The following is a 144179-nucleotide window of genomic DNA, read 5'->3' as shown; positions in this document are numbered from 1 at the left end:
GTCTCAGAGCACATGAGCTGTGAGGAGAGTTTGGAGGAGTTAGGCTTCTTCAGTCAGGCAAAAAGAAGAGTAAGGAGAGGTATTGTCACAGTCTGCAATTTCTTGAAAAGAGCAGTTGTAAAGATGATGCCAAACTCTTCTCAGGAGTACCAAATGATGTAGCAATAAGAAATAATCATAAATTGTGGAGTGGAAGACTCTCCCTTTGGGGAAGGAAACTATGAGGAGGATTGTATAGTACAAGAGCAGGTTGCCAGCAAGGCCGTAAAGCCTCCATTTCTGGAGGCTTTCAAGACTCAGCTGGCCATGGCCAGCTGATCTTGTCTTGGTGGTGACCCTGCTCTGAGTGGGAGGCTGGCTAGCTGGCCTCCAGAAGTCACTTTCAGCCAACTTTTATGTACCTGAGTTGTATTCGTTGCCGTTCTGAGACTTAGGTAATTTGATCTTAGTGCTAAGTTGAAGTCTTCACTGACGTTTTCTTCTACTTACAAGCTTTATTGAAATTATCTTTTATTTCTTCCATGGTGAGTTCTGGTAAAAACAATTTTTAAATGTAACTAAATTTTCTAGATAACGTCTCTTTTTGTATTTGTGGTGCACAAGTGGACTTGTGCATCTGGTATTGAACTGCAAATATGTGATGGTAGACGGCATGTCTTTACTTACCGTCATAGCTGTACTTTTAAACCTGATCTAAGCCTCTACTTCTAGGAGCCAAGGCGAGGTCTGCTTCCTTGAACCAATGCATAACAAAATCACCCGGGCCATTGCACACAGCAAGGAAATTCAGCGAGGCTAGAGGCAATCAGCTGTTGGGTAAAGTAAATTTTTCATTTACGTTCTTGAATCCCTCTGTCTTGAAAAAGAGCGGCTATGCTCTACAACTTCTTAGAATAATTAAGATAATCTGCTCTCCTCACCTGTAGCTCACAGTATTGGAGACTGGCTCTGCAAAGTGTTTCTTATATACTTGTTTATCCATGGGTAAAAGTCAGGACACTTCATGTCTGCTTGAAACTTGCATCCCGTGAGGACTTGGTGCACTTGATAACATCAGTTAAATGCTTTTCCGAAACCTGCTTATAAGATTGTGTACTTGCAAGACGAATCTCAGACTAGCTTTCCCAAGCTTTTTTTTAAGCTTGCTTGTGAGAGCTTGCTGATCAGCTTTGGCTGTTTAGGGTAACATGTACTTGACTTTCCATTTCTGTATTAGGTGTTTGCTTTATCTTTAATTTTTACTTGAAATTCGTAATTAACTACCAGAGTGAATCAAAAGAATAGATCTGATTTCTCTGAAAAGTTCCATAACGCAGAATTTTCAGTTTGGGAGCAAAGTTTGATTTGCGTGATTGAGGTGAAGGGAAACAATTACAATTGTGGTACAAAGCAAATCATTTTTTATTGATATACCTGCTGCGATATCACACGCTTCAGAAATAGTGTGAAGAAAGCTCAGTCTGATAGGTGTTGTAAACAGACCTTCTATAAACTTCTGCTCATTGCTTCTGCACTTATAACTAGCAAAAAGTGCTTTCATTTAATTCATATCATTCAAAATGATGAGGTTCTTAGATTGGCTTTCACATGACTCTGAAACAATACAGTAAGGGTAGATTAACCTTCTCAGTGTTTTCATTTATATCTGACTTGATTGGTACCACATTTAAGAGTGCTGTTATTTATAGCTGCTCTGTGCAAATAAAACAACTGAAGTGTATGGCTGTTAAAAAAAAAAATAAAATAAAAGAGAGAAAAAAAAGTAAACGATACTGGTATGGATAATATTTTTTTCTTCAGTTACTTATTAATCACTCTACTATGCTATATGAATGAGTAAAATGAAACAGTGCTACCTGGCTTAAATGAAGTGTGATAATTGTAATGGAAAAGTTGTTTGGCTTAATAGGAATTCATCATCCGTTTTCCAGATAGATTAACCTTATAACGCCAAATCTTTCTGTCAAACATGCTATCAGCCATCACAAGGAAGTAACTGAAACTGCAGGAGGTTATGTGGAAACAATCTCCAAAGAATTGCTCCCCTTCACTGGCTTGAAGTGTAATTCTGCTTTCTTTTCTGAACATCATAGGTACTCCTGGAAGAAATGGACACCAAAGCCTGTCGTCTTTTGGTTCTGGTGAGTATTCTGAAAGTATTTGTACATATTCTGTAGTGGAACTTAAATTAGGTTTATATGTTAGATTACTGCATTGTTTCCTTTCTTGGAAGGACAGCTTTGCAACAGAAATTCTGTGAACTTTCATTGATTCTGGTTTCGAGAAGTCTTGTTTTTTCTAGTTGCTGTCTTCAGGTTACCCAGCACTTAGAGTAGGTAGTCTGTTCTATCTGTTTTCCGGTGAAGCATAAGGACGTTTTAACAGTAACAAAAAGAAGTATGGCAATGAAACTTAGATGTAGTTTTTGCTGTTTAGCCACGCTGAGGTAAGTAATGATTAAAGCTCATGTGTTATGGCTTTAAAATAAATAAATAGAAGAGTCATGCAGAATAACAGGTTTTTCTGGAAGGTTCATGGTAGCTACCCTTTCAGTGTCAGCTGTCTTTGTATTTCTGTCACTGTAGACTACACTTGAAGATGAAATTATCCAAACTTGTTAGTTTGTGTGTCTGCGTGTAAGGCAAGGGAGGAATGGCAACGGATTGTGGCAGATGGTGTTCCAAAATTTGGCAGTGTTTTTAAGGACTTCACATTGGGTTTGCTTTCCTTGTTTATGCCAGTCAGGGCACCTGGTGCTAGTTTGTCTCTGCCAGGAGACAGAAGAGTCTTCAGATGAGGTTCCTATTCACAGGAATTTCCAGGTCTTTTTCAAGAGGGTTGGAAGTCTAATTTAGATTCCTAAGAATCAGTACATATTTGCTGAATTAAAAACCGCTTTTAATTACTGAAAAGCCCTCTCTGAAAGATACTGAGGATCACTGGGAAGCCCTGTGTCCCCTGAGTGAATAGCAGATGTCTTTTGGAAAGAAGTGCTGTAGCCAACCAGATGTTATGAATTTGAGTCTGGAATTGCTGAGTAAAACAGTTCTGACCTGTCACTTGGGTACTGTGGCAGTATGTTTTTAATTTCCTGCACTCATAATGCGAGTCCAATGCTTTGCCTCCTGCTCTTTTGTGTGTCAAGTGTCTGCATATCAATCATGACTGAGTGCTTTGCTCGAGATTTGCTGTCATAAATCAGGTCTTCACTTATACAAGTATAAGATGTAGCACAAAACACTTACTCTGTTGTTTTAATTTATATTTGCCTGAACTAATGTTAGTTTAGGTGTAACCTGCCAGTATTGCATGAGCTTATATATGCAGTTCTTTTATATAAAATTGTAGAGTGATACTGCTAGGAACATAATGTCTTAATTAGATGGGTCAGGGAAATTTGTGATAAGCAATGAAGTAGAAACTAGAAATTTAAATGGAATTTTTTTCTCTAAATCTGGAATGGCACCCTCACTGTATTTTCCATGCATTAAAGTACTTAGTGCTTCCCCACCCTTTTTGCAAGTCTAACATCCTTCTATCTTGTGATTCATCTTTTCCAAGCTAATAAAGAATGTGGCTGTGTATCTTTGAAGTATTATATTTGCTGCCATAAAAATGTGGGTATAACTCCAAATTGGCCATAACACTTAGAGTGATTGTTTAACAAATTCTTTAGGATCTTATTTTTGCCAGTCGAATACCTGCATTTCAGTATTTGAAACCTTAAGAAACCTGTTTCCTGTACTGAATCAGCTTCCAAAACTGGGTGGTATGTTAGGCTTCTGAGTTAATAGCTTTTTAACTTATACAGAGCATTAGTATAATGTTCCATTTACGCATGCAAGCTTTCTGATAGAGTAATTCACTGTTTTAAGAAAGACTTCTTTTTTTCTCATCTTCACATTTGCGGGTAGTTTTTTAGCAATACAATAAAAATATTGTTTGGCTGTTCGGATGTTCTCTGGTACGATGTCTTAAACTTGAAGAAAAGACAAATGATCTTTTTTCTTTTTTTGAAATGAACTGCAGTAATGCCAGCTGGTACCATGTAGAATGGGGCTCAGTATTTTCTTCTTCTCTTAGTTGCCTTGATATTATAGTAGTGCTTTGTTCTAATGATTGTATCTAGTTAAAGCTTTCATTCTCTTATTTCATTGTTAACTAGTTAGTTAATTCTACAGTTTTAGGCTTGTTCAATGAGGCAGTTGTACCTCACTTCTATTTCTTGAACATATGTTCTGCCTGAAGTGTCAGAAATGTAGCTTCTTGCAGTGGGACTTGGGGGGAGGGGGAGAGAATTACCTTATTAATGCATTAATTGTCTAGCTCAGTAGTTAACGTTGCTTCTAGCATCACTTCAGGAATGAAACAATAGCAGGCATTTCTATGATATGATATCTGTTCTCTGACTCTGCTCTAACCATTTTCCATTCACTTAAAGCAATGACTTAAAACCAGAATACACTTGACAAAGTGAGACAGAGTGTACTGTTAGTATGTCTGCAGAAGTGGAGAGACTTACATATTTGCAGCTGTTCATTACTTGTTCATGTTAAAACATTCATAAGGCTTCTTTTTCTGACCTCTGCATTTTTCATGGGTGATCTTCCAGTGGATCAAGGCATTTCTACAAGTTCTGTGGCTTATTGGTTACAACACTGTCTTTACAGCTAAGAAAAAAACTAACTTACTGCACAAAATATGTTTTATTACTTCTTAACTTGCTAACTACATGTCAGAATGTACTTGTATCCTTCCTGCAATGTCTTAATGTAATTAAGAGAAAACCAGTTATCTTTCATGAGGTGTAATTTTGAACTAGATGAGGAACTTCTTCTAAAATGCTTTTGGTTAATGCTCTTTCCTTTATTTCTCTTTGGCCTCCCTGTAGAAAGTGACCCACCTCTAACACCTGTGCATTATGTTACAGTGCAGTGTATATACACAGTGAATATTTAAATCGCTAGTCCTCCTTCTTGGCTGAAGGTTAAAGATAAGGTACAGTACAGTGATCCTTTTTTACGAAACAAATACCTGTTTTGGCAGTTCCAAAGGTAAAGCTATTACTTTAGGTACAAAGCATGCAAATTCTCATTGGGGACCTTTATCCTGGTGTTCAGTGACTCTGAAAGGGACATGTGGTATAGTACGGATAGCAGGGGATACTTATGCTTGTGGTGCAGCAATGCTGTCAGGAAAGCTGGGGCAGTTTCTGGATATACCATAGCATATTATCAGGTAAGAATAGTATGATTTAGGTCATATCTTTCCAGTATCCATTACAACCAGTTGTTAAAGAAGGCTAGAGAAGCCATGAAAACCAAAGAAGCTTCATCCAAAAATCGTACATCCTCTATCGGGAAATACAGTATTCTGTTTTCTTACTCTCTTTAAGAGGTTAAAAGGTTGCTTGTTTCAGTTTAATAATCTGTGAGAAATGTAACAAAGAGGGGAAATGACTTCAGTTAGATGGCTTATTGCAAAAGTAATAGTGCTGGTATGGTTGTAACAGCTCACAATACTGTCTCTTGAAACAGGCTGTTAAAGGTGCCTGCTGGCTTCTCACTGAAATTTTTACAGTGGGATAGGATGTTTTTACTAAAAAAATGCTCTAGTTCAAACAAAAGTTTATAGAGGGATACTTCTGGGGATTTATTTAACGCCTCTTCCTTTCATGCCCTGTTGAAACCCAGAGGAAACAGAAGGTAAACATCTGTTTCTTCTCATCCTGTAGGTTCCTTGGTAGAATCAGTTAGCTTCAAAATGCTTGAGCTTTCAGTGTCTGGAAAACAAGGGATTAATCTAGGTCACACTGTGCCTGTGCTTTTATAACAACAGCAGCAACAACAAAAAACAACCCCACAAGTAAAACAAAAGCTTGAAGATTTTAAAATGTGTTGTGATACTATATGAAAATGCGTAAATTTTCTTTAAAAATTGGGAGGACTACACCTGAGAGCTGATGAAGATTGTTATGAATGTCACATACTTAGGTCTTCAGTGACTGTTTTCATCTAGTTTGCTATTGGTAGTCTTCAGTGTGGTAATGGCATGTTACACAGTGATGAGACACTACTGTCTTGTCAAACAGCTTATTAGACCTTTCTCCTTTGTTTCTTCTCTGGTCAGAAGGGCTTTCTTGGTGTGGTGTGTTTTTTGTCTTTGTTTTTTCTTTGTTTGAAGAAAAGCTTTTGCAGTTTGTAGAAAAAACTGTGCAAAGAGTTGCATGGAAACTCAAAAAGACCTTGATGCATTTGTGAACACAAGTGCTCATGTGGTTGGTCATAGAGCACCATAGAGTAAGATTGGGGAAATTGTCTGAGTTAAAAACAAGTCAGGAAGAATAGTGCTGTTGGTGGCAGTTGTAGCATAGGTCACAAAGTGGTGAGCAAAACATGCAAAAGACAGAGCAAACCGCTTGTCTCAGCACTTTGAGCAGCCATCTTTGGCTTTATCTTAGTGTTTGCTTTCAATGCAATTTTCCATCTGTATAACATTAGAAACAATGCTGATAACGATGCTTGAAAATATAGATTGATCTTTTTGTTGTTGTTGTTGTTGAGTACCTAACTTTGCAGGTACAAGGTTATTAAATGTGACATTGATCTCCAGTGCAGAAGAGAGTGTGTGTGTGTGTGTATATATATATATATATATATATAAAAATAATCCAAAGGTCTTAACTTGCTTTAAAAGACAAAAAATAAAAAATAAAAAAAAATCTGAGAATGTTGTACAGCTCTATATGAGAGTTTATAACAAACTCAACTTTATTGCAGTGCTGCCAGCAATTAAGTTTCATGTATGCATTTAAAAAAATACATAATTCTGTGGTAGTCTAGAATTTTTGTATGAAGTAAAACTTCTGTTGTTGAATCAATTCAGCTTTCTTTCAGTGTCTCCTAATTCTGTTCTCTGGGCATGGGAAGTAAATTACGTTAAAAATAATCCAGGAAGTACTTTGATACATAAATATCTTAAACATTGGGAAGTTCTTTCCTCTTCTGCACGTGGATAAACTAGGTACCTTCTGCAGTGAGGCTAAAACCAGGAGGAAGATTATTTCTTAACTGGTAGACTGTCTAATACTTAAAGCACTCTGGGTATGGAAAAACAGTGTTTATGTGCCTGTTAACACTGGACAGAGCAGGGATGGTATTGCTCAAGATCTTCCACATTGCAGAACTAACATCTCTGACTAGTTCCAACCAGGAATTTCAGTACAGATGAGTTGAAACTGAAATTTCAGTCTCTTGTGTTAAAAGCTTCAGCTTTTGTAAGTAAGTTGGGTTTGTCTATTTTTGTTGTCATCCCTCTCTACAACAGAACATCCTGGAAGTTTTGCAGAAAACCTTGAACAGTTTTGTAAACTCTATGGAATAAAGCAGTAGCAACAACTTTAGATTTAGTATTTGTTTAATGATCATAGATAATATCTTACAGATTTGAAGTTCTAGGATTTGAATAATATAAATTGGTCTTTCACCTTTATCTCTTGACAAGGAACAAGAAGATCAAGCTTAAACTCTTTTGTAGATATTAGTACTGTGCATTGGACTACTTGTTGCCTTTCTAGCTGCAATAAAGAGCCTGCTGTAGTCTTTTTTTAGATGTTTTCCATCCATGTGAACAATGAGGACTATCTGAATGACTCAATTGTCTCGTGATCTAGCCCTAGAATACTTGCAAGCTAATAAAGAATGTTCTTGTAAACAGACAGCAAAACTGCTCAAGTGGCGTAGCTATTACATGTGAACCACCTATAAAGTTTTGTTACCTCTATATAAATAAGTTTAGAATTAATCTAAACCTATGTGAATTCTTTCATTAAAGGCCTTCTGTGGTGTAGACCAAATGGCTTCCTTGCTATGAGAGATCTGTTTCATCTGTTAGCACTTCTAAGCAAGGACAATTTTTCTAAATTGTAAGTTAGATATGTTTGTTTAATTCCAAAACTTCTGTGAGAAAATTGCTGTCTAGCTTAAGGCAGCCATATTCCAAACTCTTGATGACACAAAGTGAGCAGACTTTCTGATGAGGGAATGTTTGTAGTTCACTTCTGTGGTGTTTGTTCTGATGTTGGGAGGAATGTCTGTAGTTCTCCTCCACGGTATTTATTTTGATGTTTCACAGTAATAATCCATACAACAGAAGAGCACAGAGCTGCAGTTTTCTCACAGTTGTTTAAATATTGAATAGGTCAGCCTCTGCGTGAATAGAGGGGGCAGCTGAAACGGACATCCACAGGTTGCATCAGCTGAGTCCAAGTCAGTGCTTAAAGAAATTTCCCAGTGTTGGGAGATGGAGTTCAAGTATTTTCTACCATGCAAGTCTGTCATAATGGCTCTAAATTATACACAACAGCATTAGGATTGCCCAGAGCTGATGGTTTTTATTACTATTGTCTGAACTAGCTTTAAAATATTGAAATACTGTTTTTTTTTTCAGTAATTAAGAGGACAATAAGTTTTTATTTTGTGAAGAGAATGGAGAGCTTTGACTGCCTATCAGGGTCAGTGGCAAACTGGTTTTGTATTGTTATTCCCAGCTCTGAATAGCTATATGCTATGCTAAACTGTACCACCTTCTTGGAAATGCCACCCTAAAACTTAGCTCTTTTGGTAGTATGTTCGTGTCCTTCCCTCTCCAGTTAAATATAGGTACGGATCTCTCTTGGATTATCTCAGTAGTTTTTTTCTTCTTTGACTTTCTGGAGGTCCTTAGATTATAGACATTGTTTTATGTGTTTTCAGTGGACACTGCCAATGACCAGGCGTCATTGCACTGGAGTTCTTTATAGGAGTCTTAATTTTGATGTATCTGATGTAGCCCAAAGCTGACTCTTTTTGTCCTCTTCCTCTTTTTTATTATTATTTTGAAGTCCTCTGAGGAACTGTGCTGTTCGTTCTAGCTTTCTTTAAGTCCTTTCTTTCCCCAAATTCTTTAAGATATTTTTTCAGCAGATAAAGTAGCTGCCAATGTTGCAGTCATTGACTCTTATTAAGGAAATAAGTTGACATAACATTGGAAGACCATAGAACTGTCCCAGAGATGTGAAACTTCTGGATTTTGTACCAAAGATGGCTAGACAGCTTGTAAACTCTGACCTTTATTTGCACACCCAGGGCTACAAAGAATGTGTGAAGCCCACAAAAGAGAAGTGCAACACATGTGATGAGCTGACTTGCATTTGCTCAGTGAACTTGCACATTGATAAATCAGTAGTATATCTTAGGAGGTGTATTCATCTAAATTATCCATATTTGCGGTGTTGCTTTTCAACAGAAGTTGCTTGGTTACTGGTTATTGTTGTTGTGAGGCCATAGGTGAAGAGCAATTGCACAGTGTGAATCAACCAGTATGGTGTGAATAAACCAATATTGGTAGATCTGTAAGCTGTTGTCCTAAGTAAAACCCTTGTTTTTAATCTGTTCCTTGGTGCTGCAGTTTACAAGGCTCATGTATGCACCTAGCCTGTTGCTGAACAGCCAAAGTCCCTAGCAGAGAGGCAATTGTTTGTTTTTTTTTCTGGTAAGTCTGCATAGATCAGTAACGCTTCATATTTTAAGGCATGTTGTCCTAATATTAGTGACATTTTTCACTGTAGGCTAGAAGCAGTTTTGCTTTGAAGCACTGTAGGATTTTGTCTGAGGGTGTCTAACAAATGCTGTTTTGTAAGGGACATCTAACACATGGAAAATAAGTTGCAGCTCCATTATGTCAGAAGTTAAAAATGAAATTATTCTTGTGATGTTTTGTTGCCTTTCTCTACTCTGAAAGAGGGCAGATGATAAAAATGTCACCACTGTTGCATGAAGGAGACGCAGATTAGCCTGATTTCGGTAGCTGTTTGCTTGGAAGTTCACTCCAGCGTCACCTGCTGTTTGAAAAGCTGCTGAATTTATAATGCTTAAAAGCTTCTATGTTCTAGAAGAAGCCCAAATTATTTAGGATTTTAGTTCCTGCTCTGAGGTGGGAAGAGAGTTGCTATTTCCTTCAGGTGAGGATTTGAGCTTAAAATGTCCCGGAGCTGCAAGCTGTGTGGAGCACGGCAGCGTGTGTTGTTGCCTGCAGGAGGATCAGCTTTTCAGGCTGGGGCACTGCAGGAAGATTAGCTTTTCAGGCTGGAGCACTGGCTAGGGCAAGGTGGTCACAGGAAGCTAGGGAGAGTGGTAACTTTCTGGAAGCGAAAACTGGGGCACAGATGACACTTTTTCTCTCAGAGGCCTCCTTCTCTCATGGCATAGACAATCGCCTCTCAGTTCTTGTTGAATTAAAGCAGGCCAGTAAAAGCCATCTGCTCAGCACTGCCCATGCTGTCTTTTAACGTGGAGCCAGTTGTCTTCTGCCAGGGCATCTTGGGTCTAAAGGTCTAGCCTCTGATTTAGACTTTCCCTGCTCTGATGGCTTTCTTACTGGTTGTTGAATGTGGAAAGAGGAACAGAGGCAGCAGAAACACGTCCAGATACCGGAAACTTGGCATCACAAGGCTGAATTAAAGAGCCTACAGATACTTGTGTCCTTTGCTCCTTCTTTGTCACATTGCTAGCTTCCACAGGGAGTGGCAGATGTACTAAATCTGCCGGGATTAAAATAGGTCTAGCCCAACCATCAATCTGACCATGTCATCAGGTATTAATGCCTTTAGCAACCCAGAGTGAATTATGTGATTGTAGTGGCACAGAGTCCTTTGTCTGTTTTGCCCAGGGAAGGAAGACAGCAGTGAAGTGCTAGTAAATGAAATGTCAGTCCTTTTCTCCTCTATCTGTGCTGTGTAGCACTTCCTATTTTATTCAGCTATTTTCCAGTGTTATTTTCCATCACCCTTATCTGATGTCAAGACAGAAAAAGACCTCTCCCCGTATTATGTATGAAATGCAGACAGTGTGTGTTCCTGGCGTGCTGTGCTGGATCCCATGGAGCATATTCCTGGCTCTGTACCGTGCTGGCACCAAGCACGGGATGGTTGGAGGAGCACAGATACAGACTTGGAGGTGCTGTTTCCCTGAGCTGAGGAAACAACATTGACGGATGCACACTCTCCTCTGTGCAGGTTTTGGTGGGATAACACAGAGCCCTGAAAATACTGCGTTGTAGGAACCTTTTTGAGTTTCAGCCTCTCCTAGGAGCTATTCACATAGGGATGGGCAGTCCTCTTGCCGCCTGTCAGAGCTCTCTGAAGGTTGGATGCTAGATGAGCCTGACATGCTTCTGTTGCCCTTTATTAATGCTGTCAGGTCTTCCTACTGGATAAAGCAGGCTTGTTTTAGGTTTGTGGGATTTAACAGGATTTCTGGAGCCTAAAAAAGTGTTTTCCTCAGCTAAGAAGGGTCTTTTTGTTTGTGTGTTGTTTTGTTTTTTTTCAATAAAACAAAAAAGCACTGATGTATCTATTTCTTCATGGCCTGTTTCTACTCAAAGCTGGGGAAGAGGAGGCAGTGAAAGTATTATTTGTGTCTCTCTGTAGGAGGCATTTTGGTCTCTGCTACAAGAGCTTTTATGTCCATGTAGAGCTTTTATTTGCTCATATTTTGTCTTGTGATTCATTCCTTCCTCTGTCTTTGAACTGGTTCATTACATCATAGTTGCCCTCTAGAGGTCCTTTTGTCTTAGCTCCGGTGCCTAGGAAGGAAGTTAGGGTCTCACTGGGGTACTTCAGCCTCTGTGGTTTTACAGGCCGAGGAGGAGTTCTTGGGCATGTTTTCCCAGGTGCTGTTAACAAGGACTGGGAGAGGTGGGGTTTTGATTTTTTGATGGATTTTTTTTTTCTTTTTGAACCCGATTAGACTGTTTCTGTCTCTGTGAAGAAAGCGTTGAATCCAGATGGGGAGAGAATATTTGCTTCACGGAGCAGTCTCTCACCAGGGGAGCTGTGGTGGGTAGGAGGAGAGCAGAAGGGAGTTCCTCCAGGTGCCCTGGGAGATGAGGAAAACCTGGTGGGGCCGGGTGTTGGCTGCTGGTGGAAGGCTGGCTGTAGGCCAAGCCAAAATCTCAAGATCCTTCAAGGGAGGATTTGGCAACAGCGATCTCATATTTGCAGAGGAGGGCTGATGAACTGTGGTGAATACACAAGGTGACTGTAATGTGTTGTAAGGAGCCTTCTGGCTCACCGCTGAGCGCCATTTCCAAACGTTGGAGCCGATAATCTTCCAGCATGGGAAGGATCATCAGCTCCTTTGGTGGTGCTGCTGGATTAGGAAAGAGTCTAGAATTTCTGGCCGTGGCAAAGATAGATCAACACACACTGTTAGTGCCAAAGCTCTTCAGACTCAAGGAATCCGTGAAGATTTTACAGCAGTAATGTCATGCATGCCCTGCTGTTTGCAGAGGCTGCCCTGGGAACTGAACAAAAAAGCTAATTTACTGTCTTTGTACTTATTTTGAATGGTTCAGTGCAGACTGGAGATGTGTCATAGTACTTCAAAGCGGGTGGTGCATTACCATGCCTGGAAATAAATATTTTGGTACATGGTCATAAAACATTCAGCAGTATTCTCCTGCAGCGTGCTGTGGAGGTTGGTTTAACAGGTCTGACTGTCTTTGCAGGGCTGCAGCTCTTCTGGTGTGCTTACAGTGAGCTGCTCTACTGCCACTGCCCTGGCTTGGGCGATGTCAGAGATACCTGGAGACCAGAATAAAACAGCAAAATGCTATTTTTAGTTCTAGCTGGTGCGGTAAATAAACACTGGATAATTTAAAATGTTCTGCATCTTGAGCAAGTAAGACATGTTATTAAAATGTAATAGGGCTGTGTTAAGGAGAGGACAGGTAAGGTACCACTGGGATGAGACCTGTCAGCGTGATAATACTTGCTTTGGGTGATACGTGCTTCAGAACAAGTTGGTGTAATGGCTTCTGGAACTAGAAGAGCTATCAGAAGACTAGATGCTAGAGCACATTAGCTGTGGTTTTGTGAAATGGTAGAAGTGGGGCATCAGTGAGAAAGTAGCTGATTTTGTTGTCTCTTAAACAAAGGAAAAACACCTAAAACATATAAAGGCTGTGGAGGGCAGTTCTTCAGCAGAGCCTCCAAGGAACCTGAGAAGGAGGTATGAGCTGTTGCTGCCTTGTATCCTGGATTGGCTCAGGTGGTCCCTGCTCCCGTGGCGTGCCAAGGCGGAAATGTTTCTCATCCTTACACACAGGAAAGTGGACAGTGCAAGTCTGTGGTGCCTTAGCAGCCTGTATGTATAGGTCATGGTCGCAGGTGAAAAACGTCATGTTTTCTAATCTGTGTAAAACAGGGATTCCTTTCCTCTATTTCTAGTTTTGCTTGTTTGTTGTTTTTTTTTTTTTTGCTAGTGGGACCAAGCTGTATGCAAAACTTTGAGCTCAATAAATTGGGGGGGGCGGGGGACACGGACAGACATATTTTTGAGGGCTAGTTAAATATGGAGACAGCATTTATTTTTAAGGAATTCCTGTAATGCTGCTTGTTTGCTACAGTGTTTGGGTGCATTCAAACTCCAGCTGGCAGCAATCTGTTTCGATATGAAATTGATGCCTGCTTGCTTGCTCCTCTCCCAATGAATTGAAGCATCTGCAGTGCTGAGCTGCCAAGCTAAATAGTATTTTTATTAAGCAGATCTCAAATACGGGATCGTTCTCACAGAATGGATGTTTGTTGGTTTGTTAAGGCTTTAAATGTTGACATATTTAATGCCAAAAGAAACTCTGGTAGAAAATGTTTGATGATTAAAATCTGTTTTGATACATTTCTGTCAATTGCAAGAAATTGTCTGAAAAATGCAGCCTGAAGTGATCCTTGCTAAGGAGAAAAGAGAGCTGACAAATGCCTCTGGGAATATTCAAGTAATCTCCTTGCTAGTCTCTAAAGAACAATTACATGGTCTGTGACACTGGATGATATATTCAGCTTGGGAGACCACCCACTTCCTCCTCCTCCTCCTCTTTCTCCTCCTCCTCCTCCCTTTTCTCCTGCTGTAGCTCCCAGTCCCACAGAGTCCCATAGCAGATTAAGCGTGAACACTGTGATGTAATTCAGAGGCTGTGGGTTTTTCAAATCACTAAGTCGATTTTAGTCTGAGGACAAGCTTTGTTTCTACAACATCTGGCGGGGAGAAGCTGCCAGCAGCACTTACGCTGTGGATATCTGCTTTTTCTGATTGTGCTCATCTGTGCATAAGGAATAAGGGCAAAGGAATGGAGATCTGATTATTTCTTCAAGGTTGTTTTCTTTAGCAAGAATCACTTGACTTCTGCCAGCGGTGATTTAAAAACATAGTATGTTACACTACATGGAGGCTGTTTCTTGCTTGCTTATCTTCTAATTGCACTGAAGACATGTTATGGTCCCCGAAATTTTCCTTATCCAACATGCGTGTACGACTGACAGCAAAGGGGTTGCTCCGAAACATTCGTCTACCTTCTGGCTATAAGAAAAGCACGGTTATATTTCATACAGGTTTGTATTTTTAACATGACAGAGCATGCATTGGGTGATATCTTGTTTACTTCAGCAGCACTTTATTTTTAGCAAATAAAAACAGTCCTGGGCATAGAAGTTTTAGAATTACATATAGAAGTCTGACTTACAAGCATAGTTTTATAGTCTGTGTAACTGGAAAGCGTGAGCTTTCTGCGTGTCCGTGCATCTGTGCAGAGCTGTTCGTTGGTAAGATGGGTATTCTGTTTATGAAATGCAAATTGGAATTTTTTTCCTCCTACAGGTCCAAAAATAGAATCAGGAAGTCTGTGCCATTAAATATGTATCTAATCATTTTAAAGATTATCTGCTGGGAGCTCTGTCTTTTCTATATCGTGAATCAGAGGTGTGGTGGGAGGTGGGAAATGAGTACAGGCTGTCACGATGTGGCTCTCTGTCTGTCTGTGAGAAATAGTTGAATACTTGAATGTAGAAATCTGTTGTCAGACTTCTCCCATTAAACATCTTATCTGCAAGTATGACAAGCAAACTTTCTTGCTCACTTGTGTTGATAGAAACCTAAAAAGTCTGAAGTTTTCTTTCAGGTGTTTTAGAGACATTCAAGAAAAGTGTGTGCATGTTCCAAAAAAAAAAAAACAAAAAAAAAACCACACCTCAGCTCCATATGACCTGATTTTTGTTTTAAGCGACAGGTAAAGAAAATGCATGGATTGGGAACATAATTACGGATGCTGATCTTTGTTCCAGGGAATACATGCTGTTTTGATGGAGGGTGGTGATTTTTCTTTTTTTGCTAAGGTGGATGATATCGGAGAAAACAATGGCAGTCTGCATATTACACAAGTCTTTTTCTCCACTGCACTATTTGTCGTTTTCTTGCATTTTTCTTAGGGAGGAGCAAGCAGCTACATAAACTAGTTTTGCACAAGCTCTTCTTCTCAGGCATTTCCTTCCTTTCTTGAACACCGCCATTTCTGGCTAGTACTTCTTTGGAGTTCAACTCCAAGAGGAGTTTTGGAGTCACCTTTCCTTCCTGTCCTGGCATTTCACATAACAACCTAAACCATTTGCCCTGTCATTACTTATCCCTGCTAAAGTAAATTCAGTTTCTGAGTTCCTCCTGGATGATAAATTCAATTATGAGCATAATACAGGTTGATTATCCAAATATAATATAGGCTTCTGTTTGCAGCTTGCTTGCATGGCTTTTAAGCTGCAATTAGAATACCTTGATGCTAAAACTTCTTACATGAGGGAGTCTTTGTGCATACCTACATCACTGATGTTGTTAACAATATGAAATTTTCAGGTAGCACATATTCCAGGAATAGAAATACTAAAAGAGAAATGGGGAAATAATGTTCAATGTTCTGTATGTTCATTAACTACTACTGAAGTTTGGTATCATCGTAAAAAAAAAAAAAAAGTATCGAGGCATGTATTAAGGTAATTTTATAGTGACAAGAATCCGTTTGTTTTTTCTTTCATTTGAGTGGATGTGAAAGTAAGAACTGCCTGCAGGATGCCTCTGTTAGATGCAGCATGCAAACTAGATTGATAGCTGTGTTCCAGTTAAGCAGCACTTTCTTAATTAAGAAGCGCTGAACAGACCTTCTGCTTGTTCTCTCTAGCTTTTGCATAATGCACACTAAAGGTATAGAACTGGAAGTTCAGAGAAATTTTCACTTGGTCTCCCCTTCTGCTTTACTGTCCTTGTATCTTGCAGAAAGCTGCCCAGCGGTTAGCAAGTGCTGAACATAACGAAAAAAGTAGGGCATCTGAAAACCAGGTCATATTCCATAGTGGAAAATGCAAGTATGTATAAATAAGCTGTGTTTTTAAAAACATTGAATGCATTGAAGCTTGATTGTGATTATTTCTGGTTCATAAAACTCAACAACGTAAGAGCTGATCAGGCAACGACAATGTATATCACGAGTCTGAAAGGCTGATGGCAGGAGGAGCCATATTTGCTTTCTGCAACATAGGTTTGAGTATCTTTGCTTGTAGTGGTTTAATTGGATTAAAATGACATGTGGCTTCTTTCTCAGGTCACGTAAGTGATGAGAAATAGAATATATAGGGACTGTGTGAACAAATAAGGCAGAGTAATTGAAAAAAGGAATTTCAGGGTTCATGCATGAATGTGAATATGTATGGGAAAAGGTGTTATGTAAGCATCATTCAATTACAGTTTCGGTGTAGATTGCACTGTTAATGAGCATTATCATGGATTTAATCCACTGCTTCCTTTCATAGTAGCATAGACTGCCTTGTATGACTGTCTTGAGATAGTTATGACAATTGCTCAAATGTAGAGTTTTCAAGTGGTCTAGAGCATAGGTCAAGTTGGATTCTTCCGCTATATTCTGGCTGACTATAGAGGAATAGTTTTGTGAATTTAGGATGTAAAACACTATTAAGAGGAAAAGAATGGATCTTGTGAGTTTCCATTCTGATTTGAGGATGTTTTGCAACAGCTTGCTACAGTTTCTTCATGGTATGTGGTTATGGCTGGAAATACAGTTTACACTGGTGTTAAGTTAGTCTAAATTAGTCATTGCATGTATCGTGGAACAGATCCTTGCGATGAAGAATGTTTGAACTGCTTACATCTTGTCCATATGGAGTTGTCAGAGTGACTGGAGAAATTCAAATATCTTGTAAGCATTGCAATCAAATAAAATCAGTTTATTTTTTAGGAAAAGAATAAATCTGGAGGAAATTTGCTGTAAAACTTGGTGTATATCAAGATTCTCCAGATTGCTGCCATGTTGTATCTAACTTCCATCATTGTGTGCTCTACATTGCTTCAGGGTCTTTATATCCAGGGGTCTCTTCTCCCTTTAAATACAGGCAGACATCAAATAGTGTCACTTCCTCAGCTTCTGGAAGTATAGTATACCTGCATTGTTACCGATCTATAACAAACATCCTCTTCAGGAAAAAAAAAACATTGAAACACTTCAGAAAATACTTAATGTACTCATCCTGCTACTTTCTACAAGTAAGTTTTACAAGCAACTGCAACAAAAAATTCAACACAACTGCATAAATATGTTAAATATGATCTAATCTTTCAGTGATGAAATATAAAATTTGCTTCCTTTATTAAACCATTAAGGATTTTTTTTACCAAAGAGTGACTAAAGTGTTTTTTATGCTTTTCACGCGTCAGTGGTGTGACAGAGTAAATCATCTCTGCATGATTCTGTAAAAACTGCCAGAGAAAGACGTTCCTATACGAATGATTCAAAATATTCATTCTGAGTTATTTACATTTCCTTTTGCATGAAGATAAAATTCTGCACAAGGAACCAGTTTTGCAAATGGAGATCAAAGCTCTCATGCCTTTTGTTCCCAGAGTTTTTTCATAGATTGTATAATGAGCTGTACTGTTGCTTTTGTGGTAAATTTTTGTCTCAATGTTTTCACCAAGCCCTTGATGGTGCTAGATTTCTTCTTCCCTTAAGCAAGCTGTACTTAGCATTCTTATCCCTCTGGTGGCTTTCACTGCTTACTAAACCTTGTTTACTCTCTTATTACCTTGGGAATAAGAAGCGTCTCTAAAGACACCTGATGTCATTACAGCAATGTCAGTTTAAAAAATTTCCTTTTCCCCGTGCTTGCAACAAGCATACATCACAGACCTATTCATTTGAGCAGATAACATCAATTTCCAATACAATTTCTTCCCTTCGTCCTGCTTCAGATAACGCTGACGACTGTATGAAATTGTGTGTTGCAAAGCAGTGCTCTTAAAGGAAACGAACAAAATCTTGAGGATTTTGAAAGCCTCAGGTGTCATGAGTTGCTTAGCTGTTCGTATACCATGACGTTTTTTTCCTAAGGATAGCTAAAGGAATGATTATTGTCCAACATCACAGATTCCTATGGAACTGTAGGAAGACACCCAACACACTCAACCTTACTAAGTGTTTTAAATCTGAAAGTCTACTAGAGATATTTGGTACAGGATGAGTAAGTTAAATGTTTGTGTTTCCTACCAAGGAAAAATATAGTTCAGAAGTAAAAACGGCTTGTCTGTTCTGAGCAAAAGAAGTTGAATAGCTGGAAACTATTAATCATGGGGAGTTTAGATTTAATCATGTTCCTCTTGAAGTCTGTGAGACTCTTAGCTCCTGACTTCATCCTTTCAGGACTAGGTACGAAATGAGCTGCCTGGCATGCTTGATTTCAATCTTAATAGGTCATGGCTTCAGTAAGTATGTAAATGATAGCTAAATGGAGGTTCTTTTTCAAGTAGTGGAGCTTTTTTGTTTGTTTGTAACATTTAGTCTACACAAGTTTCATCCATGTCCTATGTTTGTGACGGGTATAAAATGAAGATAACACTAGTTCTCCAATGAACTCTGGATAGCAAAAAACAAACAAACAAACAAAAACTAACCACCCTACCAAGAAAAAACAAACAAGAGTCAAAGCAGTAATTTATGTGATGACAACACTTAAACTGCGTATGTATTTTAATAAAGCATTAAAGTGGATGCAAATGAGGAGCTATGCTCAGAAAAACTTGGGAGGAAGCAGAGTACTGTGAAAAGCAGATGCACGGCAGCTTTTGCATTCTGGTCCTACGCTATAGTGAGTGATGTTGGGTTTTATTATTCCTTCACTTACACAGATTAATTACCTGTGAAGAATGCCTCATGTATTTGTCAACGTGAGATAAGTAGAGTTAATGCTTCAAGCTCAACTTCACAGAAGAACAGTTAATTGGAAAGTAAACACAAAAGACCTAGCAAATTATCCGTGCTAATATTATTGCATATGCTAAATTTATTCCCACTTGATATGTCTAATAGGTGAAAGTGGTCTGGCTGTAACTTCTATTGCTGTGAAGTGGGTTGGGGTTTTGAAGTGACAGGCAGCTACAATTACACTGAAAAAAACAACCAGCACTTTAATAGCTTTTAGATTTCTTTGGGGGTTTTCAAGTGCAGTAAAACTAGACTTAACCTTCTAGATTCTGCCTCTACCAGTTTGTGCAGCTTATGCAAATGAATCTGTTACTATAGTAGAAATGGCTTATAACATTGAGACAGCTAAAGCCTTTCTGTCTTAGTACAGTTCATTTGATTTGAGCAATGGCTTTTTGAGGAAAATGATACCATGAAGCTTCTGTGCTAGAATGCAGTGTTTTGAGTATTGTAACCAGTTGTTTCATTGTTTTTGCAGTACTCTTCTTCCTTTGTAGGCATAGAAAACTGATATAGAAAGGGATGGTGGACGGAAAAAGGTTTCTTGCATCTTAAAATCACATTTGATCAATTGATGTTAAGTACTGTGGAGGCAGTACTGAATAAACTGAGACCACTCTCATTGTAATTCATGGCAAGAGTTGTTAATTTCTGTTTATAGATTGGTTGTTAGTTTAGTGTCACATAATGAAGTTTTTCTCCAAGGTTTTTATTGCTTTAAAAAATAAATCTCATCACTGAATGTCACTGTGCATAGGAAAGTACTAGGTCCGTGGTGGTTAGATTTGATGCTAATGAGGAAAGTGGTGGAGTTCGAACAGCTCTTGATGGTTTCACTAACTATTGTACCCAAATTAACTTGTTTGGAAAGCCATTCTCAAGAAGACATTCTCTCGTGGCTTGCCTTCCCTCAGAACAAAATTTGGTGAAGGCTGTATCAGTCGAGCTGGTTAACTTGCAGCTGAGTTCACCTGTACCTCTATTTGCTCACCTCTTGATATTTCTGCTGTTTGTAGTTCAATAGGGTTGTGTTGAAGGCAAAAAATTTGATTGAATTAAATCTTATTTTTAAGAGGAGGTTTGTTACAGCAATTGTTTTTATCATAATAACACGGTAAACCAGTGCTGCAGAATTCTTACTTGGTGATTTAGATTGTACTCAGCGGGATCTCCAGTACCTTTCCAATGGTCTTCACAAATTGTGCTCTTCCCCGTTACTTTTTCCTTGGCATGGAAGTGTTATTTCTATTCTCTGTCTTGGAAAGAAACTAGTATTTGATCTTCTGAAAAACAACCGTGTCAGGAGTATAACTTATGGCTTTAAATACTCCTTAAAAAAATAAATCCTGTTTGATTTAACTGCCAACATACTCAAATGTAGAAATAGCCTACCTCAAATAACCTGGCTTGTATCTGGCTGAGATCGTTCTTCACAGCTGCTATTTATGAACCTTCCATTGGTGTTAACTGATGTCTAGTAGTTGTGGCAAAGGAGCTAATAAACCTGTGTTCAGTTCTTGGTTAAAATTGCTTTTGCTACTTCTTCGCATGGTGATATGCTACTTAGATGTATAGGAAGTAAAGTTTTTTTTCTCAAGATGCTTGTGTGAACATTTTGTATGTGATGTTATGGAAATACTTCTGCTTAGGCAGGAAACAGGACAGCTGGGGACATCTGTGGGGGAATTCTTTAACTGAAAGCTCATCATTTTCTTAAAGAGAGCTTGAAATCCTTCAGTAGAAAAGTCTGGAAAGTATTACAAATAATATTTATTAATGAGTTGACTTCAGCTTTGCTTCTTTAGTACAGTTTTTTAGGCTCTCAGATATTTCAGTGACCTTCATTTTTGTCTGCTTGTGAATGTTGCTAACATCAGAAACACTTAAATTATTAAAAAAGGAATGTTAATACTTATTACAAAAATAGATTGTGCTATATTTTTTCAAAAATAACTAGTAAAACAGGAATATAGGAAATGCTTCCAGCAGGAGAATAAGAGGACTGAACTTAAAACGACAGTTTCAAATTGTTCTGCTCCAAATAAAACAGCAGGCTTGGAGACTGCTTTTTTTAGCCGTAAACACGTGCTACTTGTGTAACCAGTATAAAATCAAGGCTTAATTCTTTCTGCAAATAGTACTGCACAAAACACCTCCTGCTCTACCAACTTATCAAACTAAGAAGTCTTGTCACTTTTGGAGGGGAAAAAAAAAGTCCTGTGTCCTGGGAAGGACATCTTGGCTATGAGGTAGGTCAAGGAAGTTGAGATGCGTATGGAAAGTGCAGTGAATGTTCTTTTTGCTGTATTTGTTAGTGGCATAAGTAGGGATGTTTGTAGTCAGGGATCTTAATTAAAGGGTTAATCTTACGTAGGAGTTCTAGTCTTTGCAGTGTGTTGCAAATATTCCCTGGAGAACACCACTGTTATCGGCGGTATCGGCTTCTCAAGAAAGTTTCTGTTGTGTTTCCCCTGTCCCCACCCAGCTATACAAAATGGAAGTCTGCTGCCTTCATAGTGGTTTGTTAGCTCAAGGAGAAGAGACCTGGGGGAACATCAGCTGTGGAGAACGATGCATGACTATTTCCAACCTCCTCTACAGGAGTTACTATATGGGCCCGCACCAGGCAGGGCAAGCACCTCGTGATGAGGGCACTGGTGCCTGCCAGGCAGCCTTTGCCGCAGCGGTCTTCAGTTGTGCGGCCTGGTTAGGAGCCACTGGGACGAAAAGCCCCTTGACTCCCAGGCCTGTGCAGCCAGGAGTGAAAGGGCCGCATGTCTCTGGAAGGGTGGGGATGGATGTCTTGTGGTTAACAAAAGCTCTGGGTGCTGCCCTGTTCTGGTTTGTTTCCCCTTGGCAGGACTTTGCATGGGCTCCACCGGCTTGCCTTCAGGCCCGATTCAGCAGGCCGAGACAATGGTGTGCAGTGTTCTAGGCATGTCCCCGGGGAGCAATGTTTGTTGCTTAATAACAGGAAAACTGTTTATCATAACAGGAAATACAGAAATAGTTCCTTAACTGTGACATGGTGACTGCTTCTAATTGTATAAGTGCATTTTTTGTGTGTCTTTTGAGAAGAGGACTCTGAGCAGCACGTTAGAGCTGGGCTGTGGAAATTGGCATGCTGTATTGTGCCTTGTGCTTTCACTGAGGCACAGAAGCTTGAATTCACATGGATGATTTTATCTGGAGTGGTTCTTTTGAGATGCTGCCTTATTCTGTTGACCAGCAAATTGAGTTTTATCAGTAGGGTAGCTTTAAAGTACTTTTTCAAGGTTAATTTTAGCTGTGTTTAGCTATGCTGGTATTCATTAAGGCATGCTATGCTGCTGCCACCGCCTCTTAAAAGACAGTCTTCTAAAGTTGTGAGCTTATGTCTGATTTTGATGCCTGCTTAAATTTTCCTTCTTTCTGCAGAGCTGTCACTTCATGTTAATCATGTTGATAAGTGTAACAGTATAGATACTGACCAAGTATAACGTACCTTCCCTTATGTGATCTTTTAGACTTACCAGGGCAGTCCTCTGTAATATGATAAATGTATATCTTTATTCTGTTGTTAATCTGTACTATCATTTTGATCTACTTTTTGCCCAGTAACTACTCACGTGGGTTTTCTTGGTTTATGGGAAAACACCTAATTTAGCACTGAACCTGAGCTCATCAAATGAAGTCAATGAAGCCGGGGAGGAGCAGTGTGCTGGGCTGCTGGTTCTGGGCTGTGATTAAAACCAACCCAGATACTGCTTGAAACAAGGTCATTAGGTGATGCTGTAGGGAACAATGTTAAAAATGTTAGCGCAGCATTTTCTGTCCGGCTCCTAAGAGCTCAAAGATTGATTCTTGAAGGGATTTGTGAAGTCCAACAGCTACTGTAAACTTTATTTTTCTTTTTTCTTTTTTCTTACATTTCATTTTTAGCCTAGGAGCTTGATCATGCTTATATCAGCACTGATTTTTTTTTTAATTTATGGGCAGAACTCATGTTCTAGCTTGATCTCTGAGTTGTTTTATACTCTGTTTTTATACTCAAATATTAGTGACTTCTCTAAAAGATGAATCTGCATATTCCAGAATGAGAATCTGGATGCTAGCTATTTTACAGTTTGAAGCTGTGAACTGTGCTCATCTATTTCATAAGAAAAATATTAAAATTGAACACTGGTCATCTTTTGGTAGGTAAAATACGACTACAGACAGTGTAGCACTCATTGTAGTGCTTTCTATATGGTCAGAACTGCTATCACTTAGCTTTTTAAAGAACAACATTAGTGAATTTGAGTGTAATCTTGGATGTATTTGTCTTTAAATGAATGTAGAGTTTCACAAACACAGGAAGCTATTGCTGGATATGTTCAGAAGCAATCTTGGCATGAAGACAAGAATACGAAATATAACTAACACTCTGGGGTCTCTTTAAATTCCCGTTGCCTGTCCTACTTTTTCTTCTATAATATCCTTTAGGCAGCATTTCAGTGCCATGCTCAAATCCAGTGACATTTGTTACAGTCATATAACATCAGTTCATACTAGTGTGATTGAATAAATAGCTTCTGAGTTCAAACAACGACAAAAGTCCTCTCTCTCCATCCCAGATAACTGCAGATACTGTCCAAGAAATGATGTTGCATATTAATATGTCTGTCTTGTGGTGAAAATGTATTTTACAGGTCTCTTCTGTACAGTCCTTTTCAAGGAAAGATTATCTTTCCCTGCAAGTTACTGAGCCTGATGGGGACTGAAAGACTTCAAGCAGTTCAGAAAAATTAGTGAAGTAGCAAATTCTTGGATCAAACATTAAGATGAGCTGATAAATGTTCTGTTGGTTAACTAATCATATGCTGGTGTGAAGGAAGAACTGCAGCTTCAGTTGTGCCTGCCACTGATTCAAGTTTAATTCATTTTAGGTTCCAAATTCATTGCAGGGTTTTTTGTTTTGTTTGCATTTATGGCAACAAAGTAGAGCTCTAGAGTATGTAAGGAGAAAGTACCTTTCATATTTAAGGGCTTAATTCTAAAAGCCGTGAGAACTGAGTTTGGGATTTCATTGAAGTTCTTACTAAAATTGGCTCAAATGCCCCTAGGTTTTAAAAGCTAAGTTTGACGGATCTAGAGTAAATTTGATGTCAAAAATTGAGTCTGTTAGTTTCTCTTACTTGAATTTGTAAGTAATAGTGTCTCTCCCAGTTACTTCATGTGTTTATCCTGAGCATGCTTACAATGCTTGATAGCCCTTGGGGATGGAATCATTTTAAAAATTATTTGAAAAAAATAATTAAGCTGTCTACATGTCTGGCTTCTCAGCACATAGCAGACTACTGTACGTATGTGAGAACGGAAGAAAAAACTTCCCTGCTAGCCTGTTAGTGTCTGCATGAAAAAATGTGATGCGAAGGCAATTATAAGCAGGGATCTAATCTAGGTGAGGTCACATCAGGTTTGAGCTGGAAGAGAAGGTACCATGAAAAGCATGCAGGGGACTGTGCTATGGTGAGACTTGAGACAGTTGAAGTCTGGCAAAGTGCTTTTTATGTCTCAGTAGTTATTACTTTGCTTCTGCAAGGAATGATGTAAATGGTTTCTGAAGTTTTTTTCCAGTCCTACACTTGTGATGCTGAGCATCACAGTCTACAAAGGGCTGGACTAAAGCATTAGGGAAGGAATGAGTACAGGCATTGAAACTCAGATAGCTCCTTCCTTTCTGGCTGTTTCAGCCCTTTCACTCCCTGGCATGTGTGAGAACTTGGAGCCACAAAAAGGGTGGACTTGTCATTTTTCTCTCTGGTATTGTGTGAGGGTTTCCTACACACACGTACTTGCGTGCATGTATGTATAGCAGGGCTTCTTTCCGTGACCCCACCCTCTGAAAGTCTTTTCCCAGATGTGAAGTTACCTTAATGTCTGCAAGCAGGCCAGTTGGCAGCCCTGAACGTATTCAAGAAGGATGCAGAGCTGGGGAAAAGGGATTGGGATTTGTACTGGGGAGGCAATTAGTGGGGTCTGGGAAGGATTTGCAGATGGTGCAAACTAACCATGGCAGGATTCCTTGTTCCAGTTGACTCTGGGGCCTGACTTTGCAGACACAAACCGAAGCATGAAGGTCAAAAATACATATCTATGGCGAAACAGTAGAGGGCACCAGACAACAAGGACCAACGTCCTGTACAAGAAGTAGAAATGGAGAGTGAAGGTGGTGGAGAGGAAACGGGAGCAGAGTGTGAACACCAGTCTTCCCTTTGCTTGGCTCTCTGGGCAGCTGTGCATTTCAAGGATGACAAAGCACAACTGCAGCTATAGGAAGGTATGCAGAAAAAAGAGGACTCCTTCAAATGTCTTTTTGCCTACCTAGAGCAACACCTAAAAAAGAAACTTACTAAAATGTAAACTCCATACATAAACATAATTGTTAGCTCCTAAATGTAGTGCTTTCTTTTCTTTGCTTCAAAAACTGGAGAATTCAGTGATTTAAGGTTGCCTGTGGGGTGTGTATGAAGAACTGGTTTTAGCAAAATACACACGCCTAAAACAAGGATAATTGAGAGAGATTTGACAAGCTTTAACTTGGTCCTCATTGACCAAGGCTGCAGCATACAGTACCACATCTTCATGCAATTGCTTTCCATCATGTTGTCATCTTCGTGCTTAAAAATGGATGACTCCCTGCATTTTTAATGTGCATCAAGGCTTGATTTATCAGTGTACATACAGCCACTCTCTTTCAGGTCAGAATACATATGCTCTAGGCTTTAGGCATTGTTTTGATTTTTATTCCCCCCCCCCCCCCCCCCCCCCCCATATGCTTAACTAGCTTGTGCTGGATTTTGTCCTAATTCAGAACAAGCTAAAATATCAAGCATCAATATCGCTCTTGGCTATTTAAATAAAAAAAAAAAAAGCTTGATCTACTGATAGTCTAACTGATGTGTGTTAGAGTTGCCTTCTATACGTTGCATATCGCTTCAAATGTATTTCATTTGCAGTCATCTCTGTATGTATGGTTAACTTATTGATATCTTTATTTTTGTATTTGATGTATAGTTTATGTTTATGCTTGATACACACTAGCTAGATGAAAAACTTTCAGTTCTAGGTGTTGCAGTTCCAGTAAGCTTGGTGACTAAATATATTACACATGCAATTTTAAGACACAATATAAAAAAAATGATTCTTTTCGAAAGTCAAATAATGCTTCTATAAGATGGATCTGTGCTTAATAAGGTAAAAACTGTTAAAGGCACAACACTGGTATTTTTAGAGTATTTTTTCTATTATTTATTTCCTTCCATCTTCACTGACTTTGTCAAAGCACCACTAGTAGGGCTGACAAAATGCACGGCCATTTGACATCATCTCACCCAATACTGAATGTGTTGTCATGAAGACTGGATAAGAAACAGCTACTGAGGAAGTGAAAGAAATGTAATACTAATACAACGTAAGGCACAGTTCTAGAGAATCTTTATTGCTGGACTTCACTTCAAAGCTTGCTCTTTAAAAAAAAAAAACAGGCTTGTTGATCAAGAAGTTGCAGTAAGATAATAAGAGTAAGATAATAGTAAGATAATAATAAGATGATAATAAGTAAGATAACGAGTGAGATAATACTCTCCTTTGTGCTTTTATTTGGGAATCCACCAGCAATTTAGAAGATAATACATCTACTTAGTTTCAGTTTGGGTATCTTTACAACTGTCATAATCCAGTTTCTTGAAACATTTCAATGTAAGATTGATATAGGTTTTAAAACATGAATGCTAATCTTCAGAAATGTGAATAAAGTTAATGCAACATAGGGATTTTGTATGCCTAATCTGTATAGTTTAAAAAAAATCATACCAAATTACTGGCAAACTAAACTGTCATTAACATGCTTCTTCTAGGGGGAGAAATACTGTGTTGCAGGAAATCATTAGTGCGTTTGACAATGTCCTAAAACAGCTCAAGAGCCATATTCTGTATGACTAGTGACACCTTAAGGAACAAAAGACACATCAGTGTTAATCCCTTGGGTGAAGGAAGGCATGTTTTGCGCTGGGAAATACTGAGGCTTTGGCAGGTGGTTAATATTAATGGGCGAGTGCATACAGGGACCCAGTTCAAAGGCTGTCATGGGTGAGAGTCTGCTTTATTGGGGGTAGGAACTGGAAAGATGATGTACTGAGGAACTTTAGTGCAGTATTACACATCATTGGCATTTTGCTTGCTTTGGTTTCGTAACTGCCTCCTCATTGCAGGGAGAACCATCTCTCCCTCACAAAAAGACAACAGAAGCATCCTCCTAGCCCAGCAGCAAAAAGTCCTACAGCATGGTGTAGGGCAGAGGGTTCGCTACGCACTGGGTTATCACTTGGGAGCCTGAAAGAATGAAGTATGTTTTGGATTACCTAGCAAGGAGTAAGCTGACAGCTGCCTGCAAATGACCCTTTGCACAGGATTAGTTAAGGACTGCGTGGAGTTTCTAGGCCTTTGGTGGATGGCACGCAAATGCTTGGTCAGGAAAACTGTTTGCTCTGTCTTTCCTCTGTTGCGTGTATTTGCAGGTTTCCTCTTTCACCCATGTTACCGTGTAAAGTGTGCTGTAATGAACTGAAGCCCTTGTTTCATGCTCGGTTTGTTGTGTCAACAATCTGGATGCTAATGAGCTGTCTGCCAGATATTCAAGTTTCCAGGTAACAGCTGTAGGCTGCGAGACTCTGGTGTGGTCTGTAAGAGACATTTGGTCTCTTACCTAAGAATCAGCGCTGTAGCGGGCAGCGAAGTGTTTGACATGTTAATGGTTTGACACGCTAATGCTCTGCTAATGCTCTCCGCTTCAAAAGAGACCTGCTCCTCTCCAGCTGAGACCCCAGGTGGCCAGTGCAGCGAGACACGTGGGCTCAGCGTGCAATTAAAACATCACATAGGCATAGAGCTCTTTGAAGTGCAGGAAGACAGCTGAGACTTCTTTCCTTTTCATTGCCGTGTGAATAAGGACATCCAACTACGTGCTGGGAAGGGAGGAGCAAAAAGAAATAAATTTAGAATGCTGTGTTGAGGCTAGAAGTTAATGCTATAATGCTATACATCAGCGGCTGAGCTGGCACGAAAGGACAGGTACAGACTTCGGAAACAGTGCTTCAGATTGAATGCCTCGAATAATACATGGTAGTTCTGCACTTTCCCCCCAGTGCTGTACCAGCATTACACAGACATATATATCAATGCTGAAGAACCTTTGTACCTCTGCAAAGAAAGGCAGAGGCATTTCTGATGTGTAAGTTTGAATCCCGCTGCATCTCGTTAAGCAGCTATGTCAGGTTTTGCCTGCTTGCAGTTAAATTTTGTTCAGTTCAACCTTTCAAACAGCCTCATTGTTGTTGGTTTTGCTCAGAACAATTTGAAAAGGATTTCATGGCAGCTAACCTAAGCTGATGTTCCTTGGCGTAGGCTTGGGCCTGACCTTGAAGAGAAGTTCGAGAGGTTGCAGTAAGAGCAAAGGAAAGGGAGCACTACAGTTCTGCTCTAGGAAGCATGCAGCTGTCTAAGGCTGCGGACAGAGCAAGTGAGGGCTGTCTGCACTGATTTTTATGTAGACAGGCCTGAGGCAGTGCTTAGAAGCAAAGTACTTCTTCAGCAGCCCGTATTTGTACGCTCGCTAGGCTGGACCCTGGGAGGCATGGAAAGCTTTCACCATTTGCCAAGCTGAATGCAAGCAAAATTTTGGAGTTGACCAAGCTGTGGAGCTGCAAGGAGGGCTGGGAGACTTCCACCCAAGCCCAGCCTTTCAAGCCATCCACAGACACTGGTTTAGTTACGTTCTTGGGGACCGTTTTCCCTGTACGTTTGTCTGAAACTACTTTCTGGGTTCATAGCCTACAGCATGAGTTCTGAAAGAATTTAGGATTGCAACTTACAGCTAGCCAAATTTTCAGTTCCTCTCAAATACAATATACACACGGCTCCAGATTAAATCAAGTAGCTTCTCTATTTGTAGGGATGTTATTAGGTGTCCCTCTCTGAAATGCCATAGTTTGTCACTAGGCAAACGTGTTAAAATCAAAGTGGTGAAATCAATCAGTCTTTGTTCTGTTGCTTAAATAGCTTGTCTGCACTGTGGGAGGGGAGAATTACAGAGATTATTTTGAGGCTTCCGAGGTAGCTGCATGAAGACTAACAAACAAAGTGAAGTTATGTACTCACCTAAGGGTGATTCAGATGCTAGGCTGAGATCTGTTAACTCCCAAAGGAAAAACCCCGGAATCAGGCCCATGGATCATGCAGCACTGCATCTGATGGGACCAGCTCTGTTATGGGAGGGAAAGGGTAAGCATCTGGAGTAGAGATGCAGTGTACATCTGGTTCTTAAGCCTCTGCTAAAAACAGGTAGATCTTCAAGTTTACTTCAGTGTTTTTTGGTATACTTGGAGAAATTTGATCCAGTTGCTGATTTTTCTTCAATTTTATTGTTACAGTAGTTCTAAAAAAAATAGCAAGTGTACAGTTAGCACTTACAATTAGGTGGAAAAGAGACCTCTTGGAAAAGTGAAAGTCTGGTATACCTTCTTCTCTCATGTTTGGGAAGTGAAAATATCTGATTGCTGTGTCAAGTCTGAGCCCAGTTGGGGCTGTACAGAGCATGCAGTCACCCTGAAGGTCAAAGTAGTTGAACTTTTTGTATGATTCCCAGTTAAGCTTTGTGTAAATGTTTTTGTTTAATGTTTCAAATATATTTTACAGTGTTAAGTAATACACCATAGTTCTTACTATGGTTTAGTGAGCTTGTTAACTTCAAAACTATGACTGGTGTCTTTTTTTTTTTGTTCATTTTCAACTTAAATCAGTGTCAGGTACAATTGATAAGATTAAATTTGCAATTTTCACGAATTACCCTCCCTCTCACACAGTGCAACCCATTCTCCACCTGTATCATCACTGAAGCAGTGGATATTAATGCAGCTGGATTCTCATTAGCTGCCAGTAAGCATCAGACAAGGTCTTCGCAACTCTTCACCTGTATTATTGAGATTTTTTGGAAATGCTAAGGTCTGGTAAAGGCTGGAATAAAGTGTTATACTGCTGAGCTGAGTTACTGCAGGTATTGGTCTAGGGATGAAGAAGTACTGCCAAGTGCTTGTAACTGGCTCTTCTCACCTGCCTGATCCATTTTATCAAGGATTTTGTTACCTGGATTCAAAGGTCAGGTTGTGCTTCTGCAGTCTATTCTGTGGTCCAGTCTGCAGTGAGGGCTATGCGTGGTCAATAGCACCTGAGCTCTCAGGATAGCCATCCAGCTAGAAATGGGGCAGGGTGCTGAGGGGAGGAAGGCATTCCTGCAGCCTGTAGCTCCGCTGGGAAAGTCCCACTGCCTGAATATAGAAAACGTTCCAGAAGAGTGCATGTCTGGCCTTCTGGCAGGTGAGACGCTCAGAAAAAAGCTCTACCCCTGGTATTGTGTCCACCAGGGGGCTGTGAGAGTGGGACAGTTGGGCAATATTTGCAGGCTGTGTGTGGAGGATGTGTCTCCGATCCCTTCCCCTTCCCATGAGTGTGCCTGAGCTGGTGTGGGAGGCTAACTGGAAAGCGAGGAGTAACCTTGCGGTGCAAGCAGGACTTGCTGGGTCGGTTCTTTGGCCCTGCTCAGCAGCACTGTGGTGAGGTAGAAATCTTGCAGCTGTGCACACACAAAAATCAGGGTTGTTTGTAATGCTTCCCATCCCCAAACTGTGCTGATGGGATTATTGCAGTTTTCTATGGATAGCGTAGATCTTCTGCTCTGGGATGTTCATGAGATCGTCACTTCAGAGAGAGTGTCCTGGAGGCATGACAGCATGAAGGTGTGTGTAAAAGCCTTGACCTTTAGCCTGTGTGAGACCCGCTCTGAATGCTGGGCCTTACTCTGAATGTCAGGTCACCGGTCTGAGGGCAGACGCAGATGCTTCCTGTAGGGGAATATATATTGGGTTGGTCATTTTTTCAAACTGAATCCAATGACTGAGTAATTAAATCACTTTGTAACAAAACAACTTAACAACCTGGCATCATTAGTCTTCCTGTTTTTACATGGAGCCTAAAATTATGGTGAGTTCTGTGTTTAAAATTGAGAAGTGTTAGCTTTTAAAAAGAAAAAATAACACTCAGAGGTGGTACCTAAAAGACTGCCTCCTTAACCTGTCAGAAACATCTCATTAGTCAGTTTTCCCATGTTGCTTTTGTAAGTGTTCGTTGTTTGTGAACTAGAGGATTTCCTCAGGATCTGGGTGCTTCCACAGATCGCTAAATGAGCATTCCTGGTAGTAATGAGCTGTGCTAATGAGGGGGGGGGTATTCAGTGGGAGAGGAGCGATGGCCACGGCACTCACCAATTTATGCATCAAGTCTCGCTGCAGACATTAGCAGAAGGATGGGTACACAACCCCCTTGTTTGAATGTAGGATTGAAATACCTGAGTACTGTCGAACTGTTGCAATTCACATTCTTTTTGAGCCTTTGTTGAAAAGGTAGGGCTGCTGTGTTCTTGCACCGTTTGGCTGCGTTGCAACAAACCTGGTAACTGATGCCCAGGCATTTTCTATTGATGCGCAGATCAAATGACAGTGGGGAGTGGCTTTCTGGGTGACGTCCCATGTACAGTGATGTCAGCCAAAGATTTAAAAAATTCAGGTGTGGCATAATCTGCCAATTAAACCGATTAGTACTCGGGCTAACTCTTGAGAGGGAGCTCTGTCTCTACAGCTCTGCTTATTGAAGTATTTTATTTAGTCCCTTTGCCTTACCTAGTACTAGACTTCTACCTAGCACCTTCACTGAAGCAATCTGTAAGCTGACGTAGGACCATGCTGAGGGCTATGTGCTAGCTCTCTGGCTATCTGAGAAATCTGCTGCTGGCTCACAAGTGGTCCTGACTGCTTGGAAGCTGTGGCCCTGGAGAAGTTCTGCGACCCCCGTGGGATCGGGATGGAGTGCCTCGCGGCATTGCTGGCAGACGTTAGAGCTAGTCAGGAGGCGATGGAGGCTGGGCAGAAGGAGCTGAAGCGTGACATGGAAACATCTCAAAAGGAAATCAGAACAGTGTTAGCACTGCAGAGGAGTCAACAGCAGGTGAAAGAGGAGCTGAAAGCAGAGGTGAAGTCCAGTCACTTGGATATAAGAAATGTGCTCGAGGAAATCCAGCGAGTAAGGGAAGAAATGGAAGCTCGATTAAATACTCAGGCCGATCTGGTCTTACTGATCAAAGAAGTGAGCACCAACTTGACATGCGTAGACAAGGCTTTCCAGAAGATGGAAGAGAGGCAGAAAGTTCTTACCAGCCTGCACCTTCCTACAAGAGAAGACATTGAGCATGGATTTTTCTTTGAGAGATGCTTACACAAGATGCATGTGAATTTTCAGAAGCCCGTGGAAGCTAATGGTTTGGATGAGGAACATGGAAACATGGTGCTTAGGGGTAAGACCATGGTGATCATAGCGTGGGGACTTGTGCTTGTCATGTGGTTTCTTTTGGCTATTTGGAATGCTTTTAAGAAATATATTTTTTTTCTTAGAAATTGAACCTCTCGCACTTACACAGGCCTTCCTTGTACATGGTAAGCAATGGAAGGCTTTGATTTGGCTCTGCCAACCAAAAAGTGGGTGCTGGATGTTTCAGCTGGTAATTTAGCAGCAGTGCGCAAGATAGAGAGGCTCAGGAAACCAGCAGGACCTGGCAAGCCGCTCAAGTACTGTGCCAAGTACTGTGCAACGCTGAAGCTCCTAAACACAACTGTATGGTACGCACCCCAATGTATGAGTGGTTTTGTATTTCTTGCTTCTGATTACCTGCTAACTAGAGAAACTATGTATGGGAAATGGTTCTCATTATGGAAAAACTTGGGATGGGCCTAACAGTCTTCCCAAAGAAAATTCTCTACAGCTGCTGTCCATGCAGTGACTTCAGAAGGAGTGGGAGGGTTCCTGGACCTTTACCAAGGTCATAGGATATTCTTTTTTTTTTTTGTGCCAGCAAGATACTGAATCTTCTGTGACTGATTCAGTGATCAGAAGGCTCAATCCTTACAAAACTGCTGCTGCTATTTTTATAGATTAAAAAAAAGGGTAAGACCCTATGTGGTGATTGTGTAGGGTTGCTGTGCTGCATGTAATACTTGAGAATCTGTGACTTACAATCTTCAGAAATTGAGCATTTTAAATAGATTGGGTACTGTGTTTTCTAGACTGTTGGAGAAGAGTCCACAAGCTAACTGAAGGGGAAAATTTGTTTTACTTTGCAAGTCTGACTTGTGTAAAGGTGGCAAGTAAAAATGGCGAAGTGAGGAGGACTTGGGCTGGTGACTGATACTGTCCTTAATTTAGAGTCCATTGTTGATGTGTTGTATCAGTAATTAGACTTGATGCCTTTGTTCTAACGAAGTTATGGCTTTTGTTTTGACATCATAGTATGGCTTCTATACAAATCTGGAAACAATCTGTCATTGCTCAGGGGTACACAGGCCATAAATAAGCATTGGAGTGCTGCTGGCGTTAATCCGTAGAGGCAGTTCATGCTACGGAGGGTTGATGCTAGCAGAGAAATGCTTTTCAACATCTAAAGTGGTTCTGCAAAGTACATAAGCACATGCCTGTGATAAAATTGTTAACAGGAATGTCACTGAATTTCTCTTGTGCACGTTTTTTTGTTCAGCTTTTTTTAGTTCAGTATCCAGGGTTGGCTTGGATGAATGTTTGAAGGAGCTTCTCTGAAGAGGCTTGGTGGTCTGGGCACCACAATAAAAGCAGTGGTGTGAAACTGGCAAACTGATAAAGGCTAGCTAGGCTGTGGAGACAGTGGATAGTTGGAGTCTATTGTCACTTGCGGTTAGCTGTTGTATCAGGGTACTTATTTAAACAAAATAACTTCACTATGTAACAGTATCTGATGTAATTTTTTTCCCTGAATAAAAATTGTCTGCAACCCTTCGTACAGATGGGAAGCAGCTTTTCATGCTCTGTCGGGGTCCTAACAAATAATGTTAGTCACTTCATACAGTGAATTAAGTGTTGACATTAGTATCTTTATTAGTAAATTTATCCCGTACCCTTAAATCAGCAATAGTGCTCCAATTCTGTGTTTATTGTAAGGGAAGCTTTTAGGGAGGGAGTTGGAATAAATGAGAGAGTAGGAGTACATGAGCCAGTTGGGCAGGGAAGGACTGAATGTATGCCTTTATTCTCTAGTCACTGCCCTGTTTTTCTTCCTTTCCTCCCCTCGATTATTGCCTCTTGTGATTTTTTTTTATTTTTTTTAAGAACCTTCAGAAGGTGACCAGTGTTTGCTGCAAAAAGTATTTGCTGGAAGATTGTTGGGAATCTAACAAGACAGCTCTCAGATTTGAACCCTCTTTCATTTATAGAGGTGTAAATGAAACAACGTTATGTCTGCACTGTGAGAAAAGAACTGGCCCCATTAGGTAAAATGGTGGTAAAAATATACCTGGAACTGGCAGCCAAGCTTGGTCTGTTTCCCCTACTGATTAGAATTTAGTTTTTGATTTGGGTTATGTTGATACCTTTAACAGCTCTACTATTAAACAGCAAGACAGTATGTTTCTAATAGAAAATACACCCTGTAACAGTCAGCATCTCCTGAGCAGGAGTGCAGTGAAATTTCCAATAATGCAAGGGTGTCCAAACATTATAAAGGAATAATGCTGACATTTCTCTAACTAAGGGAGGACAGAAAATCTTGCCTAGAGAGGATTTATTTGGAAAATTCATATTCTTAGGAGGCCCTTCACACGCTGCTCAGCAAGAGGCACAAATGACATCAGTATTTTGAACAGAAAACTTTTTCAAATGTTTTGAAAACGAGCGAAGTCTATGCAAGACTGGTGTATTAATGCAGCAGTTGATGTGTCAGACTAACATTAACTGAGAGTCAAAGGTTTATTGTTAATATTATTAAGTTATGTGATTGAGCCTTTCACTGCTGGCGATATGCAAGAGTCACTTGACAACCTTCATACCAGGTGTTTGGGCTTCAGAAGGGATTCATTAGCAGCTACTTCTAGTTCATTAATATGTCCCCTGTTTTTTCCACATGTTCTTGTTTTTCTTTTCTCCGAATCTCATCTCTCAGGTTTTATCACTGTATCTGGAAGAAATCTTGTTAAGTTGACACTGTACAAAGTAATCTCCTCCGATGTCTCCATTAAAATGCCAAGGGATATTTATGTATTGCGTCAGCCTTCTATTGCAAAAGTGTTTGCTTGTTCTGTGTGTGATCAAAAGACTGGCCCTATCTGCACTGCAGTACTGTACCTTTTTGGTCTGAAGGCAGCAGAGAAACCTGTAACCTCGGCGGTGTTTACGAATCAAGTGCTGGGTTATGTAATGTGGTTTCCTCTGGCACCACACGATTGTGTACTGTGAAGGGACTGAGGTTGCAACATAACTGAGAATATTAAGTGAGCTATGTAATTCTTGGACCGTGAAGAGCAGCAGGGCAAACTTGAAATATGCTACATTTTAGAGCATTTTTAAGTATCATCTTTGTGACCTAAATTGCTGATGCTAGAAACTTGTTGGAAGACCTTTGGGTAATGGAGCTCAAACCTGAGCTGTAGAGTGGAGTTTTTGCAGTAAATTTTTTTTGAAAGGAAGGAAGGAAAAGATCAAGGAAATGTGGGGAAAATGGTTTTGTATTCAGTACTACCTTAGAGTGTAGAAAATATGAAATACATGTTGCAAACGGAAGTGGTTGACTCATCTTAAGGTAGAAACAAGTCAGTGTATGGCTAGGATTACAGAAATCTTGCATTTTGTGTAAACACTTATTCAAATCACAGTATGTAGAATATGCTGAAAAGTAAGCCACAATACACAAAGGTAAGGACAAAGAGCGAAACATTGTATATGGTTCTAGAGCCCAGCCTGTCAGATGATGATGTCTGATCCACAGTGCTATGGAAACAACCCTTTCTCCTAGTTAGTGTTTCAGGAAGAGTTTAGATCTATTTTCTTTTGTACCTGCCTTTAAGTTTTCATTAGACATAAAGTACAGATTAACTAATTGGTGTTTTTGTTCCAGTTGACAAGGGCAAGCAACGGAGTCCAAAAAGCTCGTGCATACAGACACAAACCTCCACAGATGTGCATTCACCTGGCACAAAAACAGCTGAGTTGACACAGTACAAGACAAAATGTGAGAACCAAAGTGGAATCATTCTGCAGCTGAAGAAATTCCTGTCAAGCAGCAACCAGAAGTTTGAAGCATTGACAATTGTGATCCAGCACCTGCAGTCTGAGGTAAAAAAAAAAAAAAAAAAAAAAAAAAAAAAAAAGTCTTGCAACTAATCCATTCTGACTTTAATTTGTTGAACTGTTCTCAACAATGGCTTCTGAATATATTATACACTGATACATAAGCTTTCAAATAATTGAGAATGAAGTGAAGGATACTGGCTATTGAATCCTGCATTATTGGTAGTATCTTTACAATTATTGGCTTTCATTAAAAAAAATAAAAATAATAATAATAATAATAATAATGCACCTGAAATTTAGTGGAGTTCATCTGATATGTGTTAATGTTTGCTTGTCCTAGTCTGTTTGACGTACGGAATGACTTCATAAGTTTGATAATGCACCAGAATGTTGGTCTGCTTTGAAAGATTTTGAGAGAAAAGAAATCTCAAGTTAGGGGATAGCAGTTATGGATTTATGCTGCAACAGTTGATGCAGACTTTACTAGCAGTTCATTTTGTATTTATAGCTAATGTTCCAAGATTGATACCAGTTGTATTTTAGCCATTCCCATATGTAGTGATTTCATCCAATGTATAAAAATCACTGAGTTGTCTTAGTATGCTGCCAGAAACATAACATTCTCTTCTGCTGGGATAATATCTGTTCACTCTCCTTTCAACTAAAAACACTGCATTATCGTTAAGTCCAAGTCTGGTTCAACTCAGAAAGAACAGTTGCTTTTACTGAGTTTTGTGAGGTTGGTTTGTTTTAGTTTTTTAAACTCTTGATTGGAACATCTTTCTCTAATATAATTTAAGATCTTCGAAGCAATTTGGTACAAGCTTTTTGGGTGCCTGTCATCTAATACAAAATTGTGAAATTTGGACTGCTAAACTTCCTTTCAGTCTTCGTGATATTTTATAATAAGCACCTAGATTTCTGGTAACTTTTATAATTAAAAGTCTTGGCCCAGGTTCCTTCAGATATTTTGTATTGCAATTTTTACTTTATTTTTTTTTAAGGAATACTTAATCTGCGTATCTTTACCTGATATTTTAGTAAGAAGCCTATCATATGTACTTCTTCCAGGCTGTTTTACAGTGTATTTATAGTCTAGGCATTATTTCCTCGAGAATAATGGGGGTGGTTATTTGAAAAAAAAAAAATAAAAAAATGTGTAAGATGGAGGGAAGAGAGAAGAACTTCATGGGGGAGAATAATTTTGCTGCTTCTACCTTTACATTATTACTTTGCATGTGGAAAGAAAAAAATATCAGTCAAATATATAAATTAAAATCAATAAAATAAAATCATTAAAATTTAATAATATTAAAAATAAAATATAATTATTAATTTAATTAAATTTAATAAAGGCATATCAATTATATAAAACAAGTAATCCAGGAGTGTTAAGTCTAAGCACTTGTAACTCGGCTAAAAATTGATGTGTTGATGTACCTGCAGTTGTTTCAGGTATTGATGTTCTCTTCTTTCCCAGGATAAGACAAGTCCTAGGTGAAGAGGCAATGTCTTATTGTACTTAGTGTAGGAGTGAAGAGGACCATGGTTGGTGTAAGCAGTACTCAGAAATCTGATGAGTAGCTAGGGGAAACATCCTTCAAGATTTCTGTATTTTAGAGAAGACTGAAGAGTGGTCTTGTGTTGTTTGGTTGTTTTTTCCTTCCTTTCTGAAGCGTGCATTTTGGTCTAGCTAATTTAATCCCAACTGGCTGTGCATATGTTTTTTGGAAGTGTGTCTCAGGGATTGCTCCTATGTAGTTCTCAAATTTTGGGGGTAAATTCAGGGAGAAACTTAGAGGGTTTAACTCAAGCTGAAAACCACTGCCTTAACTACTGCAGAGCCAGCAGAAAGTAGCTTCAGCTTTTATGAAAGTAGTTTTCAGGTTTTTTTGGCGGGGGGAAATCAACTAAGCATAATCTTTTTTATTATTATGTGAACAACAAGGCTGTGCTTCCCATTCCTCCTACTTGAGCAAGTGTGAAGTAACACAGTACAGCTTGAGCTGATAAAACAGTATGCTGTCACCAGCAGAAGGTCCTGCTGTATGCTCCTCTGGTGCTGGTCTCTCCCTGATTCAGCGTTCAGCTGCCAGAAAGCTACTCCAGCCATAGAGAGAGCATTTCTTGTCCAAATTAGTGACATGGACCGTTCTTCTGGTCAGAACGAGTGCAAGGGGGAGGCAGGGTTGAGGACAGGCTGCCTGGTTAGACAGAGAAAAGAGCCATGGTGAGCTGCTGCATCATTTCAAGGCTGTATGTCGCAGCTAGAGCCTCTTGGCAAAACCTGCCCCAGCCTTTCCTGTATTCCCTGCGGGAGCAGGAACTGACAAAGCCGAAGTTACTGGGAGAGGTGAATCAGCTGCTGCTATATTTTTTTCTTCTCTTCAAGAGGTCCCAGATGCATTTCTGTACCAAAATTTTAAATTGCTTCTTATGAGCTCATGTGAAATGGGATAGCTGCTGGCAAAATAAGAATTTGCTGGCAGTGACTTCTGTCAGAAACGCAGCCAGCCCTTCTGGAGTGAAGTTGTGAGGCTGCTGTCTAAGGGTTAAACAAAATTGTGTAAGGCTGCTGTGCTGTTTCCAGCCGAGCAGGAATCTCTAACAAAACTCTGTGTGAGCTCAAACGTGTTTGTTACAAGCATTATCATGGAGCTGTCAATATTAATAGCTGGCTCTGATAATACCTCTAACACTGGAGCTGTTAGGGTTTGTCCAGGTGATTTATGTGGTTACCTGCTTCTACCATGACTGTTCTGAATTTAAGCCTCCTCAAGGTGGGCCAGTCCACCCTGATAAAACTGTAAAACCAGATTTGAACCGAGCAGATCCTGTTGCAATGAGTTAGCGCTAGATTGAAACCCTGGTGGCAACCTGAGTGCTTGATGGTAAGGAACATGTCCGATGAGAATGTCAAACTGTACCAAGATTTTTCTTTGTTAGATAACTGTGTGTACGCTAAGTGTTAAAAGTACGTGTCAAACTTCAATCTTACCAAAATACCAAGCTAGTCCTTCTAGATGGCTGTTTTCCCTCTAGTCCCCTGGTAATTCCTATGGCTCCGTAACTCTTTTCCTGTTTTTTTAAGTTCAGACAAGAAAGGAAAAGTGACAGTACAGAGGAAACGGGCTTACCAAGTGCAAAGGAAAGCCGTCTTCCGTTAGCCTTTAACTACGTAAGCTCTGAAATGTGCAATAGACTTGAGTGTTAATTTTGCATGTTTTGACGTTTTTCTTGTCCCTTTAGTAGTAGATGCGTTCAGAGAAACTCTAGAGATATGGTTTAAGACTTCTGGTGTAGGTGAGGCTGTGGCTGGCCGTGGTGGAGCCTGTCAGGCCTGCGGGCTTGCACTTGCACCTGCACGGCCTGGTGCCCGCCAGGCCCTGGGGAGAGCCAGTTCAGGAACATCATCAGGAGGCCACGGAGAGGAACCACTCTGGTCTGCTTTCATAGGTCTGTCCATACCTGAAGTTTTATGGGCGTGCTCTTGTGAAGTGGTTAACTCTGGGAAGGAGTGAGAGTGAAAAACCAGCAGCGCTGGTGTGAGGCAGGGATGTGTGCCTGAGAGGCCCTCAGCAGCATGAGCTCCGGTTAAAGCGCCGCAGCTTTGGGGTTGGGAGATGTTTGTTTTGTCTGCACGGTACTGGCTTGGTCTTATATTTGGTTTTGGTCACTTCTAAAGCTGTTCAAGGAAGATGTAGCTTTGAAGTGAAGAGGAAATGTATTGCTGTTGTGTGACTCAAACTGCTTTGTGAGTATTGAAAGTGTGAATTGACAGCTGCTGCCTTCATATTCTCGTATTTTAATGCATACATTTTAATTGCCACATTTGGAAGTACTCAAGTCATTAAAAAAAAAAGCAGTAAAATGTTTTATTAATACCCAGTTCTGTTGGTTTTACTTTAAGAAATTAAATAAAATCAAGTCCTTCCAGAGCTTTTAAAAGACTCAGGAATAGAAGCGAGTTTCAAATTTTTGCCGGTGCTGCAGAGTTCCAGAGATGAACAGAAACAAAACTTTACTGCTGTTCTTCTCTTGGTGTACTTGAGAAGAATGGAATTTACAATTCAAATTTTACTTTGGAATGACTGTGGTGACTTCTTCAAGAAGTCTCCTTCACAGAGGGAATGTGATTTGCAAGGCTACAGAGCCTTGGCAAAATAATATGGGGATACCATTAATTGTGGATGCGATACAGGAAGCAACATAAGTAATGAGCTAGAAATTGTGTGGCTGAGATGGACTTCGGTATTTCTAGGTGGAAATAAAAATCTACCATTAATACATGAGCTACTGTAACTGGCATTTCCTGACATGTAGATGACTGTGAGAGTCAAGGTACTAGTTTTCTTGGGAATTTCCTAGCACTTAGTTTTTTTCCATCTTGGAATATGCAGACATGTTGATCAGAATAATTTGTGCTGGCCTTCATGGAAGCTCAGCAGAAAATATTTATATTTATTATATGAGAAATGCATATCCAGCTTAAGGAGCAGAAGTACATATTGCATCACTAAACCCCAAACCCTTAGTGGTAAAAGAAAGAGTTTTGGAACAGTTGCATTTTTGGCACGTACATCCAAAATACATTGGCAAGGCCATTGTTAAGCACAGCTGTCTGAGTTTAAATTTATAGTTTTGACTTTCCAGAACCTAACATCAAACCTGTCTGGTTCTCATTAAGATTCTCATCCAAAATGCACTTCTGCTCATTAAATCTGGCTTCCCAGAGTATAGATATCTCTTTTTACAAGAGACAGAATGTAAGGATATAAGATCATTTTTGTTTCTTCAGATTTAAAAATAAATAAACAAGTAACCAAGTCACTTAAAACAGAAATCAAAAGATAATATCTTGGTTCTGAGGAATTCAGATCTGTTCTGTAAAGGATAGCATTTGAGAGATAACACAGTAGCTTACCCTTTATAGCAAACCTAGGCTCTGGCAGCTTGTATCTTACAGGTAGCTGTTGTGGAAAGCAAGGAAGTTTCAAGTTATTCTCAAGTTCTTTGTAACATTTGACTGCTAATTGACAATAACGTTTTTTGCAACATTGAAGTTTTGTTACTTTTCTGGGTGTTAATAGCTCACAACTGTGAGACCAGGCTCTGGTGAAATAGCCATCCAGCTTCTTAGAAGACACTTGAGTTACCGAATTTATTGGGTGCGGTTGGGTATTCAGAAGGGGTGATGGAGAGAACTGAAAGTTCAGCCCTGTAGCTAGTCCTAGCAAAAGGTGTGCTGAGAAAAATACATCTTTGACTTTAAAAACAAGTTTCATGTTTCAGGTAGCCAGTATTGCCTTCCCTGACAAAGAAGCTAATTCCCATGGCTACCTTGTTATTTCTCCTAATTTTTAAAGAAGATGCACAGTTGATGACAGTAGCAAGCTAGATGTAACTATTGCAGATTTGAAATAAAAGGGAGGGGCTCGTGGGAGAAAGAAAATAACATCTTTTGCTTCTTGTTTCCCTCTTTTTGTACTGCATTTTCAGATGAAATTCTAAACAGCCTTAAAGCCAGAAGGACTTAGAACAAATACTGTAATGTTTTGCTCAAGCATAGGATCTCCTATCCTAACCTTTAAAAATTTTGATAAAGGTAATTATAATTCTATAGATGTGAGAACTTAAGTTATGGCATTGCAATTTGTCAAGCTGCATCATATCTGTTCAAGACTTTGACTTTGTCACATGCTCAGATGAGATGAATTAAGGCAAATTTGGGAAAATACTGAAAAATTAAATAAACAATTGCTCAAGTAGGGTGAACTTGCTTATGAGATGAGAATTTTCACAGGGAAGAAGAGAGTCATTGTGTGTGACATAAAGTTAATATTACAGTTCAGAAATCTTATAGAGTAGAAAATAGGCTGTAAGGTTAAATAGCCCATCTTACTACTACATCTGGACCTAACTTTGTAAAGCTGTTGCATACAGGTGGCCATTTTTCAAAATGGGAAGACAGAGCTCTCATATGAGCATAAGATCCTGTCTAATGATTGTACAAGCGTAGAGCCCGCAAGTTCAAGATCCATATTAAATATTAAGTGACTCACAGGAATCCTGTTTGGCTGGTTCTCTGCTTTAGTGTTTCACATACTAAACATTGGGGAACAAACATTTGATGCTTCATAAATGAGAGAAGTCAAATATTGGAAGTTACAGGGAGTCTCTCTCAGCTAATCGCAGAAGAGTTGTAGTCTGAGACTTAACTGGGTTATGTTTGAAGTAATAAGTCAAGGGCAGGTGAAAATTGATTGCTTATTTTGTCTGATAAGAAGGCAGCACACTAACAGTGTCAAGAGTAATTTGGAAATAGTCACTTCACTGTAGGTTGGTTGATTTGAGATTAATGGCATTTTCACTTTGCTGCAGTAATGGTCTGGTCCTCCATTCAAAAATATACCTGGAGAAGGGGGTTAAAGGCTGTGTGTTGTGATACCTGGCTAAATTTAGCTTGCTTTTGCCTCTGAGTACTGGGAAAGAGATGATATTTCAATGTTTAAGTGGGCTGAGGATGGGTGAGTTTTTTTTTTTAAAAAAAAAAAAAAAAGACAATTTCTAAAATTGCTGACTTCTAATTAGAAGACTTGCTTAAAGGACAAAGAAAGAACAGGAACTGGTAGAGGTAGTCTGACATAAGGACCAAAGTAATCAATGCAAATGTAATATTGCAGAGCGGATATGAATGGCCCTTTCGTTACCCCTGCATAACTACCTCCGAGCTATAGCTGATGCCACGTGGGTGACTGGAGTTTATACAAAGACATGACTCAGCTTCTACGTTAAGGCCAGTGATCATACTCATCTTTTCACTCATGTTGTAGAATTGCTTAGAAATAACCTTTGGGTATCTTAAAATAAATAATATTTCTCTCTGAATTTGGTATAGGAGTAAGTACTTATGGTTTGACACTAAACAGCTTTCAAAATCAGGCTTTCTTTTCCCAGAATAAAATCAATTTGACCCTATATATGACAGTGAAACACAGTTAAGTGCTTCCTTTCTTTGCTGCACTAATGAATGTCTGTCTTACAGACTCTGGACAAATTTTATTTAGTCTATTCTAATAAATGTGTTCCAAAAACTAATGTTTTTATATATGGAACTTTTGTCCTCCTCTCACATGTGTTAACTCCTGAAATGACTTGTTTAGGAAGTGTATCAGCGATAAAGCTAGAAGGCTGATCTGCAGCCTTGCCGATCAGAGCTCTTTCCACCTTGCGGATCTGCCTGTAACAGGCATAACTGCTGCTGACTCAAAGCCTCCTGCGCTTTTGCTGCCATGGGGTGCTTTGTAATGGCATCGTCTGAGCCTTTCTCCCCCTTCTGTTGGCAGGGACCACTCCGTATCTCCTCCTTAAGAGGAGAACTCCCCAGTATAGGCAGGATATATTTGTGTCACAGAAAAAGTCCCACAACATGACCTGATTTCCTGAAGTATTTCAGGACCTAGAAGTCACTTGTGACTGTTCCATGGGAAATGTTTGGTACTTCGCAGAGTTCAGTTGGAGCTACGTGCAATACTTGTTCCAAACCTGATAGAAAATATGTGGGAATTTGCAGTACAAGGCTTCTCATGGGAACAATTTTGAAGAAGATTTGGAAACAGTAACCCGGGAATGAAAAAATGAGTAGTGGGGTTTTGTACATGGCAGTTGCTTGAAATTTGCTGAGAAGTTGGGAATGCTGCAGAAATCCTGGAGGAGGTGATGTGTTGCACGGGGTAGACCAGGCAAATGGAGGTTTGTTGTACGGATGTTGGTCCCACATAGCTGCTTGTCTTCTAAACAAAACAGAAAAGCATTTTGGTACATAAATGTAAACTTTTCAGTAGTGGCTCTTGTGAATTTTTCTTTCTTTAGTACAACTCCATAAGAGCATGCATTTTGTTTTCAAAAAGGAGTGTGGTTGGAGATGTAAACTGCGATGTTTAATTTAGTGATTAGTTACTGCTGGATGGGTGGCATTCACTTATCGGGCAAGAGTACCCGAAACCTGTTTTCTGCCGTAGTTTGCTGTTTTGTGCTGGATGGCTGTTGATTGAGGGGTTTTGTGTTCTTAATGTGGTGGGGGCTCTTGCAAAAGGAAAATAGGGCTCTTCAGCTGGGCATGGCCAACCTGTGGCTCTCAAAGCCTTGACTGGCAAGCAGAGGGCAGAGCTCCACACCGGGGCCGTGTCAGCTGGGCAGCCACAGGGGTGGGCTGAGAAACCTAAAACCAGGGGTCTGGCTACTCGCTCTTCCTCACTAGGAAACACAGCAGCAGCAGGAGTTGACAGTTTGCCTGCTCCCAGATTTGGGGTCTGCAAAAGGAGCTGTGCGGCATCTTTGGGGAACACCGGCCGCTTGGGAAATGCTTGTGGCTCAGTCCTTGGGGATACCTTGTGGCTCTCGCAGGTGAATATTCGGCTTAGGTACGTGGCCAGGAAGGTCGGCTGCTGGCATGCTCGGTGTTAAAATACCTTTTGTGTTCATTGTGGAATGTGGACGTTTGTGGAGCTTCCTGCTTTTAAGGCAGAAGGATGGCAACTCTTGAGCCGTTTATGCGTCCTCACTGTTGTCCTTCTCCTAAGATGACACCGGGCTGGTCTGTTGGAATTTAGAGCTGCAGCAAAACCAGCTGGTTGCCAGGAAAAAGCACTCCTGAGCCGGTAACTGCACTGTGTAACTGCCAGTAACAAAAGCATGAATAAGACATCTCATAATTTATTCCATTCCTGACTTGTCATTTTTGTCATTTTGAAACTGTCACGGTCTCCACCCCCCTACCTTGTACCTTTTTTCCCCTGCTTTTGTGTTTCTCTCCAGATGTAGCAGAGCATACCTCACCTTCCCAGGTGTCCTTGCTATCGGGCACACATCCCCCTGGAGTTTCTTGACAAATCCTCAAAAACTGTGAAGGATTTTTTTTTTAACTGTTTAATCTCTCACATAACAGGAAATGTCCAGGTCTCCTGCTTTATGCTGAACATTGTTTTGCAGCATCTCACAGGAGAGGTGCACCCGAATGGTACCGCCTGTGGCAAAGCTTTTGTCCCCAAGCTCTGTTCTCATGTCTTCCTGCTGCTTCCACGTTTGTGGTAGCATAAATGTTTTTGCTAAAGCTATCCTGGCTTTCTTGCACAGCTGTAACAGATTCTTTTGAAATAAGAAAAATAGGTACCCAGCCATCCTCCATCATCTTGCCATAAGCTCATAAATTTTGCCAGAAACAGTTTTAAGTTGTTATAAAGACCCTCCTTGAGTCTGTGACAGCTAACCAAGGATCATGCCGCTGGATAAATCTGGCAATAATAAAATTATCTGGAGAAATGAGCAAGGCCAAAACTGCTTGATCCTGCCTCGTGGAGCTGTTCTTTCAATTTCTGGTATCGATTTTCACCTAGAATCCTGTGAAGTATGAGCTAGAAGGTAGCTCGATGCCAATAAAAGTACCTGCATACCTGCCTTTGGATGAAATACTGAAGATGGCCCTTCCTGGATTATAGGAGTTGTCTTTGGTATTTTACCAGATGGCTGGTGGTCCTGATGGGAAGCCTTTTCTGAATGTTTTCTTTCATGGGGGTCATGATGCACATCTGCGTGGATTTCTTGCTTTGGGAAACCGCGAGTGGGCGCGTTGCAGGCTGGGGGCCTATGGATCAACAGCACCAGTAAAAAGCAAAATGGTGTGAGAGCAGCGGGAAGCAAGAAGCTCCCAAATAATAAATCAGGAGAGCAGTGTCTCCTATTTTACTTTGAGGTTTTGGCTTCTGGTTGGTCAGTCAGTTAATTTGATGTGGAAAGGACACAGAGATCAGAATAGTTTTAATTAAAACCAGACACAAGCCGTTCTGCGGGCCATGAGGCAGGCCTTTGGGAAGCACCAGCCAGAACGGCGGCCTCTCCGAGGGGCCTGCCCTGCCATGCAGCCCACCAGCCCGGGGCGGAGGCAGGTCGTGATATTTCACTGCCCCAAGCGGGCTGTGGGAGATCAGGTCAGGGATGATTTTTTGGGTGAGAATTAGAATCAGGGATGAGTACGTGACCCAAGAAGTGGGGAGAGGAACCCCCTCAGAGGTGCCCTGTGGTGTGCGCCCTCCTGGAAGCCCACAGAGGCAGGTGGAGCGGGGCTTGGGATCGCCGGGCTTTCTATGTGGGGTGGCTTTGCCCCAGGGGCTTTTTGTGTGGGGTGACTTTGTCCCCCGAGCTTTCTGTGTGGAGTGGCCGGGCTCTGCCCGGGTTTTCACCCCGCGGAGGCAGCCACCCGGCTGCAGTACGATGGTGACAGCGCCAGCTCCGTCTCCGAGCCACGGCGGTGGCACTCGTGCGGCTGCGAGGGGCGCTGCCGCCTCGGGGCGCCCGTGCCCCTGCCTGCCCGAGCCCCGGCGGCTCGGGGCCGGGGCGGGTTTATTTTCTTCTTCTTTCCTTTTTTTTTTTTTTTTCCCTCCCGGTGTTCCCTAGCGGAAGCACAAAGCCAGCGGCCCCGGGCCTCCCGCTCCTCTCCTCCGCGCTTTAAAGCCCGAAAAGCGGCGGCGCCCGGCTCCGCCACCCCCCGGACCTCTCCCCCCCCCTCCCCTCCCGCGGGCGGGCACCGATCGCAGCCCGGGGCTCGGGGGGAGCCGGTGCCGGCAGCGGGAGGCAGGCGCTGCCCGAGGGATGGGCTGCTCCGGCAGCAGGCTCTGCACCTACCCGCCGTGCGCCGCAGCCAGGGTAACGCCGCCGGGCTCGCCTGGGTCGGGCGGGGATTCGGGGTGCGGGGCTTGGGGGTTTTGGGGGTGATTTTTTTTTTTTTTTGGTAGCGATGCTGGGGAGCGGGGCGCGGCGAGGGGAGGAAGGAGCTGACAAGGGGAGAGAAGAGGGGGGCTCCTGTGCTCCTCTCCCGGCTCTCGGGGGGTGCGGGGCGATGCCCACCCCGTAACGCGCCCCACGAGGTGCCCTGCCCGCCTCGGGCACTCCTGCGCCCTTGTCAGCCATCGGCTGCCTTGTGCCCAGGGCTCCCGGCGCTCCACCCATCATAAAGTGTGCAACCGAGTGCTGCGGAGCAGGATTCAGATTGCCGTGGTATCCTGGAATAATAATAATAAAAAAACAACCAGCAGAGCTATTATTTCGTTTTAGAGTACAACTTCCTTAACGACAGGAGAACATCTGTGTGTTTGGTAACGGTGGGGCTGTTATCCTTACATGATTCATGTCTTGGCTTCTTGCTCCTGCCGCTTGTTTTGCTGCAGAGCACGTATAAGTTGATTATTGGAAGGTGCCCTGTCCAGATCGCTGGTAACCAGTGTTTGGGTTTGTTTGTTTTTTCTCCTACAGAGGGAGGAAGCGCTGAAACAACACAAAGAGTTATCTCAGGAGCTAGTTAACCTTCGAGGAGAACTGGGTAAGAATTTATTTATTTTATTAATCTCAATGAAAGCAGAAATGGGGCAGACCGGATCTCTGCAAAGACAGATGCCGTGGTGTTGTAATGGCAGGCGTTTAATTCCCTGGCTGAATCCTGCTCAGATGCTGCATCGCTGCGTTCGGAGCCCAGCAGCATGACCCCAGGTTCACTGAATCCCTGGCACCGAGCTGCCTGTGCCTGGGGAGCCTCCTCACAAAACACGCATCTGACGACCAAAGAATTCACTTTCAGGAAATGGCGGGGGGACGTCTGGCAACGTGCACACTGTCTGAGCCCCAACTCTAGAGGTCTGCAGCAAAAATCCATAAACCTGTGAAATATGCTGCGCAAAATTCTCATTTTGCTTTAGTGACTTGTAGGTGAATGAGTGGGGAATTAATAGAAGGCAATGGTGTCGGGCTAATGAGATTACATCTTTGAACTCATCCTAGTGGTCAGCTATGATATGAAATTGAGCTGTAATGTGCAAGGGCCGATTTTGCCAACTTTGAAGCTTGATTTAACTGCATTAATGGCAACTTCATATAACTTGTTCAAACTCAAAGCAGGATCATCTTGTGGAGTGCAAAAAGTCATTGAATTAAACTGAGGGTGCTTGAAAATGAAACTAGAGTTTTATAAAAAGCCCACTTCTGTCAGGATGGAGCCCCTTTAAATAGAAAAAAAAAAAACCCAACTTCTAAAAGCAGAAGTGAAGAGTGCAGTGGTTTCAGATACATCACTTATTACTGAGGAGTCGAAGTGTTTATTTTCACATGCTTTGGAAGTTGAGTGTTGTCTCAACCAAACTGGAGTGTAGGTCTTGTTCCGTGCAGGTGGTGCACTTAGTGTTCAGATTTATTTATCAGCGCTGATTAACAGGGCGGGCAACTCCTGTGACTAATTAGAGTTGAAAGCTTGATGGGAAGGAAGGGGTTACCCCCAGCTGAACCAGCAGAGCACAGCTTCTCCTTGTCACTGTTACTGGTGTCCAGTTGAGAGCTTATTGCAAAATGCAGCTTTCTGGGAGCCTTACTTGGTGGTGTGTGAAATTGTGGTCTGTGAGCGGGGGGCAGCACAAGCAGCGAGAGCCTTGCAGCCTGGGTAGATGCAAGAGAGTACCAAAGGTACCAAACACACCACAGAAATGTGTCAAGCTTTCTTTCCTGAAAGTTCAAGACTAGAAAGCTGGGGCTTTTCTAGAGCTTAGTGCTCAGTGACCTCTCCCACGCTGCAATCTTTAACCTTTCTGCTGACAAAGTGTCTGGATTGCACTGTAGGAGCTGCTTTTGAAAGAGCCTTGGGTCCCTCTGGCCTCGTGTCCTTGTGCCAGTGCCTGCCTGGAGCCTGCTGAAGGCTGGGGGCTTCCAAGCAGCGTGGCTGGAGGAGCTGCTGCTGCAAGGGAAAGGTTGTGAGGAGGGCAGAGGGCTGCGTCCCGCAGCAGCCAGCACTGTGTCACCCCACAGTGACAAAAGTAGAACTTGAGTCATAGTGAGGAAACTTCTTGGGTGAACTACGGAGTTGTGTTGTGAATATAACATGGATTTATATATATGGATTTACGGATTTATGAATTCATATATGGATTTATTTATAACATGGATTTATATATGCACACCTGCTAATCAGCTCTCTTTCCCCTGTTAAATGGGTAGAGCTGAATTTAAGATTCCCATAGGTTGTTTTGAGGTAAGGATTGAGAACTTTTGGTTCATAGCATCATTTAGGCACAGGCTGGTTAGACAGTTAAGTTCACTTTCAGTCTTCTTTTGGCTGTATGGACGCACTGCCTCACGCAGGCCCAGGCTGACGTGTTTTTAAGGCATGTTGTTCCGCAGTTTGGGAACGCGCGGTCTAGGAAGAGGAACCAGGTGTGTCCAGCTTGGTGTAGTCTGTGCACTGGATGTTGCCAAATGTGAGAGGAGCATGAAATCTGCAGCGTGCACCTTGCAGGTTTGAGTCCTCAGTTTCTGCCTTTGAAGTTTAATTGCATATGCTCCCAAGCTCCTTTGTTTACCTTGCAAAACCAAATTGGCTTGCCATCAAACTGTCCGTTTTGCTAGATTATGCTGCAATCCCCTTTCTACCCAAACACGTTCCTGTTTAACGACTGCATGCAAACATTTTGGGGTGGGGGGCCGGTTTAGATACGGATTGCAGTCCCAGGCTCTCACTTTGACAGCCACCATGTCACCAAGCCCCGTGCGGAGGACACGTACCAGACGCTGTCTGCTTTCTGCTTTCAGTAGCTGGAAACGCATGCGAGGATTAGCGGTGATGATGTATTTGGGGACAGGCTTTTCCAAGGAGGTCAGTTTCATTATCAGCCATGGCTTTCCTTAAAACCTCCAGCCACAAAGACTGAACTTGGTGGTTTGAATGTAAACACCTTGGTCCTGGGATCCCTGAGCAGATACGAATGCTGTTGGCCACCTGTTTCTCTCCTTATTAAGATACAGGGTAATGTATAAATAATTTCTAGTTACCTGTTTAATTACGTAAGTAGAAATCATAAGAGTTGCGTTTCCTCAGAGGTACGAAACTACTCCCCAACATTAATTGTGCTTCCAATTGTTTTGGAGTCACTTTGGAGCCCTGCTGGACATGATCCAGGCCAGTGCTGCTATGCACCAGCTGCTGCAGAGCTGACTCAGCCGACGTGTTGGCCCTTCAAAAACTGCAATGCAGGAGCATTTGTCAGTGGGCAGGAGAGACCTGCCTGCACCCCCGACAGCCAGACATCTAACCCCTCCGTGCTGCAATTGGTAAACAGTATTTTCTTCAGAAATCCCTTTCTGCTGTTTTTTTATTATTATTAATAAATGACCTTTAAAGTGTCCTTTGGAGGTTGGGATAAAAAGGCTGCTGTTTTTTACTAACAGATGGCGTGGATATGATTTGGTTGCCAGGTCATGGTAATTCTTGAAAATAGTTAACAGCAGCTAGACATTTCCATCAGCTATTTGGGGGAGGGAACCTATCTTCCCATGCTTTTCCCTGCCTGCTGATACTCTAGCATTTGCAGTATTGTAGGATAGGAACTTTCTTCCTGGCAGACACCTGAGTGTTTCATATATATATTCAACCAAACCCACTTAAACGTAGCTCAAAGCGTGCTTTTGGTTTACCTGGCTCATTTCAACTTGCCCAAGAACAAGACTGTGGCACACGGCTTAACACCACGTGTTGTTAGTCTTGTGACAGAAGTAACACCAAGAGAAACTTGGTCATAAACGGAAAGCGTGCTTGGGTAGAAGGATTTCCAATATTGAGAGTCTGCCAGAATTGTGACCTAATTATTGGGTAATAACAACAACAAAAAAATCTGTAGGGAAGGAAACGAGCTTGTGTTTCTGCAGTAGACTCACTGGTCAATGGAAGGTATTCATAAATATTCCTACGTGAAAGATGAAGTTAGAGCAATAAAACGTTATGCACTGTGGCATAACACCATGCTAAATACTTGATGCTTTCTGGCAATTACTGGCTTTCACATCCCCCATACCTATTAAAATGCTGCCAGTTTACTGTGCTAGTGACCTCTGTTTTGAAATGTCAGACAGTCTAATGGGTTTTCATTTCATAAATCATAACTAGGCCAGTGAGTGACTTAGACAACTTTATGAAGATAACTTTTGCTTCAAAGTAATTCAATTTAGGACTCCAAAACAACGTTATGTTTTCTCTTCTCTGAGCTATGGCGGCTTTTAGGGGAGAGTAAGCTGAGAAATGTTTTTATGTAAGCATTTGAGCCATAAATGACTGGATTGGTTTAGTTACAATGAATTGTTATATAATTAGAGTAAAACCAAACTAAATTTAGAAAGGAGGAGATATTACACATTTGTAAGGGCTTATCCCTTGTTATCCCTTGGCTGCTTTTCCTGGGAACGTGCAGTACACTTCTTGGGGTTTCTACAAAACAGGGCAACTTTTGGAGCCCTCTCCTTGACCTGGGGCTATGGTTCGTGCCGTTGGGAGCTGCCGCGGTTTGTGCTCTCAGAGGGAGCTGCCGGTGCCTGGTTCTCCACACCTCTGTTTCTAGGTGGTGGCTGATGTTGCTGGCACACAGAAAGCTTTGCAGTCAAATCTGTGAGATGGAAGCAGCCGCCGTTAACAGCTATGTATGGATGTTAATTTTACATTTCGAAAACATTTCTGATATGAAGACATGCTGTTACCAAACGTCAGGAGCTTCCTGTGATTGCTGGAGGTAGTGGTTCCACCCAAAAGAACCAGGCTCTTCATGGGTAATAAACAGGTGTTGAACATTAAAACATGGATTAATCTTGCTCTGTGTTGTAATAATACAGAGGGAGACTGTCCCAGGCTGGCTGGGACAACCAAGTGGGGAAAAATATTAACAGATTTTCTATTTCAATAATGAAGGAGATCTTGCTTCTGGCTGCCAAGTCCACCATTCTGTATATTCTACAAGTAGCCTGAAAGCTTAAAACTACTTAGTGTTAGAGATGTAATTGAGCAAACTTAATGGGTGGATGGATAGTGCACCATTTCATCTGATTTTTCTTCCAAATGCCATTTGACCATTTGTCTCCTGTTGTTCCTTCAGCTCAAGGTCTGTGGTCTTCTTAATGAGTGACATAATAAAGATGTGGAGTTGTGGAGGGAAGTGCTTCAGGGAGGCAGAGGAAGCACAACAGTCACGTACAAAAACTCCGAAGCATGCACTTCAGCTGTCTCTGAAGTGGGAAAGAAGCTGAAATAGAGATTTTATGCACTACTGGAAGAGCACGCGTTCCAGTTGCAGATTTTTCTTCCTAATCAAGCACCAGTTCTATGAGAAAACTCTTGAGTAGTCATCAACCTTGGTTAGTCGGGAGTTTTGCAGCGTTCCCCTGTTGTGGATGAGTAGCCAGACCAAGGGATTAGCTGCAGTTTTTGTGGCTTGTCCCTTTCTTAAAACAAGGCAATGTCATTAATTATATTATATGCATATAATTAATTATATTGTTCAGCGTGGGGATGGATAGGCTGTGAAAAATACTTGCTGCTGACACTTGAATTCTGAGTGTGGGAACAAACCATTTTGGTGTACAGGACTTCGCATAGTTTGAAATAAATTCTTCAGTCGGAGTTCTTGCTGAAACATCACCCGCGCAATTTCTTGCACCACCATGATACTGGGAGCTCGCTTCTTGTGTGGTGGTCCTGCTCCTTGCTTGGACGGCAAGGGTTTGGGTCAGACGAGCACTCTGAAGACGCGGAGCAGCCTCCAGCTTTGTGGAGGCCAGACATCGCCTTCAAGGTAATGCGATGTTCAGCTGCCAGTGCAAGTTTTAAAAGTTAGTTTTTGTTTGCCCTTGTAACATTCGTCTTCTCGTAAATCTGAATTGCAAACTGGCTGAGCGAGAACTGCTGTGGCTACTCTCTTTGACAAAGGCGTGGTTTGCTCTTGGACTTTTTTCTGAGATGTTTTGCATCATCTGAAGTTCTGTACGCTGACATTTAAAGACAAGACAAGGCCAGGCAGCAAATTCTTTTAGCTCAAATGTAGAGGCAAATGGATGGCTCTGCCCTTATAAATAAGAATTGGATGACTGCTGCTTCCCCCGTTGGTTTTAGAGGAAGTGGCTCACTTGAAGCATTTTGCTACAATTATTTCAAATGAGGCACGTGAGCTGTTGGCTGCCTCTCGGCTATACTCCTGTTGCTCTGCGGTAAATGGTCAGATCAGTTCTTCACGGGGCTGGTTGTATAATGCCTCCATTTGGCTCTCTGCCTGCTTCTTTGCATTATATAACTATGTCCCCTGTCTATCGTGTTTCCTTTTCCCCCAAATGCAAAGCATACACATTCCATAACTATACTGCTGTGACTGATAGAAGTGCAAATGCTACTTTTTTTAAATTTTTTTCCCCAAAGGAATCATAACAGTAGTTCATGAAGGAATTAAGATGGGAAGATAAAAATCTTACTTGGTGGTGGTCTAAAAAGCTGTGAAATCAGCTTCAGTTGCAGAGAATGCTGTGGTGGGTTTCTGTTCGGCCTTTAGTTGTGTCGCTGCCAGTCATAGGATGAACAGCCTGGCTTGAAACTGTCCTGATCAGCAGGCCGTTCAAACAGAACTAGCACAAAGCTAAGCCTGCTCTTTATTAAAAAACAAGCCCCAAACCAACAGCAACAAAAACCAAAAGCCCCACCACCACCAACAACAAACCACCACTAATTCACGGATATATGCGCAAACTGGTTTCCATGCAGTAGAGCCCATGTTACACTTCGTTGTTCAAGCGATGTTCGGGGTGATTGCAGTAGGGCCAAGAGTTCATTACCTTCTCCTTAGACGAGAGTGCCAGTATCATTTGTTTACTCTCTCGCTCCTGATGAGCAAAGGGGGGGATCTGACACGTGTCTAACCTCAGGCAGTCTACTTGGGAAGACTGCTTGCTTCCATGACAGCTGAGGCCAGGACTAGTCCGGGAGTCAGTCCTTGAAGATACTGTAATTCACATATCTTAAGGCTCAAACAAAGCTATGATAAGAATTTCCTGCAATGCCTCTACAAAAAATATGGATCTTCCAATGCTTTTATAGGGAGTTTCTATTTGTACTGTTTGGGCAGTGTGCCAAGCTGCTATAAAGTGTGTGTACGCATGGCTTGCCCTGTATTTCATTCAAGATCACGTTAACATTCGAGTTGATTTTTTTCTCTTTAGTAGACACTCATCTGACTGATCTATATATACAAAACCAAAGCAGTGAGGTCTGCATAGAAGCAGTGTTGCTGAAGGTCAGTGACCATGCCCTTCTGTTAGGGGTTCTGTTCCACTTTGCTTCCAGCCTTTGGCTGCATAAGGTGCTTGCTCCAATTGTATTAGAAGGAGAAAATGGTTCTTTCTATTCCAGCCCTTCTGGGTGGAGGTGTGAATGCTAAATTTCACACTCAGAAGTACAAGTTACTAGTTTCTATTCCGCCTTTTAATCAGCTGTTTAACCACAGAGACAAACCGAGGCAGTCTTCTCAGCTTACCTGTATTCATACAGGTGTGAGGAGAGCAGCCCAGTGTTTTGGTGTTTGATTTCTGAAGCTACTCTGTGTCTCGTATTTAAATATCTCAGGTCTGTGCATGTTACCAAGCGTGTTTCAGACTGGTGGTTCTGTGCCACGCTGTGTAGGGCAGTCTGTGGCAGGCTGCAGTGCCCCTCTGCTGCATATCTGAGCGTGATCAGCGTGCTGAATGGGTGGACTTCGGGATACTAACGCTTTTAATCTCAGCTAAGTGGTTTATATATCAAAAAGTGAAGCACTCTGAAAAATACGCTCCCGAAATGGGATCAAATTAGGTGAAGTAGCAAATCCAATTAATTTTTTTGTATTAGAGCACTCCAGTATCTCTAGTGAGACATTCATTCTTCTACATCATGACAAGCTGTCACAGCTGTGCTTTCTGCGTGGGCTCCTGATTTAACTAGATTCAATTAATTCTCAACATACAAAACAGTGTATTTGGTATTTTGCAAAGGTCTTTTCACGTGTCCTTGGAGGTGGCACTCGTCTCGTGGATAAATGATATTTGTATAACCCTATTGCTGTGCTGTGTTCCCCATCTTTAATGCCTGTAACGAGAGACTGTGAAATTAGCATCGAACTTAATCGGGTAACTTTTTTCTTTTGACATCCTCAGTAACCACTTCTGCAGCTTGTGAGAAATTGGAGAGAGACAGGAATGAACTGCAGGTTGCTTATGAAGGATTTCTGCAGAAATTAAATGAGCAACATCACAGTGATTTAGCTGAACTGGAGGAGAGGCTTAAACAGTTTTATACCGCAGAATGTGAGAAGCTCCAAAGTATCTGCATTGAAGAAGCTGAGAAGTACAAAGCGCAACTCCAGGAGCAGGTCTGTGACATTTAAGTAGGAATATTCTCTAGTAATTGTTTTATGCTATAAATGAGTCTTCAGGGAATCCCAATTTTAGCTATTTTTGAAGGTGTTTGGTCTAGTGTGAAACTCCACTTCACTGCAATTAAAAAAATGTTATTGCACTAAGCTGTCCAGATCATAAGCTTGTGTTTAAATATGTTAGAAATTGGTAGTGTGCTGCAAGCTTCAGTTACTTCTGGAGCTCTACTGGCTGTTTGAGGCAGCTTGAGCTTTAAGCTTTATAAAACCCCACCTGGCTCGTGAATTTGCTTTGCAGCAACTCCATGCGTGTAATGTGCACACATCCTCCTGTTGGTGTCAGTGAACTGTAAGGTTTTGTTCTTATCTATTAAGTGTTGTATGTGGCTTAGCTTCTCTTGTGACTATATGTTAAGTAGACTTATGCATGGCCTAAAGCCACTGGAACAATACTTTAAGCAAGGGTTAAGTTCACACACTAAGGGGAAAAAATCATCTTGTCATATTGCAGGTGGACAATTTAAATATCACACATGAAAACTTTAAGCTGGAACTTGAAAACAGCCACTCAGAAAAAGTAGAGGAACTGAAAAAGGAATACGAATCCTCTTTTTCGGGCAAGTATTTTGTGTTCAAGTACCTATGTTATAGTGCTGCTAGTCATGGACAAAAATCCTTAAACACATCAAACCTGAATAAGGATGTTTCGGTGTTCTTGCCGGTCAGCTGTCTTTACAAATGCTGGCTGAATTCCTCCTTTTCCTACTGAACGAGTCCCATTTTACACACAGACATAACCATGATCCCATTATAGTTGAAGGAAACTTTCAAAACCGCTCATGAGCGGAGATGACTTTTTCTTTCAGTAAAAGATGTGTCTAAGTTGCAGTCTCCTCAAAATGTCAAGGTAATGAGTAATTGCTCTCCCCCCCACCCTCCCCATTTCTGTATGGAGCGCCTCAAAATTGAAATGAAGGATAAATAGGGTGGTGTAGTCTCCAGATTGACGTGGGAACATCTCTCAACTTGAGAAATATTACACGATGTTTTCAGGATACTGGGCAAAGGTTGTTTTTCAAGGAGGTGGGGGTTAAGTGTGCTGTTTTAAATAGTATTGCATCTAATTGATTTAAGAGGTGGTGATTTCCATCCTCCCTCCAACTCCACTTGGCAACCACATTTCCAGTGATCCTTTCACCTCCTTAAAATTGGTGACGCTTCCTCTGCAGTTGAAGAGCTAGCTCTTCTGGGTGATATTTCCAGAGTAGGAAAGGAAATCTTTTTCTAGAAGTTCCTGGAAGACACCATTTTTTTTTGTTGTTGTTCTATTTCCCTTTAGAAACTCAGCTTTTTGTCAGATGTGGATCTTGTGTTCAATTCATCCTTCTGTTGCGTGTAGATGAACGCTTTCAAACTTGACTCGTCAGCTACTGAAATGTGTATGCCAGGGGACAACCAGCAAATCTGAAGCAGCAATAAATAAGTCTGATGCTTTGTATAGGCTTTGGAGCAGTTTGTGATAAATGAGCTTTCCGTGTTGTCACTGACTTTGCATCTGTGCGTTACCTGTTTTGGCTTTTTGTGCTTTTTCTTTCCAAAACGAGTTTTCATTTTGTATGCAGTATTAAAAATCTGCAAAAAATAATTTGTTGCAGAGCTCAAGAATGCCCATGAATCTGAAAGGAAGTCGCTTGAAGATTCCTTTAAAGAGAAGCAGGAATTGCTAGAGGTATGTTAAAGGCTTGCATCATTGCAACAGTATAAAACTTTAAAAAGGCATTTTGGGGATGAGCAGTGAATTTTTGACCTAACTACGCCCATCTTTTCATTTCAGAAAAAAATTGATGAATTAAAATGTGAAAACGAATCTCTGAGTGAGAAGCTGAAATTAGAAGAGCAAAAACAAATAGCCAAAGAAAAAGCCAATCTTGTAAGTCCAGATCTTCAAAAGTAAGGCAGGCAGGGGCAGATCTTGTAAGCCTGGGTTTATGTTATTGCATAATATGAAAGGTGTGCAATCAAATCTGATAGAGCTCTGATACTTACTAATATTTTATTTAAATGGATCGCCTACCAGATGTTTTTGTCAAGAGCTACAGTATTGTTTATTAACCTTACCATTATAAATATATAAATCTGTTGAATGTGTAAGTTATTGTCTAAGTTAAAGACCTCACTGTATGCCAAAGGTGTATCATAGCTTGCTTCTAGTAAGTTGATAAATGTTCTGCCAGTACCATGATCAGGGCGTGGGCTGTCTTGTGCCACTACAACAAACCTCTCTTCATGTACTTGAGTTTTTAATGAATTTGATTCATACTTGTTGCTGATGTACTTTCTAGATAAACTTTTGTTCTGTCTTGCTTTTCCTCTGAAGGCTGCTGTCATCTGTGATGCTCCTGGGATTAGAAATGTGCTCTGAGAGGAGCCTTTCAGGCACTGGGGATGGCTAGATACAAACATGCTTACCTTCCCAGTGTGACCTATAGTACTGCTACAGTATTACATGAAGAGAAATTCCATGCTTAAAAAAGTATTTAGGATGTGTGGTTATTGGCACTTCCCAGATTTTGTCAGTTTTGCTACTTTAAATGGGCAGTCTGCATTGGTTTCCTGGAAAGCAGGTCACGTGCAAGTGTAATTGGTCTGTGTTTGACATGATGGGATAGTGTTAATTATAGGGGGGTTGGCCATAGCTGATTTGTATGCTTCAGATACTTAATTTGAGAATTGTCTTCCAGCACACTCCCTGTTTTAAGACTTGGTCAAATACTCAAGTAGAAATTGAAATAGAGGGATAGTTACGTACTTGGAAAGAGGATAGCGAGATGAGAGCAGAAGGTAAGAAAAGTGGGATGGAGGGGAGGAGCTGATCGGTCAGAGGAGAGCAGAGCAGAACCCCAGTAACGTGACCTCTGTCCAGCTACAGGGAGCCCTTCAGATGGAAAACGATCTGTTGGGCATTCACAGAGCTTTGGGAGAGGAACAAGCCAGAAAAAGACATCTGCTTTGTGTGTAAAAAGTGCAGACTTACCTAGGAGAAGCTGCTCTAATTTTCACTGAAATTTATTTTTTTCCTCTCTTGCTACTTACCCTAGTGGCAGGGTAGAGCTGCAGCCAGAAGAATCTGCAATCAGTGTTGCTGTGAGTGGGAGAGGTGATAGCAAACAGAACATGTTATGTTGCACACTGCACTTAGCAGTTTGAACTGTATCCCACAGCTATGCTCAGATATTCTTTCAGTTTAGAGCAATAGTCAAGTGCCTTTACGCAGCTGCAAATACGCATTGCATCCTGGCAGTGTAAGGCGCTTCAGAAGCTTGAGGCTTCTGTGCAGAGAGATAAGGATTTGACACAGTGTCTTGCTCTGTAGTAAGCACACATGCTGCACTGCCAGAAATCCCATTAGCCCTTTGAAGATAGAGGTATTTCCAATATTATTTAAATAGCATCAACTTGATATTCCTATCTTTTTTGCTAGAATCTTCTTGGGGCCTTTAGTCTTGTTATCTGGCTTTTTGTTGTACTATGAGTAGCTGATGTGGTGGCTGAGATGTAACTGTAAGGATGTTTTAAGGCAGAAAGGAAAAATAAAATGAACAGACAGCAAAATGCACTTAAAATTTTCAGGTTAGTTTTTCTCCGTAGCTTGTAGGTTCCATTTAAAGCCATAAAAGAGAGGAATTAAGTTGAAATTGTCTGCCTCTCTCTGAGACAGTACTGCGTACCCTCACACCGACCTATGTTCAAAAGTAGAAATTGAACAAGAATCACAAATGCCACAGTCCTTAAAAACAGGCAGCAGAATGGAAGACACAGACAACTGGGCCTTTGTGTTACCTGCGAAATGTGCTGGCTCTGTACCTTACAGCCCCTGCTCTGTGGACTGCGTCCCACAGAACTGCAAGCATCTCCCTCCGGGTCTTAGGTTTTTTGATGTGGCAACGAAGCTGTTACTCAACGTGGTACATCAGTCTTTTACCAAAACGTGCTAAAAGAACTTTTGTTTGCTTTAAAGATAAACTTAGTTATACAATACACTTAATCACTGATTAACCTCTGTTTGTTTTCTACTCATAGTACCTGGAAAGGGACTGAGCCTTGTTCTGTTTCTGTATTTTTGCTTGTGACTTTGCCTTTGAAACATTAAGAATGTTTTACTCTGCAGTGTTGGAATGGCTCCTTACTTTGGAAAGGACATCCATGAAGAAAACAGACCCTGCTCTGCCCCCTCCCCAACCCCCCCCCCCCCCCCCCAAAAAAAAAATCCAAGTGCTGGCTTGCTATATTGTAGATAAGTCATAGCTGTAAAGCAGCGTAATATGCAGTAATGTAGCAGTAATAATGTAAAAGAAAAAATGTTTAATTTCTTCTTATGAGCTAGCTACTTTCACGTACAGAACAGTGAAAGCCAGCTACAGCCAAGTTCATAGCTGTATAAACTGTGTGTGCTTTTTGAACTACTTCAGCACCTGAAAACTCTTCGAATGTTTATGCTAATTACCTCTTGGGATGGGTTGTGAGTAATACGAAATAAATTTTGGAACTCCTAGCCTTAGAGGGAGCCTTTCGGCACTCCTGCAAAACAAGTTTGGCTGTGACAGCTTTAGTGGTTTCCCTTGACTCACAAGGATTTTTCACATGTGTACAAAACGTATTTTCTGAACACCTGCTAAGAAAAACTGTAACTGCCACTGTAAAATGAAGGACAAACCAAATCAGATTAAAAAGCAGTACTGGATCTTTTTCTCGTTCAAACCTGTCCGACTTGATTTCACTTAAAAAAAGAAATTACAGCTGTCATTACAATTTTTATTTTCTTGCTCTGTCTAAATAGAGAAATAGATTGTTCATGAAATTCAGGGTAATAAGGAAACTTTGTGGAAATCTTTCAGAAAAACCCGCAGATTATGTATCTGGAACAGGAGCTGGAAAGTTTGAAAGCAGTGCTGGAGATCAAGAATGAGAAACTCCATCAGCAGGATATAAAGCTAATGAAGATGGAAAAACTGGTGAGTTTCCCTTGGGGTCTGCCAGTTTTGGACCGTGCCTCTGAGTTACATTCTGGTAATGATTTCAGGCTGGTCAGGCTTGCACGCAAAGATCAATTTTTGTGTTTGTTTAAAAGGAAACATGCGATGATAATGTGAGACACACTGCAGGTACAATTCCATCTGTATCGGGCTGTAAAGAGGGGGAAGGAATTACCAGATGCTCCAAGTAGCCCTTCCACCTCTTAAGACAACTACTGGGTTGTATAAACTCTAATTTGTGGCAGGACAGGGTCCTTATCCTGGGCGGAGCCTTTGAACACTATTGTAATATTTACTTAGGCAAGATGTTAATGAGGAAGTATAGAAAGAGGTTTGGGTACCAGGGAATATGTTCATGCCAGTTTTTCAGTGGTGCACATCATTGTGTGCTGCCTAGTACCACTGGTCTCCAATTACCAGAAAATTACTTGTAAACCTTCATCTCTTCTGACAGAAGTTTGCCACAGCAGAGAAGCCCTTGGAACATAAACCAGCTATTAAATGGTTGTTTTCCTTAACTTTTGGTAACATCCTGCAGCAATGAAGTGAAATCAGAAATAACAGGGAGAGTTGTTTATGTAGAGGAGCTCTTTGATTCATCACTCTAGCACGTTATTTCTAGACAGCCTTCAGTCTGCAACAGCTTATAAAACTGCTGCCTCTAACTCATGGAAGTTACTAGAATCTGCTCGTCGAGCAGCATATACCTTAGCCAGTTCCTCTTTATTGGCATCTAATCAGCACAAGTGGCAAAATGCCAGCGTTACGCAAGAGTAAGGTAAGTAGGCCTACCTGGCTCCTACAGAATACTCAGTGGCAATAGCCGGTCAGTGTCGCATTGCTCTGCAGTCACTCTGTCTGCTTTTGGGCTTCTCGCAACAAAGTCTGCAACCTTCAGACTAGGAATGTCTGCTGTGTGATAGTTAAGTTGGTAACTTGAATATATGCGTACGGGTTTTAGTTTAAACTGTGACCTTTTGTTCTAAGGTGGAAAACAACACCATCCTAATGGATAAATTAAAGAAGGTTCAGCAAGAAAATGAAGAATTAAAAGCTCGGATGGACAAACACATGGAGCTTTCAAGGTGAAAAAGATCTCAGGAGTTTTAGATGTTCTTATTAACCTGGGGAAGGCGTTCCTATGAAAAGAAAGAGAAATCTGTACAAATATTAGTGACCATTTTTTTGTAGTTGTCTGTAGAAGAACACACTCCTCCCCTCCCCGCTTCTATCTTTACAGATGAGCTTTCTTATGTAGAAAACCAAGCAGAAACAGACTGTAAGGAAGTAAAGGCTCACCCTTCAGTTCTCCAAAGCAATGTTTCAGGGAGAAAAAGCAACTCAGAAATGTCATCTTACAATAGATTGTTACAGGTTCTTGAAGTACTACTGGCTTGTAAGCTAAACCTGACTTTACTTGTAACTATTTCAGTTGAGTGACTTGTGCCTGATTCTGATCAGTGGAAAGACCAGTGCATTTTAGTTAGCAATGACAGCAACATTTAACTTGGATAAAATGTGTCTGAGCTTCTCCTAACTTCAACTGCTACTTTAATGGATGGGAAAACCCTTTTAGTTTGAAGGAAACTACAGAAATTCAGCTTCTTTGTAGATTTGAGCCTGAAACAGGACCCAAAGGCTCCAGCAGGGCTGTTTAAAAGTATCTGTCACTGGAAGTAAGACAAGTCTCACTTCTCAGGTGCTTTTCCTGGCCATCTTAGCTGGCCTTTAGGAGTGCTTCTTATTGGAACTTTCTCCTGCTTTTTGCAAGCTACAAGTCTAAATCCAGCAAGGTTGTAAACATGTTAAATCCTTCTTTAATTCTCGCTTTAAGGAAGTAATTTACTTGTAATCAAAGCAAGATTTTATGCAGGTTCAAACTGTCCTTTAACAATACTGTAACCTCCAACTTTGGTTACGTTCTCTGATGTAAATTTGTCTTTTGCAGGCAACTTTCTACCGAGCAAGCTGTTTTACAGGAATCACTAGAGAAAGAATCGAAAGTAAACAAACGTCTGTCAATGGAAAATGAAGAACTTCTATGGAAGTTGCACAACGGAGACCTATGCAGCCCAAGGAAACTGTCTCCCAGTTCTCCATCCGTGCCTCTTCAGTCCCCACGAAATTCTGGTAACTTCTCTAGTCCTACAGTATCACCGAGATGACATCTCTGAGAGAAAGGGGATTGCATTTCATTTGTGATCTGCAGAACTGATCCTAACTTTAATCACAGGAGCAAAAGCTATATTAGCTGAGTATGATGACTAAACATAACTGGAAACTTTGGTGCAAAAATGACGATAAGAGACTGAGAATATGGGAGTAAGACGCCCACGTTGCTTCTCCCCAAAAGACTTGTTTATGACCTCTATGGACATCGTTGCACAAAGCACTTACAGAGCAAGGAAAGACTTGTTCATTGCCTTTTCACCTAACTATAAGAAAAAGCTCAGGGGCTTAGAGATAACGATCACAACCTTTATAATATGTTCCTTATCACAGACACTTTTTTTAAAGGCTGCGTGTGTGCGTGCGTGCTGTGGATGGAATGGATGTAACGCACTGTGCGTGTGTCTAATGCTGCCTTCTTTGCTGTGTATGTAATAAAGGATATCAGCTGAAGACTATATACATTGACATGTACTTCCTTAATAATGGTGTCAGTATGCATGCTTTTAGCAAAGAGTACCCGCACACAGAAACGAGGAGAAACTGCCACTAGTACTGTAGATCAGTTTCCTCTATCTTTCTGGCTTCAGTTCAGTACAAGAATGGTGTGAAAAGCGTTGTCAATTGTCTCATTAGCGTGTTGGCCCACCTGTGTATGCTATTCTGAATGAACTTTAAAAACAAATTGAATTGCAGCCATATTATGCGTGGATTCTTGGTCTAATATCCATGCACAGCTCCATCAATTACGAGGAGACTTCTTTTTTTGCAGGTTACATTGGATTTTGGCTTTCAAGTCAATAGGGTCATAATCCGAATGAGAACCAGGGAGGGTATCGCCAAAGGTCACAAGTTCTTACTACAGTTGCGGGTTTAGATGCCCAGACCTATCGTCTTACCTGAGGAAAAGTAATCACTTATTTTCCTCAAAACAGCATTTTCATTGCTGAGGAAAAACAAGATTTGAAAGCCAAAGAGAAAAATGCAATAATTGTTGTTAGGTGCATGCTTAACTCGGTTCTCAAGAAGAATCTTAGGTTATCTGTGAATTTCAATGTATCTGGTGACGTTTGCTTTTCAAGCTATAGCGTTTGTATTAACTTTCATCGGGGTTGGCTTAATTTCCCTGTGGAAGAAGGGGAAGGTGGTAGCTGTGGATAGTTATCTTGCTAATTCTGCCATACCTTCCCTTTTAGACTGCAGGATATCGAGTGTTTTGCCAGTTCCTTTGGCAAAAGATCCTGTACAAGAGATTCTGTAGAGTAGGTGAAAAAATTGTCCTGCCTGCTGAAACTGGAGGCTGAGGGTGTCAGCATTTCTGGAAATGTTGTATGCTGAGCTTCAGCTTAAAGGAGGTAATCACGTAGCTTTGCTACTCCCTTGGTCAGACCTGTTTTAAGATCTCTGCAGTGTATCTACTAAACACAGGTTCCACTTCAAATTAGTATTACAAAACTCTGTGCTTACAGTAACCTGGGTTTTACAGCGCCACTTCCAGAACCATTGTAATACTTGTTTTAGCTAATGCTATTAACTAGCTCTATGGTTAACTGTTACGGTAAATCACATCTAAGTTTACCTGTGTTTTCCAGTAGCTTGAGAACAGGAATCAAGGGGATGGGAAGAGTTTAGGGAACTGAACTGGAGAACCACTTCAAACCATGTTACCCAAGACTTGAAAAATCTTGGCTAGTAATGACAAACACAAAAACAAGACTTAACAGTGCTCACACACTAAGTAAACATGTAATGAACTTGTGGCTGACTATTACTTAATTTTACATGATGTGCAAATTAAGGGTGCCATTTTTATGGAACATTATGCTCTCTTAACCCTCTTTAAAGCACTGTACATGCCACTGTTAGTGGTGTCAGCACTTAAACTGTTTTCTAGGGGTTTCAGATTTAACTATGAAAATCCTCTGTGGGCTAAAATTTGGCTTAAAGTATAGCTTGGAACATTCTTATTTGCTATGGTCAAAGAAACTTGATTATATGTATTTGAGCCGAATGCTTAAAAAATAAATTTTTGTACTGATTGAAGGCTTTTTTTTTCTCTGCTTGTATTAGTCAAATGATCTTTAATCTAAGAAGGAACATTCTTCTAAATACTTAACATTTCTTAGCACCTGTTCAGTACAGCAGAATGAAGCTTGACTACACATTATTAATGTTCACCTAACCCTTAGAAAATTTTAACTATGCTCTGCCACTCTGATGTAAGCAGAAATTATACAGAGCTTGCTTATGATTATTAGTTATTCAGTTTGACGTGGCTGGTTCAAAAAAAAAATGTAGATAACATTACAGAATTATGCAATAATAAAATACTTGAGTATGTTTGACTTAATCTATGGAGCCAACATGAACATACCTGGTAAAGGCATCCTAAAGCATTCCTCTTACAAAAATACTCACTTTATTCAGGATTTATTCAGGCTTCTGTAAGAAAAGCCACACAGCTTAGCAATCTAACAAGTCAAGTCACAAAAACAGATGTCTAGCACTGTTAAGAACTTTATCTTAGCTGGGATGTCAGAGCCTCAGGTAAAACATTCAAGAAGCATACTTTCAGATGCTTGATGATGAGATACAGTATGCCCCTTCATGTAGTGGAGAAGGGGAAAGCTTTTCCAGCCTACCAGTACAGAGCAGTAAGTACAGCATAGTAAGTAATACAAAACTGTGGAGGGCAACTCTAGGGATAAGTTAACAATACAGCTTGCAAGTAGAACTTTTAAATGCTGTTAAGAAGAAACAAGTAAACAAGTAATTTTGTATATCAAAATCAGACCATGTAAGTACCTGCTTACTGTTTGTTGGTCAGAAAGAACTAAATATTCTGTTCATTTCAATATTTACCTCCATTTAACTGAGTATTAATATTTCAAGCTTCAATTTTAATACTATATGTTAGCAAAGGCTTTATTTGGGTCTAGTAACTTTTACATGTAAATTTCTGATTTCTTTAGCACCCTTTTCTTTCATAAAAAGCTAGAAACCTACTTACTTAATGCATTCTAAAGGTCTAACGCTATCTGAGCAATTATACAACTGTTTTTCTTCAGCTACTCCACCTTAACTATCTCTAATGATAAGTTTCATGGGAAGTCACAATGACACTTGTAACTGCACCAAATAGTCTGTTGTCATTCAAACTATCCATAACATGTTTCATGCCTCTGCAATACTTTTCTCTAAAGGTGTGTGTTTTTTGAGTTACACCATACTTGCAGTAAAACTTGAGTTGAATCATTTCCTTATGCTAATTGAAGACTGGTTTCTCATGACAAACACCGCGGATACTTGCATGTAACCTGGTATCAGGCAATTCGTGCAGGAAATTCCTTCTAGACAGCAAGTAACCACTGCTCTTCAAAACTGCAGTTGCCTGACAACAAGGAAATAACTTTGGGCTGCGCTGGATTTTTTTTTTTTTAAAAAGTCATCAGAAAGTTGAAATAATAATTGAACCCTTAAGAAAAACACCAGCAGCATATTGCTGCTGCTTTGCTTTAGCAGAGCAATGACTAGGGTGGGGAAATAGCAATAGTGGCAGGTTTAGGCATATGACGTTGACAGATCACTTAAGATTTCATTTCCCAGGCATCATTCTTTTGCCTTGTGTCACTATTCATTCACATGGAAATGTGCACCAAGGTAGAAAGAATCAGGCCTGCCCATGAGGCTTTGTGGGAAATATGAGCTATGTTAAAATACATGGTAAAATAAAGACTTTTTCTCATAGTTTCTGATGAGAATTACTTTAATGTTTGCAGCGAAGAAGAAAACCCACCAAGTTCTTCCTTAAAGGCGCTGCTTCTGTAGTTACCATCAGGTCTGAGACCTGTATGTGGTCAGTACGTGTAACTATTAAACCTGAGGGACACTACTCGTGCAATGATGCAGCAATGGATTTACTTAATCGTTTTCTCTCCTGCCAAACTGTCACCAAGAAAATGATGCTACTGCATGAAGCGACATAGTATTGAACAAGTCTGAACAGGTGACACTATCTCCCACTCACTAAATATTTTAAAGGAAATGAATTGTCCAACTGAAGGCTCAAAAGCAGTTTGAAATTTGAGATGCTGGCACAGCTCCTGTAGTTCAAAGCATTTTACTTTTCTGATAAATTAAAGTTTAAATTTAAAAAGGAATGAAAATATTACATAGCCTCATCCAGAAGCTCAGAGATTATTAAAATTACTTTGGTCAGATTAAAGGCTTGCCTAGGGAAGAAAAAAAGAGGGGGTACAAAGTCCTCATTTGGGTATTACTCTAAAATTATATAATACCTATTTAATCATTTATGGCAATAATGCATGTTCTTGATGCCATTTAATGGCAATGAGAAAGAAAATTATCAAAGAACTACTACTTACACAGTCTAAGTTGGTCCTACTGCTTGCTACATGGACTTTTTTGTAGCTACCCTTTTTCCAGAGGCCAACTATATCACAGGCATCTAGGGCATGTTCTCTGTGAAGCCAATTTCCTGAGACTTGCATAGCCATTTCAGTCTTTCACTGACATTTATCATATCAATTACGTTGTTTTAGGTTCCTGCACTATGAAGAAACAACTTTCAGCAAGCCTGTTCAATGCCTTAATTAGTTACGGTAATAATCAGATTAATCATCATTATGGATAAGCTGCGCTTCTTTACACTATTTGTACTTACTAACTACCACCACTCAAAACAGTACTATATACATTTGCTCAAAGGTCTCAATTATCTGGAGCTGCGGGATTATTTCAAGCCAGCACCAAACGAAAGCTTTAGGAATTCTAGTCAAATGCAGCCTGAGACATATTTAAGTGTCTAAGCAGGGGCAAGGCCCCCGGTTTGGTTCCTCATATGCTCAGAATAAGATGTTTTTCACATGCCTTGTAAATAAAATGGCCTGCAATAAGATATTTTTTTGTCACACAATTGTACTACTGATTAGTTTTGTATCAGAAGTTCTAGCTTACGTGGATTTCTTTGGTCAAGCCCTAGGAGAAAAATAACCATTGCTGAAGCATCCAACAACATTGGGATCAAAGTCTTACCTTTTTTCTGGAAAGGCTCTTTCCTTGCAGTGGGAACTAAATTCATGGTGAGAGAAGCAGTTGATTATTTATCCAGATACTGTTCTGTGTAAATCAAACTTCTTTCCTTTCCTCCGAAGTAAATTAATGCAATCAAGTTAAACTTAACCTGAGAAGAGATCTGCTGTATAATCGAACATTAATCTAATCATGTTATTTTTTTCTTCTGTAAATGATACCATATAAATAAATGCAAATTTTACTTTTAGCAAACAAAAACAATGCTACATTGCTACATCTATTGAGGAATGAACTGTAAACAAGCTACATAGTAAGTTGTAAGAATGCAACAACATGAGCAAAAAAAATCTAATGTATCCAACCACTTACAAGTCTCTGGAGACACCCTCTAGTACTTTAATATTTATTTATTACTAGTCTTCCCCAGGACTAAGAATATTGTGGTTTGTATCCTTATACATATAAAAAATGAACACACACATGTACACACGTTTACTGTTTTATACTGTTAATTATTTTAATTATTCTTACAAAATAAACATTGCTATTGGCTAGTTCTATATGATTTTTTTAAACATGTACAGTATTCTAAACTTTAAAAATTGCACAGCACCAGAAAAAGAGAGGCCTGCACTGGTGGAGTTTTTATATCCTCTCGGTTTTCACGGAGGAAAAAGGCACAAACCATCCAGCAGGCTAATCTTGTAAAAGAGTTTGAGAAAAAGCCCATATGCAAAGCCCAAGAGTACCTATTCCTAAATATTATAAGCCCTGTGCATGTTCAGGCTTAAAGTTTAATACTTCATAGTATTTTTAACTCACAATTGACTACTGCCAGATGTTTGGCCTGTCAAGCTACTGAAAATGGACTGTATGGACATATGAAAAGAAAGTGATAGAGAAAACTTCCATTTAAACATTAATAAAAAACTAACTGGTTAAAATGTAAAATAACATACAGTTCATTATGGGTCCAGAAGCCTTTCCTATCAGTTCAGTTCCACTTCAGTGGCCACAGTTGTTTCTCCTTGTAGGTTCTGAGCTATACAAATGTAGTTTCCAGCATCTCTGGCTTCAAAATCTTCAATAACAAGAACGCTCTTTGAGATTCTTGTGGTATGTCCAGTTCCTCTGTTTATTAGTCTCCAGAAGTTTTGGATAATCACAGGCCTCTCAGACTGTTTAAAAGAAAAAAATTTAAAAAAAAAAGTGTATTTAGTGACTGTATCAAATTCTGAAGCAAGCAGTCAGCCCAAGTCTACCTCTGAAAGTCACAGCGAAGACTCCTATGTTAAGTATTGACACACCAGCGAGTTACACCAAATAAAGACAATACAACGCAGAGAACTTGCACTTGAAGTGGGAGAGACAGCTTTAGACTGGTGGCTCAGTAGGTTATGGGTTGCCAAAGCTCTGCCTTAAGTGTATGACTGAGCTCAGTAGATGCTGTGGTCCACTTGTCAGGTTGTGTTTGCGTACTCACTCAGAGAGGGGAGGCAGGCTGGGGAAGGGGAGCAGTTTGAGATGGATGTGTGGACTTACTTTCAGCCATTTGGCACGTCCTGGAAGGGAAGGCAGCAGTGGCATGAGTTAGCTGACCAAGATTCACCTAATTCTCTTTTAGCACAATGAGTAAGTAGCTTTAAATGATATTTTGTAAACCCTAATGCCTCCTCCTCAAGGTTCATGGCAAGCTCTTCTAGACATTCTTAACTCTTTAGAAGGAATCAAGCAAAGCTCTGCTTAGCAGAGCACTAGCCTCATGTTCCCAGTCCGAAAAATCAAGTACTGCCTTCAAGTAGTACTGCACACTTAAATTCAAGCATTAGTAAGTTAGGTTTTAGGTACAGCAAGTGGAGCTTCCCTGACTGTATTAAAAGTGAAGGTTAATGCCACGTAAGGCAGATACTATTTGCCTGGCTGGGCTTCCACTATCCCAGTTTTTCCTCAAACTAATTGCCTTCTGCTTTGAAGATAGTTTCAGGGAAGCATATTAAGGAGTGGATCAGTATGCATTCGCAGCAGGTGAGTGAGCAAATGCAATTGTCAGGGAGTGGCAAGGGAAAAAGTATCTGAGGGGGAAGAAAGTGGGAGGGCGAGGTAGTGTCTACAGCGATGAGGTGAGGGTCCTTCCACTACAATGCACCAGCTAAAAGACTCAGCAGACAAAGCGGTAGGTGGCTGTCCAGGTGCTGGGTGGGGTAGCAGGGAAAAAAAAGATAGCGCTGATACCCCTGCACTGAAAGCAGCAGCAGGGAGCAGAAGGATCTAGTAGGTCTTAGAACTGTGTAGCTCATTTCTCTTGCACGAAAAGAGGTGTATCAGAGCAGCATCACTGATGTTCCCCTTTCTGCTCCCTCCACCCCCACCCAATGAGTTACTGTAGGGACTTGCTTCTTAACTAAAGTTCAAAATTAGAGGGGAGTGGAACTGACGAAGTCTGCAAGACGCGTATACTGCTGCTCCTCTGGCATTTAGTTTGCTGGGGCTGAAACCCAAACAAGACTCTTCCCTCCCTTTCCCCAGGCACAGCTGGAGCTGAGACTGTTTTTGCCTGTCGCTTAGCACACAAGCCCTCTCTAGGCTGTAGAGAGATGCAAGCCACAGGCCAAAGTCTGTCTCTCTCAGCAGGTGGGTACAGTCAGAGGGTGTAGTCTTCTGCTGATAGCATGCGCCCTGGACTGCAGGTGCAGTTTCTACAGCAAATAAGGGAGGTAATTTGCATGCTTAGTTATTTATGTTCGATCAGGGCTAGAAAGACATAACTGCAGTGCATGTGCCAGCTCCGCATCAGGTTCTGTAGGACCACTGGGCCAACAACAGCCAGCAGCCACGCTTGGGCACCCATTCAACTCTGAAAGCGCAAAAGCAGCAAGGGGCAGACACTAACAAGATACGGAGTTTTGGAAAGCCAGCCTGAGTCCAGAATTGAGTTCCTTCAATTGCTTGTATTTAGCGATTACTGTCAATTACAGAAGATGTAAAACTGGGGTTTGTACAGGCAGTTACTACAGTCCAATATACAGATGGCAAGGGAAATTAACAACAACAAAAATATATATCAATCAGCCAACAAAGCTAATGTGGTCAATGGGGGTATTTCTTCTCTTCCCTGTCCAAGAGAGTGAATTGTTATGAAGACTGTCAGAGACAAAGCTTCCCCTTTGAAGGACAGAGACACTGCAACTTGTTTCTGTATCTCACTCAATGTAATGCTAAGGGCTAAGCTTAGAGGAAGACACTTGAGTGTTTAACTAAAAAAACAACAAACAAACAAAAAAACTATTGTTTTTTTCAGTTCCATCAGTTCCCTGCAGCTGAAGACACTTCACTTTTCCCTTCCATTTTACTTCTTACTCCACCAACAGCTGCAAGCTTCTCCAGCCATTTAGACACCTGCCGCTTTCCTTCCTAACTTCGAATAGACTCCGGAAACATGAATTCTTCTGCCAAACTCTTCCCACGCTCCACCTAGTGCTCACTCCCCAGATCACCTAATCCATGCTCTTAGTACCAAGCATCTCACCAAATGCAAGCTGTGGCTGCCCTCATTTAAAGAGGAGGACAGGGAGGGTAAGCTGGTAATTACTCATGAACCCTCAGACTGAGTCTCAGCATGAAATTTTACAATATTGACCAGCAAAAAGATAAAATAAAATAGAAGAATCCCCATGAAAAACAAACAAACAAACAAAAAACCCTACCACCTAAGCAAGAACCAGAAATCTGGTTCCACATGCCCAGCACCATCACCAACCTTTTAAATCCCTTCGGTGCTCACTTCCTCTCTCATCATTTATTTTCCCCTGAAAAGGCACACTCCTTACATGGCAGAGAGAGTGCTACAGTCTCTACCTTACTGGCTACAGCAAACTTCTAGGGCTTCAGATTTGAATTTTTCCTCAAGCCCAGTAAGCACTGAACTCTGATCACTCACTTAAACAATAAACTCCACCGTCAGACAACTTAATTTCATGCTGGCTCAGGGACACCAGTGCTGATGCTAAGGCCTCATTAGTGAGTTCTGCATCATCCTGTAACATCACAGCACTGGGAAGGCAGGCAAGTGGAATACAATACAATCCCTCAGGTCCTACAGGACCCCTTTCCTCTGGTAAAGGTTTGCATCTTCCAGCAGTCCCTCTCTTGCTCCTAGCCTGCTTAGGATAAACAGCAGTAGAGATGAGTGTGGGCAGAAGCAGTTGTCTGTGCTTCTGGATCTGAGCAGCAACTCAGTTTAAAGGTTCTGAGTTTTGATGATTCATGTGCCCAAGCCACGGAAATGGATAGAATATCAAAAGCAGAGGCATCAGAATGGCTTTGTGAACTGCCCTAGAATAGCTTCCTGACGCTGGCTGGGCTTTGACCAGGCTTTTCTTTGTAAATGCTGCCAGAGGCCAAGTGTCTTTGGAATGGAAACCTGAGGGAGGGGTGAGCTTTGCTCAGCTTGATTTTTGCTAACACGCGTAAGAGCTCTCAAGCCTCACTTCTGTGCTGCTTTTAGGCTCTCAGGGAAAGATGGGCTGAAGTTCAAAAGGGATGTGCTGCCTCCTCCTGCCAGCATGCCTGAGCTAGCAAGAGGCAGTCACCACAATAGGAAAGAATCTTCATTCCAAATCTAGACAGCAACTGGCATTCAAAATATTGCCTTTATGAAGAAAAAAAAACATTTCAGCCAAGGCAGACACCTCTTACCTCTTGCCCTGGGTACTGCCAGCTGAAGTTCACATCTACATCTGGCTCCCCGAGAACGGTGCAGATTACATGAACGCCATCACTGACTTCTGCTCTATTGGATGATGCCATGACTGTGGTTGAGGGTGGGCCCTTGGGGACTGATAGAAAGACAGTATTGGGAAACTGGAAATCGGTTTCTGAAGTGAAATACACCAATAAAACATATTCAAGACACGAGCTGTGAATCAGTTTGCTTAATGCAACAGGTAAGTGATGTACAGCTGCAGCTTTCCACCCTATACCGGAAAATTGCTGGAATTTATATGTACAAAGCTTTATCAGATACAGTTTTGATGAAGATTTCAAAATTCAGTGATTACTTAATTTACAAATTCATTTTTTAAAACTTGTTTTCTAAACCGTGTCAGCAGAAGAAACAGGAGTCAGTGTAAGTATATAGGAAACACCACCTTACCTTCCACATAGAGTAGGTGATACTTGATGGAAATCTGAGGTGCTCCCTGTGACTCTGCTTTGCAGTAGACGATACCTTTGTGATCAGAAGTAGGGTGCTGGTAGACAAAACCCTTCTTAACATCATAAATAATATTAGTTCCATCAGTTTCAATTTCTTCTGCTGGAAATTCCCTGTGTAGAGTTACTTTTGCCGAAGGAGTAGTAACACGGCATGGGATGACTGCAGGTTTATCTGGGTTCAGGTAGACAATCTCAAAATAACTGGGAGTAGGTACAAAAAGTTCCTCTTTATCTAAGCAAAAGAGTTTAAATAGTTAGAATAATGTTTAAATCTTGGTTTAACACCAAGAAGAGAAAATACATGAGGAAATCGCTACGGGCAACATTAAAAATGAACCCAAAGCTTTTTGCTTCAAATACACACACACAAAAAAAACACTTTTCTAATCTGAGACTATGTATTTACACAGCTTGCATTAAAAACATTAAATTAAAAAGAAATTCAAAATAGCCTTCGTTGCAGTCTTGTAGTCAGATTTCTTTAGATTAGGAAAATCTTTAGAATTCCTTTTCAATAAATATCTAAATACTCATCTGTATCTAATTCTGTTCACTCACCCAATTTTAAATGGTAACAAACATTAAAAGAAACACCACCACCGGTAAGATAAGATGTATCTAGAAAGAGGTATTTTTTGGAGCTACAGCCTTTCTATACATATGATTTTAAGTAAAGTGTTTGATTTCCTGCTCTGCAACGTAGCTGAAATATTTAGTGCTTTCACACTGACAGTTAAAGAGTATTTCCATATTTGGCATCCTCCTTATAAAGCTGAAATTCCTCTTTATAGCATGAGCATTTAACCTAATAACTTGACTGAAAAGTTTATTCCAGCCTTTCTGAAGGAATGTATCCTTGGATCATGTAACACTTCTGATAAATGGCTTCTGTACAGTCTCATGGTCTTATTTAGCTCCAAAACCTACTAGAAACAATCCTATCTTAGCATTTGTCCTGGAATATTCGCTAGCCAAGAATGCTTTAGCTCTAATCGCACAGCAAAGGTTATTTTACCACTCAGAAAGTTTTCCATTGGAAGAACAAATTAACCATTTGTTTTCAACTCTGTTGCACCAAGTAGCAGTAAACTGCACACAGATATTTACTACACCATGTTAAGGCTACAGTCAACCTCAAGCTCTGCAGGACAATACACGCATGTAGGGCGTTTTGCCTCTCAGCTTGCTACATAGGCACTTGGGAGAAATTGTGGCCTTGCCAAGATCAATGAGGCCAAGGTTTTGAATTTGGTGCAGGTAACTGGAAATGTGTTGGGGGTGGGAGAGAATGCATGGGGTCACCTGAATGGCATGACAAAAGAAGTCTTCTACACACAACTATTTTCTTTATCAAGACACGTTTTCAAAAATTAAACAGTCTTTGGATTCAACTTGTAGAAGATCCTCAGCACATGTCAGTATTTTCAAAGGTATTTGATTTCATTGCACTGTGCATTATTTTATGTATGCATGTAGCATAACCCATAGGAAAAGTGGACTCATAAATTACACAAAGCAAGTAATTGTCTGCAAACTTCACCAGCAATTTCTTCCTTAACATCTACTAAAAATAGACTAAAATTGTGGAAAAAAAACATCTTGACAGTAAAAGATCTGAAGCAGACTTATTGTCTTACTAACAATCTTTATTTCCACATATTTTATGAATATATTAATAATCCCCAAATTAATTACCTGTGAAAAAGATGTACGTTGAACCCATTTTAGTCTCATCCTTCCTGCATTTGTTACCATTGCATAGCTGCAGCCAGCAGCTATATTCACCTGTGTCTGCTGCAGTGGAGTTTGTGAGGATCAGCTGACCGTACCTGTCAAGCTGCTTTAAACTGCGGAGAAGAAAAACAAAAGGCACAGACAAGCACTGGTGTGTTTCCTTGTACATTTTCGTCAGAGCTCTTCTACTTTTGATTATTTCTCTCCTGCTCTGCAACAGCCCCATCTCTCCTTCAGAGCTGTGTTGCAACTTCCCCTTTTGCTCCAGCAAAGGCCTGCACACAACAGTTTTATTGAGTTCGACTATATGCATGAGCATTTGTAAGCTTTGATCTCGTCTGGTTCGTTCTTGAACTTGTTCCAGAGCCTCTATTTTGACAATGGGCTGTGATTGCCATAAACAATGTTTGTCTGTACGTTGTCTCAGTTCGTCTATATAAATATATCCCATATTTTCATGCTCCAAGCCAACCCCATGCATTACATTCCACTCCTGATACCATTTACTTCAACTGTAGCATTGCTTCAGCAGTATACAGAAAGGTACTTCGTGCCTAGTAACCACACTGGCAGTACCAGGAGGCGGCTGCATGAAATTCCACCTGTGTGATTATTTCTAGGGCTTGGCTTGCTTTTTTTTCCTTCTTTCTCCCAAATATATCTCTTGGTGGATTGAAATTGGTAAATTAATTTGTGTGTACAGATACTGGCTGTTTCTAAGGGTCTTAACTACGAAATTCAGTAGGCACGATCTCATCTTGTTCTTTTTTATTTTTAGGTTTGTTTTCCTGGCTCTTTCTTGCAGAGAGGTGGTGGTAGAGCTAGCAGCACCTGCTATGTTACCTTCTGATGGACTGCAAAAGCACTGGTCCAACAGTACCAGTTGTCTGTGAACCCTGTCAGGACAGTCACATGGCAGTACTGATGCATTTCACTGCTGCTCTCACCCTTAAACATGTTATTTTATTACCACTTGCCTTTACGTGGTAGCATATTTAGAACACAAAGGTTTCCTGCTTTCCTTTGCAAGACATTGATTTCTACGGTCATTTCTGGTATAATGAAGCCAGGAGAGATTTTTCCAGTTTTACACACTTGGTAGCAAACTCCTTTTTAGTGTTTCAAATTGGGTCTGGACAAATACACACCTCGCATCAATTCCCCACAGCTCCTGTGCTCTTACTGAGCTGTGGGTTCTCTCTCTACTTACCATCCTCCTATTTCAATAACACAGTGGTTATCCTGCAAGGCAGATGCAAGACTTACCGAATCCTTTATTTGGGGGATTAGCACACTTTGAAGACATTCCTCTCTAAAACTTCTTGTTACTGTGCCACTGCAGCATTACTGCAGACGTGCGTGACACTGCTGCCTGTGCTAGATGCTCTGTTTCACTTACGCCCCGATTGCAGGCAGCCTCCCGCTGGCTGCTCACGTTCATTTATTTAACCAGAGAGGCTGCTGCTTTCAGCCACACACGTGCCCTGAGATTTCCAGCTCCCTGGGTGTTCTGCTAGGAGACTGCACTTACTACCCGCAAGCATGAGAAAAGGTTCACGTAACCCAATGTTCAGCCTCCAGCCAAGGCCAGGAGCTCAGGAATTAAAACCATGCCAAATAAACAACCCAAACAGGGCTGAGAATTATCTTTTCCACTGAAGCCTTCAGGCTCTGTCAGCACACTCATGCACCACGGAGCAGTTTTGAGGGCTGCCTAAGGAAACAGGCAAATCGTGTTTCCTGCTTGCTAATTCACTTGTCCTACATGACCTTGTCTGATTCCCATTTTTGGAATCATGTGATTATGGAAAAGCAGCATTTTCATTTGTAATATATACACTGCCTTACATTATAAATCATCTTCAGTTTTTGGGTAAGCTTTGACAAATTCCTAAGTGGGCAAGAAACCCTTTTTGTATCACACACAGGAAGAAGAGAGAAATCCAAAGCATGTCCTAGTCTCTATTATTTAATTCCACAGCTCCACTCCATAGGCTACATAACTACGTTGGCATAAAATGTTTGGCAAGTAACCAGCGCTAATTGTCAATACTGCAGAAAACACTATGCTAGAACATTTAGCCTCCAACCATTGATGCAGACACTGAACTATAGCTCAAAAATCCCAACAGACAAAAAAAATAAGGTCAGAGTTAATTAATTATTGTGCAGCATGTTCTGTTTAACTGAGAATCAGCCACCCAGTAATCAATGGCAATAGCCTCGTGATGTAGTCATCCACAAACATGCAGCAACAAAATCTGGCAACAGAAGGAGTGGAAACGTTGAGACTTGTGATGTGACCATGTTAAGCAGACAAAACAGACTACATAAAATGAATTATAAATGGCAAATTAAGCAACTGACCTATATTTCCAGGAGAGCTTTCATTTCATTAGTATTTTAGATGATGAAAAATCTGTCTCAAAAGCCAAAACTCCACTGCGCTTTACATATCACAAAGTAAAAATTTTGTATATAGAAACATTTCAAGGCTGTTTAAAGAAGAAGAAAAAAAAAAAACTACTTCAAAATCCTATTCCATACATTCACCTTATTAAGCTTTAGTTATTTTAAGTTCAAAAGACCTTTCTCAGAAAAGCTATGCCAAGTTTAGAAGCTAGAAAGAGATAAAGGATGATAAAAATATAGTGTACATGGCCTCACTTAAGAGTATCCAGCAACCTCCTCGCAAGCAGCTTGCACTCATACTGACACCGAAGAGCTTATCTCAAATGCAGGCTCACTGGGAGAAGGGCATAACATCCTTAGCGTTTAGCACAAGAAAAAAGCCTCCTAGCTTTCAAACTTCAGAGCAGATGGAAATAAAAGGAATGCAGTTAGACGTAAGCACAGACAACAACCCTCTAAGCCAGCAGGAGCCTGTGTCAATTTAAAGCAGCCTAGATTTGTCCCGTACAACATTCACGGTTTCCTCAAGACTTAGGAAAGTGCTCCTTGTCCATGTACAAACATGCACACGGTCCTTCTCCAACTCTGACCCAACTGGAGTACAACCATTTCATCTAAGTTCATTTATCATAGACCCATCTGATAGATACAGCTGGTTTTGACATGGGAGAGACCCCTGCTCCAAGTCAGGCAGAGCACAGACCACGTGAAGTTAGCCTTTGTCCAGAGCACCTTTTTGCTCTCGAGCAGAAGAAAGCGAAAAGGTACTTGCCCTTCTTTTTCCTTCATCCCTCTCAGTTTTTGATCCTTCTCACACACTGTAAGTCCAGTTTCTGGGTGAGCCTGCAGTCATTACCTTGTTACATACCATTTCACGAGACAGCATTCCAGCCCTGCCATTCCAGAGGTGCCCGCACTATCTTTGTTAACACCAGGACTTTTGGCTACATTACTCAACCAGTACTCACAATTTCCCAGCAAAGAGTTATCTGGAGGGTGTATTTATGCTGCATAGGGTAAGAGAGCACTACAGATAATAACCTAGTCCTGAAGTGAGCTGATGGGTGCCCCTAACTTAACAGCAAAGTCTACACAATTTTAGCTGTCTTCCCCGAGCTGTATTGCCTGCTATGGTCTCTAAAGCAAAGTCTGTCATTTCAGCGTGCGCTGGTATTTCCTCTAGTTACGGCAGTGGAAAGAGAGGATTCATCCTCCGGCTGAAGATAAGAGACAGCCAAAGAGTCCTCCTCCTTTCACTCAGCCTCTTCCCCTCACAAGCCCCATGTGATAATTTTAGCATATGTTAACAGCTACAGACCTATTAAACACAGACTCTCTGGTACTGCCAAGCAAAAATACTTCACCTGCAAAGTCATAAAGTATACCTCCAAAAACAAAGAAACCACAGCCATCAGTATTACAAAACTGGCTTTTGTAAATATAACCTCTTCCTTCTTAGAAAACTCATATTGTCCTCAGGCTGCTGTCTTCTCCTTTCCATATGTGTGAGATAAAAACACGACAAGCATGGCACGGAGGCAAAACATCTGGCTTTTATCACTACCTCTTTTTGTAACCACCCGCAGGAAATGCATACATTTAAGTAGCTGCAAACCAAAACACACTCTTTGTCCCAGATCTCCTGCTTCTCTACAGGAAGCAGACCTTGGTCAGCACCTTCAACATCAGCTTCTGCCCCAGAGCTCTGCTGCTACCAAACCCTCCAATTAGTTGAGCCATCACAACCCTGAACTTTAAAGTCTCTTTTGCCCCATACAGTTGCAATTCTGCTAGATGCTAGGGGTCCTTGAAGCTTCCTCCCCGTAACAGCTGAAGTTTGAGGATGTTAGTAGCTCCCAGGAGATGCAAGATGCTTCCTGGTTTTATGATTTTCCTAAAATTCATGAGTGCTCCCACCAGATCAATTGAATTTCATGTACCTTCTGTTACTTAACGACAAGCAAGAAATGGATGCCTGAGTATCAGTTGCTTTAAGGATATACCATCGAGCAAACAGAAGGCAGTCATCAGTCCCCAGCAATTGCACAGACCTTGTCACCACTGCCTCTCCTGTCCTCCAGTCCAAGCAACCTTCTCCTTCTCCTCCCCTGCTCTTCTTCTCTTTCCAGTACCTCCGCAGACCCCAACCACTTTGCCCCTGCTGCTGCCACCTCCGGTTGTCCCAATGCTTTTGCAAGGCCAGCGTGGAAATCCAAGGTACAGTTTATTGGCCTGGGCTCCCCTCCACACCTCACTAACTGGCAGTGGGTATCTCACCTCTTACACTGCATCTTTAAGCACAAAAACATACATTGAACATGAATCTATTTACAGGATTACATCATTTTTGCTGTAGGTTACTTGCTAATAGTTTTTCCTCATTTTCTCCCCTCTGTCCTACATTCAGCATTTTGTTTTAAAATAATCTGCGTAAAATATTTGTAAAATTACAAAAATTGCTTTTTATAGTTGATGCTTACTGCATGGGCTTTTGCATGCCAGGAAGATCTAGGCTCCTCTTGAAAGCTAGCTAGATGAGGTCTTCATGATACTTTCCGTTACATTCAATCAAAGCTTTCTAAAATGAAGGAATACAAATTCTGCTTTTCATAAAGGGCACGTTCTACGAAGACTGGTTTGTGTGCATCCGTTAGCACTACAGCAAAGATCTTGAGATAATTAACAAAGACATGATAAAAATGTGATGCACAAGGTGTGGTTGTCTATGTCTCCATAAATTATTACCATTCCGTGACTCGGAAATGTGCTATTAATCTATGTCTTCAATTTCTCTAGTTAGTTATAGGGTCTTCTGCTTACAATTAAAACAGTTGATTCAGTCTAAATCAGTCTTACTGCTTCAGTAATTTACTTCTCAATATTTTTTCTAAAGCAAAGATCATCATATTTCAATATAGACCCTTAGACAGAACCCTAACATACTTCTAGAATAAAATACTTAGGCAAGATATATCCATCCATCCGAAACGTTTTATAGCATTTATTTTGGGTGACATTATTAACTTTCATTTTACTGTTACAAAATTACAAATACTGTGAACTTGAATGAGAACAGGGAGGTAAACTGCTGAGGCAACAGAATCCCAAACTGCTTCAAACTGCAAAATGGCAGATTACAAAACTAGGAAATGCGTATCTTTTTTCCCCGAACCACCCAAATTCTTCTATTTTACCCCTTTTGCATCACTAAAGCAGTACAAGAGAAGAACAGACAGTCGAACAAATAATGAAGCAGCATTCAGATCCCTCTCTGAAAACTGAGAATACTTGCCTTGCCTTCTTCAGTGCCAGATGTTAATACTCAGATAACGTGTACACGTTATCTACAGGTCTACAGGGCCATACATACAGTCCAAACCACGAACGCAGCCTATCTGCAGATGCGCAAAGGGTGAGCTACACTCAGAAGTGAGACCCACGACCACATACACTCTCCCTTTTGGTATGATTTTGCACATTCTGCTTTGGCATGCTAGTAGGCCAGGCCCATACTGCGGCTGACATGTGCCACCTACTGGCGTAACTCTGAATAAAACACCATTTATTGCAAAAGAAAGCACAGTAATTGTTCAAATCAGCCACAAGATCTTTTGGGAGATACTGCTGAGATAAGCCCTCAGCATAAATAGGCTTGTTGCTGTAACTTCTTACACCAGAAGTCTTATACTAGCTATGAAGAAGTTTATGCAGCCAGTTTATTCTTGAACTCCTAAGCTGTAAGGGGACAAGTAACTATACACTCAAGAAAAGAATCAGCTCATGAATTTCATAAGTGTACGGTACAGACCACAGGGTACAGCTGTCAATTTTCAACCTTATTCTTTGAAAAGAGAAGTAGAAAGAAGAGTGTATCTGAAAAAGGAACTGAATGATTTTAAGGCAGCCTCGTGCCTGTAAGGAAGGGAAATGGATCAGAGATTCAGACAACCTTGGTTATTTAAGATCCCACAAACTTTTACTTAATTTAGAAAAAGAAGGCCAGTAGGGCTTGATACCTTTGCTCATACTTCTGTGCTCCTCTTACCTAATAATGCAAGAAGTACTCCTTATGGCTATTTCTTAGGGCATCGTTCACAGTGCTCCTCAGTCTCCTGACTGCTTGTCTTTCACAGACACTTAAACCTAAATCTCCATAAAACAGATAGTGAAAACAGGCTCTTCTCTTGGCAAAAAGTGTTAGTGGAAGACACCCTTGAACTCCCTTTTATGCCCTTCCTCTTTCAAATACAGAATGAAATTAGTACATTCAATCTACACTTCCCTATCATGTACTATGCTCAAGAACTGGGAAGGCCAACAAAAGTACAGTTTTTGGTGCTGTTTAGAACAACAGTACACTCACCTGGTGGGGCAGAGAGAGGGAGAAAGTCCTTAGCTCCTCTTCCTGCTCTCACAACTATTTATGTGGTTTCCATTAAGCTGTCACTAGATGAAAGAAAAAACCTTCCTAAACCCAAGGTGACTATCCTCAGCGTTAAACTCTGTCTCACCACTAACCTTGCAATTCCCTCTGCATGCAAGGGTAACTTTGACAGAAGAGGTAAAGCCTACCCTCACTCACTCCTTAGAGCACTGGTTGGAGTATTTTTATTTTTTCCAAGTTGAGAGATGCAGGTTTGAGCCTTTTCAGGAAATTAATGGGTGTGTCTCAGGTGATAGCTACGCTAGCAGCCAGCACAGCCCAACAGCAGCAGGTCTCTGTGGAGCACCACAGCTGGTGGTGAGTACCTGACATCCCCTCTCACATATTTTGATAGTTTTACTTCAGATCAGCTCTAGCGTAGTTCTTTGGTAGTGGCTGGAGCACACTGGTGTCCCCCTGGACCACAACTTCTGTTTTAGATTGAGCTGAAGGAAATCCAGTTCACGTGCTACGAGACCATTGCACAGTGCACATCACAGGGCAGTAACTGGGCGTGACTGGAAGATGGTTCTCCTTTGTTACAGGCTTAAGCAGCCACTGGGTAGCACATCTTTTTCCCCCCAAAAAAATGAAAAATAGCTTACCTGAGTCTGGAGTCTTTGAAGGTGTCTAGGTACGAAGGATAGCTCCAAGTAACATTGCTCCCCTTGCAGCGCAGTTCTATGCTTTGTCCCGCAGACAGGCTTAAAGTGGCAGCTAGTTTCTGGAAGCGACCTTTATCCATCACCTGCATCAGTATGGACTGCGACTTGGAAGAGGAGTCAGCAGATTCTCTCTCCTTCATTTTGGGGCCTTTGGGTTTTACTTTTTTGTTGACAGGCCTAATTTTGTTTTCCCCTGGTTCTTTTGGATGCTTATTTTTTGCAGACTGTCCGATAACTGGTAAAATAAGGAAAAGAAGACAATGTTATTGATTAGAAACAGGTTATACAGTTTTCTCTCAAAACAATTCTTCTTTATTATCACACAGAATATTTTGATCTTCCTATAAAAGATTCACAAATATGATTAAGAGTTAATTTCCGTAAGTTTTTGAAGTCCCTGACATGACTCATTTTCCTGGAAAGAAAAAGGAAAAAAAAAAAAAAAAAAAGGAGAAAGCGTTCAATAACATGTGGAAAATCTATACTTACAGGTCACATAAACAGACAAATATGTAAGGCATGTGAACTTCTCAGATGGTACGGGAAAGAAAGACAGTATTTTTCCCTCCAGTTACTTTTGTCATTGCCATTTAGTATGCAACGCTATACAAGTCCCCCATCTTTATACATATTTATCTGTTTATACACATTTATCAGTTCTGCACAACCTTTTAATATAGCAGGTTACCATAAGAAAGACGTGAAATAAAACTTGGAAGTCACCTGAAGGCAGCATTTGATTCATCACTTCTCTATTATGGCCACTTATCTTGGAAACTGAAATCTCATTTAGAGGCAAATGGTAAGAGATTTCATTACCTGCTGGAGGCAATAGGGATGCTCAGCAGCCTTTAAAAACTAAGCAAATGAAATGGAAAAGAGAGGTATCTCCAACTGACTAACACAAAATTATCCTTTTCAGAAAAAAAAAAAAAAAAACAAAAAACAAAACCTAACCCCCAGATTCAAATGTATATGGGATGAAAGTCACTCTGCTGACTTCTTGGGTGGAAAGGTGTAAAATGTTTTTGAGCTTCAAAATTCCTTTGCAAACTCCTCAAGATCTTTTTGATGACCCTTTCTCTGACTTGCACTGCTCAGTGCCTCACCCCTATGCAAGGCATACCAAAACAGCACAACAGCAGCACTCCACCTCTGCTTGACGTTGCCTATCCTTGCCAGGCATACCCCACGTGCAGTCACACAGCAAAGAGCAAGGTAAGTCGTAAGCATTTCCATATTTTAGCACCCCTGTAGGTTGACAGCAGCCTTTGAAATAAATTAACAATGAAGATATTCACACTTTAACTGACAGTGGGAAGCACGGATCTTTTTGTGAGATGAGCTTAAAACTGCTGCCCCTCGACAGCAAAACATCCACAAAGCATGCCTGACAGCTAACTTACACTGAGTGCAGGTTTTCCACGTAAAAGTGCTCTGGTACCTTACTGTACAAACCAATCAACGAGCTCACCACGAAGAAGAACTGGGAAATCCAATCTGAAACAAGAACACACCATTTGCTGCAAGCGTGGTCAACCACAGGCTCAAGATTGCCCAGAGGGGTTGCGGAGCCTCCCTCCAGCCGTGGAGATCTTCAAAACCCCACTGGGCATGGCCCTACAGACAGCCAGCTCGAGGTGGCCCTGCTCACCCCGGGGCTTGGACTGGGTGATTCCAAGAGGCCCCTTCCAGCCCTTCTGTGCCCCTGTGATTTCAGCAGGGATTTTCAGCAGCATTTCCTTCTAGTCCCACACCAACCCCAACACAAACTCCTGGAAGACAGCAACGGTGCAGACTTCTTACTCTGCCCCATGCCTTTGGAGCTCTTTGGACTCATACGTAATAAGGTTAACTTCTGGAGAGGCACGCATGCAGTTACTGAGCTGCACACCCCCACTGTACATACATTTTCCCAATTCTAGGTTATTAACTTGGTGAAGTTGCTTGCAAAGATGCCTCACCACCTTAACACCAGCTACAAACAAGAGATCAGACAGCAACACTTTCCAAAGATCGTGGCATTTTAAGATAAAGAGTAACATTTTATGATTGTTGGACTGGAGACTGAAACAAATGTTTGTTTCTTCCAATTTTATTCTGTACCCATTTTCTAACTACTCCGAGCACACGACCCTAGTAAGTGACACACCACATATATTGCAGGGGCAAGTTGAAGCAGGCAGGAGCACTCTTTCTCTGCGTAACTTTAGAAAAGCTGTATGTATGCAGTGGGGCTGGCCAAACATCTCTGTCCCTTCCATATTTGATTCCTGGCTTGAGGAACCTGTGAGCTCTAAGTGCTATTACTGTATTGGATTTTTCCTTTATTAACTGTTCTGGTGTCTTTTTCAAAACTACAGAAACTATATATAAATATTAGATGTCTCCTAGCTTTATATTAAGGGAACAAGTGCCACTGTTTCTGTGAGCCCCCTGTACCTTCGCAGCGCTGTAGGGTACTTACCTGCTCCGGACTGACAAGTCCTACTCTATTTAATTGTTCCTCGTACAGAACATGCATACGAACAACAGATCCATTGCATCACCTTTGGGTAGCAGAAAGAAGACAAAAGCAGACTGCACACTAGGTTCAAGATATGGATGTACATATTAGTGGTGTCTTCTGAGCTTACTACTTTTCAAGACAGCAATGAAAGGATCAGGAGCTGACTTTCTCTAGGATAATCAAACATAATTTCAGGATCAATTTCCAAAGAAGCAATTTCTAAGCAATAATTCCTAAGCAGTAACCCATCAACGTGTGCGAAGTTAGCCATTTTTGCTGTGTGTTTGCTTGCACCTACCAACACAAAATTTCAAGTCCTATTTTCACTGCCCAGTCTTTTAAAATTTGGAGATCTTTCAGCAAATCTTTACTGTTAGGTGTTTTTTTCTGATGCAGGTTTATACATCTGCTGAAAAGCATGTGCTTTGTCAATTTGCTCCAAAGCTAGTTCTTTATCATAGTAATGAAAGATGTCTTCTAATGATTCTCCCCATAAAGGTTTTGTCTATTACAGCGCCCTGTAGGATATGGCACTCACCAAAGTCCCTGATAGGGTCACAACATCACTATTTTCCAGTAAAGCCTGAGCACCTCCATAGAGGTGCATGAACACAGATGCATAAAAGTAATGAGATTTTTAATTTACTGTTTTAGTTTCTGTAGATGTTCTTTCTTATTGCCTGTTCCTACCAGCACTAGAGTTTATGGCCATCTCTTCCTGTCCCAACCCAGCACATTACAAGAAAAAAAAAAAAAAAAAAAAGATTTACGGCTGGTTTTTAATCCCTTTTGCATGCTGTTTCTCAAATTTTTTTTGTCTGCCTTATTCTAGTTTTTGTATTTAACTCATACGTGAGTTAATAAGCCTCCCCATTTTATTTAATTCCCCCTTTCCAAATTAAACACACCAGTGGTTTCTTTGGCTTTGATTATTCCTGCAAGAATATTAAAACTAGAGTCTGGCTCTTCTAAAGCAACATCTGAATCCAATTGTGAGCACTGCTCAGGATCACGTCAAGAACTGCCGCTCTTCTCGGGGGTTCTCTGAGGAGCTGCTCTAAGAAGTCATCGTTTGTGGCATCTGAACAATTACACTTGGCATCACACCCTGACATGTGCGATCCAGCCTGCACAAGGCTAAGCTATTCTGTTGCTGTTTTTTCCGACCCTCGCTGCCTCTCCGATTTTCCTTAGTAGATCAGTCGTACACTGGGCGGTCAGTCACCAGGTTGTTTTTTCTGTCTAGAGCTGCTGTTTTACTGACAGAGCTCACCAGGCACCAGATTTGAGACTACAGCTTTCTTCAAAACATACTGCCACTTCTCTGGGGCAAGCTATTCCACTGTTCCCGTGGAAATTGAGTGCTGCTATTAGAAGGTCCCACTGACTGGCCAGACGAGCATTCCCATTTCAAGCCATCCACTCCAGTTCCCCCTTGCACTTCCCAGCTTTGTCTCTGTAAGCACACAAGCTTTGGTTCCATCACACTTTTTTTTTTTTTTTAACCCTATTTAAAATCAGACCTTTTGTTCAAACTGCTCTTTGCCACTACCATTACGTTCTGCCAACCCCAACACATACATTAGTTTGAGGACACGCTGCTCTTACAACGTCACCCCGAGGAAACGCATCACCCCAAACTGCGTGCGCTTCCACACCTGAGACTCTGCTGCTAGGAAACTGTTAAAGATTTGCCTATGAAAGCGCTTCAATTTTAAGTGCCAGAAGCCTGGTTTTAATTTCCTCCAGATGCAGTTTTTCTTTTCCACACAGGCTCCCTCTGTTCCACATGTTTCTCTAGTTCCCAGCAAGCCTAAACACTTTCCTCCTACTCCACGCTCCCCACTGCACAGTGGGGCTCTGTCTTTCTCACCTTGTATTTTCCTGCAGATGATAGCAGGGCATTTCAGGAAAAGCCATCACAGGAGATTTTACCTTCCTACACAGAAAACCTTGCTTTGGCTCTCTCCTGCACATCCCTGAGAAGCCGGATGCCACCACTTTCTGCACTTCATAATCCCACCCTGTCATTGCTGAATTAAATCTCTGTGAGCCCAGTAACTAACTGGTACAGTAGTCTATCACCTCAGATGAAGAGGACACGCTATCAAATCCATCTGCAAACAAAGAACTCACTGCACTGATTCCTCCTTTCTCTTACCCAAACTGCAAGACCTTCCCAGGGAAGGGAACAAACTCAACCACCCCATTTACTCAGGTATGTGAATATGCCATGTTTGGGGTACTTTACCCTCTCACTGGGTTTATGCACAGAACCCCCACTGTTTAAATAAAGGGACAGCACTTATAATTAAAAAGAAAAGGCTTAGTTGAAAAATATTCATTGAGAACACACATCACGTCTACCTCCGATCTGCTCCAAATATCAATTCCAGGATACACTGCACTCATTTCCTCTGCAATGGTACATTCAGGCTCCCTAGCTAACCTTTTGTGTCCAAGCAGGAGACAGTACATCAGTACGTCACAAAAATATGTCATGCAGCACTTCTGGTCCCGGTTCACAGCACCTTTTAATGTTTCTCACACACACCCCCCCCCCTTGTTCTCATAGATGCTACACACACAAAAATCCCCAAATGAGTATCAGTCACAGAATGCAAAACGCATTCAGTGTTGACCTGAGACATCACCTATATCCACGTGCATGCTCCACTGGTTTCACAGCTGCATGGGCTACAACTGGAGAGTGCCCGAGTTCCTTCAAGTGCCCACTAAGAGCTTCAGAAGCAGACAGCGAGCAAGGTCTTTCACAAGGACAGAGGAACTGTGTGCACCATCCACCTGACGTACCCATTCCACACGGCAGGTCCCATGCTACATCTTGGCAGCATTAGAGGCCTTTCAACTCACATTAACACGGGTGCCTTCTTACTTGAAGAAAATAATAAATCAAGCAGTACATTACCATAAAGAATCACCCTGAACCCCTAGGATTAGGATGAGCGGGTAGAATCTTTGTGATTGTAGCTAACAGAACAAAACAGGTTGGACACACCTCTATCTGTGGTACTTCAAGTGCAAGGCTACCATGCAAACCAGCACTCGCACAGACAACGTGGAGTGGCATACTGACATTCACGTAGGCAATCTGGAGAGACATATTTCACTGGTCATAAACTGACACAAGCTATGTTAGGAAGGCTATTTAGCAATCTGATTAAGCCTATGGCTTTAAATTAATAGCTATCATTAAATATGCCAGGTTATTTCTCACACAGATGAGCCCCTGGATGACCCAGCATAAAGCACCCAGCCAAACCTCCAAACAGAGCATAGATGAAGCAAGAAGAAAGTTAGCCTGGAAAACCTTTTGCCTAAGTTGCAACTCATTTCTCATTCTGTGTTTTTATTGTCTATTTCTTAAATAGAGAATACCTTTCTTGATGTGGTACTACACATCCACACACACCATCTTTAAGGAGAAATCTTCTACACCACACTGGTACAGCAACTCCTTGCCCAGACTGCAATCCCTTGGTACATAGTCATAATAAAAATTAGGCTGGAAAGGGCATCTGGAAGGTCCTTCCTACCCTAGTCCAGTTGCTCAGGGCACTTTGACAATCTCTTAGCCTGGAGACTCTACAACCTCCCTGGATAACTACTTCCAGGGGTTAACAGCTCTCAGGGTGAAGAATTTTTATGTTCTTACAAATAATTTTTCCCCTTATGTCCTGGGCCACTTGTGGTAGCTGCCTCTTTTCCTTTCGCCGTGCATCTCAGAGCCTGGCTCAGGTTTCTCTACAAACCCTCACCACCACGCAGCCTCCCCCAGGCTGACAGACCTCACTCCCCAAACTTTTACTGATAACACATGCGAAACGGCAGCAGGAAGGGGACGATGCTTCAATCTGTGCTTCAGCTGCCCTCTCCATCAACAGATCACACAATGACGGACATTTTCAGAGTAAGAGCACAAGCCACTGACTAGAGCCACAAGTACGAGTAACAGAGAAGTTGGTTAGGAACTTTCTTCCCAAGCCAAAAACTAACTCCTTCCCCTGCCAGGAGTTCATCGCAACATAAAACTGAGTTACAAACAAAGTTCGGTCCTTCCTATGAAAAGGACAACAGTGCACAAAACACATAGAAATGAGATTTATCAAGAGGAAAAAAAAAAAAAGAAAGAAAGTTAAGGACTCATGCCTGCCAGGCACGAACTGACCCACTTGCAGCCGGAATCTTCCACCAGCACCATGCGGGGACACGACGCCTGCTCCACAGCAAAGGACACCTCAAAGGGGCCTGGGGTGGGAGACGGGCTCGTGGCAACCACGTCCAGGCACACCTCGGGGGCTGAAGTGTCATTCTTTCCCTCACAAGTGACATTGATTATAATTATTATTTTTTTGTAACTGAGCGCCACGCGCAGCACTAAGCCTCCTCGGGACAGGCGCACGGACCTGAGAGCTGGCTAAAACGGCGAGGCAGCAGAGGGGTAGCTGGTGTTTCCAACACCCCCCTACACGCACCCAAAATCTCTGCCCTGAACGAAGCCACGTTTTGGCTCTGCGGCTCGCTGTGGGGTCGCACCCACCGCCCCCCAGGGGAGGGCGGGCTCCCCGAAATGGCCGCCGGCCCGCCGCGGGGTGCCTCATGGCGGCGGGCGGGGGGCGCTCCGCGGGTCAGGGAGCGGGGGAGCAGCCGGGGAAGCCCGAGGCAAAGTGCGGGGGGGACAAGGGGGGTCGCGGCGGCTCACCGTGCGGCAGCGCGTCCTGCAGCAGCAGCAGGCTGAGGAGCACCCAGAGCCGCATGGCGAGAGCGGTCGGGGCGCTGGGCTGAGGCGGGGCGGGCGCGGCGGCGGAGGCGGCCCGGCAGCGGCGACGGGGGGCCCCGCGGGGAGGAGCCGGCCGCTGCGGGGAACCCCGGGCCGCTGCCCCGGGCTGGGCTCGGCGGGACGGTCCCTCACGGCTGCGCTGCCCCGGGGACCCCGGCCCGGGGAGAGGGCGCAACGCTGACCTGGCCTCGGCGGGGGGTCTTCTGCTGGGCTCCACCACCTGCCTGGCACCTGCTTCGGATCCTCCCCGGGAAAGGACTCTGTGCCTTCTGCCCGGCTTACATCGCTCACTTCGCAGCTCTGTCTTCTCCACCGCTCCTCATAGGGCTGGAGAGGATAGCAGAGGGGTCCCCCCCGCCAGCTCCACTTCCCCAGCTGTCTCCTCTGGTCGAGGATGGTCAAGCAGGGCTCTGCTTTCAGTGCATGCCACGCAGTAGCTGCTGCACATAATAATCTGCTCTGCAGAGACACATGTGGAAGCTTATCATCCAGATTAGCTCATCAGTGACCGTTTGCCATATGTGGCTGTGCACTGGTGGGGGCTGTTGGTTCCCATCAACCTAGAGACTTCTACATGTGGGATCACTGCAGGGTGCTTCAGGAAGTCAAGCAACGTGAATGCCAAGGACTACTCGCTCCCTCTGGAAGTCAAACCTAACATCATCTCTGGTTTGGCACCAGAAGTCAAAATGCCCAAATCAAAGGGTGTTATTCTGTGTTTTGATGACTTCTTGAGAGCTTAGAAGGAAGTATGAAACACACACTTCTACTATGCCCATCACCAGACCACTGGAAAAAATAAGGGATTTAAACCTAAAACAGTTTTTTTCTCCTCTACAAGAAGTATAGGAACTATCACGCTATTTATTACAAGTGAGTTATGGTTTGTATAATGTCATGACATGATGACACACTAGTGATTATTATTAAGTCACCATATTATTTTAGTATTTACTACAACTACAGTGGTGATTGAAGTTAGAGGTGTTGTATGACGTACGTACAAGTGATATTCAGCTTTATTTAAAAAATACAGGACAAATGCACAATTGTTATCCCGTGAAGCACATTTTACAGTAAATGAAGAGCAATATAATTTCCATTAGAATTTAGAACTAATGTAACGAGAAATATTGCTGATTATAATTCTGTTGAAAAAGTGAAGAAAAAAAAAAACAAGCACCATATTCTTAAATATATGCATTTTTACATTCATAAAAATTCAAGACTTTTCATTTTGGCTAGAGCACTTCAAAGAAATATAAATTTGTAGTTTACGTTGCATCATAATCATTCTATCTACACTTTAAATGCTCAGCAGCACATAATACAAAAATTATCACTACAATGTACATATGAACAAGAAAAGTTAAAATGGATATAAACATTACTGTTTTTTAAAATGATGCACACATAACTGTTCTTAAAGATATGTAACATATTTCACGCTTTACTTTCTGTTAATACAAAAGAAAAAAAGCCCTCCTAAACTTTTGAATCATTTTATCCTTTGTCCTGACTGCAACTAAACTTCTATTGGTGAAGGTGGAGTTTGCCTCACGCAAGGCTCAGTGAAAACATACAAAGACAACAGAATTTGTCCAACTGACAACAAAAATAAACAGTTATATATACACATAGGTCTTCGTAATGCATGTCTATGCACAGAAATCCTTTAACTTAGCTAATGTTAAAGAGTTTGATTTCTAAAATCAAATGGAAAACAGATCAGGACATGGTAAAGGCATTATAATTAGCTTTCGAAAGGTCCAACTATAAAAAATGAAGAGGTCCTCAAAGTATGTACCAGGAAGAAATATTAAAGGTACAGAAAATTAAAAACAAATACAAAGATCCTACACAATGTGAAATACCACCTGCTGTTTCTGTAAGATATGTATTTACTTAACACTGAGTAACCCCAGTGCTTTCAATGAGCATACTGCAATTTGTACAATCTTCCTGGCAGGCCTGGGAAGAATTAGGGCCTTAGAATAAAAGGTGCTTTTACTTTCTTTTTTATGTTATCAAGTAACACATGACTGACATCATGTGAATTAAATTCCTACTGTACAAAATGCGTCTCAATGTCAAAGGCATCAGACATGACTTAAATGATTGCACAGTCCCATGCACATTTCCCGCACTGTCACAGATTTCACCCGGGTTGTTTAGCTTTCAATATGTCAGGATGCTTGCAGCATGTCTAATCCTGCACTTTATTAAAACCTCCATGAAAACAGTATGCGTTTTATTTCTGAAAAAATATATATCAACACAAACTTTATGGAAAAGGTGGCTAGACTTTTACATTCATCCTCTAATAAAATATAGAATATGTATTTAAGCTTTACCATGTTTTGCTTCTAAATTCATTGTATCATTTGAAGTCTCTGCATGGCACAGTTAAGTTCCTAAGTATACATATAAATTACCCAGCATCACTACTATTTATCTTTATTTCTGATAATTCTCTACAGCAGGCAATATAAATGCCCTTAACACATGGTGACCATAATATGACAGGTCTGAGGAATCTGCCTTGCATTTGTTGTGCAGAAAAAAGCACACTGTTATTAACAGAATAGTTTTATCCAGGGTAACAGACAATGAAATCTAAGATACCTCATAAAATTTCCTGTTGCAGCATTAGGACTAGAATTTGGAATACTACATGAAGATCACTTCAGTTAACATGAATTATACAGAAATGCTTTATAATTCTTTACGCTTCCCTGAGGGAGAACAAAGAGATTTACTTGTTCTCCCTTAAACATGATTTAATTTACTTTCCTAAATCCGATTAGATAAAAATAATTCTTATATCTAAAGGCACATTGAGAATGTACCAATGTAAATACAGTTTTTGGAGGATATTTTTTTCCACAAAGAAAGAAAAAAACAATAAGCTACCTCCAAAAATAGGTATATATTAATACATACCATTATTATTTGCACAGAACAACTTACAATATCGACAACTATGTAAAAAATAACAATTTAATTTGGACATGTGCTTTCAGCTGCTGTCTTGGCAAATACAGACACGTGCAGCAAATATGAGAACAAAATCAGGATTTGTTTCACGCATACCTCCCGTGTAAGAACAAGCTAGCATGGCTGTCCCTCATAGGGCCTGCTCCTGCAAAGTCCCAGAATAGCATCTGGAATTTCAAGATTGCATATACAAATGCATATCAAAATTAGCATAAATACCCTATTTCTGGCCTGTAGTGTTCTTACCTAGCCACTAAGCAATAACAACATTAACTATACACACATATAAATAAGCTTTGCACAGTTGAAGCAACTGAGAACACCCAATGACTCTCCCCTACTTTCCTTTTCTATCTCATTAGTTAACTGTTATCTCATTAGTTAACTTAGTTCCTGTGCTGCAGCTGCTCCCAATCCCCCTCAGCAACAACTGTACAGTCACATTCTTTCATTTTCATAGTTAATTTCTATAATGGGGGGGGGGGGGGGGGGAATACTCCTACAAATGAAAGGGGAAACTGTCTATATACAAAATACACTTAAGCTGGAAAATTTCTCTAACCTACCTCCAGAAGTCTTAGCTAGCACTTGCTTTAGTCATAAGGTTATTACATGGACAGTCTCCCTTCAAAAGAAAATTCCAGTGCAGCATAGAAATTATTGTAATCAGTACATCAAAATTACTATGGGCTAATGTCAGACAGATGCAAACATACAGGCGTGCACACTCATACATTCTATATGCTGGCTCTGGGAGGGAATGGGGTCTTCCTTGCACATCACAGAACAGCAGCAGTTTGCATCTTGGGAGCCTTCTTCGCCTGCTCTGTGGCATCAGCATTCATAGGAAAATGTCTTTGCTTTCCACACACCGAGATGTGCGAGGAAGTCTAAAAGAGCTGCACTTCTCTCTAGGCTTGTAAAGGCATCGTGCAGAAGCTTTGACTGAGCACTGTTGACTTGCTCCAATGGCATAGCGTTTTTGCAGCTGAGGATTTAAGAGGTGAGGATGTCCTCTGAAGAATAACCACTGTAGAAACTGTGCTTTTGATGGAGTAGTTACAAATCAGGAAAAGCATCACTGTCTACTTCAAATATTTGTGGTACTTTTAAATAAAGCTTCTGTTTTGACATCTATAAGGATTACCTTATTATATTCCTTTCAATACAGCCTAGGAAGTCTTAAATTTCTAATGTTTTATTCAAGAACATACAGTTCTTTTGTCATTTTTTTCATAAAAATGGGCCTCCCTTGAGAAGTACAATTAAAAGAAGATCCAACTGACATAGACAGCTCCTTCATTCACTGAATAGATACCAAAACTTAGCAATAGTTTCTTGATTACTATTGCTAACAATTACTATCCATTCCTATCAATCAAACATTTACTTAGACTACCGTCTGCTTCTATTAGTCTAATATGGCATTTTAGTGTTTCTTTAATCTTGTAAGACAATGATGAATTACGGAAAGAAGTGACTATAACTTAGGATCAATTCTGGATAGATTATGATACATTAAAAAATTGGACTGCATTGCCACCCACCCTGGAGTTTCTTATCCTCTGTGTCCCGTCCATTTTTAAGGACCACTGATCTGTAGAACAGTCCTTAGGACAACAGCAGTTACAAGATGCCCATGCTAGATCCTCAGTTAAGAGGCAGGTGTTTTTCCTGTTGTATCCTTCTTACCCCATACCTCCAAAGAGAAACACAGGCACCTGCAAGTGCTCTGCTTTGGTATTCTAGCAAATGTTTTCAGGTGGTTTTTTTTTTTTTTTTCTTCTCCTCCTAGATTACTGTAAATCCAGGAATATGCCCCAGAAGACAAGCAGAGGTGAAGATCTTTTCAGATTGCTACTCCTAGTGCTCAATAGCCAGCAGAGGCCAGTAGTGCAACAGCAACATCTCCCTTCCATGCTACCAGTGCTGCAAAATGCTCTCCTCCCAGTTCAAACTGGGATTCAGAAAGGCATCAGGCTGAAATCTACAAACCTATGGGATTCCAATAAGGGGTATTGGTACATTTCAGGGTTCTCTGTCAAGAAGCTCTTTCTGCCCTCCTACATTTAGGCATGTTACTCTCTTACAACATAACTCATTTTTAGATTAAAAAGCCCAAATCTATTGCTGTGAAGACAGAAAGGGAGGGAGACAGACAGAAGCAGCTTAACTAGTTTCTTTTTTTTTTTTCCTTTTTTTTTTTCCTTTTTTTTTTTTTTTGGTAAAATTCCAGCTATTATAAAAAGTAAGGTGCTTTTCAGTGTCAACCAACATCACTCTCACAGGATATAGGATTTTATACATAACAACAGAGATTAATACCAATGATTATTACTGGCAATATTATGCTTCAGATTGCAATGCTCCATGATGAAGTTCAACACAATTCTTTCTTACTTTAAGGAAGTCATTTCTATAAACGCCTTCTAGCAAAATAACTCCACATCATGGAATCCTACTATTTGCTGAAAAATAGCATTAAAATGTTTGGGTGCCTTTGATAGGTAGTATGACTTTTATACTGAAAGAACACAGTTCATTTTCACTAGCTTTGGTTTAACCCAGCACTGCTGCAACAATTCGGTTCTTTCCATAAATCTGCATTTGGACATCCTACCCACATGAATGCATTTGTGGATATAGGCTTGGCTCACAAAAACCTGATGTGCTAACATATGTTTATGGCTTAGTTAAGAACTGAAATATTGCTTTGAAGAGGATTCTTTCCAAAGCCTGGCCCTCAGTTTTTTTCACCTCCCCTTGTATCCCCTTGAAAGAAGGGAAGGATTTTGTGCATAAATTTTTCTGTAGAGAAGCAATGTGTAACAACTAATCTCAGAAGTATCAACTCTGTCACACGATTAAGGAGAAGGAAGTATAGGGGGAATAAATGAGTAGTGCTGAATGAAAGTATGCAATTACATAGTCAGGGATAAAATCCCATCCCTTCTGAAAACAACAGCAGAATACTTGCTAAATAATACACAAATGTCAATATTGTGACCAACAGATTATTTCCCAGATGGTTTTGCAGAAAACAACGTAACTCTTGGAAGTATTTTATATACACAGTATCTCTGAAGTGAAAGGAACTCATGTAACCTAGAAGTAGAAATCTTGAATAGCATTTAGAAGGACCAAAAGCCTTTAAAGAATTTTCTCTGTTTGCACTCACCATGCCTACTAATCAGTAAGGCTAAGCAATTATTTCTCTACTATTCTTATATAAATGTGATCCTCTGTTTTTTGCCAAATATCAGATCTGTACATTTACCATTTGTTTTCAAAATATTTTCCAGGCTTATCTTCTATTTATCTCCCATGAGAGTTACTTCTGTAGAAAAAAGATAGCACTTTCAGTAGTCAGTGAGTTAGCTGCTTTGTTATTTGAGATACTATTCGATTGTGGCCAGAACATGTAACAGAGATAAGGAGGACATATAAAAGGCACTTGTGTTCACAATGCAGTGTAAAATATTCAGAACTTCTTGCAGGCAGTTCTAAAGTCCTTCATATTTTGTGATTGCCAGTGTTCATGGATGTTCATGATGGATGCTCAAACAATCCATCCATATTTTTGCTTGCCAAAGGGTACTTTTTTATAATTTAATTATTAATCTCCATGCTGTCAGTTCTGAAATGATGAAGATGGTTTAGCAGCTTGTCCAAAGTATCAGCCAGGCCTTGTAGTAAACACTTTCAAGAAGCACAATGTTGGTAGAAAGCTTTTGAAATTTCAGTTCGCAAGTAAAATGTCAATTAAAGGTTTAAAAGACTTGTAAATTTGCATAGATTAACATTCACTTGTCCTCTCATGTGCAAGAAACTGATCACTTTCATTTGTATTTTCAGGTTCATCCACTTCTTCCACAGGGTTCTTTTCTTGCAACCCACTATTTTCTGAGCAAGAATCTTCATCTCCATCACTGCGATGACCTTCAATACTGTGCCTAATACCATAAGCAAAATAAATGAAGAAGCCTTCAAAATAAAAAAATAAAAATAAAAGTTAATAGGGTTTTCATGTAAGTAGTGCATTAAAGAGTAGTTATTTATTACCCTCTGGCTGAGCATGATTTTCAAAGCCAGTTTCTTCTTCAGGTATCAGAATTACAGTTCATGCTTCAGGTCTTCTCTCTTAGCATGGAAAGTGCAGGCGCTAAATTCCAGTACATCATTTTTGCTTTAACTAATTGCTCTAATAGGTCATGGAAACTACTCTCTCTGATTTATGACTAAATGAAATCAATGCAATTTTCCATATTTTGAACGAGAATGACTGATGTAGCAGGAAGAAAACTGTTACAAACAGGTCTCTGCACAATTTTAGCTATGCTTATTAGAATAAAAGTTTAGTGGCTTACTGGAATTAGTCCTATATCTCTGATTCTTCCTATTACCTCAAAACCATACTTACAGTTTTGGCTGCGTATATGTACCCCTTCTAAGGCGTGATTTGTTTTTATTACTAGAAATATCAGCTGACTTTTACTAAATACAGACTTTGTTCCAACATTTAATGGAAGAGAATCAAACTATCTGAGACAGGATTCATCAGTCCTAACAAAGGAGGTGACTGAAATGAGCAGAAGTACCTACCAAGTGCCATCCAGAAGCTAAATCTGATCCAAGTGTCTCTGCTTAATTGTACCATCAGGTAAATATTTACCAGGATACTGAATGATGGTAAAAATGGTAATAGTGGAACCTAAAGGGAAATATTTAAAATATTTGTAAAATTAAATACTATTTCTTGCATGCTTGCACTATTAATGCCATACTTCAGTTATACAACACGAACTAGAGGTGACATCTTCTCACTAAAAAAGAATAGGAACATTTTCTTATTGAAGTATAGTGAAATTTTCTTTTTTTGCTGTGTTTAACCACCAGTTTCTATATATCTTAGACTTTTTAAGTAAGTTATATTTAAAATATGTTCTCTAAGGCTGTGAGGAAAAGTTTTCCAGCTTGTGCTGAACATATACCAATGAATTCCTTGATGTACAGCTGAAAAGTATTATTTCTATCTTTATATATATATTTATCCCTTCTTTCCAAATTGCACACCACACCACCACCCCGCTGTTCTATCAGATTCCTTCACTTTCATCACTGTACTTCATTATTTCCATTAAATAGTCCATTACAAACTATTCTATAGTTTGTAGGTCTTGGAACATAAGTGAAAGCTCAAAATGAAATGCTTATACTCTGGGAGGTATGAACTATATTGCGGTCCAAATCACTGCACACAACACAGACAAGCTGTCTGTATACTGATCAGTTTCTGAATCCTGTTGCAGCGTCTAAGTGTTTAAATTGAGGATCAGAATTCCTTGGGTCTCAACAATGTGCATTTTGGGGATGTGTCTGAAGGAATAGCTAGAAGATCTGTGTTGTCAGACCCACTACTTTTAACAGCAACCCAATAGTTACACCGATTTTGTGCAGCCATGCTCCTATGCATGTCACACATTCAATCTGAGGGCAGCAAAACACTTTCTCTCGTTCTGAGAAGATCTGGACTGGACCTACACATGCTGATGATTCAGCTGTGACCATCCACTGCCCTTACATTCATCAAAAAAAAAAAAACAAACAAAAAAACACAGTAGTAGCAGTGCAGTAATGAAAGACTGCCTGAAAAAGACTGTCTCTGTCTTCTTCTGCCCCTCTCCCAGTTCTTAGAATACACCCAAACCTCTCATTAGAGCTATTATGTTATTCACCATAAAGGCCACTTTCTGCTGGTTCTGAGGCTGCCTTTGGATGAGGAGAATGGTAACTATGAAGGACACCACCAACGCAGCAAGAAGGCCAATACTCCAGGGCTCCAAGTTAGCAATGAAATGAGTCCCATATGTAGTGAGAACACTCAAGCCACAAACCAAGAAAGCTGTGTGAAAAACAAAATGATGGAAATAGGAGAGAGGTCACTAAATCTCTGCGTTGAAGAGGAAGTGACTTTTAAGAAGAAAGACAGCAGAACTTCAGTATGAAATGTTATGAAAATGATTAAGTAATGGAAAACACACTAGATTACAGATTAAATCAATCAAGAAACAAAAAAAGCATTCTCCAGAATGATGCATTAATGATGAATGAAAGTAGTTATGTTATTACTGGATTTTTAATTTTGTCTGTGATAGAATTCTGCTATTCACATTAATGTATTATGAGCTTGGACAGCTGAAAACTTACCTAACAGACCCACTAAAAAGTTAACGGTAGTTGCAGTCTGTTCTGTAGGTAAACTGGATGGATTGATCAGGGTCTGAAGACTGAAGTGATTCTCTTGTATCATATTTATCTGTGATTCACTAACTGCAGATTCCCTTTCTGATGCAGCCAAAGCTGCTTTTTCTGGAGAATATTTGGGTTGCTCATAGGTTAAACTGGGTTGGTACCTGGGCAAAAACAAACAACAAACAGGATAATAAAGTACTAAGTATACTTTGGGAATTAAGGAATATGCCTCTAGGAATGCATCTAAGTACTAAATGCTTTGCAACAGAGATTCAGAATTTCCCAATCTATAACTGTACTGCAACAGCATATAATTAGTCACTAATATATATAAAGAATTAATGGTAATTCACTTTTTTTTTCTGAGTTTGTTTGTTGGCAATTTTTTAAGCTATATGAATGCACCAATGGGTCAAATAAATGACCAGCATTATACAAAAAGAGGGATCTGGTGGTCAATAGCAGGGAAAGGGGAGAGAAGCTTCTTTCCACGGTGGCAAGTTCGTTCTGCCTTGCTTCCAGTATGGGGCCTACTAACTGGCATAAACTCAAATTTTACATCTCCTTTGTTAGAATGTAAGTGCATTTTTAAAAATACATTCTTTAAATAAGTCTGTATGGAATAAAATAGTTTTCTCTAAAGAGTAAACTATTGCAACATTGAATCTGAGCTGAATTTAAGCTGTACAGTTTTCAAAGTTATCAATTTAGCCTCATACGGTAAGTAACAAACACTGACTTTTTAATTTAAAAATAACAAACTAAATAAAGAGATGGCCTGAAGCTATATCAATATTATTCAATTGTTTTTCAAAGAGAACAGATAAGAGAGTTTAACTGACAATTATTTATAATCTCACTCTTTGAGAGTGAGTATTTATATTCTCTCCTAGGGCTACCACAACTTGAAACATTTGTCTGGTTTTTCTCTACTGAATTCTGACTAGGGCAATACAAAGCAATTATTTTAACTTGGTCATCCTGTCAACTACCTGATCTGTCGTGTATAGCCCCCACAATGTGATAGGCCTGATGCACAGCATAGATTTTATTTGAAATATCATTCATTAGTGCCTTTGGGACTGATGCTGGGATCAATGCATCTCCTGGAAAATAAAAGGTGTCTGGATTTCACATGAAGCTTTGATTTGAGTAGCTACTATACTGATATGACAATAAATCTGTGTTTTCTCTGATGCATCTCAACTTCTTAGTAGTCATTTATACACAAACAGATAGCTCTCAAATATGTAGCTATCCAGCAAAAAACGTGTATTATAGATGTCACGTCTGTTTAGGTAGTGAACAACACAAAGCAAAACACAGTAAAATAGAAATGGTCTTTTTGACTCACCTAAGAATGAGGACACAGGTTGCCACAAGTGAATATGCAAGAAGTGTGCCAATAGACATCATATCCACTAAAGCCTTTAGGTCAAATAGAAACGCCATTACAGCTAAAAAAAAAGGAGAAGAAAATGCAAAATTTGTATGAGGCTGATATACTGAGTCAAGATTTTAACCTCTGTCAGCAGTGTAACTTTAAATTATTTTACTGACAGCAATATAAGTGAAATTATGGTAATCCTTAAAAGCATATTTTAAGTCACAGCCGACATTCCTGAACCTAATTTCTGTTGGGAAACTCATTCATATGGATATCACACTGATGGGCCATACAGTCATGCTGCATAATCAAGCAATTTGTATTGGACTTATGTGGACATAAGTACTTGCATACATGCCTTGCTGAATGGTGACACATTAAAACACAATTTTATAGAATAAGGTTCTGATGCTGCAACAGAATCTCATCAAAGTTGAGAGGACAGCTCCCACAGCAAAGCAGGGGAACAATGATACAACCCAGTATGTCATCTGAAAGTGATGGTCTCAGAAAGTGCTCTGTGTAAAGAGACACTTTAAGGAGTTGTCTAGAATAAAATAAGTGGTTTTGTCTTTGAATAATTATCTTACTAAAACGGTTAAGTTCAAGTAGCCTTTAGGACAGACAGCAAAATATCACAATAATTAATATTCTTAAGATCACTGAAATCAGGGGCAGAAATTTCCATGATATTGTGAATAATTATGGCAGTTATTAATAAAAGCTAATGCCATCTTCTTCTGGAGATTCTGGAATGTCTTTGTCTATGCTGTTTGCACACAGACACAAAGCACTCATAAAGAAATTAGCACAATTAATTGAAATTAACTATCACCAAATGAAAGGCTAGTATTAGTTGATTTGAGATGCGTGTGGTCAAAAAACATCTTAAAATATTTGTATTATTGAGATACAGAAATAATCCGAAAATATTTAATTTTTTGAATCACCAATAACATCACCATCAAAAGAAACCATCATATGTAGCCTTTATACACTGTATGTGTACGTGCACACAAACTTTTCTATGTTCAGAATTAATATTTATGTTTGTTTATATATTTGTAGACAGGTGTATAAATGCAAAAACACACAGCAACACGCATTCCCCTGTTTTCTGATCCTGAAGGAGACAGCAAAATGTGATTTCCAGAAAGCAAGACTGCTGTGTTAGACATATTATTTCATCTGCTAGTCTCCTCTTTCAATGAAGGAAGGAAGGCTGTCCCATCTTCTTTAATGAGGGTGGATGTCATTTATTATAAGACGTCATTACCTCATCCATGAGGTAAATTTCTGAATACCTCACTGCCTTGCACACTCAAAAGTGTAGGTAAGCAAAGAACAGAACCTATTATAACCTAACATACAGTAGCTATATTTAACTTCAAATCCTAGCTTCAAAACACTACTTTGTAGCCCAGAACTTTCTCTTACATATAAGAATCATAGAAAAAAGCCCGTAAGCTTCTGAGTAAGAGGAAAAAAAGACCTAGTATTATTTTTTCACCCCTCTTAATTCTACTGAAGTTGTAAGAAACCATGGTGGACAAATTTACAGTGAAGGAACCTTGACCTGTCAACTAAACATTTCCCTGTGTGCAGAGTTTCACAATCATGATTACAGTATGTGAAAAGGTAAGTCACAATTATAGCATGTGACAATTGACTCAGCTGTAGTCTTGACCTGATAGTTTTAATTGAGGCCAAACATTTAACAGGCTAACGGGGTAAAGGAGAACAGTTCTTAAAGCTATGCAACTATCCATGATAGGATTTAATAGGAAGGTCAGATAATAGGAATTGCTATACACATCTGTAACTATTCTGGCAAAACTATTTATGACCACAAATTACCAAATATGCATCCTTTTAAAAATAAAATAAAAAAAATACTCCTCCAGCAATATATAAAGCTGTCTGCAGGTAAATTGTTCACACACCAAATTCCCCAAACTGTCTAAAAGCAGTCCAAGTGACTGCTATTGCAAAGCTATAGTCAGGGCTGTATAGCTACCTCCATCAGTTTACTCATTGGGTAACACGGTTTTCTTTCTCTTCATCACCATAATTTCAGGCAAAGATGTTAATTCTATCCCATATAACTGCATTTGCAAATTATTATAAAGGAAAAAGTCAATAATAAGTAAAATTAAAACTCATGTTTTAGTCTCAGTTCTGAACCTCTTTTTCGATAAAAATTGTAGCCAGGGTTGTTAAGTGTTTTAAGGCATGTCTTTTATGTTTGAATTAGTTTTCGGACATTTATTTGCCTTTGAGTTAAATGCTTCTAGAGCTTCCAGTTTTCAGGGATAATTAGACATCCCCCTGAAATAACACAGTAAAATTTGGGCAGAACCACGTGTGCCTCTGCAGGAAGTATAGACAGAAGTGAAAGAGCTATATGTTAAAAATTTCTCTTTGCAAAATATAACATTTGGCAGCTGCTCCTAAAATGCTGTTTTGCTAAAATATATGTGGGTGTGTACATGCAGACATACGTGCATACACACATAAACCCCAACACACACAAAAACACAGCCCTCAACCATAATTTGGTAAGCTTGTACCAAAATAAGAAAGTGAAAAAATCTACATATGTATTTTACACGAAAGCTGATCCTGTTGCAAATGTAGGATTTTTTTCTCACATCTCATAACAAAAAAACTTGACAGCTGTTTTCCCACCTCATAGATGTGACACATATATACATATATATATATGCTCATTGAACAAGGAAGCCCTGTATGGAAAGCATCAGCTTAAGTGATTAGATTAAGAAAGAAGCTTATTCACAGTACAAGAGACCAATATTTAAAAAAAAAAAAAAAAAAAAGAAGAAGAAAAAAATCATTTTGAATTCTGTGACATTAAGGATGTTACCACCACCATGATTGGTATGATTCGGAGTTCTTACACCCTTTGATTACTCAATAATTTTATTCCCACCTTACATGCAAGGGAAGTTAACAAGCAGCCCTTTTTCAAAAACATAAAGTACCATGCACGTGCATAGAGTGCTTAAATCTCAGTTTTAAGAAACACGGGCTTCGAGAGCTTACCAGAGATGACCCCTGCTGTCAAGGTGGCAGAAACTGGTGCCTGCCTCTTACTCACTTTGGCAAGAAAACTAAAGAGTAAACCATCGCGTGCCATGGCAAACAGAATTCGGGGCAAAGGGAACATAGAGCCGAGAAGACTAGAACAGAAAAATGTATAGTTCAAATACAGGTTATTAAAAGCACAGTGCTTTACTGGTAAACCCAACTACACAAAAAGAAAGCTTGGAAGAGTGAATGGGTTTAGGTTTAGTTTTGGTTTAGGCTCTGTTTTGCTGCTCTTGTTTTTTGTTTGGTCGATCGGTGGTGTTGTTTAAGGTTTGTTGTTTATTTTGAACCTAGGCTATGACAGCTCTTGAGATTAACCAACAAATACAAAATCTGTGGCAGAGAAAAGTTTCACTAGTAGCCTACTTTACCTGGCGACAGTCATATTTGGTCATTTCAGTCACAAGCAAATCAAAATTGCACATATATTTTGCACATTTTCCATATATGCAACGCATTTAGCAGTGCACCTTTCTTTACAAGGATCAACTCTTAGTCTCACCTGCTACTGCACCAGACGATAGAGTAGCAACTAGTGGGGTCTTCGTTTTGGAATTGATCTGAGCTAGACATTTGAAAAGCAACCCATCCTTCGCCATAGCATAGATTACACGTGGCATTGGGAAAATGGATCCAAGAAGACTGAATAAAAAGCAAACACATGCAACACAGCAAATGCAGTTCATGCAGAGTTGTATCATGGAAAAGATAAACAATGTTAATTAATGACATGTACAGAAACAAAATTTATGATTGTAAGACAACACCAGAAAGCCCCATAGCCCAAGATACTACAGATCAGGCACAAATTGAAATATTTTTTTTTCCTGTAAAGTTGATTTTTTTGGGTTTGTTTGTCTTTTGTTTGTTTGTTTTTCATTTAGGTAATAGAATTGCTTCATTAGAGAGAATTCAGGTTAGCAAAGTAACTCTTGCCATCACTGTAGTTCTTGGGCATTAGTGGACAAGGAACGTGTTCCGGGTCACACCAACTATGCAATTAAGCTTTAGTATTCCTGGAAAAAGTCCGTCAGTCAGCAGCAGCAAATCAATAAGCATTAGCAGCATCTTTTATGCTCTACATTTCTATGTGAAGCTGCTGATTAACAGTAATTCAAAGAAAGCACCATAAAGTTAACTTGGGCACATTATTTCTTTCAATTAAAGCACCTCAAGCCAAGCTTCATTGAGATAATTTCTTTTTTGGAAGAAGTAAAGGTAATTATTTTAGATTTATTGTTAGCAGCACACAGAAAGCTTTTAAACTGTTGATAACTCAAGGCTCTTTTTAGATAGACTTCTTAAATTAGGTGGTTTCTTTCTCTCAGAGTGAAATAATTGTAATTACAAAAACCAAAAACATTTAAAGGACAAAAAGCAAATCCATAGCCAGTATAACCTCTGCAGCAAGCATACTAATATTTAACCAGTTGAATGGTTGCCCATGTTACTTAGGAAATCAATTATACCACTTACAGAAGGCCCAGCTTTTATGTACCACAGATGCTAAGTACCTCTGGTAATGCTCATGAGACACAAGCATTTAGGTTAGACACACATAAAATAAGTTTCATTGCACATGAACTGAAGTATGAATGCTCTTTCCAAAAAAGAATATTTCCTGAATTAGGATGACAGTTTATTCTTCGAGTAAGGATACTGTTAAAGTCCACAGCTAAATTTTTGCTGTTTTGACTTTGTAAAATTTATTTATCCTATCCCTCTTTAAGTGAATTCACAAAAATAATGGAAATATTAATGAACGTCTTTACCCAGAGGAAACAAGTTCACAACATAACATGATAAGAGGTAACCATATGAACCAAAAGCAATTATCCCAACTTTTTTTTTTTTTGGTTAATTATACCTCTAAATTTAGGAATATGAAATACAATTTCCTTAGATTTGTTCTAAATCGACATCAGTCAACAAAAACACTGGAAGATTACTCTTTCCATACAAGGAAATACAATACTTCAAAATACACTAGAAAGAGGACAGCCGTTCAAATTTCTGAAACAGTGTTTTACCATCTCTCTTAATTTTGTTTTCCAGTATCAGTTTCTTTAATCTAGTTTCCACTGTTATGTATCCCACCGTATCACTTTTATTGATATTTATCAATAAAGGGCAAAATTGCAGTAAAACCCTTCAAACTGGGGTTTGAAGGGTTGACAACTAGATATGAAGTATGACAGCTAGATAGAATATAGCTATAATCCCAGAATAAACTGCATAAATATGACATTGTTCAGTCAGCTGTACAATTTATGTCTATTTGGAACTATTTTTTATGTCATTTTGGAACTATTTCCTCTTTCTGTCACCTCCTACATCAAAATATTCCTTTCCTTTAAATCACTGCCCAGAGTCACTGTGGTCATCTTCAACAGGCTGATGCTCACCAGGGTTATCTCAGAGTACTGTTGATATTCCTGCTTAAGCAGGCATATCTTTTTCCTTTGTGGAAAGCCAGCCAGTATTTGCATCACTGAAGATCACTTGAATGACTCCTTACCTAAAAAGCTCAGGTAGAAGACTGGCATCAGCATTCTACTATCCCTAAATTTAAGCAATCAGCAATGTTCTGTGCTATGAAAGATACCACGTTACAACTGGAGTGTAACTTATATGAAGACAAACTAATATATCTTATGCTTTCCCTGATCTTTTAAATCAAAATAACATGCTAAATTAAGGCTGCATCCACAGTTTCACAAGGAGGAATAAACTATCCTATTTTCACAGCTATAATCTACATCTCAAATACCCACAGAAAAATCACGGGAAGGGATGATATCAGAAGACAGACTGGAGAAAAATATAGACAGGCAATGAAGGTGAGAAGGGGAATTAGTTAACTGACTATTCAGTTTTGCCTGCAAATACACAGAGCCCATAAAGCTGCTGAATCTTTGGGAATGGACAACAAGAAAAGACAAAATGTGTGAGGTTTATTTCAACAGTTAATAGAGAAAACTTGCAGGTCATATGTCTGAAAATACTTATTTTAATAAAGAACTTTTGGGTAAAAAGTCAAGGAGGTAGAGTCCAATAACAGTACAGTTTAAAAAAGGAACATAAACACACATTGTCATCAAGACCTGCTTAAGTCTAAAACGTGTGTATAACACTTACGGATAATCCTTTGCATGAAGTGAGCCTTCAAAATGACCACATGAATGTATATTTAAATATCTTATATTACCCATCAGCTTTTCCAGAGAAAATTAGCATATCGAAGTCTTTACCTTGTGGACAAAGCACAGAGGGATCCCACTGCTACAACATATTTTGCAGGACTCCATCCAACATATGCAAATGCTACTGGCAGAGGACTTTTCTCGTCTAGTATATAGTATGGCATCATAAGAGTCAGTGCAGCTGAAACCCCAAAATAGGCCATGAAGCAGACAAGCAAGGACACCACAATTCCTATGGGTATGGCTTTCTGAGGATTCTTGACCTCTTCTCCTGAAAAAAGGAAAAAAAAAAAACCACCAAAAACTCTTACTATTACATTCAGCTTTAAAATATAGCAATGAACACAAATTAGTACTTTTGTAAGTCTAAACACTCAGAACCATATTTGTAATATGATTTTTAAAAATCTGCACAAATTAAGCTCATCGACATAGTATATAACTCAATATTTTGTTGCCAGAAATAGCATTAAAAAACAGAGGCACAATTGCTAGATATAAAATACATTCTATATTCACAACCCCATCATAGTCAAACCCCATCATTTCTAGTTATTTTCCTATAATTTGTAAGTTCTAAGTACTTAATCCATACCATTCATATATAGACCAGCCTTTAGGAGAGAGATCTTATCTCAGACAATCACCAGGTGATTAATATGATTTGGGCAGAAAAAAAAATATACTAAGCACTTCCCAGGCTTAAGCAACAATTAATTTATTTAGAATCGAAATAAAATAAAAATCTGCTCCTTCCTCATAGAATGATAGCCACGTTCAGGAATGAACTCAGACTCATTCTTCATGGACTGAAGAAATTTCAGGACAAAGCAAAGGAAGGACAGTTAGCAGATTATGTTGTTTTAGAACCCCCAAAGGTATATTATGCATACATATATATATATATACACACAGACACATATAAATACTATACCAGTTGTTGCAATGCAGTCAAATCCTACAAAAGCATAAAAACAGGTTGCTGCACCAGCCAATGTTCCTGTGAAACCATATGGCATAAAGCCACCGCTCCCATATATACTGGTCACATTCTCATAGGATGAAAAATTCCTACGAAGAACAAAAATACAGCAGAAAAATAACTTATTTTTTATTATTGGTAGGACAAACAAATACATCTTCCTCCCCTGCAACTCTGGAAAAAACATGTAAAAATGCTCTCATCAAGACAGAGTTCTGCTTTACAAAACTGTACGAGAAGACTTTTGCACGTCAAAAATTGTATGACAAAAATAACAGTAAGTGGAATAATACCTGAATCATGTAACTATCACCTTACTCCCTTTACCGTTTGTTGGTAAGAGTATGAAAATACTAATGATGTAGGAATCTGCTGTTGTCATACTCACATTCTGCAGTTAATACATGGCTTAAAGACAAGAAAAGAAGCCAGTAACTTCTCAAATAGCTACAGACAAGAGTGTCAAAATAAGACTTTAGGAAACTTTTTAGGAAACTACAAACATGAAAATAAAAATATTTTTAAGGGCATAAAACGCTTATCACTCCCATCAGCAGAGCTGTCTGTTAACACCTGCAATAGCACAAAAGGAAGTATAACAGAAAATTGCTTGGAATATGAGCAAGTAAATTGATTCTTAAAAAGTAATTACTCTGTTATTGCAGTAAGGTTTATGAGATATTCTTCACTTATTTTCCAGTTGTCAGCGTCTCCTTTCACAAAACCAGAAATCATAACGAAGAGTAGAACCAAGATGTTAATAGCAGTGAAAATTTTATTCACCCATGCAGATTCTTTTACTCCAAAAGATAATAGACCTATAAAATAAAAATAATTTTTAAATGTGAACAGTCACTTACAGTAAGAAAAAAGTTATTTTCAAGACAATATATGTACCAGTACAATTAATAACACTTAAAAAAAAAAAAAAACGGAAGTAGATTTTACACCTTTAAAAAGTGGTAGCACAAATTTAATAAACTGTCTGGTAGCATGGCGACAGGAAAGTGTATTGGAAACCATAAAATGATAACTTTCTTCAACTGTACTCTTGAAATATTTAAAAATATTTTGAGCAATTTTTACTTATTGCTTTTTGAGGTTTGAGTTCATATCTCTATTTCACGCTACGGAACAAAAATAGCTACAAAAATCTATGCTTACTAAAAACAGTTTGATAGAATCTATTATGCACAGAACAAATAATTATTAGATTGAACAAATCAGGTTATTGATCTAAGTTTTTCAGAGCATATCCATCTCAGAGTAAGACTCCCATTTCCTAGCTCATTAACAAAACCTTTAGAAGAAATGCACTCCTCCTGTTCATAAGTACTGATTCATAGAGGTTCTAGAAAAAAAGATTGATATAAAATATGCGTGCCTTAGGTTGCAGACTAATGCATTTAAATGACCTGAAAGTTATTCCATCAGGGTCCTACTGTGTAACACTTGTAAGCATACTAATAGTTTAATGGAACAGCAGGCAGAAAGCAGATCAAGAAAAATTAAATACAGTGGGAAAGTCACTCTGGCTTCTTTGCATTGTAAGCATTTCCACTAAGAACACATACATGCTTTCCCTCATTATCTAGAGATTAACTCTGAAATTTTTACGCCTCTCCAGATAATGTGTAAAAAATTTCTGCCTCCACTAACGAGACATCATAACACAGAAGTTATCATGAGCTGTTCAATTTTTCTTCCCTAATGGTATTTTGGCCACAGTTTCTAAAGATATGGGTGTTGATTCAGCCTGGAAATCTCTACACTGAAATGTGACTCACAGTGCAGGTACATCCTAAACCTAATTGAAAGCTGCCTTTTAAATAATTTTGTTCTCAAATATTTTTTCAAATTTTCAATTCGGGTAAGACCTCTAGTGAATACTGAACTGTTTCTAGTATTGGTGGAAAACAAGCTATACACTTTAAAACACGCATACAGCTTTCTTGACTTCCTTCACTCCTTTAAGAATATTTACTTGTGGAAAGCAATTGTTAAATACAAACATACAAAAAAAGTTTCAGCATTCTGGAGCTTTCTGATCAAAAAGGCATATGCCTCAAAAGGCATAGCTTTGGTGTCAGTTTTTGTAGTTTAAAAATACGTCATGAAATGAAGATTTTCATGTTATCATCAGTCTGTATCACAGGTTTAATAAAAAGTGATTATTTCATGTTTCGGATTCAAGAAGAGTTCATATAAATTTAACTCCCAGAGTAATTTTGTCAGTACACAAATGTACATCTAAATTGTTCAAATATTATTAAGGTATTTCTGATAAAACACTAACTACAGTTTAACTTTTTCTTTTTTTTTTTTTTCCTTTAAGAAACTGACACCACAGCCATCATAAATGAAGACATATCTGTCTCTTACCTGATAGAAGCAATATAAGAAATACAGCAAAAAAGTCAGGATACTCTGCCAGTCCAGAGTAATTCATTTTGAAGTAGGTTCTGAAGAAATGACCAATCTGCTTTCCAAGAAGTTCATCAAAGGTGCCACTCCAGGCTCTTGCTACACTTGATGTACCTTCATAAAATACATGCATATTTAGCATTTTGCATGCATACAAGGGAATATAGTTACTTCTAGTGACAAGGAAATAAAACTAAGCACACTGCTACTTGTATGTAGAAAAACAGAGCTTGTGCTAAAACAGTGATAATTTTGAAATTTTAACGTTATCGAAAGTTTCTACCTATTTAAATGATAAGATTATTCTACAACTAAAATATACAAATTTGTACTTCATTTGTTCCCCAAATATTGCAAAATTATTTCTATATCATTTACACTTGGTGTCATTCTGGAAGACACTTACTTCTAAAGTTGAATTATGGTACATTAAACAATGGAAAACAATGTAAGAAAATGGTTTAATAAAGAACACAAAGGAAAGATTGTCCACCTGGAAATAAAGCCCAAAAAAAAATCACTAGCAAAATTTATATTGCTAGTTAGTATTTAAGACCAATACTTGCTTCTGGTAAACAATGTATGGGGCCATAGCTAAATACAACCATATTTTAACCAGTTTCCTACCACGAATGCACTTTAAAACAACAGTTATATTGATTTTGTAGTGATTTGGGCAACATTCCTGTAAGTAGATATACATATGTATATACAGATAGGCATGCTTATACACAATATACCAGAACACGTACCTCTGGAAGAAAACACATATAAATCAAATTTGTCATCTTTGCCAAAGCACTGAAGTAGTTATTTGAATGTCTGCCACATAAGCATTGATATTACCCAGATATGGTAAACTTTGTGTTTTATGGAATCACAACATAGGACATCATTTAATTAGCATGAGATTATAGTAACAAATTAGAAATTAAGCATCATGAATTTCTTGAAGGGAGATACTATAGTGATGGGGCCCTTATAAATGTCTTTCTGTGTATGTTTAGAAAAAATATTGATTTCACTGAAATTATTCTTGCTGACCAAATACAGCAATGAAATTGTGTTTATTCCTGTGCACCATCACTACTGTCTAACAAAACTTTTGTATTAGTTACTTAGTTCCTGCTGCTGAAGACTGACTGTTTACAAAGCATCTTGTCTCTTTATAGTGGCAATGAACAGGAGGAAAAAGCCTAATCAAATTACCTTGGTTATTTGATCCCAGTAGGAATAAAAAGAAACCGTAGCTAAATACAGAGACAGAAAGACACAAATACGTAACTTATGTCTGCTTTCTCAGAAACCCTCAAGTCCTGTGTTTGTTTCTTGGCTTACCTATAATATAGGATAAAATGAGATTCCAACCGGTGATAAAAGCCCACAGCTCACCAACAGTTACGTAAGTATACAAATACGCAGAACCAGTCTTGGGAACACGAGCACCAAACTCGGCGTAGCAGAGACCTGCCATCACAGACGCCAGGGCAGCAATGAGGAAGGAAACAACAATGCTAGGTCCAGAATCAGATTTGGCTACTTCTCCAGCAAGGACGTAAACACCAGCACCAAGGGTACTTCCTACTCCCAGTGCTATAAGGTCCACCGTCGACAAGCATCGGCACAACTTGGAGTCCTCAAGGCTTTCACCGCCAACATTCTTCTTCCGTACCAGGCACCGAACAAAGGTCAAAGCTGGTCCACAGGGCAACATGGTGGATGGAAAGCTCTGAAATAAAATACGTCATTGCAGTGCATAACAAGTACCCCAGAAACAGTGAAAAACAGCCAAAGAAAGGCATGAAGAACTTCAATCACACCTACTTATTAATACATTTACTCTTTTCTATGGCATTAAAAAAGCCATCATGTTCTTTTTCCCCACAAAACATATGAGGGATTCAGTTATATTTAATATATATATATAATATATATATATTAAAAAAAAAAAGAAAGAAAAAAGAAGGAATAGCTTCTATTTGTTGTTGACATTAAAAAAGCCATCATGTTCTTTTTCCCCACAAAACATATGAGGGATTCAGTTACATTTAAAATTCAGTTATATTTAAAATATATATATATATTATATATATATAATATATATATATTTAAAAAAAAAAAGAAAAGAAAGAAAAAAGAAGGAATAGCTTCTATTTGTTGTTGGCTTCTTCTTAACCATTTCTAAAACATTACCAAAACAGACATCTGTCATCTCACGAATCATTAAGGCTTTTACAATAAGGATCATCACCAATAAATATGGATTTTTAAGATGTAAAACTCCAACATCAAGGCTATAAACACCAAAAGCTTTAAAATACAGCATTCTGACAGAGCCAATGAAATATCTTTTTGGATTCAAATGACATGGCTTTTGCCTTTAGAATTCACTTCAGTAAAAAACAGCTTGAAAGTAGATTAAAACAGTGTTTCTACTCCTTCCCACACAAACAATGTTTCCCAGAAATAATTATCTTTAAAAGAAATGTATAAGCTCTCCCTGGCAAGCTTCTAACAAGAACCAGTAGGATAACTACTCATCCCACACCAACTGCAGTTTCTTCAGTACCCTGAGTGCTTGTCGCAGTGTGGGGTGCAGTAAGTTCTTGCCCATGAGGTCAGATTTTGTGACCAGCTAGGTCCTGAAGGCCAGTAGGTGAGGAGCATTTCTCTGGCTTGTCATATGGGTGCCTGCTAAGAGGAACACTGGTGGTTTGCTTCCCAGCTCAAACCAGATGGTAGCAGAAGGTCCAAAGCATTTGGCTGGAATGCAGGACACTGAAATCCAATAGAAAATAATATCTCAAAGAGACAGTGTTACTGTACAGGTGCTGTCTTTCTTTGTGCAATTGCATTATAGATGACTAACAGTTTGGTAAGAATTAAGCTATGCCATCTGCCATCTCCCCAAGCTGATATTTGTCGTTGCAGCCCATACCATAAATATCTACACTGTGCTTATGATTTTTTAAGAGCAATCCTCATAGGAAATGATTTTCATTTAGACAAAGATACTCTGCTGGTATATCCCTCCGCATACATATCAGTCTCCTGAATCAGTAAAGGGCATTTCTACCCACAAAAGTTCAATCTACTAACAACGACTTTCAAGATGGATGTCTCACTATGGCAGTATTTGATCCTGGAACAAAGACTCGGAAGCAAGAGGACAGCCATCCTGAATGCAAGATTGCCTGAAAAATATCCCCTCAGGTATTAAAGAGAGAGAGAGAGATCTGAGCAGAAACATGTTCCTCCTCTTCCTGTAGCTCCCCAAGCACACTGACTTGTCACTTTCATCTTTAAAGAGGGTTCATTAAAGTCTCCATTCACCTTTCAGGGAAAGGGAGGTTGATAAAGGAGAGTGAATGGAATTGAATAGCTCCAGACAGTGATGTTTAGTGCCCGTTAGAAAGTTGATGGCTGCCCCAGGACAGAGCAAGAAGGCAAGACAGGCAAGTTTCCAAGGCTCTGTTGCAATTAGGCAGTTTGGCCCTTCAGATTCCCAGATATAAATATCTGCCTGCAGTGTCCAGACTTCAGCCACTGAGGCAATTTCACACACCAGCTTGGGAACCAATATGATGTGAATGTTGGCAAACAGAAGATATCCAGCAGCTCTTCTGAGGGGAATCGATATTGAACTACTCAGACAAAATCCCCTACTGTAGCTCCTCAACTCTAGTAAAAACACCCCATTCCCTCAAAGGTAGGCTTTTCTGTCCTGGCTTGTACTTTGACAAGTATTCCCAAGACTGTTACGTTTTCCTATAATGACACTTCTGAATCAGTAGCAATCACTTAAGATGCAATTTCGATATATTCATAAGGCTGCAGCCCATGGTGACAGGCAGCAACACAATTGTGACTCCATGCCCTTCCTCTTAGCAATTTCAATGTTGCAGAAATAAGGGTGGTTTTGTTTTTAAGGAGTGATTTATTACCTTTTTTTTTTTTTTTCCCCTCAAATGATAGATCATTTGGTATTTCATTAACAGGAAAAAGTATTCTGTCAGACTTTGTTCTCTCAACACTAATCAGTTTCCAAGACTTTTGTTATTCAAATGGCATCTCAGATTACTCTGTTCCTTTGCAATCTGGGACAAGTCCTGAAGACTGTAAAGTCATTTATCACAGTGGCCAGCTGGGTGCTGTTAGAGTTTTCTCTGCTGAGAGGCAATCCATATGACAAAATATGTATTTCTTCTGCTTCTACTTTCTCCTACTCCAGTGGAGAGAACAGGAGGCTGGCTCTTGCCAACCACAAGCCAGTAAGATGAAACACCTCTTCTGACTCAAAGTCACCCTCTCTTTAGTCTTTAAAAATTGGAGCACAAGCAAAGACAAGGTACAAGATACAAACCTTGTGTCTGTAGAGGAAAAAAATCCCTCATACCGGAGAAACATATCATTTTAGGTATATCCATCCTAACATGGACTTGAAGAACACATAGCCTTCTACGATGACCTCTGCAATCCAGAATATCTCACGCTGTTTACTAATTATGTGCGAATATACAACAAACAATGTCTGAGTGCTGTTTCACAACTCCTGTTGCAATGTACCAAGTACAGAGTGCTGCCTCAGACAGGGGCCCCATTCAGATTTGGCACAGACATCCAAAGAATCCAGCATCCATCACTTCATACTTGACAGGAAGAACTGATGGGCTTATTTGGTCTCCACACGGCCCTAAATGGCATAGGAGGTGACAAAGTGTCTTCAGAAATCACTGGCAAGCTTAACCTTCTTCCAAGGTGCCACCCGCAAGGTACTGCAATGCAGAAGAAGGTAATCCAGAGGAACGACCTGGGCGCAGGTCCACAGGGACGTGTGCTGTCACACAAGCACACCTCACTGTCACACTGTGGCTAAGCAGGTCCCACAGTCAGCCACTAGCCACAGAAGCAGGAAGGCTCCAGCAGGAGCTGGGAGTACCTTTTGGTGGCAGCATTATCCTGGACAAGCTCACACTGCTGCCACGGCACTGAAAAAGGGCCTTACTCCTGCTGCAGTGGAAACCTGCCCCTTCCCAGCAGGCTGACCGCTGGGGCCTCTGCTTCCTCGCTGTTTCTGCTGGCAGCAGCTCTGGCCGAGGCCCCTGAGGGCTGCCTGTGCACAGCTGACCAGCCCAGGCCCTTCTCCAAGGCCTCCTGGCAAGGCATGCTTGACAGCTTGAGCTTGACGCTGACCAACAGCGGGCAGTTATCCCTGAGTGAGGCGAGGAGCAGGCCCAAGCTGCTGCTTCTCCCACGTGTTCAAACCTGCGCTAGGCGCCACGTCGGTGAAGTCTACTTCACAGAGACATCTGTCACAAGCAAACACCTATAAGTCCACTCGTCACTGACCTTGGCAAGATCCTTTTGCCGCAAACAACTCAGTTGGCAGCTCCCTGGCTCTGCCTGCACTGGGTCACCATACTCCTGACGTCGCCCCTGGATTAAGTTTTTCTTTAGCTACGGATTATTCTATAACACAGAAAACAGCTCCAGCGGTCCTCTGAAAAGGGGAGGCCCCAGTTCAACTGCCCGGGACTTGAGAACCAATGCTCAGTCCGCGTTAAAGCCTCTCCCTTCCTTGAAAACGTTCCTAGAAAGAAATGTGCAGCCGAGCACGTCACAGCTTAGTTTTACCCCTTCAACAGCATGCAACAAAGGGACAGGAGGGACTGGAGCACCTAGTTTGGACAGGAAAGGAATTGGACAGACCTATCTAACACAGAGGAAAAAACATAAGCTCCTCACGTCTCATGGACATATATACTGTATGTTGGAGTACTTGACTAAGCATGGATCCTTCTCCCATTCCTTCTGCCCCTTATCGTCTTGTTTGTTCTGACAGACTCTGCTGATGACAGACCCTTCTTCTTAACTTCAGTCTTTACTGGTCAGGAAAATTCCTGGTTGTAAACCAGCTATTTTACTGCTTGATCTATGTTCATCTGAATGCTAGCTCAAGCAGATGAGTTCAGCCTTATAACTCATGGCAGGTCTCCCATTCAGATGGATGATCAGCCACATTTAATGGCCATCCATTGCTAGCCCTCTTCTAGCAGCAAAGGTTTGCTATGAAAAAAATTGTGTCTACAAACAGAAAGCAAGGGGCAAAGTCTCCACATGGAAAGTTTCTATTCATCTTTAAAATTGCACTGACTACTTCATAGTCTGTAAAAGCCACCATTCTCACAAAGCATTCTCTATGTGAAAAAAGCTAACAGCCTCCTACCCCAAAACAAAACGCAAACAATAGGTGGATATTGATAGCGCAGAAAAATTACTGTTATATCATAAAGTCGTTGTGAATTGTACCACACGTTCATTTCAAAATGACATTTTAATTATGCTAAATGAGTGATTTAAGTCAGTACTCATCAAACCCAAGCTGTACATGGAACAAAACAACTATTGATTAAATAACCTCTGTGTTGCAAGTCAATATTTTGTACTAAATTTTCCACTTAAAGTTCTAATGAAAATGATAAAAATTCTCATATGAAAAGTATTATATAGCCACATAATACCTCTGAAAGTTGTTATACTGTTATCAAGATGTATATTTAAAGATTTCTTAAGCAAAAGTAATTTAATTTACTTCTAATCTATTTTGTTGACTTCACATTGTATGTTGTAATATACTTCATTAGGTGCAGTAGTTTTACACTTTAAATAGCATATAAATTACTGAGAAAATACCCCCAACAAATTTGTAACATACTCAAAATGCAGAAATATAAATATATACAGATTAATTCAGTCTTTCTTCAGCCTCAGTTTCCTGTAAAAACCTGTGAAAAGTTTTACCAGTTGCACCAGTTGTTTTAACTCTGTTTAATTTTGGTGAAAAATCTTGTTTGCAGGATTTATTATTCAAGATATGTTATTGCAAGACCTTATTCAAAGTTGCAGTATCTAGTGCAATAATACATGAAAGTAAAAAAATAAAAATAAAAATCAGAGGTTAAGCATAACTATAGTCTATGATTTGTACGTGTGTACACAAATGCCCACGCAATACATGATTCTACTGCAACTGCAACTTTTTGATGTCCTAAAAGTTGATGTTGTGCCCAGGACTTTCAAAAATTTTCCACTGTCTTGCAATATTTAAAGCAGTGCACCCAAATAATACATAAGGCCCTAAAACTGGAAAGCAGCACCTGTAACAGAATATGCATAAATGGAAAAGGAAAAATTTACTACCTAAAAGCAGAAATACCTTCCATTCAGACTGAGAAGGAAAACATAGATCACATCTTCTGTATTAACACATTAATTCGCACTTAGAGATGTAACAATGTAAAGCACACTAAATTTAATTCTGCATAGCACATGTCTCACTATTCAAAAAGCACATATGTTAAAAGCAGAGTTTCATATGAAAAGCTGCATTGTTTTCAGACTGCTTCTTTTAGCATTACAAACCTGATTCAGAGCAACTTCTGCTAGGCAAACTTCTGCTTCTCTTGCCCAGTCCTGAACTTCTGTAGTCCTAAACGTCAGAGTAATGACTGAAAGTGATTTTATTGAAATATTTGCTTAAAAGCAAGCTGTAGGTGGTGTGCGAGCTGCTGCGGCAGAGGGGGTGGAGGCTCCACAGCCTCAGGTGATTGGAGAGCTGGGAGCTGGCAAATGATTTGCCCAGCGAAGGCGGGGAGGGAGAAAGTCTTGCTGCTGCTCAGATAAATCATATCCACCCTCTTCGCATCATAACATCTCATCAGGATGCCGCTTTCTACACTGGAATACCCCTGTCTGCTTACATACAAAGCATACGCAGGTGAGAAGGTACCCCCCATTCATCCCCAGGGGACTCTTTTTAAACATCCTGGATGACAAAAAAAAGTGTGGATGTAAAACTTTGTCTCTGACATGAAATCTAAGTCTTCCCAGCTTTCACATTTGCTGCCCTTGTAAAAAACAATTTGACTTAGAAGTGTGCTGAGCTCTTTGAGAACCACTTTGCAACACTTTGAAACCTGAATCCTAGAGCATAGCATGAAAACTGCTTTTGCTAAGTACATTTTAAAAGAATATAATTAATTTGAAAAGTATTGCTGTGATAAGAAACAAGAGAGAAGAGTCTCTATTTACAGTGTGGTTAGAGACCATTCTGCTGAACTGGGGTAGGCACACCGTATAGCTTCTTCTACTTTATATGGCTTGAAATGTAAAAAATTTAATTCAGTCTAATGCTGAAGACTGGAATTAGAATAGTCCAAATACTCCTGTGACACGATCAATAAATAATCCTCAGTTTCTTAAAAATTAGCTTCCAGAATAAACTAAACTCCAATGGATAATATACAGCTGTATTTTTATTACTTTCAGTGGCAGACAACCCCGCCCTAAACAAGCAGTAGAATTTCCAGTCAACATTATTCACAGTATATTGTTTCTCTTAAAACACTTGTCTTTCAGTATCTCTCTTTTTGTTCAGAGAACATTAAAAAGATGCTAAAAGGCGTAGGGAGGAAAGCTCCAGTGATGTCAATGCTCCTGCTTCCCCTCATGCAGAGCAAATCCCTGCTAAATACAAACTGTGTCTCCTTTCTAGCTAAGCCTTGCCCACTTCTGAAGCTAAGGGAATCTCCTTGTTCTCATAACTCTGCTTTCCACCAGTTGTATGGTACCATCTCCACTGTAGATCTCTCCATGTCAGACCTAATTGCCAGGAGCTCATTATCAACCCCATTCTCCTATCTCCCTCTTTAAAATTTAGCCTTGGAAACATCCAGTCAGAAGACAAAAACAAGAAGTTATGATTGAGGTTTATGCTGCTAATCGGTTTTCTTGGGTGAAAACAGAAAGAAACGGCTATTAAACTGCATCATTCTCACCCATTACTATATCTAGGCATTTATTTCCCAATGTTTCAGCCTCTAGGAAGTCCATTAATAACTTGGTAATTACTTGCATGGATTATAGTTAACATCCTCAAGGCCAGTGCTGAATCATTTCCAACTATGTAGATCCATTAGAAACTGTTGTTAATGCATAAATTAATCTATTAATCATGGGAAAACATTCCTCCTTAAAATAAATAAATACTGTAATTACTTCGTAATCTGCTGAATACAGAAACGCTTCTTGACTTCTAAAAGCTAGCCTTCCCCCCAGATGAGCTGAGCATGAGGCTAGCCTGTTGGTGGTGTTATGCTCCCTCCGATGGCTTTCCAGTAGGCTCCTGCTGGGTTAGTGGTGATGCACTGCACTGGGCTATGAATTTCTGCCACACCTAGGGCTGGAACCACTCTCTGGCATAACACCACATGTAAATAGTTCCCAAGTGGCTTTATTAATAAAAGACAATTCAGAAAGGGAAAAAAATATTGAGAACTACTGCCCACTACTTCCTAAACGTGGCCATAGATGTGGTAGTGACAGGAGAATGGGCCCAAATTTAACCAGGGGAACTGGAATTCTTTATTTCCAAGAATGTAGAACAAGCTGAAGAAAGTAGTTTAATTTCAAATTTGCATTCTGATAGACTTATTGATTCCCTACAATCATAGTTCTTGCTATAGCATCTAGAAAACACCTATAAAATCTCTTATGGACATTTTATGCACTGTTTGAATTTGTAGATACACACATTTCAAAACCTCTTGCACTGTGCAGAATTAGCATAGACCTGTCAAGGGCATGTTGTCATATTCACAGAGCAAGACAAACAGTTCTTGCTATTAAATACACAAACCTGGTCAGACTGAGGCCAACAGCAAAACTGCAAGTTATATCGTTGGGGTCAGGATTTGATTCAAAATAAGGACTTTGAATTAGGAAACAGGAGGAAGTAGATAGTAACGACAGAAAGGACTAACTAACCCTTACTCCACCAACAGTACACAACCACAGCACGACACAACATTGCTCACTTTTCCACAAGAAGTATTTTAGGGATGTCAACTGTCCCCAGACAAGCTGCAGTATACCCACACAGCATCTGCATGACTTCCATTGGGAGACCACAGGCTGGGAGCAAACCAGAAGCTAATTTACCTGCCAGTGTAGACAAACCCTAAGGATACTACAAGTACATAATTCTCTTCCCTAACTTCCTATAGTATTCTGAACACAGTCTATACATGTACATGTCTTATGCAGGGAGCAACCCCAAACAAAAACTCTTCCAGTTTGGCTCCCAGTTTGTTTCTAGTTACAAATCCAACAGTGTCCTGACCAACAACATTACTTTATAGCTTCAGTTTTGTCTTTAGAGAGCTTTGGTTTTAGCATTTTCGGCTCCTTAGCAACTATATCGTACTTGGATTAATCTAGTGCCTCATCCAACAGTTCTCTGACTCCAGGGATTTTTGCAGCTCATTCTTGCCATAAAGAATTGGATCAGAAATTCTTTTCTTGCTATGAAACAGCTGACCACATTAGAAAGCATGAACTGTAAGAAAGAACTATTTTATGTGTTTTATTTTGCTACAGAAGGCTCCTTTAAGACTTTCTCTTCTCGTGTCAAAAGAGTATGAAGATATTGACAGAGCTGTATTCAGAAATTTATGCCCAGGGAATTGAAAAAAAATAATTTACATTCATTTGCAAAAAGAAAACTCTTGCACGGACTAAACCAAAATACTGTTGGAGCCCAAATGACAAACTGATTAAAAGCTGCTCTGCTGTTGTCTCTGACTTGTCTCACAGCTACAGCCCAGCAGCTCCAGGCCAAAAAGGCATGCCGTTTTACATAACCAGAGGCGTTAGCTCTGCAAAAGCGTATCCACGTGCTTGTCCATATGGCTACCCATATTGTGTGGAAGTTAAACATGAACAAAAGTTCTGGCAGGACTGGCGTCTAAGTGAACCATTACAATTCCTCGAATAGAAATCTAAAATAGAGCCTGCTGCTTCGCCTTGGAAGTCAGGACTTTGCAGCCAACTGTAACAAAGGTAACTTGACATCCACAAGAAAAAAAGGAAAACATGACATGGTTTGTACAACTTGTGTAACTCCAACAGGATTTGAAAAGATATATTAGCATTCATAAAAGGATTCATGAAGTGCCAGCAGGAATCTTTTCTGTGTCGAGATAAATAAAGTAATGAGCACCTCGATGTAATCTGCTAGGATGATCCCATATGTAGGCATTCAAGTCTCTCAGTCAGGTATCTACATGGACAGTTGTTTCCATTGGATGCCTTAAGATCCTTGATAGCAAAAATATTTTAAAATGTAAAATATTAAAAGATTTATTATTTTGAAATTCACTGAAGTTCTGGAGTATTAATTCATACAAGTTTTAAATATGCTAGATCAATGTCCCAGAAACTTCTGCAATGCTAGTAGTGGCTCTGAGAGCTGATATCCGTGTTAACTTGAACTTGGGAGAAAAAATGCCTCCACTCCAAGACACAGCAGAGACAGCTGCTTTAACTGCAATGAGTCAAAATTAATGAAGTTCTAAAAGCAGAGGAACAAACTGCAAGCTAAAGTACTGTCTAGAGTATAAGAGAACTAGTTATGTATTCTTTCAGCACACAGGTTTCTGATTTTTAATTGCATGTAAGACCATGTATCATTAAGAGGGCTCATTTCTGCATATGAAAGAGATCTCTCAATGAGGGCAAATAGATCTGGCAAGGAATTTTCTGATTATAAAACTGGAAAAATCCATTCACTGAAGCCAAATATTCCCGTAAGAACAAACCAGATTCAAAGGAACACAAAATTTAGAAAAAATAGTCCAATTAACTATTTGTGAGGATATGCATAGCTCCCACCTCTGAATATTCTTCATAGTATTAAGAAAAATGAATCTGTATTTACATATGAAAATAAAAGCCCAGCTTCCCCCCCCCCAAAAAAAATCAATTCAATCTATGTGCTAACCTACATAAAACAATCATAAATATCTGAGAGAAAAAGAATCGTTATAAAACTCAGTGGTAAATTAGCCTAACCCTATAATGTTGTGATAGGATTGTTTCTGAAGAAACTAAATCACAATTCCACAGTCTTTAAAGGGCTTCCTATTTATTACAACACTTTTATTTCAGGTTGCTTCTCACAGTTTAAGCAGCCTACTGAAATTACTTCCTACAGAATGCGGTACAGATTGAAATAAGTTATCACTTGCCAATTCTCTCAACTTTTTGTTTAATAATTCTCTTTCACTTTGTACTTAGAAAGAAAAATACCTCAAATCCTGACCTTCTGTAAGAGAAATGTAACACATCCTGTTAAATATAATATATTATTAGACTAAAATAGGCAGGAAGAATAGATCTGCTAAACTGCACTTCTTGTGTAACAACATGAAGGGCCACATTAGGCACAAATTCCTACTAGCTATTTTGACCCAGGAATGAGTCATTTAACCTAATATTAATCACGTCCCAAGCTACTACCAGCTATCACTTGCTGATCTCCCAATATTCCCAAAGGGGCTAAAGGAACTGTTTGCAGTGCTGACTCATAGAGCAGTCCCCAAGTCTAAAATCAGAGTTTTGGAGAAGCCTTGAAGAAAGAATGTATCTATTTAAAGCCATGCTCTCTAAAAAAGAAAAAAAATAAATAAATCCACACATGCTTTCTGGCCTGAATCCACACCTTGAGTAGAGTGCAAATACAAATAGGGAATTTAGATAGAAAAGCTTGTAACGTATACAAAGAAGAGCAAGAAAATCAAAGCTGCAACTAACACTCAATCCGTAAGTGAAAGTAAAGCCATGTTTTGCCAGGGCTGAAACGAATGGGTCTGACATCTCCTTGGGGGCCTGGGAAAGGAGCACCAGAGGTGGCTTCACATGGTGCCTTGGGAGAGGGCCCAAACAAGGCCCCACATGGCCTACGACGCACAAACTTATTTTCTCCAACAGAAGCACGAAGCCACAAGGTGTCTTCAGTAAAAGCAAAACGTAGAAGGTTTAATGGATGCAGAATGAGCCTGAGATACTGTGTCACAGGAGCACTTGCCCCAGCATCAGGGCACTCAGCTCTGCTACTCAGGAGCTTTTTCTCCAAAGCTGTGAGTTTCTCCAACATGGAAGAAACTGTTGTTTCTTCAACATGGAAGGAAGCAGGGCTTCTTTCAGCCTCAACCAAACACACCCAGGTCACAACCTGAAACATCCAGCCCCTGCCTCTCTTGCCTCCCACTTATCACAATACTGCTCTTGAGCTCCTGCTAGGGGCATATCCTATACGTAGTAGTTAAACCTCTGCTAACAAGCCTCTAGTGACTTCTCTGAGACCCTATGGAGAATGTTTCTCTAGCACACATGCAAGAAAGATCTACCAAAAAAAACCACAAAATATTAAGGCATTGTACTTTTTATTTTTTTTAAGATGTTAGCTATTGAATAACATTGTAAGCTGCTTTTCCACAAGGCTGATGGAACTCATGTCATCTCCAACTGAAGCAAAGAAACTTAAAAAAATCCATTTATGACACCAGCCCAAGACAGATGTTAGGCAGATGCCAAATATGTGGAAACATGCTAATGTGCATGCATATTTGCTTCTTATGACAATTTAAGTAGGTAATAAGCACATTTTATAGCAATTATCCTGGCCTATGTAAATGCAAAGGCTATTCTAAATTGCACTTACATCTCAAAACTTAACAAAAAAATTTACTAAGCTTTTACCTAAACAGTGGGGCTCTGAGTTATTTATTATGAAGAGTTATATCATTATTTACAAATTAAATATTATATCATTTTATTATTATCATGTATTATTTATTATTAAGTGTTACATCATTATTTATGAAATTAGTACTTTCTTTAATTGTTTCAAATACGTTTCCTTCACAGTTTTTTTAAGGTTTTCTTTTTCTAATTATCAATTTATTATCTGAATTAACCAGCTCAAAATTCATTGTCTATTCCTTCTATAATATATCATCATATATATGTGTATATATATGTATATTTATATATAGACTTCTGTTATACATAATCTTTTTCTCAGTTTATTTGGATTTTTGGTTGTTGGGGGAATATTTAGGTTTTATTTTAAGCTCTTTCAATTAGAAAGGCTGAAAGTATTAGCTTTTCTTGTATCAAAGTGGGAAAGCTCCACTATTGCCATCTTGAATTAACATTTGGTTTTATTATTAAAAAAAAATGTTTGGAAAATTTCTATTAGCTCCATTTCCACTTCATTCCAGAGGTATGCCATTAACAATAATTTTCCATGATGGAAAATGCCTGAAAAAAAATGATATGCAGCTTTCTGTTTTTATTTACTGTTTCTAATCAGTAACAGGGCTTTACCTCTTACCCCATGGTTACTAAGTTTCCATTACATCCTCTTGTGCAAGACATTAGCAAAAGCCTAAATCAGATCAATTCCATCTATTTTGTCCTCTTCAAAACCAGCCAAAATAAATAAATAAATAAATAAATGAAATAAACCCTTGCCAAACCAGTAGAGCTGTACATGCAAATACAATCCTTGATTTTGTTTTCTGGTCTAATACAAAGATATGAGTTATGACTTAAGGATAAAATTAAATCCCAAACCTTTCCCTGCTGAAAACCGTACTGATTTGCACAAAAGCTGGTGATTTGCTAGAAGGGGCTTTGCCACTAATTTTAAAGTAGAAATCACAAGAGCCCTTCCATGTGCTTAAACTCCTGAGGTGACTGCTGAAATTGGTATAAAGACTACATATTTTTTAGAAAGGTTTGGGCTGTGTGCTCCTGTGCACTCCACAGGGCAATCTCAAAGGGAACAGCTCAACAGCACAAAAAGAAGCATCATTTTGTGGTGTAACAATGGAAATTAAGTGAAGAACTAATGATTCACGCTTCATTTCCCTCCTTCCTTCCCATCTCAAATTTTACTGAAATTTCATTTTTATTGAAAATTATTTAAAATTCAATTTTTTATAAAATGTGTTGTTTTTTTTTCCTGTGGGGGCCAAAGGGAGAAAAGAGAGTGAGGGAGAGAGAAAGGGTGAATCTATCTAATTTAAAACTAAAGGAATTCATAGATTATACTGGAAATGGCTTTGCTTCCAAAAGTGTCATGGAAGGAAATGAATTCCTATCTCACTTGCTTCTATATGCCTTTTTATGGGACACAGAAAAGATGACATTTTAAAGGGATTACAAAATGCCCTCAGTACAAGATTTAGCCACTTGCAACCAATTTTGAAGCATTTTTAGAATAACAACCCCTCCTCTGAAAGCCTAAAATGCATAGCAACTATGACCGCTTACTTTCAGTTCAACTATTTTCAGAGATTAAATCAACCATTGCAGAAATTATTTCCCAGACACATCTTTATCTACCTCCTTGTTAGCTTTCCTGTTGAAAAAAAATAAATAAATGAATAAATAAATAAATAAGAAGTGATATAAGAATGACTAATAGTCTTTCAATAAAACATTATTTGAAGTATGTATCTAATGCCTCTAGGTCACTAAATCAAGATGCCACAACTTTCTCAGCATGGAACACCTGAAATGAAGTATGTATTAATAATCTGCCAATTATAGCAGGTGCTAAAAGCCAAGTTTGCTTTCTCTTGCTTACAGAAATCTAAAAATGAGATTCACACACTGCTTATTTTCCATATTTCATTTACCTTAAGTCTAAGGCAGTAAGAATTCCAGAGATTCTTATACAAAGGCTTTGACAAATCTCCTTCGCAATCAAATACTGCTCTGAAACAAAGTATTTAAAGTAGGATCCATCTCTGGATTGGTGAGAACTTTAAAAATTAAATCAGAGAAGTATATTGATTCCATTCCCTGAAAATGGCATGCCTAACACGATGAACATGCCTCACACCAGTGGTAGGTATCACCCACAGCAGACAGAACCAGTGCGTTAGGAACGCTGCTGTCATTTATTTTAGGTTTATAGATGAGAACAATACAAAACAACATAAACAAGAACAATTAGTTCAAATGACATAAATAAACTCCTTCTATGAGGTTTAATCCTAGGAGGGCTAAACAACACTCTGTTTCTGAGGTACCCCCCAGCATTCCCTGGTGTACTTTTTGCACCTTGCAGAATCAAACAGCCCTTCTTTCCAATGTGAAATCCCCCAAATGAAAAGTCACTGTGAAGAAGTCCCTATAGCTACCCTTTCATGGAGCATTACCCTTTGACATTAAATGCAGACAGCCCAGCCAGCCGGTCTGTAAGTACACTGTGCATGTCCACATCATATAAAACCTAACATCTAAAATTATTTATAACCGAGGCAACTAATGCCAGAGAGTTCCCTCTTCATTCTTGGCTTTAAATAGCACCACTACATTTAATGCACCAGGAACAGCACTTGAAAAGCATTATAACCTTCAGCTGAGAAATCTTCAGAAAAGGCTTTCAAATTCATCACATTTCTCAATCAAGTCAATAAGCAGCTCGGCTGCATGTAATATCTCATGCTAAAACATGACCAAGACTTTAAAAGGCAACAAAAATCAACACTGACCTTGCTAGTCACACTCTGGGATCTTGATCACAGATATCCAGGAGGTTGAGCAATGGTTATGGGAAGTGAACCCATGCTAGCCTGACCGTGCGCTGCAGCTTTCCAGGCAGCTTGCGCTTGAACAGCCCAAAGGACTCCATTCTGCCACGCAAGACAGCACTGCAGGTAGCAAGGCTCTGCTCAGCATCTTCAAAAGACACACATAAAACCCTTTGTGAGCTTCCCTCAAGAAAAGATGTAGGGTTCTCCATTCCTTCGTGTCTTAATCAACTCGCAGCCATGCACAAGAGTTGCATAACCACGGCGAAGGCTGCCACCTCGCAGACCTACGCAGGTCTGATTGACTGCACCGAGCCTGAAATGTTGGCACGTCTGCCTGAAGAAACCAGATCTTCGCTCCTGGTACAAAGCCAGAGCAAGTGCAGCAGTAGCAGTAGAGACATTCTAGCAGGGAGTAAAAAGCATGTAAGACAGCACAAATATAGGTTCATAAAGCGATGAATATTCTGAAAATAATACCTGGCACATGGAATCACACAAACTGCTCAGACAATGCCCTACACGTGTGTGTGCACGTGTGCATATGTTGTCCCAAACCAGACAGCATGATGGTTCTCCACTTGCCATTTTATTTTCAATATGAATTGTCTGGAGGGCATTAGAAGAGCTAGCAGCTTAGCAGTTCAGCAATTTGTTCCAGGAGGCTGTTCTGCTCATAAAAATTAAATGTCATATGAACATTCAGTTGCATTTAGTGTACCTATGAAGATACTTCACTGGCTACCAAACAACACAGAGGAACGAACTAGATGAATGTTGCTTGCACTAAAATAGCGATGCACTAGTTAAAATGAATTACTCACAACTGTGTTTTCAGGACAATCTGGATCACACAGCAACAGGGAAGTGGCTGGGACAGCTCATCTCCTCTCCCAGACAGAGATCTGGTGAAAGCCAGTTTTCAATTTTGTTCTGTTGAGCCAATGGAAAGCCCTATAAACTTATGGCTCTTAGTTCTACTCTCAGTGAACACAGACCATCTCGACAAACACTGGATATGTTTCTGACTGAGAATCACACAGGTAATCATGAATTCACCCAAACATCCTCCTCTAACCAAGAAACACTGAACATTAGCAACAGAGAACACCAAGCATATTTAGTTACCAAACTATCTCATATTGTTCTTTAGCTAAATGGTCCCCTTTCTTTTCTTTTATCATGCATTAATTTAAGTGAAACAAGATACTTCTCCCCTTATTTGTTCCTAAATTCAAATGTGTTTTTTTTCTAAACATATACAAAAAATAGCCTCATCTCCAGCCACGCTGTGAATTAATTGCAGAGAAAATTCCATAAAACACTAGATCTTAATCCAGCCCATTCTATTTACTTAAAGACCACCCTAAACCCACAAGTCAGGACCCCAAAACTCCAGACACTGCAAATAATTTGACTGGTTATCACCAAAGAGATTTCTTCAATCCTTCCCAGAGTTGTGTGTATGCATTTCTGTGTGAATGCTGACCACAGTACTTCTTGGGTTGCTTTTCAGTGTCTACTATCCAAAAGGATGGCTTAATTCTGGGTGGCCTTCATTGTTATTATGGCTGGATCACAATTTTGGAATAATTTTGTCCTCCTCCCTCACTTTCTCATGAGCTCTGGTGGCGATGGCAGCAACTTGAGTTCAAAGTGCCTGTCTGTGCAGAAGCAGGATTTGGCCACAAACCATTCCTTACTTGTCCCAGGAGGAAAAGGTGGTCAGCACAAATCTAAAAATCAGCCATATCCAGAAAACAGGTTGCTATTTGAAATGCAATGATCTAGGAAATTACAGGAAAGACATCCTGTGTTTTTTGGTGCCGGTCACATATAGTTTTAAAAATCTATCCTTCTATGTACAGGACAATTTCCCACTAAGAGCAAAAGGCAAAAATCAACTTTGAAGATATGCCATATGAGCCACCTGGAATTAATTGGCATCGTCTGATTTAGGCTGAGATTTCCCTAAAGACTAACCTCCTCCTCTTTATTCCCAAAGCCTGTAGGCACAAAATTTTAAAATAGATGACAAAACTAATGAAATCTGATACTTTGCAGATACTTACAGAAACCTGCCACAGACAACTGACTGCTTGTTGTGTAACATAACATTTGCACTTACTTTTCCTCTGAATGACAGTAGAGGATTTACCTCCTCAAGTGGAACTCTCCAGCAGCACTACTAGCCACTCTGATGATCCTTAAAGATGCACATTAAATATGAAAATGAAAAGCGGTGTTCTTCTAACTATACAGCATGAATACATGTGTTTTTTTGGTGTGTTTTTTTTTTTTGAATATTTCAAGGCAACTTATTCTACCTGTCAGGTATAGGTGAATATTAACCTGGTAATGTTCTAAGCAGAAGAGCTAAAAGTTCACAAGGCTACACACATACATCGCATACTCTCTACATTACATACTCTGAAATTCCTTACAATCATAAAGAGAAATTAAAAAAACAAACAAACAAACAAACAAACAAAAAAAAACTCCATAGCAATGGAATTGTTTCATTATCTTCAAAACTGTCCTTAAAAAGATGGGCTTTCTGATGGGAATTACAAAACCCACCACAACTGCAGACAACTACGGAAAAGCCAGGAATAATTATAATACTTCTAAGAGGATGTTTTAACGCAGGCAACGGCAAGTGGGCGAAATTGTCTGGAGCTCAGAAACTTACTTTACTCTTGAAGAACATCTGTGGGCTCAGCACTGGATGGCAATGTTTCATACGGAACTGGTGATAGTTATTAAACCAAAACATGGGAAAAGGAGAAATATGAAGTAGAGCTACTGAGCTCAGAGATCAAACAGATCAAAGACAGTCCTTCAGAATAACGACTCCACTGTTTATTATTTTGTTTTGGAATATATCTTTGCTCTCTGCTGTGATAGGTATACGTGTGAAATTATAAATTTTGTCTTGACAAAAATCCCAGACAATAAATCTCAGAAAATGTCTCTGACAGAGCAGAGATAGCCGTTCTACCATTTTACGCCTACCACCATGAAATGCACATTGGGTTCAGTGATGTGATGACAATACCATGACTCCTTAAAGAGTTCGAGTCATTTCCAATTCTTTTTCATTCTACCTTCTCCTAAAGCTCTATAATGTAGGCTCTGAAGACAAATAAACAAACAAACAAACAAAAACTCTGAAAGCTATTTCATGCAAAGACAGTTGTGTTCTGCTAGCAGGTTCAAAGCATGAATGTTATCATTCAGTTGGGAAAACTGTAAAAATTGTGAGCATGGCTCTTTCTAAAACAGCTTAACTCAGTTTATTCATGCTATTTTTTTCTCTCCCCTTTCTCACACAAAGGACAGAAGATCAAACAAAATGATGTTCACAGTCTTGATTGCCTGGATTTAAACCAAAGCCTATTTGGAGAAGCCTGTGTAAAAAGGAGCAGACGGACTCCAAGTGAACGTGAGCAGTGTTCAGAGGATTTCTTTGTTCCAAGTTTATCATACTGAGGATATGGCATACAAAGAAAGCACAAATAACAAGCACATGCTGGATGAAAGGCCATTTGGGAAGCACAGGCAAAACCAGATGAGAAGCCTGGGATATGGAGGAGTTAATTTTTGGCATTGATATGAATTCTGAAGTAGTATAAAAGATCAAAGAGAAGCTACTGATGGTTTGGAGTCTGATAGCCCCCCAAATTAACAGAACATCTCTCTAAAAATATAACTGGGTATTACAAATCTCTTACTCTTACACTTTGGCATTAGACTTTAGCCACAAACGATGCCTCATGACACCTATGCTTAACACAAATATCAGTGTGTGGAGACAGCCCAAATTATTTTGCAGCAGAATGCCCACTCTGCTTGCTGGGAATTATTTTGAACACTCAGATGAACTGAAAATCTGCCTTAAAAAAAAAAAAAAGGTTTGGGCTGTAGCTGATGAGCAATTTTCTTTTCATATCTGTCAGCTTTTCAGATTATGAGCACTGTTTTGTATTATAGCTAAAAGTAAAATGACTTGGTGACCCCAGTTATTTGGATAATTCTTGAGGTTGATGTGGCTCAAAATCGTGGAACTAATTTGTCTGGATAACAGCTTTACAAAGGTTCAGAAAAGTCTAGACATTTTCACTGTGGGAAAAAAAGATGCACAATCACTTTTATACAGACTTTGAAAATAATATCCTGCAGTCATCCTTTCGTACTGAAAATTGTGCTTCTAAAGTCAACAGCGGATAAACCAAATCAGTTGAAGGAGCTGTGTTTGTACAACACCAGGTTTGAAGGGAGATGGAAACAGCCTTTGATTCAGCTGGTTTGCAAGTGATGGCACAGCAAAGATAAAGCTCAGCTATCTGAAGTGCTATAGGCTCCACACAATGTTTAAGGTAAGTGAATTTTTATCTAGTAATAATGTGGTTTAAAAGTTGGCCACTTCCCAAAGAGCTAGGTAACTAGGTGAGTTGCTCTCCACACCGAGGCCTAGGCAGAAGAGTAGGCCTTCCAGTAGCCTTGCCCAGTTTGCCTAACAGGAGAAAGAAGGAAAAGGAGGAGAGGGAAGAAACAAGTATTTTATCCAAGTATAACAACAATCTCTCTCACTACAGCTACAATTTTAGCTTCAAATTAAGTTTTCAAAGTTAGCTGTAACATACTTTGGCCTTACTCCATGCTGGCCTGCCAAACTGCGCTCCAAAACTGGTTTAACTGGAGCCGTGTTCAAATGCTGCTGCCAAGCTATTTTAGCTCCAGAACAGGAGGGGAAGGAAGAGTCAGCATTTCTTAAAAATAAAATAAATAAATAAATAATCCTTAATTCTTTATCCTTGATCGAGAAATTTAAACAGTTATGTATAATCAGAAAGCCTGAAATCCCTTCAAAATTAAGGCCTTTGTTATACAAGCCCCTGAATTTACTACAGATTGTAGCCACACAGCAAAACTATTTTCATAAACACACTCCGAGTCCTAGTTAGCAAAACAAAAAGCTTTTCAGCTGTGCTAAGATAAAAAATATTCCTGCAATTATTCATCCGGCAGTAACACCCAGCTCGCAATCACGGCCTGCCCAACAGCTTAATCTAAGAAAAATCAACAATGTGAGAAAGGCAGAGGTAAACCAACCAAAGAAAAGTAAAGCACATGGGATGGTGGCTTCATCTGTCGTCCCCCTGAAGTGCAATCAATCTTCCTGACTCTGTCAAAACAACGAGAAGCTGCAACAAAGCCTCTGCTACCAGCGTGTTCAAACAAGGATGGAGGCAGTTTATGAAGGTCTTCTTTCAAACAGCTCAGTTGGTTCAGGCCAGGAATTGGCTTATTTTCCCTTCCCAATTCAAGTTTGGCTGCCGGCTTCCGGCAGAATTACTCTCTCAGTAGGCAACTGCTTGCCCAAGCAGAATCCAGTAGGATTGTCCCCTGCCTAAATTCTTATTCGGGTTTCTTTCTTTGGTGCTTTTTAGGTTATGCAGATCCAACATTTTGCCTTGCATAGCAAATACAGCTCTTTCAAAAGTGATCTTTATGCTTCTTACTTGACAATGTTGCATCAGCTGAAGATCTACAGTCAATCTGGAGTAAGAAACTCCCCTCTTTGAGTACTAAATTTCATGAAGGCACTTGTGCACACCAAGGGCGTTCCAGTAAAAGAGCTTTACAGTGCCATACTTAGCTCATTTTTCATGGGATACTGCCAGGATAGACAGACAGGTAATGAAACTGTGCTACAATCTTATCTCTCCTTCTTTCTCCAACCATGAGTCTCAGCTTGGAGAGCAACAGTGGGACATGCTTAGTTCATGACTAGCTGCACAACTGTCACCCAAACTAGGTTTGACATGGAATCAGCAGACTGACAGAGGCACATAACGACAAGTGAAACCACATCTGTACAGTGCAACAACCTGACTGCAGCATGTACAGAGCCGAGTAACCCTTGGTATACGAAACTGTTTGTTCAGATCAGATGCGTATTTTCAAAGGTATTCTCCCAGTCACCCTGGCTACTCACTGCACTGAGGTTCACTCCAAGGCACAATCCTGAACAACCCTTTTGGAGGAAAGGAAATTGGAACATGTGCTCAAGAAGAGTACCTAATCTAGTCTCCCTCTTACTAGGATTAGACTTCTCCCACTTCCTTTTTGACATAAATTTCATATCAATAGCTGTCCACCTTGTCCAAAGGTTTTAGTGTATGCCATTTTATTGTCCAAGTACAGCAAACAGGCTGAGGCAGGCACCCAGGCACTAGCTCCTTCCCACCATCCAGAAGCAAATTGGTATTCTGTGCAAGCCTGAAGTCACACATACAGAGGTTACATGCTCATCCTTGTACAAAACCAGTCCTTTGGTTGTTCTTGGGATTGTTTCTTCTTTGGATGCTGACTTGTTTGTTAATTCACTACAGAGCCCCTTCCAACCCAAACCATTCTGTGATTCTGAGATTCTGTGAATACCAAAACAGGCCCACAGTATCAGCTGGGACATCTTTTATTTGTAGAATTCCATTCTACAAATGTCATTGCTTAAATTTTTCATAGTCTATAACACATTAAAATGCTGACATACTATCTCAACTAATGAGCAAGATCCTAGAAGCAGCTGAAGGTTCAGATCTGCTTTCCTGATACAGATCTTCAACGATACCTAAAAAAAGAAGAGGAAATCAGTAACAAAACCCAGCAGAACAACCCCCGCAGGATGGGAGTAAAATTGTTCTGATTTACATTCTTTGCTTCAAATGGTCAGCTCCTCCTCACGACACAGCCAGGTGTGGGAACATATTCTGAAACATCAGTTTGAGCGTATGGTATATATTGCTTCTCAGTTTGCAGCCTTGGGTAGGATATTAACAGCTACAGATTTTTGCTCTTCATGGTATGCAGCAAATCCAACTTCTCCATTTCTTAAAGGCTGATAGGATATCAAACTTTGCCTGTGGAGGCAAGAAAATAAGTTTCTTGTGATGGCTCCTATGTCAGAGTCTGTGCTAAAGACGTTATCTTTCTGTTCTGCCCAGTAATCTACCTGGGCTGCAAAACTGAACGAAGCCAAATAAATTTCAGCAGAACAGTATCAGTCACAAAAAATACTAGTGTCAAGGACCGCAGTATTTCTGATGGGGCAATCCAACCTTTCCCCTTTCCCCTCCTGGGCCTCCAGAGTAGAAATCTGTGGTAAGATATTCAGCCTTATGCAAGTTCCCAGGCTGACCCAGCTCCACATCCAGGCAGATGACTTCTATAGGCTTTCCAGTTCACAAATTTATTTCTCCAGTTGAGTTTTGTGGAGAGCTTTTTGTTGTTATTCTTGAAATCCTGCTTGCCAAATTTGCTAGGAGAAATGCAAATGTTCTCCACCGTCAAGCCAGCAGTTATGTCAGCTGTCTATGAAAATGGCACTTCATGGAAGTATTGAATAAAGTCGCTACATACCACTGCTTCAGGTCCTCCTTCAGACTTCTGGTGAACTTTTCAAGAAGTTTGCTTACCATCAAAGGAAGAATCTATGTGCAGCACCTGCAAGCTTGCCTCCCTAAGAAGGAGATAGATGCTCCACCAACCATTGATTTTGCCTTTCAACTCAGATGATCTGTTTCTAAGAGTTTGCACTCAGCAAGGTGGAGAAACCCAGTGTTGCATATCCCAAACGCCCCACTGTGTGTTGCCAGACTCCTGTTTCCCTTGACATGGCAGGAGTCAAACTCCAAAAAGTGAGCTTCTTTGCTCGCAAGTTCCAGCCTTCCTTCCAGCCACCACTTCCAACCCCAAGCTGTCTCTCAGGGGAATGCTGTGAGCACCAGTCACATCGTTCTGTATTTCTGCTGCCTTTCTGCCATCTGTAAACAGTTGCAATTAAATCAGCCCACTGTCTGACTGCGTGTTATCAGCAGTGCTTGTTATCAGATCCTTAGAAAACATGGTACACTGAAACCCACGCTTTTATCGGCTAGGTTTCAAACATGCTAAAATACTGTGGTTTTCAACATTCCCCGAGTTATATTAAAGGAAGATAGATACCATACTCACCACCTTCCACAGGAGGAGATATCTGTAACAACCATCAGGCAGCTGTTTGGACAAATATATGGTAATATGACATGTTTTCATAAACAGGCAAAATGAGATCACTTTAAAGAATTCTCATAGCCTGCAATAGTCTGCCAATAAATGCAAATAAGAGTTGAGAGAGTGGTTTTTGGGTTGTTTTGCTGGTTCCTATGGAAATATTCCCTATTTACAATGCCAAACAGAGATCAGAAACAGGTCAAATATGCAGTAATGGAACGACACTTATAGTAAAGATGTAACAGATGCAAAGTATGAATGATCCAAAATACTTCATAAAAGCAGTTTCATATACAAGTCATTTAGCAAGCGAGTATAAAAGACATCACCAGCAAAAATGCACTTGGTGAGTGTCATCTTCTTGATTAAAAATTTATTTATTTTTTTAAGTTCCAGTCCAAAGGGACTAAATTATGGAATAAGACTTTACAGGAGTGTCTATGTTACAAGAAAAATAGGATTCCAAATGCCCAAACCTAATTCTTAAGTTTGAGGGATAAAGCACTCCTGTGACCAAAGGTGGTCTAAAAGGAAGGATAGACAAAAACCAAAGAGGATAAGAGAATTTACTGCATGTTTTACAGCTGTGTGGGGCATTTTTGATAGTTTCTCGCAATGCAGTACAAGTGAAGCAGCTTACTCTCTTCTCTGCATCCATCCTTGCATCCCTTAGTTCTCATCCTCTGCATCCCTTAGTTGTGGCTGCACAGCCACAGGTGTGGCCATGTGATAAACTGGAACAGGGAACCAATTCTTGATCAAAAGTATCCCAAGAAAAAAAGAAAATGAGCTAGTTTCCTAACCCAGCTCATTGCAGAATACCTGAAAGAGCTGTGCAGGCGCAGAGGGATGCTTACTGAAGCAGGAAGAAGAGATAGCAGCCTGGAGCAGAGCACAGGAGCTGCTTCTGCTGACACTGCTTCAGAAGGAAATGCACAAACTTCACCTATGAGCACATCAGGATGGGGAAAGCTACCTGCTTCCCAGAGCATAGTGGGTACATTTTAATCAATAACAATGAAATAGTGTAAATATACACTTTACATAATCAGAAAGTTGACTTAACTTATTGTGTGGGGGTAAAAATGCAACATCGACATTATTTTTCCGCAAATTCTGCTCTTTTTGCATCTGGTTCATTGAACTAAGTGCAACCCATCTGTTACCACATAGGACAGAAAAACAGTCAAAGAAAAAAATCTTATTTAATACAAATCAAAATTATTTACTTAGACAACTAATGAAATGGTGTACATAGGCAATTAAACACCATAGAGGGCTTTACAGAGTACTACAAACTTTCAGGAAGATTTGTAAAAGTTTATATCTGGGACAATTAGATGCAAAATGAGGTTATTAAGTCTGATGTTGAAACTAGTTGCCTCCGAATAAGGCACATGCATCTAATAAATTAAAATGGTCACATAAAATATTTCTAATAGTTGGACATTGCATGGGAGACTGCAAACAATTCAGGAATGGATACCCAGAAGCAGTGTCTCACCAAGAATAAATGTTGAAACAATTAGAACAGATTTCCTTCATTTAGGGAAAGCATGCTACAGGGCTGATCTCTCCCTCACAGACAGTTTCTTCTGTCTGATTTGTGAAAATCAGACAGGGAACACCTCACTGCTGGAAGACAGTCAGTCTTGCAGACCACCTTGTAGTAAGAACAACTTGCTACCATATGTTACCTATGGTGTTTTTCAGTGTCAGACTCTACCAGTATGACTAAAGTTGTGCTTTCATGGGACAAATGAGGGGACAAATGAGAAGGGTTCTTTTTTTTTTTTTTTTCCTTCCCAAATGACACACAAGCATCCACTTTTCAACTCCTGAAAACTTCTTCCAATTGTCTGAAGGAAGCTCCCAGCTCCTGACTTCCCCATGGACAAGAGGAGACCCAGTCCCATGGCACAACCGCCTTTCTCACCCCTCACCTGCCCGCACTCCTCCTTGAGTCCGCGTGCAGAAAGAGTGCAGACACCGTTTGGTGAGGTATAACGCGGGTATAAATAACACCACCTCTTGATTTCAGAGTTGCTGTGTAACTACCATGGCAAAAAGCCCTAAGACTTTTTGCTGGCCCACAGAAGTGATGTTTCGTGCTACGTACTTCTCCAGTACCACCCCTGAACGTTCTCCCTCTCAGCAGCAGAAGAAAGCAATGAAATTCTGCCACTGGCTACCTTCAGATGCTTGCTGTTAACTTGAAACCCCTAACAAGTCAACCTCACGTTACAAGGATCAAAAATACAGCCTAGTCATCCAACCTACTGCTTCTAGCAAGCCCACTAAAGTGGTGCACCGTGGAAAAGAATCACATTCATGTTAATTCTGTATTTCCACAAGCTTTTTCACCTCATTCACAGTGCTGAAAGTATTTCATGGCAAGTCACATCCCATTGTTTGCTCTCAACTGCATGATAGTCCAAAAATATACAAGGGCAAAATAAAATCCATATTATACCAAATCATGCATAAACACTGAATTCAGAGGAATTAATTGCAGTCCTCATGGGACTAATCAGATATCTTCACGATATCCAAATGCTACATTTTCCTTAACTAATATGGAGATGTTTCTCAATCTAAGGAAACTGAAGAGAGGACAATAAATAATCCCTTCCAAATTCCTTGTAAATTATTATTTATTCCATAACCACAATGCACATGGTACTGCACAAACAAAATAAAATAAACATAATCGCTTTCCCATCTTGTCCAACAGCTTGCAATCAAACTCCAGACAAAGAAATAGCTAACCTCAAACAAAATGGACTAGGACTAGGGATTAGCTAGATGAATTCACACAGCTATAGAACAGGTTATCCACACAGTTCATTGTCTTCACACTAAAGAAAGTAAAGATTAGAGTCCAACTCCTCCTCCCCAAACAGAGTCACGCAAAGAACGCTCTTTAAAGGAAAAATATATTTATTCCATACATTTCTCAAAAAATTACACTTCATTCTGAAAAGCAAGAAGCACAGATGAAGAGATGTTGCGTATTATACACAGAAGACAGTAGTAAAGTGTGGCAAAATAACTTGGTGCAGTTTGTCTCTTCCTTCAGTCCTATCTCAAAACTGACAAACTATTCTTAAGTTCCCTGCAGAAAATCTGGAGGAATATTTATTTACTTGGATTTTGCCAGTGCAGGACCTTCCTACAGCTCACCAAAATTCTAGTAACCAATACAATTGAATGAGGTTAACCAAGCAACATCCCTTTCTGGTATTACATCTGATGAAATAATTTTCAGAAATGAGCTAATTTAGTGAGACCAGCCATACATCACAAAGAGGCAAAAAAGACCTTGCCATTAGTGGTATAGGGGACTAGAGCTCAGCACTGAATCACCAACACTGACTCTGCCCGTTCTAATTACTTATCAGAAGCAGCAGCTGTCGTGTGCACTCCACTGCATTTCTGAGGAGTTGTCCTTGGGAGCTGAAGGCACCAAACATTACCTGTCCTGGCAGCTGCACGGAGGTCTTTGTGGGGCAGCTCTACTAACTGCTAGCGGTGGTAGGAGAAGGCAATTGAAAAAGCCACATGGAAGAAGAACTGGAGCCCCTGGATAACCAGAACAACAACGTGATGGTTTATGTATGATTCTTTCCTCACTTTTTTTCTTCTAGGTGGCTGGTTTACTTCTACTTGTCAGATGCATGCAGCCATTCAGACACCAATAAAGGGTTCTTCAAGTTTTGGAGAAGAAATCAGATAAAACATTTTATATTTCTTCATAACAAACTCACATCCTACGCCCTGGATCCTTAACACCATGCTGTTTCTAGAAGCCATAACTCCACACAGTATCCAGCTGTTATCAGAGCTGTGGGATCCATCCCATTGCTATTCCATACCATTCAAAATATGAGTTCATTGCTCTTCCTTGCTACATATTGAGAGGCTAGATCTTCTACCAGGTTTGTATTATGATATGTGAATAGACAGGTACTTTGTGAGGGCCTCTGTCCTTAAATTTAACTACACTAATAGTCTACTCTAGTTTGATGCTTAATTCTTTGTAATGTATGATGTGTGTATATATACATATATATGTTCACACACAAAACTGTCACACATATGGGGCCTTAATGGCCACAGTAAGTAAAATACAGATATGACAATCTTTTACGCATGCTATTCCAGTAGAACCTCTCCCTGAGTTGCATCCAATACATAAACCCAACACCAGCCATCAGACTCTCCACCTTTAACACCACAAAACTTCCCACCCTCATTTTTACTGGGGTTCATGGTCAAGTGAGATTGATAGAATTAAAGGATATCTGTGTACACAGTTGCTGCAGATCATATCTCAACATCTCTCTCAAGATCCCTCAAGATCTGAAGATCTCTCAAGAGATCTTCAACAGCCATCTTGTAAACAGAATGCTTTATTCAAGGCAATCGTGCATTTCTTTTCCAGCTGTGCAGAACAAGAATGAGCTAACTGCTCATTCTATGGCCAAGTGCATGTGATACATTTCTCCATCTGTATCCTAGATACATTGTGAAATCTCTCATTCTACACATACGCAATCCTTTGCAGAACTTGTGAAGACAATGACAACATTCAGCGCATTCCTAAATGACCTTCCCCTCAAAGTACATCTATACAGATAAATTACACTGTTGAGATCAGGCGAGATAATATTGTGGCTCTTGGATGACTGTCAGGAATGACTAAACTTAACAATCCCAGAAGCCACTTTTACTAGTAACCTTTATAATTCTCTCCGGACTTGTAGTGGCAGATCACTTACATGAATGCTTTTCCCAGCAGGGAGGAATACACGTTCATCATTTTCTGAAAGCTCAACTGTTTGCTTCCAACAGCCCTGACACTTGACTTATCAATACTAAATTGTTTGGCTACTACCTAGTTCAACCAGTGGAATGAGGATGACTCTTACCCCAAGTGGACAACGCACAGGAGGTTGAAGAATTGACAAGACCAAGGATCAGAATTGTATTGTGACAGTAAATGAGCACCACATGTGATCAAAGGTGATGTGATAAATGACAAAGGTGCCACGAAGGTGGGCACTTTCCAGTACATGAAAATTTCAGACACTGAAACCTGACACCAAATATTTTTAGATACTTTCTAATAATTTCAGCAGCATAAAAAAATAGTTTCATGGTCTTACTACATAAAAAGCTAATGTGAATACCTGAAGTTCTGATTTAAAGTCACAAATATGCATACAAATGGCAGTGCAAACTTTTCTACATCTTTGGCTGTATGACATTAATAGATCATTATCTGTCTGGGACATGACAGAGTTAAGATCTCCAAATGTTGACAGTTTTGGAAAGAAAGGCAAGAAATTTGGGGGCAAAGGGCTGCAACACTGAAGAACCCCTTCCTTCTCCCTTGTGCACATCACCTAGAGATCTTTCTGATTGATGTATATATACCATTCACTGAGTTTGGTCACAAACTGCTGTTCCTCTGGAAAAGGGGAAAAAGAAAGGTTCGCTACTTCTTTGCAGGATTCAAAGTTCCCATGCCAGCAACATTATTGCTGCTGCTGCTTTGCTTCGCTTCTCCCACCCTCCTGCCCTCAGACATGCCCTGATGTTTTATTTCCATTGACTTTCTCTTTGTAATAACTTAAAATTGATAGAATATGTTCAAAACATATCATTGATGAAAAACCTGAGGGAAGAAGGGAAAAGAAGAAATGGGAGAAAACTGATCATTACAGTATCAAAATGAAACAGTAAGTCAAAGACAGGACTGGTAGCCTGCTAAAACCATCCAGCCTATATTTTAAGTTAATGCCCTACATAGTACTACCTATGTAAAAGAAAGATTCCCCAAAGTATGTCATCCTATGACCAGGGGGGAATTCTGGTTAAAACCAGGACAGCAACAGAACAGGAAACTTTTGTTTGTTTGTCAGAATGATACTTGCAACATGATGGACAGAGGTCAAAATGATACCTACAGAACCAGTATGCATGAAGGTGATCCAAAGCTAGATAACCAAAGCTGAGAGAACTTTACCATCTTAAAACCTGTATAATTTAAGGAATAAGATTTAGTTTAAACTCTTTTTTGTTCATTTATGGTCTTTCCCCTTCATTCCCCTCTGTCTTAACACAGTTCACTGCAAAATGAACAAAAACCTGCCAAGGCACAAAAGGAGGAGCTAAATGTTCATAGTACCTTTCAACACATTCTATTTTGCAATGCATGAATGTCAAAACTTTTCTCAGTTAATCTGCAGTGACTGCTAGCTGAAAGGTAGAAGCAAGGCGCATTTACAAGCAAGTTAATGGCCACGTTGACTTAAACTGATGTGTGGTGTGTTTTTTCTTCTACAGTTGCAGAATTAACCTGACCCATTTTTGATCTCCACCCTTGTAAAATCATTGTTTCACACCTTTTGACTTAAGATAAAAGAGTTTCTTGCAATTTACCTCCGCCTGGAGGAATTCTACTCTATCTATTCTTGTATCCAACATACTTACCCAGGAGTTCTGGCTGGTTTTTGTCACTGTAACAGTCATCTGCAGCCAGAGATTTACAAACAGAACACTCCTTCAAAATATATTGTTGCCAAAACACTTAGAAAGTGAAAAAGGGTTTTAAACTTTTTAACCTTTATTATCGTGTTATCTTACCTGTCTTTCTGTACTCACTGCCACTTACTATGCTAATATATTCATATAGTAAATATCCCCATAAAGCAGCTAATAGATGGCATCAAAAATTTAACACATTGACTCCAAATTCACTATCATCCTTAAGTATCTTCTCAACTAGAACCCTGAACTTAAAAAAAAGTTAGAATTATATAAAGACAGGTTGAAAATATGGTAATTACATTAATTTATTAAGAAAGTTGAAACTCATTGTGATTTACACTATATATGTACAAAGTTAGAAGCAGCTACACACTCATGCATCTTATCAAGTACATTTTTACCAAGGTTGGCGTCTTGGTCAGACCATTTATGCATGCACTCCAGCCAACATACTGAGCTTCAGGATCAAACCTTCATTGCATTAAGACTTCACGAAGTGCCCAGTCTTCAACCATGTGTGAAGAATTACAAGTCGTATTTTAATAGTAACATCAGTTAGACTGAAGATTATTCCACCCATAGATAATCTTCAGCACAACATGTAGTAACATTTCTCTATGGGGTTGTTTTATTCATTTCCCAGTTTATATTAGAGCCCAGCAGGGTTCAGAAGAATCATGTATGGACAGGGGTAGAGTCAAGTGGAACCAGCCGCAGCAAAGGACATCTGCTCACAGAGGTAGAGCAGGCACCGTGTCTCTTTGCATCTGGCAGCACAGGTGTCAATGAAATCAAGTTTAGTTTTTGCATAGGCCTTATGCCTATTTTACTATCAATCTTCATGTTGTAATGCCATTAGGTGACACAAACCAGAACTCAACACGTTTTCCACACTATGTAATCCAAATTCTGATCCAAGACCCACTGTATACTGAATCTGCACAGTGTCTACATGAAGTTTCATAGAATTTGTTTCATTTTGTCTTTCTAGGATAATCAAACGATCATCAGGTTGTTTCAATATAAACAGGCTCTATAATGCCACGATCCCTTGTGTAACATTCCCCCTTTCTGAAACATCTGAATGCCTCCCAACACATTTGTTTTGGCTTTAATAAGGAAGAATACAAAGAGAAATGCGTTTGAAAGCTTTTAAAATAAATACAGGTCAGGTATTAATACACTTGAAACAGAGCGCGGTGCAGCCCTTCGGTCCCAAAAGGAATTTCACAGCCTTGGGCCAAGCTTTAGGAAACTCTTCTCTCTTTCACAGCTGGGTTACTTTCGGAGGAATGATGTGTTTAGTGGCGGCACGACAGGCAGCAGAAGCTGCAGTGCCCCTCAAAACCCTGCACACCCTCATTTTGTTCATTTAATGGGGTTCCTTCCCCCTGAGGGAAGCCTTGCCTCAGACCCGCTGCACTCAACCACCCAAACCGCACCGTAAATGCCAAGGGATAACCAATTGTTTAAAATCGAGGATTTTGAGCTGCTGCTTCAGACACGGCGCATTTTCAAGACTGCTTCATTAGACGGGCTTTCTCCAGCTGCGAGTAGCACTGCCCATCCGATGACATGCACTTCAAGCACATTTCTATTTTTAAACATGCAAAGCTAGCAGAAGGCAAAGAATCATACTTGCTTCACAGCAGAGACCTGCGCCCACCTCACGCCCCCCACACAGCACGTTTTCCCCGGCTCCTTAAAACAACCCTGAGGAACCGAGGTCGCTGCGGCTGTGGCTTTGGGCTCGGTAAAAGCCCCCGGGCTAGCAGGGAGGCCGCCCTCCCCAACCCGGAGCCCCCGCCACCGCCCACTGGAGCCTCCCGGGGGTCCCCCCTTCGTCCCCAGGTCCCAGCCCCCGGCCACGAGGAGCCCGCCGGCGGCTCCGCGCCCCGCGGCCGGCCGGCCCCGAGCGGGGTAAGGCGGGCGAAGGGCGCCACTTACGGGGCCGGGCCGCGGCTCCTGGCGGCGGCGGGCAGGGCTGCGCTGGAGGTGCGGGCTCAGCGGCGGGGCTCTCTCAGCGGCGAGAGCCGGCTCGCTCCTCCCGGCTGAGAGACCCCAGCCATGCCCAGCCTTCCCACACGTGCGGGGCCGCCTCACCCCTCCCCGCCCCGCCGACCCCCTTCCCGCCCTTCCCTCCTCCTCTCCCCCTCGGCAGGCTGTGTCGTGGGTTTCCCCCCCCTTCCCCGAGCGGCGCCATGGCGCCTGAGGGAAGCTGGGGTCCCCCGAGGGGCTTTCCCTTTTTTTCTCTCAGGGCTGTGAGGCAAGGAGGCGGAGCAGCGCCCGCCACAGGGCTCTACGAGCCTCCCGGTGCACTCACTGGGTGCTGGCACCTTGCAGCCACCGTTACACGCCGCCCGCCGCCCCTTTCCATGCCTTGCTGTCAGTTGCTAGCGCTTTCTGCCCCAATCTCTCGCCCTAAATGCTTTGGACGTCTTCCTGTTAGCAGCACGCCCAAAGACGGCTGCAGGGGTTAACGATCCGTCGCCAGAAACAATATCTTTTTCCGCGTGGTTTTAAAGGGGGGAGAGTGTCACGGGATGCCTCCCCAGCCCTTGGTTAGGCAGAGGGAGAGAAGTCCTCTCTGCGAAATGCTGAAGAGCCTAGCAGCCCTCACAACTTGAGCCTAACAGCCCTCATGACTTGAGCCTGGCAGCCCTCACAGCTTAAGCCTAGCAGCCCTCACAACTTGAGCCTGGCAGCCCTTACAGCTTAAGCCTAGCAGCCCTCAGAACTTGGGCCTAGCAGCCCTCACAGTTTGAGCCTAGCAGCCCTCACGACTTGCTGGATGTGTATCACAGGCCAGCTCTGAGGCATGCATGGTAGGAGAGCACGACCTGTGTGGCTCCACATGGGATTTTGTGGCCAAGCTCCAGGGAGCGGTGGGAATGGAGGGGAAAGAACCACTTCAGCTCTCTGCATAAATCACACTTCAGATATTGCTTTTCAGATGCATCACAGGCAAAATTTGTCTGAGAGCTGCAAAAAGCACCACAGGATGGGATACAGAACAGGCCTGACACATGTACAATGCTTCTTTTCATTCTGGTGTTATCAATTGGCTTCATAAAACCCTGCTTCTTCCTATAAGCCTTGTCATTTTTGTTTGAGATGCCTGGGATGTGGCAGCTCCATTTGTCCACAGGTTGGGGAGTTTT

The 144179-nt window shown here is 40.3% G+C and overlaps 3 protein-coding genes across 19 annotated transcripts in view; 1 reads left to right on the top strand and 2 right to left on the bottom strand.

The window, feature by feature from the left end:
- The window catches only part of MTUS1 (microtubule associated scaffold protein 1), a 115020-nt gene extending 50190 nt beyond the window's left edge, over positions 1-64830 (top strand). For 7 of the 9 annotated variants that reach the window (XM_080589579.1, XM_080589577.1, XM_080589578.1 and 4 more), the window contains 11 exons: positions 712-816; positions 2094-2141; positions 36170-36387; positions 47653-47719; positions 55372-55586; positions 56101-56206; positions 57245-57318; positions 57424-57519; positions 60485-60601; positions 61610-61707; positions 62571-64830. In XM_080589579.1, the coding sequence (XP_080445705.1) occupies positions 712-816; positions 2094-2141; positions 36170-36387; positions 47653-47719; positions 55372-55586; positions 56101-56206; positions 57245-57318; positions 57424-57519; positions 60485-60601; positions 61610-61707; positions 62571-62787 (1361 nt within the window). In that variant the 3' untranslated portion in view covers positions 62788-64830. Of the gene's footprint in view, positions 1-711; positions 817-2093; positions 2142-13721; positions 14426-36169; positions 36388-46654; positions 47047-47652; positions 47720-55371; positions 55587-56100; positions 56207-57244; positions 57319-57423; positions 57520-60484; positions 60602-61609; positions 61708-62570 lie in introns of those variants that run through there. The other 2 variants (XM_080589584.1, XM_080589585.1) reach the window with 2 other exon arrangements.
- A 3507-nt stretch (positions 64831-68337) lies between these two features.
- On the bottom strand, positions 68338-89717 carry PDGFRL (platelet derived growth factor receptor like). 2 transcript variants are annotated; one of them, XM_080589596.1, is made up of 6 exons: positions 89527-89717; positions 82235-82529; positions 74756-74907; positions 72999-73292; positions 72542-72681; positions 68338-69024 (listed from the first exon to the last, which is right to left on the bottom strand). In XM_080589596.1, exons 1-6 carry the CDS (start codon positions 89579-89581, stop codon positions 68836-68838), a joined length of 1125 nt encoding a protein of 374 aa, XP_080445722.1. In that variant the 5' UTR covers positions 89582-89717; the 3' UTR covers positions 68338-68835. The 2 variants fall into 2 exon arrangements, with proteins under 2 accessions (XP_080445722.1, XP_080445721.1); XM_080589595.1 differs by lacking the exon at positions 89527-89717 and adding an exon at positions 88997-89265.
- An 888-nt stretch (positions 89718-90605) lies between these two features.
- On the bottom strand, positions 90606-143118 carry SLC7A2 (solute carrier family 7 member 2). 8 transcript variants are annotated; one of them, XM_080589589.1, is made up of 13 exons: positions 142966-143102; positions 126367-126553; positions 111296-111686; positions 109916-110071; positions 108186-108351; positions 107486-107622; positions 106600-106822; positions 103851-103990; positions 100208-100310; positions 98809-99014; positions 98337-98503; positions 97204-97312; positions 90606-96585 (listed from the first exon to the last, which is right to left on the bottom strand). In XM_080589589.1, the coding sequence occupies exons 3-13, from the start codon at positions 111669-111671 to the stop codon at positions 96398-96400; spliced, it is 1971 nt and encodes a 656-aa protein (XP_080445715.1). In that variant the 5' UTR covers positions 111672-111686; positions 126367-126553; positions 142966-143102; the 3' UTR covers positions 90606-96397. The 8 variants fall into 8 exon arrangements, with proteins under 8 accessions (XP_080445715.1, XP_080445717.1, XP_080445714.1 ...); XM_080589591.1 differs by lacking the exons at positions 103851-103990; positions 126367-126553 and adding an exon at positions 103304-103440 and having other exon boundaries at positions 142966-143118; XM_080589588.1 differs by lacking the exon at positions 126367-126553 and having other exon boundaries at positions 142966-143113.
- Positions 143119-144179: the final 1061 nt, after the last annotated feature.

Source organism: Anser brachyrhynchus (assembly GCF_964034855.1).
Source record: "Anser brachyrhynchus genome assembly, chromosome: 4".
NCBI classification, from domain to species: domain Eukaryota; kingdom Metazoa; phylum Chordata; class Aves; order Anseriformes; family Anatidae; genus Anser; species Anser brachyrhynchus.
This window is presented reverse-complemented; position numbering and strand designations above follow the sequence as displayed.

Excerpts from the sequence above, each read along its gene's own strand:
- SLC7A2 (XM_080589588.1), bottom strand. The coding sequence starts at position 111,671 with ATGTTGCCCTGTGGACCAGCTTTGACCTTTGTTCGGTGCCTGGTACGG. Across the intron at positions 100,311-103,850 it reads ATCGTCTGGTGCAGTAGCAG|CTGTAATGGCGTTTCTATTT; the intron begins GTGAGACTAAGA and ends CTTTTTTTTTAG. Across the intron at positions 99,015-100,207 it reads ACCTGTGTCCTCATTCTTAG|GTACCAACCCAGTTTAACCT; the intron begins GTGAGTCAAAAA and ends GTTTTTGCCCAG.
- PDGFRL (XM_080589595.1), bottom strand. The coding sequence starts at position 89,156 with ATGTCACTTGTGAGGGAAAGAATGACACTTCAGCCCCCGAGGTGTGCC. Across the intron at positions 74,908-82,234 it reads TTCAAAGACTCCAGACTCAG|TTTAAAGCAGCTTGACAGGT; the intron begins GTAAGCTATTTT and ends TCTTCTCCGCAG. Across the intron at positions 69,025-72,541 it reads GGCAGTACCCAGGGCAAGAG|TCTGAGAGGCCTGTGATTAT; the intron begins GTAAGAGGTGTC and ends TCTTTTAAACAG.